The 136,427-nt window shown below is 39.3% G+C and overlaps 8 protein-coding genes and 2 long non-coding RNA genes across 10 annotated transcripts; 6 read left to right on the forward strand and 4 right to left on the reverse strand.

Annotated features, from left to right (window-relative positions):
* Positions 1–221: 221 nt before the first annotated feature.
* LOC109408893 (ribosome quality control complex subunit TCF25) lies at positions 222–16,287 on the reverse strand. Its single transcript, XM_029876580.2, has 5 exons — positions 16,023–16,287; positions 15,750–15,939; positions 13,503–14,959; positions 13,289–13,441; positions 222–3,804 (listed from the first exon to the last, which is right to left on the reverse strand). The coding sequence occupies exons 2-5, from the start codon at positions 15,900–15,902 to the stop codon at positions 3,411–3,413; spliced, it is 2,157 nt and encodes a 718-aa protein (XP_029732440.1). The 5' UTR covers positions 15,903–15,939; positions 16,023–16,287; the 3' UTR covers positions 222–3,410.
* A 1,232-nt stretch (positions 16,288–17,519) lies between these two features.
* LOC134287312 (uncharacterized) lies at positions 17,520–18,718 on the forward strand. The gene is made up of 3 exons (XR_009997212.1): positions 17,520–17,787; positions 17,853–18,122; positions 18,189–18,718. It is a non-coding gene; the product is annotated as an uncharacterized LOC134287312 (long non-coding RNA).
* An 8,248-nt stretch (positions 18,719–26,966) lies between these two features.
* On the forward strand, positions 26,967–29,244 carry LOC109415907 (uncharacterized). The gene is made up of 3 exons (XM_062848541.1): positions 26,967–26,981; positions 28,726–29,043; positions 29,101–29,244. Exons 1-3 carry the CDS (start codon positions 26,967–26,969, stop codon positions 29,242–29,244), a joined length of 477 nt encoding a protein of 158 aa, XP_062704525.1.
* Positions 29,245–30,785: 1,541 nt separating this feature from the next.
* LOC109408788 (ATPase ASNA1 homolog) lies at positions 30,786–32,767 on the forward strand. The gene is made up of 5 exons (XM_019682201.3): positions 30,786–30,933; positions 30,999–31,125; positions 31,185–31,484; positions 31,856–32,114; positions 32,176–32,767. Exons 2-5 carry the CDS (start codon positions 31,013–31,015, stop codon positions 32,530–32,532), a joined length of 1,029 nt encoding a protein of 342 aa, XP_019537746.1. The 5' UTR covers positions 30,786–30,933; positions 30,999–31,012; the 3' UTR covers positions 32,533–32,767.
* A 10,636-nt stretch (positions 32,768–43,403) lies between these two features.
* LOC134288456 (uncharacterized protein K02A2.6-like) lies at positions 43,404–59,245 on the reverse strand. The gene is made up of 2 exons (XM_062853390.1): positions 58,122–59,245; positions 43,404–43,921 (listed from the first exon to the last, which is right to left on the reverse strand). Exons 1-2 carry the CDS (start codon positions 59,217–59,219, stop codon positions 43,652–43,654), a joined length of 1,368 nt encoding a protein of 455 aa, XP_062709374.1. The 5' UTR covers positions 59,220–59,245; the 3' UTR covers positions 43,404–43,651.
* Positions 59,246–65,505: 6,260 nt separating this feature from the next.
* On the reverse strand, positions 65,506–74,528 carry LOC109408702 (actin-related protein 3). The gene is made up of 6 exons (XM_019682100.2): positions 74,287–74,528; positions 73,927–74,107; positions 66,740–67,508; positions 66,589–66,671; positions 66,444–66,527; positions 65,506–66,379 (listed from the first exon to the last, which is right to left on the reverse strand). The coding sequence occupies exons 1-6, from the start codon at positions 74,328–74,330 to the stop codon at positions 66,284–66,286; spliced, it is 1,257 nt and encodes a 418-aa protein (XP_019537645.1). The 5' UTR covers positions 74,331–74,528; the 3' UTR covers positions 65,506–66,283.
* A 1,308-nt stretch (positions 74,529–75,836) lies between these two features.
* LOC109406008 (MICOS complex subunit MIC13 homolog QIL1) lies at positions 75,837–76,590 on the forward strand. Its single transcript, XM_019679061.3, has 3 exons — positions 75,837–75,989; positions 76,053–76,203; positions 76,285–76,590. The coding sequence occupies exons 1-3, from the start codon at positions 75,982–75,984 to the stop codon at positions 76,498–76,500; spliced, it is 375 nt and encodes a 124-aa protein (XP_019534606.1). The 5' UTR covers positions 75,837–75,981; the 3' UTR covers positions 76,501–76,590.
* Positions 76,591–83,713: 7,123 nt separating this feature from the next.
* On the forward strand, positions 83,714–85,284 carry LOC134288457 (uncharacterized). Its single transcript, XR_009997966.1, has 2 exons — positions 83,714–83,852; positions 84,824–85,284. It is a non-coding gene; the product is annotated as an uncharacterized LOC134288457 (long non-coding RNA).
* Positions 85,065–103,360, reverse strand: LOC109406020 (proliferation-associated protein 2G4). Its single transcript, XM_019679078.3, has 6 exons — positions 103,008–103,360; positions 94,986–95,083; positions 94,546–94,682; positions 93,988–94,465; positions 93,472–93,604; positions 85,065–86,308 (listed from the first exon to the last, which is right to left on the reverse strand). Exons 1-6 carry the CDS (start codon positions 103,105–103,107, stop codon positions 85,941–85,943), a joined length of 1,314 nt encoding a protein of 437 aa, XP_019534623.1. The 5' UTR covers positions 103,108–103,360; the 3' UTR covers positions 85,065–85,940.
* A 5,830-nt stretch (positions 103,361–109,190) lies between these two features.
* LOC109408519 (nedd8-activating enzyme E1 catalytic subunit) lies at positions 109,191–110,851 on the forward strand. Its single transcript, XM_019681878.3, has 3 exons — positions 109,191–109,465; positions 109,521–109,990; positions 110,055–110,851. The coding sequence occupies exons 1-3, from the start codon at positions 109,306–109,308 to the stop codon at positions 110,775–110,777; spliced, it is 1,353 nt and encodes a 450-aa protein (XP_019537423.1). The 5' UTR covers positions 109,191–109,305; the 3' UTR covers positions 110,778–110,851.
* The last annotated feature ends 25,576 nt before the right edge of the window (positions 110,852–136,427 follow it).

The raw sequence follows: 136,427 nt of genomic DNA on the forward strand, positions 1-136,427 counted from the left end.
CGCCACCATTAACGATTCGGTCGGCTAATTAAAAACAACGTGGAAACCAAAACGCGTGACAGAAAATATTGCAGCAGCCGTCCGCGCGCACGGGTTGCTACGATCTCTCAAGAAAATGCCAATTCATATTAAAAAGTTTCCAAGTTTTGAAGTTCAATTTGTTCTGATACATATGGGGAAGTGCTGTGATATTAATCACTTCTATGAAACACCAAAAGTCGTACCGTTTTAGCATATTTGTTATAATATTGATGTTTTAATAATAAATCATCATTGTTTTGAAAGGTTGCACTAGTTTTTACACCTCTGTGAAACATTTGCCATTATTTAAGATTTTGTTGTTTGCTGCGTGTCATGTGACGTACACACATGTGTAGGTATTTATAACATCTTCCGTAAGTAAAGAATGTAATCAGTGGTAATCACATTGATCGACTTGTGGTTGTAAAACAAAGAGCTTTAACTTGAACGAGGATAAAGAGCCTCATCGAAACATGATTTGAATTTGATTTGTGGATTATACTGCGTTAATTATGTTGTTACATTGTGTCACATCAATCTCACTGATTGCTCGATTTAAATACTTTAGTTATTTTGTTGTTTTGCATTCATTTTGTGTAAGACATAGATGGAATATATCGACCCTTCGAATCAATGAATATGCAATCACGTTTTGGTTGATAAATATTGGATCTCACATCAGCCATGGTGTGCAGGTGTAGCTCTTTCGAATGTGTAGAAACATTTTAAAAAGATATACATATCTGCAATTAGATTGTTTGTTTGTTTTTACTTATTATTTCCCAAACGAGACAAATTTTCTTCATTTTTGTCACATTTCTCTATACCTACGTATGATCAAACATTTCTAACTTCAAGTCTTTCTTTTTCTTGTAGTTTCCCTTTATTTTTCACTATGATAACATAAAGATTTGCTTTACTAAAGAGTGTATGTGACAAAAATCGGCAAATATGTTGAAAAAAGGTTGCACATTCCGTTCTTCAAACTAACGTTACCCAAAAGTAACCTACACGAGGTCGTGTAACAGTTTTTCAACGCTCGTTTCGGAGAGTGATATTTTTTTTATAGGTAGGGGTAGGCAGGGCATAATGAGCAGCCTAAGCATTTTGCCAACAAATCCAGTAAATTAAATGCAACCAATGTGTAATTTTAACGTTCAATCCTCATTTGAACCTTAACTGACAAAAGCTAATCGTTGAAAATCCGAATAAAGTTATAAATGTTGTAGAATTTTATGTTTTTAAAAACGTATAAAATCGCGAGTTGCGTTTTGGGGGTGGGGCATAATGAGCACCCTAGGTGGGGCAGGATGATCAATATCAGTTTTGTACACAATCAAATGCTAATTGACTATTATTGTCAATGATAAAGCATACCGGCAACAATCAATGAGAATTTGAAAGGATTACGGGGTTTAATGTGTAGGGAACTGTGGGGTTTTAATGAGTCTTCTATTGAGGAATTTTTAAACGGTGATAATTTACAGATACTGAAATTTTCAAGTTAATAAATTGAAAGTTACAAACAAAACCTTACTATATGCGTCCAAACAGAGAAAACCAAAATTATTTTTTTTTGTTGAAGATGTTTACCATTTTCATTATTTTATCACTAGTTGCTCATTCTGCCCCACCCTACTACCAACTCTTTGAAGCATATTTTTTTAACAAAATAATTATACAAATAGTTGAAAAGTGTTACAAATACATTTCATTGGCCTAGGGAATATCAAGAAAATCGATAGATGCCCACTAAGTTGTGATTTCGATACCCAAAACCTTATTTTAGGTCACCTGATTCTTATAATATTTTCCCAGTACATGGCCACTTTACGCATTTTGATAATTTTTTCAAGGTAAACGGATTTTTTGACTAATGTTTTGTCATCAACTCATTGGATTTTAGATAATAAGGCTGTTTTGTTAATTTGAAGATTTACAGTGAAAAAACAAGGTGCTCATTATGCCCCACCTGCTCATTATGCCCCGCCTACCCCTATTTAATCAAATACTTCCAGTGCAAATACAATCAGTGATACAGTCGAACCTCCATGAGTCGATGTTCCTTGACTCGATATCGACTCATGGAGGTATTTTTTTCCATAGTGAAAAAATATTTCAGGGTTACTATGATGGTCCCTCCAAAATGCTTTCCATTGGATTCCTATTCCACTAGTCGATATTTCCATGAGTCGATGGTCCCTTCAATATCGACTCATGGAGGTTTTACTGTATTATAAAATATGCCATACAATCGGAAATGGAATCGAGAATTACTATATAATTTCTTCTTACTGATAATCTGGGTGATCACATGTCATTTTTATTTAACGCTACTGTACGTAGCTAGTGTTGAAGGTGAAAACGTTAGCTGTGCTTGATATTGATTGAATATATTTCCATCTTGCGGCGATAACGCAATATAAATTTTGATTACAAGCGATGATTATTGTTTTTCTTTTCTGTTAAGCGCTCCGTTCACATTTATGTAGATTCAACGGTCTTGCAAGATATCGAGAAGCAAAAACTAATTATCGAACTTAGAAGTTTGTGCCAAAGATAGTTTTTTTTTTCGAAACATCGAAAAGCAGAAAACTTCTAGACAAAATTACAAAAGGTGGCAGGGAAATGTACATGATAAAATAATAATAATAATAATAAACAGACAGGTTATTTAACCTTCCGCCAAATACGTTGCCATTCAAAAATGAGAGACAAGCATACAACGCTATGCTCATTGGCGAAATATGTAGATCTTATTTCAAAAGTCCGAAAATACTTTGCCGGAAATCAGTGTTTATGTGGAACGGTATCGGGCGTTTTTTTTTAGAAGACCGACGTTTCGATCGATCTGCGATCATCTTCAGAGAAGACGCACTTTGTTTTTTTTTATTATTTTTTATCAAGGCATACTCCATTTTTCTATTCTGAGGAGTTTGTTTCCACTTCCTGCAGACAAAAGGTGAATTTGTCGTGGTGTTTTGGAAAAAAAAACTGTCCATCAATTATCTTTTTGCTTCCAGATATTTTAGCAGACATCCGTTGATTTTTTCCCCGATTTGTAAAGCTATCTCTCGAACTTCCAATTTAACAATGATACTTGACTCAAAAAAAATCAAAATTACACACGAAAACAAGATAAACTTCATATCAAAACTAAATGAGCACGAAAATATACGTTAGAGCAACCTATACAAACTAGAAAACCTTAAAAATTTGAGTATTTTTCGTGTGATGTAAACTTTTCAAAATCATAAGCGACGCGGCGTTCCTCGTCCATCCTTTCCTCCCGTTGATCAACCACGAACAATTTGAAAAAAAAGACTTACCTTAAACCAAAACGTAACGACTACTAGTCACGACGGCCATTACACCCGCCTCCCACCACCTTACGTAAGATAATCGTTCTGCTCGTCCCCGTCCGAGCTCTCGTTGTCGTCCACGTCGGCGTCGTTCGGGCGCTCCAGCACCCGGATGTCCGACAGGAAGTCCCGCATGGCATCCACGATCGAATTCAGCGAATTGGTGTACGCCTGGAGGCCGGCGATGGCACCCTCGCCGGCTGCGGCGGCACCCGCTCCGGCGCCAGCGCCAGCGGCTACGGCAGCAGCAGCAACTGCAGCAGCGGGTCCTTCGCCGGCTTCGCGGTTACGGTTCGCAAGCTGGCCCGGCTGTTGCTGTTGGGCTTGTTGCTGCAGGCTGAAGCTCGGAAGCAGGGATTGGAAAAACATCGAAAACGGCGACGCGTTGATCATGTTCCGCGTGGTCGGGCTGATTGAGGGCCTAAAATAATAAGAAGTAAGACAAATAAGAAATAATATATATGTTATGTTATGTAAGTGGTAGCTACACGCATAAAGCTCGATACCCGGTTCATCAGGGATCGGTACAGAGTGGCTAGAGCAGAAGAGAAACAAATCCACCACAACGACAAACTGATAAAGTGCAGGAAAGCTTGGGTCAGACCGATATGCGGAGGTTCTATGCAGATGTCAATGGCGAGCAGCATAGAACTGCGCCGTTAGTTTTGTATAGGTTATCATTCTTACAGAAGAAAATCAGCTTCATAGCGAGACAGTCGAGATAATTTTAGAGATGCATTTTGAACGCTCATGTTCCGAGCGCGTGCCAAGAGTATATATGACCGCACAATTCGTAGTTGCTACTCTAGCGTTGGGCAATTTTGAATCGATGTTCGGTACATCGATGTTTTTGTTCCGATTAATCGATGTTTTGAATCGATGTTGAAGCCCCACGAAATCAACCGAATCGATTTTTTAGATTCGATTTTTCTTTCGATTCAAAAAAATTATTTTCAATTTTTTCAGAATGCATTGTCTGACGTTATACAGTGTATCAAACATTGTCCGTACAGCAATTTTTTGGTCAAAGTAATTTTTCATTCAAATGATCATAACTTTTTTATACGTCAATCAAATACGCTGAAATTTAGATCAATCATAAACCATATATTAAAGCTCCATTGGAGGTAATAGAACTTTTAGTAAAACTTATAAGATTTTTGAACACATTTTTAAAACATTATATCTCAATATGTACTCAATGAAACTTTTTCTATTTTTTTGTGATACAGCTTGTACCTGAGGCTTTCATGTGCAGCTTTGTTTGAGGTTTTATATTCACTACAAAAAATATGAAAAATCTGTAGGTATATGTTCAGAGTGCTAATTGGAAATTAATCATATTTTGATCAATAAAAGTGCCAAGTGTTTTCAACGTTTTTAAACTCTCTTAATGTAATATGTTTATACAGAACCTACTTAACTACATATAAAAAGTAGGTCCTATGTATTTTTCGTTCAGTTAATGCATTTTTGTTGGTGGAAAACGTTTGGCCGATTATTATATGCAAAATATGGTAAATGTTTTAACATCTTCTACTACATAAGCACCTTTTTTTCATATTTTTTGTAGTGAATGTAAAACCTCAAAAGTATCTGCATATGAAAACCTTAGGTATCAGCTGTAACACACAAAAAATTGAAAAAGTTTCATCGAGTACATTCTAAGATATAATGTATTAAAAATGTGTTCAAAAATTTTATGAGTTTTTCTATAAGTTCTATAACTTTCAGAAAACTTATTCAATCTCGCTCAAAATTTTACCAATGGAGCTTTAATGTATGATTCATGATTGGTCAAAATTTCAGCGTTTGTGATTGACGTATAAAAAAGTTATGAACATTTAAATGAAATATTATTTTGACCAAAAAATTGCTGTACGGACAATTGTTTGATACACTGTATATATTTTCGAACCAAAGTCGTGATATGTTCGATTTGCAATCCCAAATGTCGATATTGAAATTATTTAGACAAATAAAACTTGAACTACATGCAGGAAACGAATCATCTTCAAGGTGTCTAGGAAAAAAACTGGGAAATTTTGCACCAATGAAAAAACAATAAAACATTGGGTCGTATAAATTAAAAGTCGAGAATTTTAGTACTTATATATCTAGGGAACTAGAGAAAGCCAGAAAAGAATAATCTTGGATAATTTCAAGGAAAGCTCTACGAGAAACTAGAAATGAATTTAAAGGAGAAATTCTGGAAGGCGGAGTCATGGGTAGAATTTCGAAATCTCAGCATTACTACACCACCAGCTCAGAGTACAAACATCCAAGTTCAAATTAAAAAGTGTGTAGAGTAAGGTGGGGCAAAAGTTCGACCCTAGTTGAAAATTCATTTTTTTTTCAAGAAATCGAAGCAGACATAAATAAATAAATACCGTGTGGTGATTCTATCATCCATGAGCTGAAATTTTGCTGAACAAAGTTACGCCAAATGTCTTTTCAATTTTGAGTCACAACACTTTTTGTATGTGTGTGTGTAATTCGAACTCTTGTCCCACCACTGGGGCAAAAGTTCGAATCTAGTGTTTGTGGTATTTTGCTAACCGTAGCACACTATTTCGACGCTTTGGTAATTGGAATACCTAAAACCAATTAATATTTGATGTTGGAACTGGAATACACTTCAAAGTTCGATCTGGATTTAACCCAAATCAGGGTTAAATTAACTTCACCAAAAATTAGTAGTTTTCCGCCAAATTCAGATAAAACAACATTTTTTTTCAACTTTGATTAAATTTTCTTACTAATTTCATCATTTTTAAAGATAATATAGACATTTTGCTGAATTTTATGTTTTTACATAAAGTTGCCACATGACTCGAACTTTTGCCCCACCATGTGTAAAATATGATTTGCAAATCTTTTTTGCAAAAAGTTATACATGCTAAAGCATCTTCAAAATATACCTAGTTACGCCCCAAAATAAAATATCGAATTCGATTTCATTACAATTCCATTCCAAGCGTTGGAAGGACCATCGCATATTACAATTTTTTGATCAAAAACCAACATTTTGTCTTAACTTTTCGAAAAATTGATCAATTTTCATAATTTTTGGAGTGAAAGACTCTTTTTCCAAAAGGCTTCGAACAACCTTGACACCCGAAAGATATAATTTGAATTTAGCTCAAAAACTTCAAAAGAAACTGTTGCCCCACTCGAACTTTTGCCATGCTGTAACTTTTCATAGAGTGCATCAAAAAATCCCAAATTTTGACTGTTTGTCAACCTGTTATATGTGCATCATTGGTACAAATTTGGCCTCGATTGATTATTTTTTCGCGAAGTTAGAACCGTTCGGATAAAACACTCGGAAACCACACGCTATGTCCAAAGGGAAGTATTATGAAAAGTGAATGTACCTCAAAATTTATTCGCTAGAACCGTATTTTTGGACCTCTAGATTCAAAATATATGCGATTTAAAATAATCCATCTTGGGTTTTTTCCCATCTTCTTCTTCTTCTTCTTTATGGCTCTACGTCCGCACTGGGACTTGGCCTGCCTCGCTTCAACTTAGTGTTCTTTGAGCACTTCCTTTGAGTTATTAATTGAAGGGCTTTCTTTGCCTGCCGTTGCATGAATTTGTATATTGTGAGGCAAGTACAATGATACTCTATGCCCAGGGAGTCGAGAAAATTTTCCCGACCGGAACGGGAATCGAACCCGCCGTCTCCGGATTGGCGATCCATAGCCTTAACCACTGGGCTAATTGGAGACCCTGAGGTTTTTTTCCCATATATTTTTATATATTTTTATATGGGATGAAATTAACCTTAAAATGGCTTTTTTCGCCATTTGTATGGGAAAATAGGAAAAAAATCAGAAAAATCGAAAAACCCAAGATGAAATATTTTAAACCGCACAGATTCTGAAACTAGAGGTCCAAACCTACGATCCTATAGAATAACATTTGAGGTACATTCAATTTTCATAATACTTCCCTTTGGACATAGCGTGAACCAGTGAACCGAATTGAATTATTTTTTTAACGTTTATCGACAATATATTGATACTTCATACGACGTTATAAAATGAAATATTTTCTCACGGCGAATTAAGTTATACCGGATTGAAATTTTTACCCATATAGAGGAAAATAAGTCAAATTTACAATGTCACACAAAAATTACTAAATGTGTTCTTCTTTCAATCTAAATAGGCTCTAATATATCTGATTAGAGATAACTTCCCAAGTAACCACAAGCATTATATCATAACATTAATTCAATTGTATTATAGTTTAGCTAATGCAACATAACTTTTATCTTACATCTGTCAAGTAATGAAGCGTTTAATCTACATTATGAAAGCATTGAAGCATTACGAGATTTTGACAGTTCTGTATAGTTCTGTAGGGCCGTTGTTTAATGCTTCATTGTAACTTTATATATGCCTTTACTAAAGCTTCCATTGTTGGAAACAGAAAAATACCCCTCAGTTCGAAAAAACAAAACATTTTGAGAAACAGAACCATTCAAAACAAAAGAAAAACAAACCAAAATTTTCATGGATTGCTGCGTAGCACTTAGATTATCATGCTCAGATGTTGCTGTTCGAAAATTTATATTATGTATGTTTTTTTGGGTTTCTGGTTGGGACATGAAAATAATCAGATGCTGGGGGAACAAAAATTATGTGGGGTATTGGTTTTCGCTCCGATTTCATAAAATGAAGGATTAAAACGTTGTTCGCATTGTTTCTTATTTATTGTATTTTTTTTGGTAGAAGTGAGCACGTATGAAAACAAAAACAAAACAGAATCAACACAGACGAATTTATATTCGAGAGTAAAATAACTGATGGCATTTAGACCCCAGCCCATTTTTTAGAGTTGCTGAAAACACAACTCAATGAGGCACGAGCTAAGTATACGTTGCCTTATGTTGCACATTTTTCCAGGTGCAAAATACATGGTATCGTAGCACACAGCGTTAGCGCGTCCGAGTTTCATCGTGGTCCAGTTTCAGCAGTCTAGGTTTCAATTCCCGAAACACAAAAAAAAAAAACTCAAAGTGAGAGTATCGGAACAGGTATGAGAAGATAAAAATAGATAGAAAAATGAAAAACATACTTTTTTCTTTTTTGACATGATGCATTAAGTATGCATTCCATACGATTTGATTGCATTAGCTATATGGTACAAGCATTTTATATGCTTTAGCAATCACCACAGTAAAGCTTGCTTTAAATCAACAATAGTAGCGCCACTTTCGACTTTAAACGTACTTTAATGGTGCCTATATTACAAAACAACTTTATATCGCATGTCATATAATACACTATAAAGCGAAATTAATTCTTTATATCCAGCGTCATGGTTACTTTGGTAGGTAATGTATCTCTTCTTCATAACAAAAACAATGCAATGATCGCAACGACTATAGATTTAAAAAAAAAATATAAAAATATACAGAACAATGCCCACTAGTATTTGAAGAATATTATTAAATATGATTCATTATGTATCATTATTCAATGTAGCAGGCTAGCATCGCAAGTGTAGATATAAAGTTGTGTACTCCATGGAAGATGCCCTAAATTATCACAAACTATCATGGAGTGACTCTTAAGAGTTATGGATGTTGAGGTTTATGGATTATTTTTGTTGTGTAACGTTATTATCTAAAAGGAAATTATCAGTAGTTGTTTTTATCAACTAACACACATAAATAAAATCACCGACTTCAGTAATATTCTACCGAAATCCCAACCGTTAAGTTATTTACCGAAAAAAATCGGTGACGTTTATCGAACTTCGTTAAAATTTGACAGATAAACGATAACATTTTACCGAAAATTGATAATTTTTACAGGAAATTTGATAATTTTTACAGGATTTCGGTAAAAACCCATTACCGAACGCTCAACAGTTGAGATGTCGGTAAAAATCACCGAACGCGACAAGCGGTGAAGATTCATAACAATAGTGAAGACCCACCATATCCAAAAAATATATAACAACGCTTATTATTCCTCGAATTACTTTGGTAAATACAGTTGATTATGTAACACAACTTAGTGGCAGAAGCAAAGCTATTATCACAAGTGTAGACCTGAATATATGGTCTCCGGCAGTGAATCAAAATTCAATCATCGCGCAACAATAACGACAATGTCACAACCTGAATTTGTTGCGACATTTTTCCAATGCGACATAGGTTTGTCCCAACTTGAGCAGAATAGGACAAAGATCATGCACCACGAGTTTAGACATTTTCAAGCCTTGCATTATGATTTTCGAGCGGTAACTTGGAGTCGGTAAACACTGCAATGCTGCTGAAGATGTATCATCAACAAGTTTTGATTTTGGGTTGATAAAAATCGATTATTCACGAGTTGAAAAGTACGCAACAAATTCAGCTCCCGTTTTGTCTGCAACAAAAATTTTCGAGATCATGTCATTATCTGTTACCAGTATGGATAAAGAGTAATCGCTGTGCCTTCTTTGTTGCTTGTTTTATGCCTCTTTTGTCTGACAATTCTCTTCACTGGTCTCCGGAGAAGGTTTGGTTGACCTGGAATAGCTCAAAAGTATCTTGGAATGACTCATGAAATGCCAGGGGGGTTACAGATTATAGTTGGATGTGTAATGCTACAGTTCATTGTGAGAATAACTACCTTTACTGACAAGAGATAAACTTCAGGACAGTTTAGATGACCCTGAATGTCCCAAAGGTTTATGCAATGCTGTTATTAATGACGAAAACACATATTTCAAGCATAATTTTTCAAATCGACGTATCTAACTTTTTCACTGATCCGAGTAAATTCATGGTCAATGTTGACGACCATTTCACTGAAATAGTTTTTTATAAAAGGACTTTTCATAAGTTTTTTCGTGCTTAACATCACCAAGGACGCACTGGTAAGAAACAAAACCTACTCATTCCATATCATTTTCACAATGAATTTTGACAAAAATACCCATACACCGGGTTGGTTAGAGATACGTCATGCCAGATACGTCGCTTTTGTATGGTGCCAGTTTGGTGTATCTGTTACTTTTGATTTTGACTAATGACTAGATACGTCGTTTGGTTTTCTCATATATCAAAACGGTGTATCTATCAGTAAAGTTGTAAACATCAAAATAGTTAGATACGTCGTTTCGAAAAATATGCTTAGTTAAACAAATTAAGCAATAAATCATCAAACAGTGATGTGGATTCTTCAATTTGCTTTATGAATCATGCATGCAGCAGTAAACCCGGATTTGTTTACATTCTCGAGTTACGTCGGATTGAAAAGTTATGCTTGATTTCTATTATTGTAGATTTAAAGGACTTCATTATAGGACAGGTTAGACGACCCTGAATGTCCCCCTGGTTTATAATAATATCTAGTATACTTCAGATTGGTCCAGTAACCGCGGTTGATAATGCAACGTTACTCATTATATCAGATATGGCAACTGTTACGAGTGTAGACCGGAAGTTCTGAACTCCAAGGTAGTTTGGCTGACCTGCAATATCCCAGTGACTCTAAATAACATTTGAGATTTCAAGATCCGTTCAAGGATTTCGAGATCGTTCATGGATCCGTTACCTGCAGATTATACAATGCTATTATTTATGGCGAAAACACATAAAATTACACACTCAATCCTGAATTCCCCGTTCGGTACTTTTTTGACGAAATTAGAACAGCATAACTAGGGTGACGAAGGGTATTATCGGCAGGTTTGTTCTCTTCGTCATGGGGGGTTTTTATGGGCCAAATTGCCTGAAATTTGGGCGTATAACTCAGCTTAGTTGGGAAGGATTTTAGGTCAACTCTGAGTTCAACAGGTTTCAAAAAAAAAAAACCCATGACGAAGAGAACAAAACTGCCGAAAATACGTAAGTTCCCCTATTTCGGTAATTTCTGTAATCGATTTTACTGAGGCTCAGTTCATCAACTGTCAAAAACGGGAGCAAAAGGCAAACAATCCATTGTTGCTGTATTCAGCTGTTCTAATTTCGTCAAAAAATTACCGAACACGGTATTCAAAATTAAATGTGTATTCTTGTAGATTTGAAAAACTTCACTATAGGACAGTTTGGAACACCAAGAAAATCCCAGAATATAAAACACCTTTTGATATTCTTGACGGTTAAATGAATACATATGAACGTAACCCATATCCAAATTCAGCTTTTAGAACAACTGGTATGCCAATTATTTCGTTCAGGATGTTCTAGTCTAGGTTGTCAAAAAAGTCTCAAATACAAATATTCCCATTTATCCAGACAGTGTTCTGTTTTACTAAATGTGTGAATTTATATAGCCGTTTCTATGTTGGGGTTATATATCGCCCCCTTAATGCTAGAACTAGGTAACTCGTTTTGGAAAGTACGGGTAAAAATGGCTGGTTAAACTCATCCTGCTATAAAACAAACACTTTGTTGGTCTTAAAAGAAGAATCATTATGTGTTTTTGTAATTTCAATCGACAAACTTTTGTTTATTGTGGTGAACGTTCAGGTGTAAACAAATTGCTCGCGATTTCGCAAAACCAGTTACCTAGTTTTAGCATTAAGGGGACGATATGACCCTTCCGGCTTCTCCTGCAATTCTTTCGAGCATTCCTGCGGGAATTTTTCGAGGTGCTTCTTCGGGAATGTCTTAAGGAGTTCCATCAAGATTTCCTGCTGGGGATCTTTCGGGAATTCCTCTAAGTGGTCCCTCTAATTGAAGGTATTCCAATTGAAATTTCATTAAGAGTTCCATCGGGAATCCTTCCATATATTGCTTCAGGAATTCCTTCAGTCGCTCCTTCAGGAATTCCTGTTGGAGTTTTATCGGAACTTCTTCCAGGAGTTCCTTCGTAGAGTTCTTCAACGAAAATTCCTCTCGGAGTTCCTTCGGAAATTCCTCCAAATGTTCTTTTGGAAATACCTTAAGGAGTTCCATCCGTTTTCATAAAAAAAAGTTGCTTCGGGAATTCCGCCAGGAGTTCCTTTGAAAACTTGTCCAAGAATTCAAACAAATTTATTACGACGTTTCTACGGGAATTGCTGAAGGAATTTCATCGGAAATTCCCTTAAAAGTTCCTGTGAGAATTTTTCCAGGAATTTCATCGGGAATTCCTCAGGTATACCATGGAGTTCCTTCAACAAATCGGTTAGGAGCTTTTTCTGGAATTCCTCCAAGACTTTCAGATTTTTTGTCAAAAGTTACTTCGGGATATTTCTTGGGGAATTCCCACAGTAGGTCATGGAGAAAATTCCCGACAGAACTCCCTAAAGCATTTTCTATGGGAATTCTCGATATAATTCTTGGAGAAATTTGTGAAGGAACTTCTGGTGGAATTTCAAACTCCCGAATAAATATGCGAGTTAATCCTTTTAAGAATTTCCGATAAAATTTTTGGAACCTTCTGCATTAAAACTCCTAGAAGAGAAATTCCCAATGGAACTCACGGAGAAATTCTCAATTAAGTTGCTGGAAGAATTGCAATTGAAATACTTGGAACAATTTTACCGTTGGTAATCCTGGAGGAATTTTCAAAAGAACGCCTGGGGAAATCCCCGAAGAAGTCCAAGAGCAATTACTACCGATTCATCTCCTGAAGTAATTCCCAATCCAACTCTTGGGGTAATTCACAATGGGTCTCCAGCAGGAATTCTTTATTGGTTTAAATCGCAATCAACATGGAACTAAAGGAAATCGACAGAAATTTGACCTGACCACAGGTCAAGGCAATACCGAACAATCGCCCGGGATGGAGAGATTTCATTTCGACCCTCTGCGCCACTATAGGTGCTTAGGACTAAAAGTAAACTAGTAAGGAAGGGACCACGAACATCGGCTTCTTCAGAACTCTCACTAGCGAAGTCGATGGCAGTCCGAGTATTGTGGAACAAAGTGTACCTATTTAATAGGAATTACAATCCCGATTTGTACTTACCTGCTGTAAATGTTGATCGAATCCAGCGGGGGTAGTGGGTCGTACATCAGCACCGGTTCCGTTTCCTTCTTGATGAACTGAGCAAGTGGGACCTTCTCCTTGAAATCCGACAAGACAATGTGCCGCAAGATTGCCCTCGGAGGGTTCATATACCTTTAAAAATATGATCTAGAATTAGTGGCGTTAATTTTACTAAACACTGCTCTCCAAATACCTCTGATTCCGTTTGGCGGTGTACTCTGCCACGATGTCGTCCTTAGCGTCCACCCGATCCAACACGGTGGCCACGTTCCGTTCCAGCCACGGCAGGATCTCCGTGTCGCGCCAAACCAGCTTCGACCGGCAAACGTAGAGGGACGTGAGCTGCTGCAATGCTACCGTGGCCTTGTCGTAGGTACTCGGGGCGAAGTAGTTATGACCGATGACCCGCGAATCGGGTTGAATGCCCAACTCGTTCAGAAGCAGTCGGAGCACGGCTGGGAACATCAGCAGGGCGTACTGCAGGGCGCGATCGGCCGCATCCATCCGTTTCAAATGGAACAATGCCAGTGCGTAGGAATAGGCCATGTTGGGCAGCTGAGACAGGTTGTTGGTGGCCTCCCACTCGTCGTACAGCTGGACCAACCATTCGTACTGTTTAGCCCGAATGGCATAGAAATCGATCATCAGAATGATCGCCAGGGGATCGCTGACAGGATCCAGAGTAAGTATCAGTTTGGCAACTTCGAGAGCTGTCCGGGAGCACGCTCGGGACTCAAGATATTGGGAGTGTTTGAACAGGGTCACAAACAGGGCGCGGTTTTCCTGGCGACGGTAGTCCAGTCGGCAGTTACCTTGGGTTAAGCTGAACATCGTGTGAAACGAGGATTCCAGTGCAAACAAGGCGTGCTCGATCAAATCCGAAGCCATGGCGTGGTCTTCGGACATCTTACACAGTTCGCTCAGTTGGATCAGCGAATCCACATGATATGGATGCTGATTGATGATCTTGATAATGTTGTCCGAGTCCATACTCTCCACGGCATTCAAGAACTTTTGCTGAATCTGTCTGTACGAGGGATTATGCTCAAAAGCGAAATAGATTACGTTCTTATCGGCCACGCCCTTGGATGTTCCTCCTAAGGTTTGTTCCGGTGCCTGCACCAGGTTCATATAGATCCCCGACTTTCCAACCGGAGGCCAACTGTCTTTTGGGTTCACCAAGTAGGTGGACTTCAGCGTTCGCGGGGCTGCTCCTCGGTTGTTGTTCCGTCGTTTGTTCTGCTGATCAGCGACCACTTTGCTGCCGAACATCCGCTTCATCTCATACTGTGGATTCAAATTCTTGTGTTGCACCGATAGTAGGGACTTGCCCCCGGAGAAACCGGAACCCGATCCGTTCACGCCACTGTTGGCCACGGATGCTCTGTTTTCTGACTTTTCATAATCGCCGAACAGCTGATCGACCTCTTTGACCGTTTTGGCAAAATCGTCCTCGACGTCGGCATTGTCTTCGCTGCTGCGGCGAGCCGAACTGGCCACGTACTTGCCGGTACGCTTCTTTTTCTTTTTCTTCTTCTTTTTGCACTCAACCAGATTTGGGTTCTGTGTCCCTCCAGCATTGTCTCGTTCCGTTTCGTCGTTATCATCCTCTTTGACTTCGCTCTCCGAGAGCGATTGCTGCTGGTTCAGCTGGAATAAAAGATATGTTGTAAGTAGTTTTAAAGACAATTCAATGATTGTTCCATAGATTTAAAATTGTTATGGTTCAATGTACGTACGTCTTCTACTTTTTCTTGCCGTACGCCCCAACCGGAACAAAGCCTGCTTCTTAGCATAATGTTCTTGAGTTTTTACCTGAAAGCTTCCTCTGCCAATGACCATTTTGCATGTGTATTCCGTGTGACAGAAACAAAGATACTCTATGGCTAAATATTCAAGGATATTTCCTTTACGAAAAGTTCCTGGACCGACTGGGGATCGAACTCGTCACCCTTTACCATTTTACTTCATATACAAAAACATAATTGGATTATGAACTCAAGTCAATTCGAATTAAATTAACTAAGTTATTGCGTGAAGACCCCAAAACAGGAACCCTGCACAAATGATCGCACACCCTAGGTATACAGCATCCGCTCGATAACTGACTGCTCTTTAACTGGACTGCTTTTTAACTGGGCGCTCGATAACTGGGGCAAAGTCGAGTTAAAAAGCAGTTATCTGTCAAAAATAAGCGAAATATAACCTCACATTTTACAAATCGGTAAACAAAACAAAATATAATAATAGCCTCCGGCTGCGGAAGCTCAGTCCAGTTATCGAGCGGCGCTCGCTTACTGGACTGTCGACAAAGCCCAGTTATCGAGCGAAAGCTGTATGTCGAAATACTTTCTTGTGAAATTGCCCATTGATTCATCACGGCCTGTTGCATTCAAGTAGAAACAAATCTCGTACACCCCCGGAATGAGATAACACTTACCAAATCGAATCGATTGATATTGATTTTCTTGCGAGTCTGGCTGCCGATGCTGTTGGTATCGTAATCCGCATCGGCCCCATCGGAAATCTCGTCGATGGGGTCCTTGATCTCCAGTTCGTTGCCCTGCAACTTCCGCAAGATACGGTAAGACATTTTTCCAATGCTTCCCGCAACGGGGGGACACTTCCGTCTTTACCAGACCGGTTCCTTGACCTGAGCAAAAGTTTTGTAACTAGCAGGCTATCGTACTTACTTAAATAAATTACAAATTACCAGATTATCACGCGTGCTACGTGGAAACCCTAATACCTGTGGTGACGCGTCTTCGCACTGTCTTTTCCAAGCAATAATATCTCTTGCACACTTTTTCACCTGATTTTCATCGAGGGAAATCCTCGGGAAACGGATTTTCAGCGAAAATAATCCGCCGATCGATTGCTTGATGAAAATTTGGGCTGCTGTTGCAAGTTTGGTGACACGAAACAAAAACAATAACTTTCCGTCTGGTCGACTGTTGACCGTCGATCGCAAAGAAAAATGCGAAAATTCAAGCAGAATGGGTGAATTCGAGCAAAAACTGAGCCAGTTTGCCCCAAACTCCCCGCGAATGCAAAATAACAGCTGACAGCTGTCAAAAAAAAATGTCCGATGGAAATAAAATGGAGTACATGGGCTACACAGTAAAAACAATGCAACCACACACGGAGAAATCAAACTACCTAATTTTCGGGTCTATTTTACTCAAAGCTGAGTGTATCGAATAAACTAGTTACCCAAAATTAGGTTGTTTTCCCTCTTTCCCTCACCGATGTTGTCAAAAACAAACAAAGATGCATCTACCCAACGGGGGTCCTTGAGCCCAATAAGCCAATTTTGGGTAAATGTAGGTTTACTCAAATTTGGGTTGAATGAGGGGGGGTCTTGGGTTGAATTTACCTACTCTTAAGTAAATGTTTTTGCTGGAGGTGCGAAGGCAATTTACCTAGTGTGAGTTTAATCGATTTACTCAAATTTGGCTTATTGGGCCGAACTATGGGATTGCGTCAAAAGAACTCAATTTTGGGTAGTTTGGCGGCTCCGTGCACAGTTCGCAATGAGTTCAGGCCAAACATTTCAATAGGTCCTATCTGCATTTGAGAGGCTCTCTTTGTTCAGGGAAGATTCAAATATTACGTTCATCATTTTCCGGGATTTCAGACCACCCTCCTCCCGCTCCCTCTCCCTTCTGTCACGCATTTTCCCTATACCTAATACACGTACTGTCACACTTTTGTTGACAACCCCCCCTCCCCCAAATATTGGACGTAATTATTGAACGTTCCCTCACTTTCTCTTTCAATTATTGCAATGTAATGGTACACTTTTCAGCTATTTTTTCCAGTACAAATCAAAAGACAATTGTTTTGACCATCGTTCTATGCAAGGAGACAATCATAATACAAATAAACAGCTGAGATATTAACGAAAGAGAGGGAAACCAAAGAGAGCCTCTTTTCTGCAGATAGGACCTTTAGGCATGTTTGGCCTAAGTTCTCGCGTTTAGTTTCATACGGGTGTATCTACAATGATCGATTTTCTTTTTGGGTTAGGGTTCATTCAAATATTACGTAACGCAATAGGGGGAGGGAGGGGGTCTGACGTCGTGTTACGCTTCATACAAAATTTAAAAAAAATTCATACAAAAGTTGTTACGTGGGGGAGGGAGGGGGTCTAAAATTGTCAAAATACGATGTAGTTGTATTCTCAAGATACGAGCGCGACGGTATACACTACAAAAAAGCAATGATTTTATTTATGTGTGGTAACACATAGTCGACTGAATACGTTCATTCCGACGTTTATAAACGCCACACATAAATTTTGTTATTGAGATCAATACACTTCTATTAGTTATTCCTTATAGTAAAATTCTATAAAAGATCACACCTTATTACAATATGTCATGAATGAACCCGCGCCCCACGTGAACTTTGTTGTTGTTGTTGTTGTTCTTCAATTTTTTCAAGATGGACGAGGTGGATGCTGAAAACTTGTGCGGGTAAGTATTTAATCATTGATATTATATTAAATAATGTCATATCACATTATTTGATCATATTCCAGGATGTCGAATAGCATCCCAGTATGGATAGCGTGCATCTCAGTGGGTAGTTCAGAAAGACCAACACTACACAGCGAAAATAGGGTTCATTCACAAATTTCATAACGCCTTTCCTGACACCCACCCACCCCTTCGTAATACTATTTATATGGAGAAAAATTTTATTTGTTTGGGCTGTAACACCATGAAGGACACTCACCCACCCCCTCCAGCGTTATGACATTTGTGAACAAGCCCATACTGTGCAGCGCTTTGTCCTCGTGTGAGAAGTTGTTAGTTGTGCTAGAAGTTGTATTTGATTAATATAAAATCTTATTTAAATATAATAAATATTGCAGTTGACTAGTCATCGGCAAGTTTCCAGCTGTTAATCCACAATACGATGAAACCCTCGATGAAACCATCAGCAATTTCAACGCCACAAGCGGCACTAAACAACCCCTCTTCTGCTGCTCGTACATCCGGCAAGCGACTTCAAGACTTATTCCATTGTCCGAGATCATGTCAACAAGTTTGGTTCATGTATATTTTAGGATGTGAATAAACGCAAGAATATTTCATTGAACTTTGTGTAACGAATCATAAACTAAATAGGAAACACCTAGAGGCAGAAGAATATTCATTACATCGGCTAAATAGAAGAAATAAGTCAAGAGCAATATAAAGTAAATACTAAAGTCTTCAATTTAATAAGGGCGACACATACTGTTGATAAGTTGATAGTTCATCTGAAGGTATGTGTAAGGCACATGCACCTTATTTGTAAAATCTAATTGCAAAAATCTATAGAAGCTGACACATACTAACAATATGGAAATTTCTCTCAGTGAACGTCGGACGTAGTGCGCTGTTATATATAACGTATATATAACCTCCCAAGTAACCATTAAGCCGTAAAAATGGCATTAAGTCGGCTCTATAGTCGAATGTAGAACCTGGCTAACAGAGCTAATTGGTTCTATATCCTCTTATAGAGCTGCTCAAAAGCCACTTTTGGCGAATTATTCGGCTGATATACGGCCAACTTTAAAATATCGTACCAAGTCTCTAGAGCGAAAGTTGTCAAAAGTGAGACAAAGAAAAAAGAAAAAAATATTTTGTTTATCTCCTGTTCTTTTCTAACTTCCTTCGCTTCCATTGAAGTTGCTTTTTTGCTACTTCATCCAGATTCTAGCTGTTGTCCTCCGGGTTCCTGACCAAGTCCAAGTCTGTTGCCTTTCTCATCTGCTCCACCAATGCACCATGGGAATGGTGTGATCAAACTAGTATTTAAACCATGAAAAACAAAACAGTTTGGGCATTTCGAGGGCTGAAAATGATATGGGATGAGGATGATTCAGTGGTAAGCTTGGTGGTGACGAACGCAGGAAATGAAGCAGGAGAAGCAATGTTTATATAAATTTTCGGGAAACGTTTCAGAAGAATAGGGAAACGAGCTGGAGTTTGTCTTGATTGAAAAAAATTGAATAATTAACATAACCAGATTCCATTATCTATTTAACAACACCATTCCGATAAACATTCCAACAACAAAAATAATCCCGTTCCGCCAATCCCGTCCGACTTGGATGTTTAAAATGTATTGATCATGACCGACTCGAGCCTGTTTTGGTCGAAATCTATTTTGATTGATATAAACGTCATGTGCTCCAAGCCCTGTGACAGCACTGACAAACTTCTTTACAGCTTGTAGGCTTTATATAGGCTTACAGGGCTTAATTTAGTTCTTACTGGTTATAGTTCCCATAAGCATTAGGAATGCTTATATAGAGCTATTTAGCACTGAAAAGCTGTTTAATGGCTGTTATAATGCTCAGAACAGTGCTTAGTGGTTACCTGGGCTGTATAATATATTGTAAAAATCTTATTTACAATTCACTGTATGGCAAGCTGTATGGTGTCCCCGCATAACAAAAAACAACTTGACAAACAGTTCAAACGTTATGTAAGCTGTTTATAGTATTGTTAACGTTTGAGTTAATGTTACCCTATAATTTATCAATATTGATTTCCACCAGCGAAAATATATAGAACTAATTTTCAACCATCTCTCAAACTGTTGATGTCTAATAAATTGTACACTTATAATTTCAAATGGTTCATTCCAAGATAGCTTGCAACGGAAAACATTAAATAATGGTCACCGAACAATCACACAATCTGTTACCGTGTAACATATAGTTCAAAGACAATTATGTATGGTCCATACCGAAAGCACACCAATGATGATGCCACGCACACATTTGAGAAGATTATTGTTCTGCATTAAATGGACTGTTTCTGTTACTGTTAAAAACGTTCTGTGTGCGTGTTATCAAGTTTTGCCTAGCTCTGGTTGATTTGGATAACCTAGCGCCCAATGTTTACTTTCATGCGTGACAAAAAAGGAAACTGTAACTGTTCTAGTGGCAAATAAATATTCAGAATCTAAGGTGGTAAGTAGTACAATTATTTATTACCGATATTCAGTAACAAATCTTTGATTTTATTTATAGAAAAACAACGTTCACTGACGACTTTACCATACCGCCTGGGACCTCCACACGCTCCCGAAACCCCCATCGAACGACTCCAATCGTTCCGGAAGCCGATAATCCATCCCTTCTGGTCCTCTACGGAAGGTCTACGCAGATTATCAACGGAGTCACAATGACCAGCTGCAACGAGAGCTGCAAGATCCGGCGTTCAACATCAATTATTATTATTATTAATATTTATTAAAGACACTTTACCACTTATGTGGCATTCGTGTCTGAACATCAATTAGGTAGGATTCCCGGATACTCCGGCACAACCATATAGAAAGTTCAGTGTTACGCGTTTTCGGATGTATTTTATGTTCATAGCCTAAGTAATCAATAAAACATGGTGCACTATTTAAAATTTGTAGCAAATTATTTTGAGTGTTTCCGAATGGATCACTAAAATAACTAAAACGACCGCTATGAAATGAATAGATAGCGCCACCGTAGCCTTGTGTGTTTGACGTAACTCGACTGCTGTCACTGTGTAACCGTCCATATACGGTGGCGCTTTTGTTTTGGTGCGGAGAGTGGCGGAAAAGTCGGCTTCAATGATCCATTGGGTACTTTATTTTTCTCTTTAGGTTCGAATGCAAAAGAACAGTATAGAATAGTGTTCATAGCCATATAAGCACAATATGATTTACAGTTATTCTACACGCAGAAAAATAGCGCTTGTTTAAAACAATAAAATGCATGGTTGATTTTCAAACTGAGAATTTATTCATTTCAAAGTTATATTTAATTGTTTTCATTTAGAGTTTATCGATAGAAACAACCGATTAGCATCATTTCATATAATGTCAAAAATTTCATTTCAGGCCAAACATTTCAATAGGTCCTATCTGCATTTGAGAGGCTCTCTTTGTTCAATTTCTCTTTCAATTATTGCAATGTAATGGCACACTTTTCAACTATTTTTGCAGTACAAATCAAAAGACGATTGTTTTGACCATCATTCAATGCAAGGAGACAATCATAATACAAAGAAACAGCTGAGATATTAACGAAAGAGAGGGAAACGAAAGAGAGCCTCTCTTCTGCAGATTGGACCTTTAGACATGTTTGGCCTGATTTGTTTCAACAAAATAAAAACCATAAACATGGTCCTAAAGCACTCACACATCTATAAAATGCTTACCCCAACATCGCCACAACGAAGAAGGTGCAGCAAATCCATCACGCCAACTTCCAAGTGCAGCTTTGGCCGTGATGGATAACGCGCAGGTACTCACGACAGCATCCACAAAAAGTTGATCGGTTTCGCCTTTTTTGTCTTTTTTTAGTCGTTCTCCTCCCCATCTGCTTACCGACGGTCTAAAAATAGATTTCCGAGATGCCGCAGCTGCTGTCGTCACCAACACAATCACATTCCGGGTTTGTTAGTGGCAAAAGTGCTGTCGTTTGAATCAATCCATTAATTCATGTTGAAAATACCATATCTCTGTTTGTTTTAACAAACTGTCAAAAATTTTGACAAATGAAAATATTTGTATTATCAAACAATAGAACATGTCCAGCTTAAACTAGAAATCAGTTTGTCGCTATAGTAAACTGAAAAATCGGTTGATTTGAACTAGAATTTAGTTGTGTTTACAATTTATTTTTCTGCGTGTACTATGGAGAACTATATTTCACCTGTTATACATACATTCTTTGTTTTTCTTCCGAATTTATGGTTAAACTATTCTCTAACCATTTTCTATGCAGTGAATTGTCTGAAAAACTGGATAATATATTCCCAAGTAACCACAAGCATTTTATCATAACATTAATTCAATCGTATTATAGTTTAGCTAATGCAAGATAACTTTTATTCTACATCTGTCAAGTAATGAAGCGTTACATCTACATTATGAAAGCATTGAAGCATTATGGGATTTTGACAGTTCGGTATAGTTCTATAGGGCCGTTGTTTAATGCTTCATTGCATTATCATGTTAAAAGCTTTATGGCAAGCAATAACCCGGTCAACCATTTCACAAATGTCGTTAAAGTTCTTTACCAAAATATAAAGAATAACGTCGACTATTCTTTACTGATTATTACTTTACATATATTCAAACAACTTCATCGATCGATAACGAAACTTGAAAAATGTCCTTTATCGGTCAAAAGATAAAAACCTTTACCGAAACGTAACTTAATTTCGTTAAATTTCATGTTGTCGCTTGAACTTTGGTTTTCTTCATGAATATTTATCGCAACATATTCAATTTCCGATATCAACGTAACTTTGCATATTGATATCGAAGAACAAAGATTAGTCACGACACTCCTTTACTGTTCTGTTCGGTATCGTTGGGTGAAGCTGAGTAAAGGTGTTCTGATATCTCATATGACAGGAGCAATGTTTTGGTTTTGCTCGAATTAGAAAAAAATAAAATGAAACCAAGGATAAATCAAGACGGTTACTCCTTGGATTTCTCCGAGCACAAAAATTCCTTGGAAAATGCTTCCTAGGTCCGGATTAGGCCACAGCTCACCGGATTGCTCCCCGGGATAGCAGCATCAGCAGAAATACATATTGGTAGGTATTCTGGCCATTTTATTGGCAGTAAGAAGCCACCGCCGTGTTGCGTTATTTCCGTTCACCGGCAAAACTCACTCCGTTAGGGAACCCTGTGAAAGATCCGAACTTTATTTGATTAATTATGATTATGATTACAGTAGACGTTCGATAAGTGCAACGTGTTTACGTTTTAGTTATCGAATGAAATTCGCTAACTGCAACAACTGACAACGTCAAATTGCTGTCATTTGGCGTCGAACGCAGCCAAATTCCCTTCAGAAACGCCACAATGCAACTAAAAGTGCATCGGGGTCCTGCTGTCATTTTGTTTTTGACGGATGGCGGTGCGATAACTGCAAAATTGTTGCACTTACCGGACTTGCAGTTAAAAAGCATTGCAGTTAAACCGTTTGCACCGAGCGAACGTCTACTGTATTTAATTATTTGATTAATTATGGTTTCTCAATATGATGTTTATTCAGTTAGTCAAAGCCGGATACATGTTTTAATAATTCTGTTGTGGCTTTGGAAACTGCTAAAGGCTAGTAATTTGTTGGGTATTTGAATGCATTTGGCCACCCATTATCATTGTAATTCCGGGTGACTCAGTAAGTAACTATATAAACATAATATCTCCCAGTTCCTATAAATGTAAGTTCAATTCCCAATTTAGGAAATGATAACAAAAAAAAATCATAATAAACATGAACAGGAAGAGTGGGTGGTGGGTGAGGTGGCTGTTTTTTTAGCTTTTTTGAATGATTATGGCAGGTCGATAAAGTAGAACCCACTATTTTTAATATCGATGTGTCGTCAAAAATATTTATCAATCGATATCGAAGTAACTTGGTTGTTATTTAAATTTCTTTATGAAACGATGTCGATCGCTATCGATTTTCGGTATGAACGTCTTTAAAGGTCGTTATAAAGAAATGTAAAGATTTTTAAAGAAATGGTTGATCGGGAATGCAAGCATTTATTACTTTATATATGCCTTTACTAAGGCTTCCATCACTGTAAACAGAAAAAAAACACTCAGTTCGAAGAAAAAAAACTGTTAAACATTTTTAGAAACAGAACCATTGAAAAGAAAGGAAAACAAACCCAAATTTTCATGGACTGCTGCGTAGCACTTAGGTTATCATGCTCAGATGTTGCTGTTTGAAAATTTTCTGGTTGGGATCCCGGTCAACCATTTCACAAATGTTGTTAAAGTTCTTTACCAAAATATAAAGAATAACGTCGACTATTCTTTACTGATTATTACTTTACATATATTCAAACAACTTCATCGATCGATAACGAAACTTGAAAAATGTCCTTTATCGGTCAAAAGATAAAAACCTTTACCGAAACGTAACTTAATTTCGTTAAATTTCATGTTGTCGCTTGAACTTTGGTTTTCTTCATGAATATTTATCGCAACATATTCAATTTCCGATATCAACGTAACTTTGCATATTGATATCGAAGAACAAAGATTAGTCACGACACTCCTTTACCGTTCTGTTCGGTATCGTTGGGTGAAGCTGAGTAAAGGTGTTCTGATATCTCATATGACAGGAGCAATGTTTTGGTTTTGCTCGAATTAGAAAAAAATAAAATGAAACCAAGGATAAATCAAGACGGTTACTCCTTGGATTTCTCCGAGCACAAAAATTCCTTGGAAAATGCTTCCTAGGTCCGGATTAGGCCACAGCTCACCGGATTGCTCCCCGGGATAGCAGCATCAGCAGAAATACATATTGGTAGGTATTCTGGCCATTTTATTGGCAGTAAGAAGCCACCGCCGTGTTGCGTTATTTCCGTTCACCGGCAAAACTCACTCCGTTAGGGAACCCTGTGAAAGATCCGAACTTTATTTGATTAATTATGATTATGATTATTTAATTATTTGATTAATTATGGTTTCTCAATATGATGTTTATTCAGTTAGTCAAAGCCGGATACATGTTTTAATAATTCTGTTGTGGCTTTGGAAACTGCTAAAGGCTAGTAATTTGTTGGGTATTTGAATGCATTTGGCCACCCATTATCATTGTAATTCCGGGTGACTCAGTAAGTAACTATATAAACATAATATCTCCCAGTTCCTATAAATGTAAGTTCAATTCCCAATTTAGGAAATGATAACAAAAAAAAAATCATAATAAACATGAACAGGAAGAGTGGGTGGTGGGTGAGGTGGCTGTTTTTTTAGCTTTTTTGAATGATTATGACAGGTCGATAAAGTAGAACCCACTATTTTTAATATCGATGTGTCGTCAAAAATATTTATCAATCGATATCGAAGTAACTTGGTTGTTATTTAAATTTCTTTATGAAACGATGTCGATCGCTATCGATTTTCGGTATGAACGTCTTTAAAGGTCGTTATAAAGAAATGTAAAGATTTTTAAAGAAATGGTTGATCGGGATATGAAGACAATCAGATGCTGAGGGAACAAAACTTATGTGGGGTATAGGTTTCCTTATTTAACATAGTGCTCCGATTTCTTAAAAGAAAGGATAAAACCGCTGTTTGTATTGTTCCTAATTTATTGTGCTTTTTGAGCACATATGAAAACAAAAACAACAGAATCAACACAGACAAATTTATATCTTTATATTATCTTCGTTTGTGGAATCAATCGGTTCTGTAATCGCTTGTTTTCGACTAGGATGAGTTTGGAAAAGTAAGATAACTGATAGCATGCCGACCCCATCACAACTTTTAGAGCTGCTGAAAACACAACTCAATAAGGCATGAGATGAGTAAACGTTATCTTATGTTGCACATTTTTCCAGGTGCAAAATACATTTTCATCGTAACACACAGCGTTAGCGCGTCCGACTTCCATCGTGGTCCAGTTTCAGCAGTCTTGGTTCAATTCCCGAAATAGAATAAAAAATCAGAGTGAGAGTATCGGAACAGGTATGGGTAGATAAAAACGAGGATAAAAATAGATTGAAAAATGACAAAAATACTTTTTTCCTTTTGTTGACATGATGCTTTAAGAGCAACATTAACGGCGGCTACTATTCGAGCAACCCGCGCAGCGCTACCATTTTGCCTTATCCACCCTTTTCCACACCGTTAGCAATCAAATTAGTCACCCTGATTCGTATCGGGAGGGTTGTCATATTCTTATTGCATTTTTAGCAGCGCAACTGTCGCGCTGTTATATTTGGTCACCCACCCATAGCGCTACTATTTTGCGAGTGCATCTAGCAGCGACCGGTAAAGTTTGCTGCAATGATGGAGGGCTACCAAACGGGGTATAGAAGCGCACCGTTAAAGGTGCTCTAAGAGCAACATTAACGGCGGCTACTATTCGAGCAACCCGCGCAGCGCTACCATTTTGACTTAACCACCCTTTTCCACACCGGTAGCAATCAAATTAGTCACCCTGATTCGTATCGGGAGGGCTGTCATATTCCCATAGAATTTTTAGCAGCGCAACTGTCCCGCTACTATATTTGGTCACCCACCCATAGCGCTACTATTTTGCGAGCGCATCCAGCAGCGACCGGTAAAGTTTGCTGCAATGATGGAGGGCTGCCAAACGGGGTATAGAAGCGCACCGTTAAAGGTGCTCTAAGTATACATTCCATACGATTTCATTGCATTAGCTATATGGCACAAGCATTTTATATGCTTTAGCAATCACCACAGTAAAGCTTGCTTTAAATCAACGATAGTAGCGCCACTTTCGACTTTAAACCTACTTTAATGGTACCTAAATGACAAAACAACTTTATATCGCATGTCATATAATACACTATAAAGCGAAAATAATGCTCTTTATCCAGCGTCATGGTTACTTGGGTTGACCGTATCCTTTACTGTATTGCGAAAAATTTGTTCGGGAAAACGAGCGATTTTTAATGATAACCAATCTTAACCGCCTATTCCACATACTGTAAATTGGCGGATTACCATTCGTCAAACTGACAAATATGTACCTGGAATAGGCCTTTTCAGCTGACAGCTTCGTGTATGCCACTGTTTACAACCGCCGAACAAAGGCGCAAACGCTAAACTGTCATTCTCATAGGAGAACTGTCAAAGGCCAGAAAAATCAGCTGATTTTAGACGTCAAATGAAAAGGCCTATGGTTAGTTTACTGTTATCTGCAACAGTTTGAAAAATGACAATTTTTAATGGTCATCTACAGTATGAGAAACGTTGCATTTACAGTTTGTGATTATGCGGGTCTACATTACATCTTATTGTTTTTGTATTTTTATTTTTACAGGCATGTCTATTGCTTGGTCTATTGTAAAAATATGGTTCTAAATAGTACTGTTACAATACAACGTTCGGTTTTTCTACTGTATTTTTTATTCGGGATGCCAAATGACTTTTTATGCCGAATGAAATAGACCCGACTCTGGCGATGGTTGCACCCGCGACGGATTCAAATCCGTTCGATAACGGGGAAAATCGACAACTAGATTGAGTTTAAATAAGGTCGAAAGTAACATGAGAGAGTTCTCTTCATCGACTCTCTCTTCTTGAAATTAAGGCTCAAATGAAAATCGCATATTATCCAAATCTGGAAATGCACTTTTCTCCACAATGACGAAAAAGCGAACAAAACCAGCGTGTCCAATTGTCATGATTGACCAAATAAATAATCGGACATTCTTATTTTCTTCGATTTGTTGATCATTTTGAGAAAAAGTGCTTTTTTAGTTCTGGAACATTTGCCATTCTCAATTGAGCCTTAAAGTGACAAGATGCAAGTATTGTTGAACTTTTTGGTCATAAATCGCTATAGGTTGCGATGCAATCTAGCGTCTAAGTGTAAAAAAGTTCGATTGAATTTGCATCTTGTCACTTTAATTTGCAGAAGAGAGAGTCGATGAACACGCTAAGATCAGTTTACCTATTTTTCTAAAATATGGGTAAATTTTATTCAAATTTGCGTAAACTTTACGCAAATATGGGTAAATAAAACTCATATTTTGGAAAAGTGCACAACCTCATTTATAGGTAATATTAACCTATATTTGGGTTACAATTACTCATATTTGTGTCCACATTACCCATATTTGAGTTTTGTTAACCTATATTTGAGTATCATTTACGCATATTTGCGGTTGTGCACTTTTTGGAAAAAAGGTAAACTGATCTAAGCGTGAAGAGAACTCTCTCATGTTACTTTCGCCCTTATTTAAACTCAATCTACACTCAGAAGAAAATCAAAACTAAATAGTATAAATCCCACTCTAAATCCATTTCGCCTGGTTGACCCCAGGCTTTGTATATATGCAGTTTATACGCCCAAAGTATAACTTTTACATATACGTTCGCGAGTATAACTTCACTATATTTAAGCTAGATTAGTCAGGATTTAGTTTAAAATGCTTGGAAATTGTTTATTTTTGGAAGAAAAATGAAAACGACGAATAATAAATTTACATTTTAGATCAATATTTTATTCACTACATACACTCAGAAATATATTTATTTGGAGAAAGTTTAAAATTTAATCAATTTTGTCATTTTTCAAGATTACACATATCCTAGTATAAACTGTATACTAGCGAGGTGTATAAACTTATACTATTTCAGTATTACAGTAGTTTAGTTTTGCCGTCGTATACAGTCCGCAGCGATTAGCGTGATATCATGTCCAATTTTATATTGAGCGTTAAGAACTTCAATTAAATTGAATTCCCACAGTTATCATTGCAAAAAGGTAAGAAACTATTGAACTACTTTCCCGACAACTGAGCGAAGAAATTGGGAGCATATGTTGACTCCGCATTATGCCGTTATTTCATAGAAAACCGTGACCGAAAGAAACCGACCGAGCGCGGCTTTTCGTGGAATTTGCACAAAGCTGGTGGTAGAGGCGACCGGTGGTAGGGACATCATGGCAGCAGCAGCCGAAAGGATTCCGTGTCTATCGGACGAAAGATATAATCAGGGACATAATCTGGTGGTGCAGCGCCAAACACGATCGGTACGAGGACATTGTCAAGTATAGCCGGAACATCAACATCGAGAGGAATCGAATAATCTTCCTGCTAGATCCTGAAGATGTCGAACATTTCCATCGCTTCCATAGTCCTACACCGATTAGGAAACCTTCCACACGAGAGATCCGATGTGCTGCTTTCTTGAAATGTGCAACTTTGAAAGTGGATCTGCTGGATGTGAAAATGATGGTATGCACAAAGTATTGCCAATGGATGTCGTTAATTAAAAATTCCTTAATTTTGTAGGAACTTCCGCGGATTTCGAACGATCAGGCTGCACTCCACATGTCTCACGAATCTGGGAGTGTCGGCGGAATCAGAATCCACCAAACGAATGGAACCAGATCGCACGCTCAATTGCTCTCCGTGATATGTACCTACATGGTTTAATTTAATTGAATAAAGCTTTACGTGCTTGTTTCCTTGTGTCAGAATGTTTGCTTTTATTTTATTTTTTTTTTCAATAAAAAGGAATATAAACACAACAAACCCAATCATTTTCAAATTAAATCCAAGTTAAACTAGCCACGATATAGCGTACTTATACTCGAATACGTTTATATCAAAGTTATACTGAGCTTGTATATCCAGCAAATAAACGGTGTCTGGGGTCAACCAGGCGAATAGTGATTTAGTGTGGGATGTATACTATTTAGTATAGATTTTTTTCTGAGTGTACAATACAATTAATAATAGGCTCCTAAAGGCCTATCTCAATTTCTGCATAATTCGATCAAGCATTGATCAAAACGACATGTTTACTCATTTTTTAAGTATTCCTATTAGGTAAAGCCCATAAAATATATTTTCAAAAATTTTAATAATTTTTGCAACACTCCTTGTTTAGCACTAAATTTTGTTTACCGTGTATGTCAAACAGGAACATTTATTGTCAAAAGTGAGCCAATGTGGTGTCTTTTGCAACCCGCCGTTAACTATTCTGTTATTGTTTAAGTTCGGAAAAATTACCATTGAGATCAGAAAAGCATGCTCTTTCGTGTTATGCAGCAAAACCGGGGAAATATTTTTCATTTTAGGACCCTATTGATTAGTTGTCTCCGGAGATCAGTTTCACAGATGTTAGTTGTCCCCGTCACCGAAACCAAGCAGTGACGAACTCCATCAGCAGCAACAGGCGGACCATGTCGATTTTTCCCGGCTCACTGTCCGCTTCTTCGTCTGAAGGCGTCTTCCCTTCCACTTTTTCTGTCGGTTACTTGGGATCCTCCGACTGAACATTTTACTTCAGACGTGCTCAGAAAATGTGAGTTCCTCTACGCATCCGATGGTGATGTTCCGGCTACACTCGACGATGTGCTCTTACCGATCGTATTTGGCGTCTTGATTCCGGAAGTAGAAATGCAGCACCACCTGATTGTTTTCCGATCGGAACCGCAGGGAATCCTTTCAGCCACCGCCGCCACTATTTCTCCCAACTTGCCGATCTTCTCCACCACCAACTCCACCCAAGTTGAACCGTGCGGCCCGATGCAGGAACGGCTACTTTCTGTTACGGATTCCTACGGAATAACGAGTAAAATGCGGTGTAGGATTGTGTTCACCAATTAATCGCTGAGTTGTCGGGGAATAAGTTTAATAATTTCTTAAATACCTGATGACTGCGAAAATTAAACTTTATTATTATCTTATAAATTCCTTCTGTTTTTATTGAAACCGTTGTGGACTGCATGAATACGTCGGTAAAAATAATCTAATGTGAAACTGAATCAGTATAAGTTCGTATACCAACTCAGTATACATCTTATACTAAGATATGTGTAAACTTCGAGAATGACAAAATTGACTAAATTTTAAACCTTCTCCAAATAAATATATTTCTGAGTGTACATGTTACATGCTTTACATGTTTGTCGATAAGCCCCTTTCTAATGTTAGTGCAAACTTTCGGACTTTTGATCACAAATATTTTACTTTGGGCCGCCGAACATCAAAATCCTACTCTGATGCGTTTTGATGGATTCTGAGCTTTTGACAGCTCTTCCAGAGCCGAAGGGATTTGCAAAGTGAAATTTGGTTTCAAGTTTAACTCGAAAGCAGACGTGTTATCAGCAATATCAGGTAAAAATAGGAAATTTCTGTAGATTGCCTGCCAATTTACGATTCAAATTGCACTACTTCATCAGGGCTTTCGATCAAAATGGACACCGATTTCGAACCCCTCGCCCCAAGCCTGGAAAACATCATCGACCAGGAAACGCTCAAGTGGATCTTCGTCGGTGGAAAGGGAGGAGTTGGCAAAACAACCTGCAGGTTTGTTGAAATAATTACGTGTTTTTGTGCTATTAGTACACAAAAAATGGTTTGTACAGTTGCAGTCTGGCGGTGCAGCTGGCCAAGGTACGCGAATCGGTGCTGATCATTTCGACCGATCCGGCCCACAACATTTCCGATGCGTTCGATCAGAAGTTTACGAAAGTGCCGACCAAGGTGAACGGGTTCGACAATCTGTTTGCCATGGAGATTGATCCGAACGTAGGCTTGAACGAGCTGCCGGATGAGTACTTCGAGGGGGAGAACTCGGCGATGAAGCTTAGCAAAGGGGTATTCCAGGAGATCATAGGAGCACTGCCGGGTATCGACGAGGCGATGAGCTACGCCGAGGTGATGAAGTGAGTAGCATAGAGAGTGGTTGATTAGAGACAGGGCTGGTTGCGAGTTCACTATTTTGTAAGGCTTTACTGATGTTGAGTTCAACTTGACTTGTATTGTCGGGCCGCCACCAAACCGGACTTCGCACAATCAAGTCGCGACGCGACCCAACTCGCGACGTTTTTAAATCATGTCAAAAGTAGTGCGCATCCTTCCCGTTGTTGTCAGCAACACAGCGCACTAGATGCGAAACAGTTGCGACACTTGTAGACTAAGAAAATAACAATTTCTGATTGGATGTCGGTCTTGATTCCAACCGGAAAGACAATATGATCGTTTTAAGATCTTACACGGTAAATATGAAGAAAATCATTCCACAATTTCATTACAGGCTAGTGAAGGCAATGAACTTTTCCGTGGTGGTATTCGACACGGCTCCCACCGGTCACACCCTGCGATTGCTGTCGTTTCCCCAGGTGGTCGAGAAGGGTTTGGGAAAACTGCTTAGATTGAAAATGAAACTGGCACCGTTCATATCGCAAATGGGATCCTTGTTCGGAATGCAAGATTTCAACGCCGACACGCTGACGAGTAAACTGGAGGAAATGCTGACCATCATCCGGCAGGTGAACGAGCAGTTTCGGAATCCGGTGAGTTGTGATCAAACTGTTCGAAAGGTAGAAGTTCCTTGAGTAATTATACTTCTTTTAGGACCAAACCACATTCGTTTGCGTTTGCATCGCCGAGTTTCTGTCGCTGTACGAAACGGAGCGGTTGGTGCAGGAGCTGACCAAGTGTGGCATCGACACCCACAACATCATCGTGAATCAGTTGTTGTTCCGACGGGAGGGACAGGATCCATGTGCGATGTGTTCCGCTCGCTACAAGGTGCAGGAAAAGTACCTGGACCAGATAGCCGATTTGTACGAGGATTTCTACGTGGTTAAGCTGCCTCTGCTGGACAAGGAGGTGCGCGGCGCGGAGAATGTGAAAAAGTTTTCGGAATATCTGATCAAACCGTACTGTCCCAATGGGTCGCCGAACGAGACGCAACAGTCGGACAAATAGTAGGTATGGTAACAAGGGTTAAGAAGTACTGTGTAAAAATTCCAGTTCATCTCTTTTGTTTAGCAGCACGTGTAGGTACTATTTAAGTTTCATTGCGAAACAGTGTTTAAATTACTTAGAGGTTTAACGTGGGATTGATTTTTGCACCGTTTCGTAATCAGCAAATTAATTGATATTCTATTCGTATCAACACGAAGGCATACTTCCGGGTAACATAAATTGTACATTGAAACTATGTTCAAAATAGGTTGTCTCGTATAGAAAAGAAATCCTTGAAGCTAACGAATAGCAGAACTGCGCTTCTAGCTCTACGCCCGGCACCGACTGCCGAGTAGCTAAAAGCTAGACTTATTACTGCATGAAAACTGCGGAAACTTACTACTGCGAGACACGCGGAAGCTCAAGACAACGTTGCCAAATGAGGCAGGCTCGTTGTGACCTGCCAAAGGACTGCTGTTCTGATTGTGGTTGTTCCATCATTGAAGATAACATCTGACAGTAGGCGAATGAGTTTCACCTTATTTAAAGTTGGGATCGATCCTTCTCCGTGTCCTCTGTCGTCTCTGTTTTCTTTGTCTTCTATGCCTTCTCTGTTTCCTCTGCCTTATCTGCCTTCTCCGTTTTCTCTGTCTTTTCTGTCATCTCTGGTCCTCTCTATCGTCTCTGTCTTCTTTGTCCACTCTGCGTTATTTGTCTTATCTGTCTTCTCCGTTTTCTGCGTTATTTCTGTCTTCTCCGTTTTCTCTGTCATTGCTGTCTTCTCTGTCTCCGCTGCCTTTTCTGGTTTCCCTGTCTTCTGCGTTTTCTCTGTCTTCTTTGTCATCTCTATCTTCTTTGCCTTCTATCTTTTTTGCCTTCTCTGTCTTCTCTGTCATCTCTGGTCTTCTCTGTCTTTTCTGTTTCTCTATATTCTCTGTCTTCTCTGCTTTCTATATCTTCTTTATCTTCTCGGACGACGAAAATGGAGACGGAGCCTTCTTGACGTGCGGAACAAACGTAGCGTCGACATTGCGTCCGACCATCATCTCCTAATCGGCGAGATCCGACTGCGCATTGCTCGGATCCATCGACAGTAGGAGAAAATCTGGCCTCGGTTTAACACACGCCGACTGGATGACGCTGCGGTTAAAAGAGGTCTTTCGTCGAGGAACTAGAAAGCCGTGCTGCGGATATTCCGGAAGGTGAAAACGGAGAAGATTATTGAAGCACCTTTAAGAACGCCTTCACTGCCACCGGTGAATATAACTTGGGCGAGCTACGCACCCGGAGAAAGCAGTGGATCACAGATGATACGTGGAGGAAGATAGAAGAACGCCAAAGCCGCTATAGAGCTAGCGAAAACACGACGATACAAAGCCGTAGCCGTAGAAAGTGAAACGCAACTGTACTCAAACATATGGGGAATCGACTGGGCGCAAAGCGTCTTTAGTAAAGATACCCAAAAAGGGTGACCTGACTGTATGCGATAATCGGCGGAGCATTATGTTACTGTGTATCGTTCTCAAAGTCCTCTGCAAAGTGATCTTTAACCGGATACAGGAGAAGATTGACGCAACTCTCCGACGGCAGCAAGCAGGATTCCATGCCGGACGATCCCGTGTGGACCATATTGTCAAGCTCCGTATCATCCTGGAGCAAATCAATGATTTCCATGAGTCTCTCTACCTGGCGTCCATTGATTATGAAAAGCTTTCGACTGTCTTAATCACGGAAATATGTGGGAAGCACTCAGGCGCAAGGGTTCATTTCATTCATTTATTTTATTTAGTATTACATCAAATTCAAGATAAAACTGAATCAACAATATTAAATTTTCTCCATAATACACGGTTCGTGGCTGCCGCTCTCCATCCTCGGTCGCGCCCGATGCTCGCCAAGTCACGCTCCACCTGGTCCGCCCATCGTGCTCTCTGCGCTCCACGCCTTCTTGTGCCAACCGGATCAGTTGCAAACACCAGCTTTGCAGGGTTGTTGTCCGGCATTCTTGCAACATGCCCTGCCCACCGTATCCTTCCGGCTTTGGCCACCTTCTGGATGCTGGGTTCGCCGTAAAGTGCAGCGAGCTCGTGGTTCATTCTTCTCCGCCACACACTGTTCTCCTGCACACCGCCGAAGATCGTCCTTAGCACGCGTCGCTCGAAAATTCCCAGTGCTTGCAAGTCCTCCTCGAGCATGGTCCATGTCTCGTGCCCGTAGAGGATTACCGGTCTTATTAGCGTTTTGTACATGGTGCATTTGGTGCGTGGGTGAATCTTTTTCGACCGCAGTTTCTTCTGGAGCCCGTAGTAGGCCCGACTTCCGCTGATGATGCGCCTCCGAATTTCACGGCTCACGTTGTTGTCAGCCGTCAGTAAGGATCCGAGGTAGACGAATTCCTCCACCACCTCGAAAGTATCCCCGTCTATCGTAACATTACTACCCTGACGGATCCGGTCGTTTTCGGTTCCGCCTACCAGCATGTACTTTGTTTTTGAGGCATTCACCACCAGTCCGACCTTTGCTGCTTCGCGTTTCAGGCGGGTGTATAGCTCTGCCACCGTTCCAAATGTTCTGGCAATAATGTCCATGTCGTCCGCAAAGCACACAAATTGTCCGGATTTTGTGAAAATCGTTCCCCGGCTGTTGAGCCCGGCTCGTCGCATCACACCTTCCAGAGCGATGTTGAAAAGTAGGCAGGAGAGTCCATCACCTTGTCGCAGTCCCCGGCGCACTAAGGGGCGTTTGGCCAATCTAGCTGGCCATAAGTCATTTTTCAAAGTCACTCGTATTGTGAAAATGTGTACTGAATATGGCACATGGATAGTTATGAAATACTTCCCTATGCTCGAATTTCCATCAAACAAATCCATACAAAGTCTGCTTTAGATCAAAGCTAGGGTTGAGAAATTTTACAGTTTTCGACTAAAGTTTGTCTCTGACCATTTGGTTATGTTTTCAGTTTTTATGACCGCAAAGTCAGTTTTAATAGACAAAACATACCACAAATGTTGCAACGAGGTGATAAAACAAATCATGTTTGCAATTTTTTTAAAGTTATATACCTTGAGGCTCCCTCAAGTGAAAACAAACAAAGAAACATCTGCAGTTTTTGATTGCTGGCGATTGCTGGGTCGACACTACCTGTAACACAAGCTTTCACATCCTATTTGAGCTTAATAGAAAATCCAGCTGCGTAAAAGTGCGTAGGGGTAGGCGGGGCATAATGAGCAGCTTAAGCATTTTGCCACCAAATCCAGTAAATTAAGTGCAACCAATGTGTAATTTTATCGTTCAATCCTCATTTGAACATTAACTGACAAAAGCTAATCGTTGAAATTCCGAATAAAGTTATAAATGTAGTAGAATTTTATGTTTTTAAAAACGTATAAAATCGCGAGTTGCGTTTTGGGGGTGGGGCATAATGAGCACCCTGGGTGGGGCAGTATGATCAATATCAGTTTTGTACACAATCAAATGCTAATTGACTATTCTTGTCAATGATAAAGCATACCGGCAACCATCAATGAGAATTTGAAGGGATTACGGGGTTTAATTTGTAGGGAACTGTGGGGTTCCAATGAGTCTTCTATTGAGGAATTTTTAAACGGTGATAATATACAGATACTGAGATTTTAAAGCTAATAAATTGAAAGTTACAGACAAAACCTTACTATATGCATCAAAACAGAGAAAACCAAAATTAAAATTTGTTTGTTGAAGATGTTTACCATTTTCATTATTTTTTTCACTAGTTGCTCATTCTGCCCCACCCTACTACCAACTCTTTGAAGCATATTTTTTCAACAAAATAATTATACAAATAGTTCAAAAGTGTTACAAATACATTTCATCGGCCTAGGGAATATCAAGAAAATCGATAGATGCCCACTAAGTTGTGATTTCGATATCCAAAACCTTATTTTAGGTCACCTGATTCTTATAATATTTTCCCAGTATATGGCCACTTTACGCATTTTGATTAATATTTCAAGGTAAACGGATTTTTGACTAATGTTTTGTCATCAACTCATTAGATTTTAGATAATAAGGCTACAATCAAGCAACTTGTTTTGTTAATTTGAAGATTTACAGTGAAAATACAAGGTGCTCATTATGCCCCACCTGCTCATTATGCCCCGCCTACCCCTACTTTTGAGTAATTGACGTTTTTCTGAATGATAGCAATTGAAGAAATTGTAATTTCAGGACCATTGCATACTTTACGGCGTATTACAGTGTATAGGTCTAGCCATCTGATTTTTTAATATTTAATTCTATTTTATCAAAACCCATTCTGTTAAGCGTTTCAAGGCCATATTTTGAATCTATTTTGTTTGATTTACCAAAAATAAGTGCCAAATAGTTGAAAAATTGATTAAAATATGATTGTAGAACAGGTTGAAACGTTTAAAAAGGGAAAACACATCTACGAATTTAATTTTTGGCTTAAAAAGTCTTAATTAGCTTCTTATTCATGAACATAATTTTGAGATGGAGTTCTTTAATTATAGTTTTTGATACTCGTATACATTCTGCTGAACTGATCGATGAAATCATAGTTATTCCGTAAAGTAGGCAATTTCTCTCTTGTTATTAAAGTAATCGTTATAAAAGGTGACACTGATCATACCTTTCAACTTTAACCAACGGTCATTGCATACAAGTGAAAGTTACACGTTTCATATTAATAAAACAAGTACTGGTTTACTCAGTACATATTGAAATAACGCAAACATCTATCAATAATATTTTAGTATTTTAAAATAAGAAATGTGTTCAATAAATAATATTCGTTTATGTAAAAAATACCCTAAAAAGTGAAATGCAGCGTCCCTAAATTCGAATTTGTTGTCAAAATTCTTACAGGTAATGTACTTTTGAAGTTATTTGATAAATATATTTCTCTAAACCGTGATTTACGCCTAAAAGTAGGCAATTTCGTAAGATAGTGAAAGACTTCCTATAATATGTCGATTATATAATTGAAAAGGGCATTTATAGTTGTGTAAACCACGCTAATTGCATTCGAATGTCGTTTATGAAGTGTTCCAATGCTTATTGCGAATTAGTTTGTGAAAATCCCCTGAAAATAATATTGGCCAGCTACCCGGATAAAAACTAACCATAGGGTATTTGGTGAAAACCATTCCTGTACCATACAGTGTACCAGCTACAATATAGTGTATTGTAATGGAATGGTTCGCTAAAAGCTTTGCACATTGGTAGCTACTATACATTTACATCCGATCTTTATGTAACAATATATTATACTGTTTTTCTTACGTTTGAACCATTCACTATTCCGAAACAATCTTTTTCCGTGCATTTTTAATTATTTATTCAGTTTATGATTTTTTCCGTGCTTTGTTTTGTTGATGTTCGTGACATTTTTGTTGCAAAGGAAATGAAAGAGAAAAAAGTGAATAAGTTGAAACATCTATTTAAAGTCAATAAAATGAAGAGAAAACTGTCAAGTTCGATTCAACTATAAGTTAGGTTAAAAAGCGAAGACGAACTTATATCAGAAGTCTTTTCAGTGTCCAGTCCTTATGTTAAAAATGTCAAAGATAAATCGCATTTAATTCGGTTGTTGTACAAGGCAATTTCACATGAGAGAAGAAGAGAAAGAATAGTGTTGAACTCATCCACTGATTTACGGTAATCTGGACTGCGTCTTTCCGGGTTGACCTACATTCGTATTCCTCTCATCGCACTCTACATACCTAGCCCACCATATCTCTTGGACAGAGATGGCATGCTCCTCAGTGCGAAACGTGAGAAGAGAAAACATACACTCTACACACGACTTTCAACGAGAGCGAGGGTGAACTACGCAACTTTTTTCACACACAAACCAGCCGCTCACTCTCTGGCATCCATCAGCGGCACACTCAAAATGAGTGCTCATACAAATGATAGAACAAGCATGTTTTTCAGTTTCTGCGTGCACATTTTGTGCGCACAGAAAATGTGCACACAAAAATTCATTGAGTGCGCACTCAGTCGTGCTTCCAGTGCAATACTGTGTGTACCACAGGGAGTATGAAAGTACTATTACGCCGTCTAGTAGCAAATGCATCTGCTTGTCTAAGATATCACATAAATCACAGACAAATAGATATGTGACACTAACGAAATTTCAATCTCATATATCTCATGATCCTGATTACTTAGAGAGTTGGTGTCTTCGGCAAAGTTGTTTGGCTGGTCAAGGACTAACCGATAATAAAACTTAAGATTCAAAATTCCACCGCTAGGCGGTGCTAGTGAGTTAACAAATTTTGTTTTTCATAAATATGAGGAAAATTTGCAAAAAACTGCAACTAGCGCCGCCTAGCTGCAGAAACTTGAACCAAACGGTAATTATTCTGGAAGCCCATGATCTACTAAACAATATTGCCGAAGACACCATCTTTCTACAAAATCAGGATGCTGAGATATGCGAAATTTAAAATTTGTTTGCTCTCTAGCGCCGCCTAGCGGTAGAATTTTGAATCTCAAGCATTATTATCGGCTAGTCCTTGACCAGCCAAACAACTTTGCCGAAGACACCAACTCTCTAAGTAATCAGGATCATGAGATATATGAGATTTAAATTTCGTTAGTGTCACATATCTATTTGTCTGTGATTTATGTGATAATATCATAGACAAGCAGATGCAACACTGACAAAATTTCCATCCAATATATCTCAGGATCCTGATTACTTAGAGAGTTGGTTTCTTCGGCAAAGTAGTTCAGCTGGTCATGGGCTTTCACAATATGGGCCGTATGATTCGTGATTTCACCGCTAGGCGGCGCAAGAGAGCGTACAAATTTTACATTTCACATATCTCAGTACTCTGATTCTTTAGAATGATGGTGTCTTCGGCAAAATTGTTTGGTATATCAAGGGCTTTCAGAATAATTACCGTTTGGTTCAAGTTTCTGCAGCTAGGCGGCGCTAGTTGCAATTTTTTGCAAATTTTCCTGATATATATGAAAAACTAAATTTGTTAACTCACTAGCACCGCCTAGCGGTGGAATTTTGAATCTTAAGTTTTATTATCGGTTAGTCCTTGATCAGCCAAACAACTTTGCCGAAGACACCAACTCTCTAAGTAATCAGGATCATGAAATATATGAGATTGAAATTTCGTTGCAATTTTTTGAAAATTTTCCTGATATATTTGAAAAACTAAATTTTTTAGCTCACTAGCACAGCCTTTTGGTGGAATTTGGAACCAAAATATCCATCAACTGTAAGTACTTGACCAGCTTAAGACGTATGCTTGTCTCTGATATCACAGGATTTGATACCCCTGGTTTTGGGCTCACTGGCATGCTTTCGGTTCACCAAATGCTCAAACAACACTGACCCCTTTGAACACACTGCGTGTGCACTGAGTTCTGTTTTTTCTGCGTGTGCGCAGAAATTGCGCACTGGGATTATGATCTGCGGGCTCTCATTGCTCTCACGCAGCACTCTAATAACCCGCACAAAAACTCTGCGTGAGAGAAATTATGTACATTTTATTGTGCGTTTTTTCTCTTTCTCTTTTGTAAGAAAAATGAAAGTGAGAAGTTCAGTGAAAGATGAGCGTAAATGGGCACAGTTTCTGCGTGACATGCCATCCCTGCTCTTGGATATGCAGTCCTTAGGACACCTGGTTTACCACTTTATTTAAACATTTTATTGACTTTAAATAGATGTTTCAACTTATTCACTTTTTTCTCTTTCATTTCCTTTGCAACAAAAATGTCACGAACATCAACAAAACAAAGCACGGAAAAAATCATAAACTGAATAAATAATTAAAAATGCACGGAAAAAGATTGTTTCGGAATAGTGAATGGTTCAAACGTAAGAAAAACAGTATAATATATTGTTACATAAAGATCGGATGTAAATGTATAGTAGCTACCAATGTGCAAAGCTTTTAGCGAACCATTCCATTACAATACACTATATTGTAGCTGGTACACTGTATGGTACAGGAATGGTTTTCACCAAATACCCTATGGTTAGTTTTTATCCGGGGAATCACCTTGCTCATTATTGGCTATGTGCATTCTCCGATATTGAAATCAAAGAAAATGTTTTTTTGATTCAATAAACCCCGCGACTTAGAAATGAAGTCTCTTTGAATTTGGTTCTAATATGTGTTATTTTTCTGCGTGTGGTCTAATAACACTTAGCGCGCTAGGCATAGTTCCATCATGCCGCTCAAAGTGTTGCCACAAATAATGCTTAGTTTGCAAAACCCAGTTATCTGGCTGGTGGGACATGGGAGCCTACCCGCATAACCATGAACCGTACTAATACTGTTCACCATACTGTTCAAGACTGTTAACTACAGTATCTAAATATCATCATATAACATCCAAAGCAACAATAAACCAACAGTATCACAAACGGTTTCAACAGTGTGACAGATAGTTATCGAGCAAATAACAGTATGGGAGATAGGCGGTTAAGTTATGTTACAATAAAAAATCGCCCATTTTCTCGAACAAATTTATTCGATTACAGTTTGCCAGAAGGTCGATTTACTATCCATGTTTTACTCAGTTGACTGTTGAGCAAACAGTTCTAAAGCTGTCGGACTATAACATCGGAGTAAAATAAATAACGTATGTCTTACTGTTGTTTTATAGTGCAACTTTACTTGTAAGTACCCAGCTTGGAATATAAATAAAATTAATGCAGGATCAAAATTAAAACAAACTAAAAATAAAAGTTTAAATTTAAGCATTTATTTATTGAGTAAATAATAAAAAAAAAACGAAAATAAGTTCTATACAAAGGTTCGAAAAAAAAAAGATTTCACACTTCACTGGTGTACCCCATCATTACAGCAACACCCGAGACGACACCTTACGCCTAGGATTGACATCGACTGGCACAACACGCTCCCGCGGGTGGCGAGCATCACTCGGTCTTGCACTCGACCGGAATATAATTCATGTTTGCAGGTTAAGATCTAAAGAACGGATACTCGATCAGCTAGTCGTCCACCACTGAAGTTCATGAAATAACTCGGAAATAACATCCTTTTCCGCTCGGTGAATCCTTTGGCTGGGTTGACAAAATCTCTGATGCGCTTTTCCTCATTTTGTTCGTAAGGATCTCCTTCTGCTGCTGTGTTTTTCACCGCTATTGTGGACGTTTGCTAGAAAAGCACCGATAGAGATAAATATTGATGAAAATTTTTATATGAACCTAGATATGAACTTAAATGATAAATTGTGAAAATAACTTACCCAAATGCGGCTGAATGAACAGTAAAGTAACTAAAATTTTCAATTTTGCGTTCCTGAATCAACGTAACACAACAAACTGACGGAAAAATATGGACATTTTCCAAATCAGATCGCTCACAAACACACGCACGTGGCCAAACTGTTTGACAAACTGTCGAGCAAAAGTAATATACAGTGAGTTATGCAGGTATGAGTGTGTTGCACTTTGCCAAACATAAACCGTATGACAGATTGTGATCCTAAATTGCAACCATTTCTAGAGAAATTTCGCGTCGATATCATTCAACTATGTGTGGATATTATGTCAAGTTGTTACAATGTGATATGGTTCCCGCGATCTGTTTTTTGATGTGGTTGGCCATAGGTTTCATATTGTTCAATGTAAGTGGAACTGTTTATGATACATTAACCCCAAGAGTTGGAGGTAGTTTACTGTTTGGAAACCAACACAAACTGTAATTATCTATGCGGGATAAGCTTCAACTGTTAATGCAATCAGAGGCTACTCAGACTTAGACGAGTTTAGGTTAGTTTGGCTAGAACTGCCATTATCGAAGGAACATGACGAGATAATATAACATTATGTGGTTTATCTAATGTAAAACAATACAACATAACAAAAGAGAACCATTCCCAAAACCATAATTATATTTATAACCTGTAGTGAAATTACAATTAAAAACAATATATTTACGGTACATTTTATTGTTTGAAACCATACGTGTACCATACTATGTACGGTATATTAAAGCCCACGTATCAGTATTTCAAACAATTCATTTACAATAAAATGTATGGTTTTGTAAAAAAATATATATGGAGAAAAATATTTTTTTATATTGTTACGATACTTAACAACCCGTATAGTATATTGTAAAAATCTTATTTACAATTCACCATACAGTTGTCTACATTACATCTTATTGTTTTTGTATTTTTTATTTTTACAGTGGTGTTTATTGTAACAATATGATTCTAAATAGTACTGTTACAATACCACATTTTGTTTTTCTACTGTATTTTTTATTCGGGTAGATTGGCCAAACGCCCCTTAGTGCGGCGAGATTCGAATGAACTATATAGTTCACCCGAAACCCTTACGCAGTTTTGCACGCCGTCCATCGTTGCTTTAATCAGTCTAGTCAGCTTCCCAGGAAAGCCGTTTTCGTCCATGATTCTCCATAGCTCTGCGCGGTCGATACTGTCGTATGCCGCTTTGAAGTCGATGAACAGGTGATGCGTTGGGACCTGGTATTCACGGCATTTCTGGAGGATTTGCCGTACGGTAAAGATCTGGTCCGTTGTCGACCGGCCGTGATGAAGCCGGCTTGATAACTTCCCACGAACTCGTTTGTGTTAGGTGACAGACGACGGAAGATGATCTGGGATAGCACTTTGTAGGCAGCATTCAAAATAGTGATCGCCCTGAAGTTCTCACATTCCAAATGGTCGCCTTTCTTGTGAATGGGGCAGATTACCCCTTCCTTCCACTCCTCCGGTAGCTGTTCGGTTTCCCAGATCCTGACTATCAGCCGATGCAGATGTTATATCCTATATCTTATAACTGTACTGTAAATACTTATTAGTTTAATGCTTAGTTTAAGTTAGTTTTAAGAGATCTTTCAGGTATAATAAAAGAACACCATCAATTGGGTTTCGTCTCCGTCTCATGCAACGGCTAGTAACAAACTGACTCTGCTTTATTCCTTACTCTCAAGTCTCTCACAAGACTCTTATTTGATAACACTCTTACAGTAGTTTACTCAGATCAGGGTAGATACTACAGTTCTCCCTTCTTTAGAAAAGACCATCATTTTAATTTACAAAATTCGATTGGATATTTCAATAATTCAAATCACTTTAATTCTTCGAAATCAAACTCGTTGACACCACAGCTTCAGCGTGTTCCTGTCCCGCTGTTTTGCGCAGTCTTCGATCGCGTTTTGATAGGACTTCTAACTTGCTTGATCTTCTTCCTCTCGTGGATGGCTGGAGGCATCGAGTTCTCCGAGAACCCAAGGAAATCACCTTCCTCTTCGATCGAGTCCCTTCTACGCTTGTTCGTCGTGGTGTTTGGAAGATGTACCTTCGTTCTACCTCGTTTGGATTCGTATGCCGCCTTCAACTGTCGTCTGTGCGCGTTGGTCTTGTGTTTACCAACCAGAATCTGGAAAATATTATCAGATATGCGCTTTACAAATACAGCCTCTAACCATCTTGGAAATTTGTTAACATTCTCATAGTATAGCTTATCGCCCGCTACGAGTTTGTCCAAATCATTTTGTGGTACATCAGAAGTTATTTCTAATTCCTCTTCTTCTAGTTCGGATTTTCTAGAATGTTGCTTAGCATTTGTCAAGTGATTCTTATATGTTTTTTTGGGATTAATCAAATCCAACAGCATTTTTGGCTTAAATGAAAGCATTTTTTCTGAAGGAAATGTTCCATCTTCTCCAGCGCTACTATTTCTGTAGTTAATTAAAAATAAGTTTAATGTGTCTTCAACATCCAAAGTTTTGGTTTTATTATCAAGTAAAAACTTTTTCAGTACCTCTTTGGCCACTCTCACCATCCTTTCAGCTTGTCCATTACTGGCTGGATGATAAGGCGGACTTTTCAATACCTTGACGCCATGATTCTCCAAAAACCCAATGAACTCATGCGAATTGAATGGTGGCCCACCATCCGTGACTACCACATCCGGTAACCCGAACCTCGCAAACATACACTCAGAAATAAAAGTATACACGGAATTACTATTATTTATGCATTTTGTATCCGCATCTCTCTCACTCTCTTTCTGTTTTCATGCTATCTGGTGCTTCGCCTGGGTTGACGAAACACTTCTCTTCAACCAAGGCTAAACGGCAGATAGTATGAAAACAGAAAGAGCGTGAGAGAGATGCGGATACAAAATGCATAAATAATAGTAATTCCGAGTATACTTTTATTTCTGAGTGTAGAAGCAAATTTTTTATTTACCATTCTTGCTGTTGTTCCTGAACGCATCCATGCGACCTCAAGCCACTTAGTGTGACTGTCCACAATCAAAAGGAAATTATTCCCCTCAAGGTAAAAGAAATCTGCATGTAAACGACTAAAAGGACGAGTAGTAGCTATCCAAGAACCAGATACATCTGGTTTTCTTATGATTTCCATTTTAGCGCAACAATTGCAGGATTTCACGAAATCCTCTATATCCGCTGTAAGTCCAGGCCAATAAACTGCCCTTCGAGCCAAAGTTTTCATTTTTACCATTCCCTGGTGATTTGTGTGCAATAGTTTCAACACTCCTTCTCTTAAAGAATAAGGTATTGTAGGAATTCTTCGTTTTAATTAAAAACACATTTTTTTTTATGTTCCATTCTGATTTTTTTTATTGAAGTCAACCACACATCTAGTCTCAACAACATCACTCACAAAACTGTCTCATTGAAATCTCTGATTATCTATCTGTCCCCTTCATTCCGTTCGTTCATGCGCTCGAACATCACGCACACCATCACGTCTACAGCACCACGCATAAAGCTCGTGTCTTCCTGTCTTCGGCTTCGATGAAAGTCAGGGTTGTAGGCATGTGTCCGACTCCGCTCTCGCGTTATTTGTTATAATGGTGAACACTGGATCAAATTCTTCATTTAATTTGTTTTTATATTCAAACAAGGAACTTCCAAATAAATGACTTATCAGAATTTCTTATTAAATATCGAACAATTTAATTTATTTATATTACTTCCTACATCCTCCTTCTCCCCTACTCTAACAACATATTTTTCAAGATTTGAAAAATATTGGAATTAAATTGTTTAGTAATAAACAAAAAAATAGAGCTTTGACACCTGCAAAAATTTGTGAAGAATTAGCCTAAGTTAAAATTCACAAATAAAAAGAAATTTAAAAATAAAAAAATAAAACCTGCAAAAATAATAAAGAAAACCTGTAAATAAATAAAAAAATATATTAAGTATAATTCAAATGTAATCATTAATTCCCATTAATCATGTTTTGTAGCTATGAATAAAGTAGATACTAGAACAGCTGCTATGATAATATGCATAAACTCGGATTTTAATCATAGGGATTATAATAGAAGCGATGATTATATTAAAAATTAACAAAACCAAGGATTGGCGAACTTGGAACATTATTCGCATTGTAATCAATTACTCACCGTCAAAGTGCTCAAATGTATAATGTTTTTCAATATGATCCATTCGGATGTTATGTAAATCAAGGACTCATCAATCCTTAAAAAAAACTGCCAATCTGATCCATACAGATCGACCGCCATTGGAAAACTGGATATTATCAATAGTTATCTTTCATCAGTACGCTCTAGGATAAATTGATCAATATGATCCATCAGGATCAGGGCTATTTTTCAGAGTAAGTCATAGTCAATCAAATAGTTTCCAAACTTATCAATTCTCTCGAGGATACTTCAGGATGAATAATATCAATCAAATTTCTCTCATTGGATCCATTTGGAACAAACGCCTCATCAGAGACGCATCAACCCGCTCGAGCGTATGGATTTTCTCTCAATAGATCCAACCGGATCTGACGCCTCCTCAGAGACGCACCAACCCGCTCGAGGGTTTGGATTTTATCTAAATAGATCCAACCGGATCTGACGCCTCCTCAGAGACGCACCAACCCGCTCGAGGGTTTGGATTTTATCTAAATAGATCCAACCGGATCTGACGCCTCCTCAGAGACGCACCAACCCGCTCGAGGGTTTGGATTTTATCTAAATAGATCCAACCGGATCTGACGCCTCCTCAGAGACGCACCAACCCGCTCGAGGGTTTGGATTTTATCTAAATAGGGTAATTCACCAATTGTTGAACGGTTAGTACTGGCATTTTGGTTTTCGTTCGTTTTTCCGTGTATAATTCCACTTTAGATGAAAAATATCCAGTGAACGTCTAGATCTACTCATCCCTAATACTGCCCATTAAATTTGTATTCCCTTAAATACCACTTTCTAAGAGAAAATAGAACATTTGTATGGGAAGTCTGTAACCCAAATGTTGAACGCTTCCTTAAGCTAGCTCATCCTAATGTTGGACGGTTCTCGCCAATTGTTGAACGGTTGAAGCTTTGTTCGTAATTGATGACGTATAACCCGACATCAACCTATCATTCACCTGTTTTTATTTTGGCCACCAAACCCAACATAGACCCAACAGTTATCCGATGTGAGTCCAACAGTGGTCCAACATTTGATAAAATTTGACCCGACTTTGACCCGACATCCGATATTTTTTCACTCTGGCGGATTTTTTCCGGGTTTTTCGTGTTTTGTGCCCAGCTAGTCCGAGCTAGTGGCAATTCATTTAAATGACAAGGAATCACTCATTTGAAGATAGCTCTAGTGGACTGAAATCGTTTCAAACATGACTAGATGCAAAAATGGCTGAAAAGATTTGATTAGAAGCGAAAACGACATAAGAAAAGTGTAACATGATTAGTGTTGAATAGCCCCTCGTTAATGTTCATATACATCATAGACGCAAACATAGATCACACACACAGTCACACACCATACCTTTGTACAGTATCTCGAGAGCATAATAAATCAGTTTGTTAAAGACACGCGTACGAGTCACACGTCATTCCCACAAAAAGTATGCCTATAAAAGCCCCTGAAACACTTCTGGAAACCCATGGGACCCATTCAACCCCCAAGAACACACATGGAACTACCCTGAAATCCCTTGAAAACACGTGGGTTTCTCCTGAACTTCCTGGAACGCCTTGAAATACCCCTGGAACCCCCTTAAACACTCTGAATTCCTCTTGAACAACTCTGGAGTGCCCTTGAAACCCATTGAAAACCACTGGAATGTTTCTGAAGCCCACTGGAACACCCCTAGAACATCCCTGGAACGCCCTTGAAACCCCATGATATGCACGGTTAGGTGAAGTGAAAAAAAATTCTAGCAGTCATGCTAACATCGTAGGTTATGCCAGTGTTCAACAATTGGATCATGGATGCATAATGATAGTGTGATAAGAAAAATATTTTTTAAAACTAAATTACAATGAAAATGTGAGTTTAAACAATGTTAAATTGTTAAGGACATTCTTCCAGTTCTTGTAACTATGGTGTGCCTTTGATATTTGTGGTTGATTTGCCCGCAAAGCTTATTTCGTAACAGCAATTTCTTAACATTAATCTTAAGAATTGTGTAGTTTTCGTGTCATCAGTGATACTGAATTTTCAATCAATTTTTTTGACATAAAATATGTATAATTTTGTAAATTAATTAGCGCAATATCGTGACCCGCATGTATATGCATCTACATCATACGTTTACGTTGGATGAAAATTACTTAAGTAAGATTTATAATAAAATATTCAGAAACTGTTCAACATTTGGGTAGTGTTCAACAATTAGCGAATTACCCTAGATCCAACCGGATCTGACGCCTCCTCAGAGACGCACCAACCCGCTCGAGGGTTTGGATTTTATCTAAATAGATCCAACCGGATCTGACGCCTCCTCAGAGACGCACCAACCCGCTCGAGGGTTTGGATTTTATCTAAATAGATCCAACCGGATCTGACGCCTCCTCAGAGACGCACCAACCCGCTCGAGGGTTTGGACTTTATCTCAATAGATCCTGATTAGATGCAGATTTTGATCTTGCTCTCTTGGATGGAGCTTACCAGGCTCCAGAAGAATCCATCAAGCACAAAATCAGAAATTTCTTATCTCATTACTATGCTAGTCTCACTCAATATATTCTACCTCTCACAAAAACACAACAGCTGATTTTGATCTTGCTCTCTTGGATGGAGCTTACCAGGCTCCAGAAGAATCCATCAAGCACAAAATCAGACATTTCAAATCTCATTACTATGCTAGTCTCACTCAACATATTCTACCTATCACGAAAGCACAACTGCTGATTTTGATCTTGCTCTCTCGGATGGAGCTTACCAGGCTCCAGAAGAATCCATCAAGCACAAAATCAGAAATTTCCAGTCTCTTTACTATGCTAGTCTCACTCAACATATTCTACCTCTCATGAAAACACAACTGCTGATCTTGATCTTGCTCTCTTGGATGGAGCTTACCAGGCTCCAGAAGAATCCATCAAGCACAAAATCAGAAATTTCCAGTCTCATTACTATGCTAGTCTCACTCAACATATTCTACCTCTCATGAAAACACAACTGCTGATCTTGATCTTGCTCTCTTGGATGGAGCTTACCAGGCTCCAGAAGAATCCATCAAGCACAAAATCAGAAATTTCTTATCTCATTACTATGCTAGTCTCACTCAACATATTCTACCTCTCATGAAAACACAACTGCTGATTTTGATCTTGCTCTCTTGGATGGAGCTTACCAGGCTCCAGAAGAATCCATCAAGCACAAAATCAGAAATTTCCAGTCTCATTACTATGCTAGTCTCACTCAACATATTCTTCCTCTCATGAAAACACAACTGCTGAATATGATCTTGCTCTCTTGCATGGAGCTGATGAGGCTCCAGAAGAATCCATCAAGCACAAAATCAAAAATTTCTAATCTCATTACTATGCTAGTCTCACTTAACATATTCTTCCTCTCATGAAAACACAACTGCTGAATATGATCTTGCTCTTTTGGATGGAGCTGATGAGGCTCCAGAAGAATCCATCAAGCACAAAATCAGAAATTTCTAATCTCATTACTATGCTAGTCTCACTTAACATATTCTACCTCTCATGAAAACACAACAGCTGATTTTGATCTTGCTCTCTTGGATGGAGCTTACCAGGCTCCAGAAGAATCCATCAAGCACAAAATCAGAAATTTCCAGTCTCATTACTATGCTAGTCTCACTCAACATATTCTACCTCTCATGAAAACACAACTGCTGATTTTGATCTTGCTCTCTTGGATGGAGCTTACCAGGCTCCAGAAGAATCCATCAAGCACAAAATCAGAAATTTCTTATCTCATTACTATGCTAGTCTCACTCAATATATTCAACCTCTCACAAAAACACAACAGCTGATTTTGATCTTGCTCTCTTGGATGGAGCTTACCAGGCTCCAGAAGAATCCATCAAGCACAAAATCAGACATTTCAAATCTCATTACTATGCTAGTCTCACTCAACATATTCCACCTATCACGAAAGCACAACTGCTGATTTTGATCTTGCTCTCTTGGATGGAGCTTACCAGGCTCCAGAAGAATCCATCAAGCACAAAATCAGAAATTTCCAGTCTCATTACTATGCTAGTCTCACTCAACATATTCTACCTCTCATGAAAACACAACTGCTGATCTTGATCTTGCTCTCTTGGATGGAGCTTACCAGGCTCCTGAAGAATCCATCAAGCACAAAATCAGAAATTTCTAATCTCATTACTATGCTAGTCTCACTCAACATATTCTACCTATCACGAAAGCACAACTGCTGATTTTGATCTTGCTCTCTTGGATGGAGCTTACCAGGCTCCAGAAGAATCCATCAAGCACAAAATCAGAAATTTCTAATCTCATTACTATGCTAGTCTCACTCAACATATTCTACCTATCACGAAAGCACAACTGCTGATTTTGATCTTGCTCTCTTGGATGGAGCTTACCAGGCTCCAGAAGAATCCATCAAGCACAAAATCAGAAATTTCCAGTCTTATTACTATGCTAGTCTCACTCAACATATTCTACCTCTCATGAAAACACAACTGCTGATCTTGATCTTGCTCTCTTGGATGGAGCTTACCAGGCTCCAGAAGAATCCATCAAGCACAAAATCAGAAATTTCCAGTCTCATTACTATGCTAGTCTCACTCAACATATTCTACCTCTCACAAAAACACAACTGCTGTTTTTGATCTTGCTCCCTTGAATGGAGCTTACCAGGCTCCAGAAGAATCCATCAAGCACAAAATCAGAAATTTCCAGTCTCATTACTATGCTAGTCTCACTCACCATATTCTACCTCTCATGAAAACACAACTGCTGATTTTGATCTTGCTCTATTGAATGGAGCTTACCAGGCTCCAGAAGAATCCATCAAGCACAAAATCAGAAATTTCCAGTCTCATTACTATGCTAGTCTCACTCAACATATTCTACCTCTCACAAAAACACAACTGCTGATTTTGATCTTGCTCTCTTGAATGGAGCTTACCAGGCTCCAGAAGCATCCATCAAGCACAAAATCAGAAATTTCCAGTCTCATTACTATGCTAGTCTCACTCACCATATTCTACCTCTCATGAAAACACAACTGCTGATTTTGATCTTGCTCTCTTGGATGGAGCTTACCAGGCTCCAGATGAATCCATCAAGCACAAAATCAGGAAAATTTCTTATCTCATTACTATGCTAGTCTCACTCAACATATTCTACCTCTCATGAAAACACAACAGCTGATTTTGATCTTGCTCTCTTGGATGGAGCTTACCAGGATCCAGAAGAATCCATCAAGCACAAAATCAAAAATTTCCAATCTTATTACTATGCTAGTCTCACTCAACATATTCTACCTCTCATGAAAACACAACTGCTGATTTTGATCTTGCTCTCTTGTATGGAGCTTACCAGGCTCCAGAAGAATCCATCAAGCACAAAATCAGAAATTTCCAGTCTCATTACTATGCTAGTCTCACTCAACATATTCTACCTCTCACAAAAACACAACAGCTGATTTTGATCTTGCTCTCTTGGATGGAGCTTACCAGGCTCCAGAAGAATCCATCAAGCACAAAATCAGAAATTTCTTATCTCATTACTATGCTAGTCTCACTTAACATATTCTTCCTCTCATGAAAACACAACTGCTGATTTTGATCTTGCTCTCTTGTATGGAGCTTACCAGGCTCCAGAAGAATCCATCAAGCACAAAATCAGAAATTTCTAATCTCATTACTATGCTAGTCTCACTTAACATATTCTTCCTCTCATGAAAACACAACTGCTGATTTTGATCTTGCTCTCTTGGATGGAGCTCACCAGGCTCCAGAAGAATCCATCAAGCACAAAATCAGAAATTTCCAGTTTCATTACTATGCTAGTCTCACTCAACATATTCTACCTCTCACAAAAACACAACAGCTGATTTTGATCTTGCTCTCTTGGATGGAGCTTACCAGGCTCCAGAAGAATCTATCAAGCATAAAATCAGAAATTTCTTATCTCATTACTATGCTAGTCTCACTTAACATATTCTTCCTCTCATGAAAACACAACTGCTGATTTTGATCTTGCTCTCTTGTATGGAGCTTACCAGGCTCCAGAAGAATCCATCAAGCACAAAATCAGAAATGTCTAATCTCATTACTATGCTAGTCTCACTTAACATATTCTTCCTCTCATGAAAACACAACTGCTGATTTTGATCTTGCTCTCTTGGATGGAGCTTACCAGTCTCCAGAAGAATCCATCAAGCATAAAATCAGAAATTTCTTATCTCATTACTATGCTAGTCTCACTTAACATATTCTACCTCTCATGAAAACACAACAGCTGATTTTGATCTTGCTCTCTTGGATGGAGCTTACCAGGCTCCAGAAGAATCCATCAAGCATAAAATCAGAAATTTCTTATCTCATTACTATGCTAGTCTCACTTAACATATTCTACCTCTCATGAAAACACAACTGCTGATTTTGATCTTGCTCTCTTGGATGGAGCTTACCAGTCTCCAGAAGAATCCATCAAGCATAAAATCAGAAATTTCTTATCTCATTACTATGCTAGTCTCACTTAACATATTCTACCTCTCATGAAAACACAACAGCTGATTTTGATCTTGCTCTCTTGGATGGAGCTTACCAGGCTCCAGAAGAATCCATCAAGCATAAAATCAGAAATTTCTTATCTCATTACTATGCTAGTCTCACTTAACATATTCTACCTCTCATGAAAACACAACAGCTGATTTTGATCTTGCTCTCTTGGATGGAGCTTACCAGTCTCCAGAAGAATCCATCAAGCACAAAATCAGAAATTTCCAGTCTCATTACTATGCTAGTCTCACTCAACATATTCTACCTCTCACAAAAACACAACAGCTGATTTTGATCTTGCTCTCTTGGATGGAGCTTACCAGGCTTCAGAAGAATCCATCAAGCACAAAATCAGAAATTTCCAGTCTCATTACTATGCTAGTCTCACTCAACATATTCTACCTCTCACAAAAACACAACTGCTGATTTTGATCTTGCTCTCTTGGATGGAGCTTACCAGGCTCCAGAAGAATCCATCAAGCACAAAATCAGAAATTTCTAATCTCATTACTATGCCAGTCTCACTCAACATATTCTTAATCTCATGAAAACACAACTGCTGATTTTGATCTTGCTCTCTTGGATGGAGCTTACCAGGCTCCAGAAGAATCCATCAAGCACAAAATCAGAAATTTCCATTCTCATTACTATGCTAGTCTCACTCAACATATTTTACCGCTCATGATAACACAACTGCTGATTTTGATCTTGCTCTCTTGGATGGAGCTTACCAGGCTTCAGAAGAATTCATCAAGCACAAAATCAGAAATTTCTAATCGCATTACTATGCTAGTCTCACTCAACATATTCTTCCTCTCATGAAAACACAACTGCTGAATATGATCTTGCTCTTGGATGGAGCTGATGAGGCTCCAGAAGAATCCATCAAGCACAAAATCAGAAATTTCTAATCTCATTACTATGCTAGTCTCACTCAACATATTCTACCTCTCATGAAAATACATGCTGATTTTGATCTTGCTTTCTTGGATGGAGCTGATGAGGCTCCAGAAGAATCCATCAAGCACAAAATCAGAAATGTCTAATCTCATTACTATGCTAGTCTCACTCAACATATTCTACCTCTCATGAAAATACATGCTGATTTTGATCTTGCTCTCTTGGATGGAGCTTACCAGGCTCCAGAAGAATCCATCAAGCACAAAATCAGAAATTTCCAGTCTCATTACTATGCTAGTCTCACTCAACATATTCTACCTCTCATGAAAACACAACAGCTGATTTTGATCTTGCTGTCTTGGATGGAGCTTACCAGGCTCCAGAAGAATCTATCAAGCACAAAATCAGAAATTTCCAGTCTCATTACTATGCTAGTCTCACTCAACATATTTTACCTCTCATGATAACACAACTGCTGATTTTGATCTTGCTCTCTTGGATGGAGCTTACCAGGCTCCAGAAGAACTCATCAAGCACAAAATCAGAAATTTCTAATCTCATTACTATGCTAGTCTCACTCAACATATTCTACCTCTCATGCAAACACAACTGCTGATTTTGATCTTGCTCTCTTGGATGGAGCTTACCAGGCTCCAGAAGAATCCATCAAGCACAAAATCAGAAATTTCCAGTCTCATTACTATGCTAGTCTCACTCAACATATTTTACCTCTCATGATAACACAACTGCTGATTTTGATCTTGCTCTCTTGGATGGAGCTTACCAGGCTCCAGAAGAACTCATCAAGCACAAAATCAGAAATTTCTAATCTCATTACTATGCTAGTCTCACTCAACATATTCTACCTCTCATGCAAACACAACTGCTGATTTTGATCTTGCTCTCTTGGATGGAGCTTACCAGGCTCCAGAAGAATCCATCAAGCACAAAATCAGAAATTTCCAGTCTCATTACTATGCTAGTCTCACTCAACATATTCTACCTCTCATGAAAACACAACAGCTGATTTTGATCTTGCTGTCTTGGATGGAGCTTACCAGGCTCCAGAAGAATCTATCAAGCACAAAATCAGAGAACCCAACTGGATGCAACGCCTCCTCAGAGACGCACCAACCCGCTCGAGGGTTTGGATTTTCTTTCTATAGATCCACCCGAATCCAACGCATCCTTATGCATCAACTCGAGAGTCTCATTAAAAAACTGGTCTTGCAATAGTTTCACAATCTCTGACCAGAACATCATGTCTTGAAATCTGTTCATTCAAACATTACACGTAAGCCTGGGAAAATTTAATTCATAGTTCGATTAGATTGTCATTGCTATCAATTCACAAAACTGTCTACAACTACTGGCTTACTTTTCGTACAAAAATATCGTGGCCGCCAATACAAAAAAAAAACACTCTTTTTAATTTGAATTACCATAGTGTTATTAGTAAATAAAACAAGCAGAAAAACACACAAATAAATATATTTCCAATGTCCAATTTTATGTTTGTTTCATATCCAACGTTTCATGATTAAAAAAATTAAGACAATTTCGACTCAATTTCAAACTATTATCATTCTATTGCATAACCCCATCATTATGAAGAACAAAAATAATTCAATATAGTTTAGAAAACCATCCCGTGTTAACAAGTACCGAGACACCGTTGAGTAAAAAAAACAATAATTAGGTTATTTATCTTTTAGTCACGATCAAACAAAAACTGCTTACTCACCACTTGACGCAATTCTAAGGTATTCCACGAAAGACTGAGATTTCGTCAAAAGAATTCAAATTGGGTTCTTTAGTAGTATGTGGATTATTTCGTTATCGAATTCGCCGCTCAACAATTAGTCGAAATCCAAAATTTCATAATTTTCGGGTCCGGGAACTATTTTAAAAATGCATTTAAAGTTTTTATAGGGATTTTTTTTTGTTCGGGTCGAACTGTCACTTTATCGATTGAACTATCAAATAACAATATTTTATTCACTAAACAACCCAATTCGGGTCGATTTATAGTTCTGTGCAAGCCTGCTAGCATTTGCCTAAGGAACTGGTGCAAACCTGTACAAACCTGAGTGTCGCGGACTGACTCAATATGCTCTCTCAGCGGGAGCCAAACATTGGGAGCCAAACATTGAAGATAGAGGTTATGTTAAACCTTGTTGTACCTGTGTGCTTGATTGGAGAGTATTGCTATCTAGGTACTGCGGATATAATCAAAACTGTTGTCACGATATCTCCATTTGCTGCTATCAATCCGTTAGAAAGCGAGGAGAAGAATAAATATTGTTTTGAGCCCATTTTAGCTAATTTTGTAACAACTATCCATCCAAATTTCCATCGCGAATGGAAAATAATAAACTTTGAACACGACAACAAAATTGGAATAATGGTGGATTGATCATGTTTACCATTTCCGAACAGCGTCGCGACGGCATGTTTGACAAACGCGCTGAGAGAGGTGTTTGCAAGAAAATTGAACGCTCGTGCGTGTTTACAAGCTGTGTGCCGGGAGTGTGTTGGTGTGTGTTGGCTAGCTTGAGAAATAAAACCGTTTCTATCCGCAGCACCTAGGTACAAACAACTAAAAACTGCAGCCAAGCCAAACAAGCAAAACCCGTATAGCAAAATTAGAGAGGCAAACATAAACAAAATTTTGCCGCTTTCAACACTCTGTGCCCAAATGTGTGGGTGTTGTCAGAAATCGCCTTTCCATTGAAAAAGAACCTTACCTTACCTCATCCTAGCAAGCACATCGTAACCAAAACCAACCCGTTCACGTTTAGCGCATTCCGCCATCTTTAGCTGCTGCCCGTGTGTGTAATCCAAACCGGATGCTTCCGCTTGCTTGCAGTCAGTTCACTAAATTCACATTCTTCAAACACTACACAACACACGTTCCCACCGGCTGTGCCATTGTAGGAATTCTTCGTTTTAATTAAAAACACATTTTTTTTCATGTTCCATTCTGATTTTTTTATTGAAGTCAACCACACATCTAGTCTCAACAACATCACTCACAAAACTGTCTCATTGAAATCTCTGATTATCTATCTGTCCCCTTCATTCCGTTCGTTCATGCGCTCGAACATCACGCACACCATCACGTCTACAGCACCACGCATAAAGCTCGTGTCTTCCTGTCTTCGGCTTCGATGAAAGTCAGGGTTGTAGGCATGTGTCCGACTCCGCTCTCGCGTTATTTGATATAATGGTGAACACTGGATCAAATTCTTCATTTAATTTGTTTTTATATTCAAACAAGGAACTTCCAAATAAATGACTTATCAGAATTTCTTATTAAATATCGAACAATTTAATTTATTTATATTACTTCCTACAGGTATCACTACCTTATCCTCTATCATAATCACATTGTCAACCAGCTCTAGTTTTGACCTTTGAGCATAAAAATCTCTATATTCAGCTGCAACAGCTTTTGGCCATCCAAATGTCGCAAATTTTATTATATCAGCCAAATGCTTGTCTGCAAGAGTTTCCTTCGAAACTAAAGCCAAATCTATGGGTAATTCATTGGAAAAATTTAAGCTTTTTATGTATTCGTGATCCAAACTACTTGGTATCCTTTGGTCAAGCGGGAATCTGCTACAGAAATCTGCATTTCCTAATTGGGTACCAGGGCGGTGTTCAATAACAAAATCGTAAATAGAAAGCTCCATTACGTACCGTTGTAACCTAGTCACAAATATAGAGTTTCGCCCATCTTTCCCGAAAATACCAATTAGTGGTTTGTGATCAGTAAATACTTTGAATTGCTGACCAAATAGAAACTTATGAAATTTCTTGATAACACATACCAATGCCAAAGCTTCCAAATGTAAAATTGGATACTTTTTTTGAGCAGCATTAAGAGAAAAGGAAGTGAAACAAATTGGACGCTCAGTACCATTTTCCTCTTGTGCTAATACTCCACCTAAGCCATAGGTGCAAGCATCAGTAACAACTATCAAAGGCTTCTTAGGGTCATAAAAGGCGAGAAGGTTTGCATTTAAAAGATTTTCTTCGCTCTCTTTGAAGGCATTGTCACATTCTTTAGTCCAATCAAAACGAACATCTTTTTTTTAAAAGGTTGTATAAACACTTCAACTTTCTAGATACATTGGGAACAAATTTGTTATAATAGTTAATCAAACCAAGATACGCCTTTAATTCCGTGACATTTACAGGAGTTTTTGCCTTCTCAATAGTTGAGATTTTGTCTGGTGCGGGTAATAATCCATCACCTGTAATTAAATGTCCTAAATACTGCAAGGAGGTAACGAAAAATTTACATTTTTTTAAATTAACGTGAATATTAGCGTTGGAGAGCCTTTCAAGAACTTTCTCCAACTTGTCTAAACATTCTTCAAGCGTTTTTCCAGCTATAAGCACGTCATCAAGATAACAACATACACCATCCAATCCTTTAAGGACCTGGTCCATAACTTGCTGGAACAAGGCAGCACTAGAACTAGCCCCTTGAGGCAACCTATTGTATGAGTACAGACCCTTGATAATATTTACTACACTACACTACACTACATATTTCCTTGAGCGTTGAGATAACTGCAACTGTGTATATGCACCAGCTAAGTCGAGGGAACAGAAAAATTTGCAACCAGCTAAAGAAGCGAAAATGTCCTCTGCTAGAGGAAGAGGATAAGTATTTGGAATTAAGATTTTATTCAATGATACTTTGCAGTCAATTACCATTCTAACTTCTCCGTCCTTTTTCATTACAGCTATTACTGGAGAGGCCCATTCACTTGCCTGAATGGGAGTGATCACTCCTTGCTTCTCCAGCATGTCCAAATGTTCCAAAAACTTATCCTTTATTTTGAATGGCACTTGATACGCTCTTCTGAAAATCGGTTGCTCTGATTTCAACGTAAGCTCCGCCTCAAATCCTGTAATAGGCTCTGTAAAGTCTTTATTGAACACGTTTGAATATTTTTGTTTGATCCTACCCAAAACCTTATCTGGATCTTCAGTAACACTCAAGCTGTTTACTGAACGAGGTTGCATAAATTGATCCTTCCAGTTTGGGTAGAACACCTTCATCCAATCTCTACCAAGAAGTGGCGTAAAGCTTCTCGTTGTCTTCAGAACAATAAGTTTTCTGTCAGCGGTAACTCCATTCAAAATGACTTCAACTGTGATTTCCCCCACTACAGCAATTTTGGACCCATTAACAACGACAAGCTTCTTATCACATTTAGAAACAGGAATTGAAGAGAACATTTGCTGATACAAAATTTCGCTAATGACCGCTACTGCTGAACCCGTGTCGACTTCCATTGTTAGCTTAATGCCCTGTACTCTTACATCAACCAAACATGCCTCTGTAGCTTTGCTAATGCGACCAATCATCATGCAACTGATTTCAGAATCCTCATCACTAGTATCATTTACTTGAATTCTATGGAATTTATCGGTGACCGAAGTTTCTGCAGCAACAGTTTCAACTTTTTCGACGAAATTCACAGACTTTCCTTGATTAGTGTTTTGTAAGAACCAGCAATTTTTACGGATATGACCTTTACGTTTACAGTAGTTGCATATAGCACTAGCATGGAAATTCTTGGCGCGGTTCTCACTACTATCCTGGCGATAATCCCTGTTCCACTCGCGACCACGACTTCTGTTACGATCGTAACCCCTATTACGCTCATTACTCCTGCTTCGATCACGACTCCAGCTCCGATTACGAGGCCTATCACTATCTCTCCTGTGATCATTTTCACCGTACTTTCTGCCTAGTCGCTGCTTAACCGAAAGCACCTTGCTTGATTCCCCAAAGTCATCCATATGTTCAGCCCTACTTTCTGCCTTCTCACTACAGTAGACGTTCGCTCGGTGCAAACGGTTTAACTGCAATGTTTTTTAACTGCAAGTCCACTAAGTGCAACAATTTTGCAGTTATCGCACCGCTATCTGTCAAAAACAAAACGTCAACAGAGTTGCGATGTTTTTCGGATGCACTACAGCTGCATTGCGATGTTTTTGAGTGCATTCTGGCTGCGTCCAACAGCATTTGACAACTGTTTGACGGCTGTCAGTCGTTGCAATTAGCGAATTTCATTCGGTAACTGAAACGTAAACATGTTGCACTTATCGAACGTCTACTGTACTAATGATCGTTTTTTCCACGGTTTCCAAATTCACATCATCATCCATGAGTAACTTTTTCCTCAATTCTTTATCCCGCAGGCCCATTATCAGACGATCTCGAATAGCTTCTTCTTTAAATTCACGAAAGTTACAGTTCTCTGCAAGTAGCTTAACTGCTAGCACAAAATTTTCAGCAGATTTGTTTTGTCTTTGTAACCGGTTGTAAAATTCATATCGGTTCATTAACGCCGGTTCCACTTTATCTAAACGAGCTTTCAGTTTTTTAATCATTTCATCGTATGGTATTTCGCTTACATCTTTCTTTGGGAAAATTAATTTCACCTCATCAAAAACTTCGTCTCCCTTAACAGAAATGAACCACGACTGCTTAGTTTCAGCCGATACTTTATTCAGTTTACACAAGATTTCAAATCTCTCCACATAGTTTGTAAAAGATTTGTCGCTGGTACTGGTCAATAGACCCAATCATACCTAGCGTAGTCATTTAGATGCCTTTACCGGTGCTACAAAATTCACGAAAACAAATTAAGGTCTCTACTCACGGTTGCTGCGGATCGGTCTCACCGTACACGTTGTTTTGATTAGCTGGCGGCTGCCACTCTCCCCTATTGTGATAGTCGTGATCAGCATGCACTCAGTACAAACAAGTACCTTTGAAGCTCCAACGACAACTTCAGTCGTCTACCTCGCCGTACTTCCTCAGCCTCCTTTCAAATCGGTAATAAAATCAGATGTTCTTGCAGTCGATCGCCGATCGATATCCTTCTCACGACGATTTCACAACGAAGAATGAGCAGTGAGGAGAGTCTTCACTTAATCAGTCGCTCCGCAGGTCACTCAACGAGCCCCCAGCAGTTTCTCACTTTCTCTCACTTGATAGCGATAACACCAGCTCACCACCACGCACCACACAACAGCAACACCTCCAACAACAACAGCAGCAACTCACACCTCTCTCGAGATATTCCGTGCAATCTGTACCTTTCGTGGGTGGGGTTAGTTTTCTCCCGCTCGCTGGATGTGGATATGGTTGTCTCTCGGAGTAATGTAGAGAAAATTAGCGAACAAAGCTCTGAATACACGCTGTGGAATAAAAGAAATGGAAAGCAAAATGGTGTTACTACGATGCTATGATAATGAATTGAAATCAACTTTCACAATATTCATATATGCATCCGCATCTAATTCCGTCTTTTAATGACGCAACAGGTACTCTAATTATCTCTTACCGAGTTAATTTCAAGTACAACCTGTCTGTCGATTTTGCAAGCTTCTTGAGTTGCTAGGCTCAAAAAACTCTTTAAGTACTTACGCTGACTCACACTGGAAGTTCCTTCCGTTTGAGCCGGGGCTGTCCATAAACCACGTGGTCATTTTTTTGGGACTTTTAAACCCCCCCCCCCGCGTGGTCATTAGTCCATACAAATTTTTTTATTGGTCCATACAAAATGATCATTGGCCGAACCCCCCCAATGACCACGTGGTTTATGGACAGCCCCTACCTGCACTTTCACTATCACTTCAAACCCGATTTACCGTCGTCGCCACTGTTATATCCTATATCTTATAACTGTACTGTAAATACTTATTAGTTTAATGCTTAGTTTAAGTTAGTTTTAAGAGATCTTTCAGGTATAATAAAAGAACACCATCAATTGGGTTTCGTCTCCGTCTCATGCAACGGCTAGTAACAAACTGACTCTGCTTTATTCCTTACTCTCAAGTCTCTCACAAGACTCTTATTTGATAACATTCTTACAGTAGTTTACTCAGATCAGGGTAGATACTACAGCAGACAGGTGGCCAACTTTTCTGGGCCCATCTTGATGAGTTCAGCTGCGATATTGTGCGTTTAGCACTAAATTGATTTCCGAAAAAAACTTCATTGACTTCCGCTGCCTTTCCTATGCGTTAAACATTACGTCGGAAGTAGTGCGCTGTATAGCAAACCAGATTTACTGTACAGCGCACTACTTCCGACGTTATGTTTAACGCATAGGAAAGGCAGCGGAAGTCAATGAAGTTTTTTCGGAAATCAATTTAGTGCTAAACGCACAATACCATCCGTACCAGCTGCTTTTTTGGTTTTGAGCTGGAACTGCCCATAACTGCATAACAGTCACATTCGACAAAAGTAGGCATTGGTGAAAATGGAGCTCAAAGTTTGCAACTTGCACTAGTATAGAAAAGGATCTAAATTTCAAAAATTTGGCAATAATTCAAAGTTAATTACTTCGCAATGAAATCTTCTACAGCTCTTCTTGTATGCTGGGCGAACAGTTCAAAAAAATATTTGAGCAAAATAAGATTGGCTGTACGCTATGAGGCCAGTGTGTATTCCCAGTGTGACTGTTATACGGTTACATTCGTTAATTTTTGTTAATGAGACAAAACGACTTGGTATTTTTTCACATTTTGTGGAACAAACTTGTAAAATTCATTTGGATAGATGAAAGTACTGATGATTTGGAGATGAGCCCCGGAATTAACTCAATTTTGACAAAAAATGCAAATGTTACAAATATGCAGTTATGGGCAGTGAATGGCATCCTTAACTTCCCTAAGCTTGGGAGTTGGTTCATTTCCGTCTTCCGCTGCACTGGCGTCGTCGTTTCCTCCGTTGCCGTGGGCTCCCGTGCCTACGTTCTCCACGCCGTTCAGGTGCTGATCGAATTGCTGCTTCCACCTTTTGATAACCTCACGTCCGTCCGTCAAGAGGCCTCCGTCTTTATCCCTGCATAGTTCGGCTCGCGGCACGAAGCCGTTGCGGGATGCGTTGAGCTTCTGATAGAACTTCCGTGTTTCTTGGGAACGGCACAGCAGTTCCATTTCTTCACACTCCGCTTCTTCCAGGCGGCGCTTTTTCTCCCGAAAGAGGCGGGTCTGCTGTTCAGGCGCAAGGGTCTCCCTGAGAAAATCAACGGCCTCGCTGTACAGGGCATTTTCGTGCAGAGTAAATACTGCACCACGGTGTCCGATCCTATTTGGGTCGTTGCTGGAGTGAGCCAAGGATGTATCCTATCATCGCTACTGTGCCTCATCGTAATCGATGAGATCCTGGTAGGTGCGATTGATCGTGAATCAAATCGTGGGTTGCTGTGACAGCTCATTACCATGGAGCACCTAAATGACTTTGAATTGGCTGATGACGTTGCTCTCCTAGCTCAACGGCGCTCTGTTATGCAAAGCAAGCTCGATGATCTTGTCAATCGCTCCTCGGCGGCAAGCATCAACGTCAACAAGACCAAATCGTTAGATGAAAACACGGTCAACCCTTTCAGTTTTACGGTAGCTGGACAATTTGTGGAAAATGTTGAAAGCTTCTAATATCTTGGTAGCCAAATGGCGGTCGATGGTTGCATCTATATCGACATAGGTACAAGAGTTGAACGTTATGGTGCTCTACAGATACCGTGGGGTGCCCTAATTTCGTGCGGGCCCAAACTTCGTTAACTTCTGACATCTGAGAGCATTATTATCTAATAAACAGCGGAATCATCCAAAATTTGCTATAACCTCAAAACTGCATTTGATCTCAATACAATTCACAAAAAAAGAAATGAAAAATTTGATTTATGTCAAAGATTGAAAAATAAATTGCAAATGTATGCAAATAGCAGATGCCATATTCAGAGATACGAGAAAATCAACACTCACGGAAGTGAACAAGTATTTCGATCTCTAGCAACAGTAAATACCGTGCCATGCCCTAATACCGTGACCTTAAGGATGCTCTTCACTTCAAAGAGCCCTGTAAAAATCAATTATCCATGTTTCTTGATTTTTCAAACGCTATATTATTGCTTATTATGTATTATTATTATTGTATTATGTATAATAAATATGATTAATGGAATTCCAAATGTTTAATCCATTGTTAAAATCAAAATTGTAAAACATAACATTGTTCCTAATACCGTGTATGTGACCCGCATACATTGGTGGTCCTTTGAATCATCACTCTATCAATCATACTAAGTTCATACTCAAAAGAACCTGTGCGTCAAACGTTGCCTATAGGTTTGTGCAATTGATTCATAAAGTAAAAAGTATCAATAATATTTTCAGTTTGCAAGTTTTAGCCGAAACACGGTATTTGGAACACAAAAGGAACCATGCCCTAATACCGTGTATTGGTACTTTGCACTCACATTCTGTAAATATTTTTTTGCAATTTCTCATCGTAATAGGCTGTTTTACCTCACGCAAATCTGACAGGAAAAGGCCTACTTTCCCACACCAAATTAACAGTGCTGTAATGGTTCATTACAGCACTGATTTGCGTTGCGTAATGAACCATTACAGCACTGTTTTCAGTTTTGGTCAACTTCTTGATGCTTTGTGGACGCAGTTTTGAAAAATTGTGACAACTGCTCAGTATAACCTGCTATGTTCAGATTTTCTTAAACATGGCTATGAACATCAGTGTGCAGTTTGATGAAAAAGTTTTGCTAAAAACTATCCTCAAGGGTAATTTATGAAATTGCAAAAAACGTTGTACGCAACTCGGTGCAGAACTCGATTTTTCCAGCACTCGTCGTAATTATCCAACTCGGCAAGCCTCGTTGGATAAATGTACGACTCGTGCTGTAAAAATCGTCATTCTGTACCTTGTTGCGTAAACTACTATTAATCGCTTGTTTTTGTGAATATGTGTCAAATTTATCACGCCCAACTCGAGAAGGTTTAATATGCTAATGATTAAACTAGTTACTCAGTTAAAAAAATGATACACTTAGTAAAATATTTGAGTTTTTTTGTCAAACACACGGTATTAGGAGGCACACGGTATTAGGGCATGGCACGGTATTCCAATTTATGTTTGATTATTTCAATTCAATATGTTTTATTATAATACGCAATAAAATTACTTAAAAATGTTGTTTTTCTCTTTTGTTTCAACATTTATGTTAGTTGGCGAAATTGGGAACCCACAATTTGTATGGGTCCCCAATTTCGTGCATTCTTTTTTATAATTTTGTTTTAGAGGTTCATGTGTACTTGTAGCCATCGCATGATTCGGTTATTAATTATAGTTCTAATAACTATTTTAATTGGTTTAAAATTAGCTAGGGGCTGCTCATAAACTACGTAGAAAGTGAAAAAAAAAATACAAATTTATAAATGTGGGAATACTAAGTAAGCTCGGGATGATTTTATTTACCCAAACATTGAGAGTAGTAGCTTACAGCCGCTAGTTTCATTCAAGCAAATTATTGCCGTAAGCCTTATTTCCAGAGCACAAATTTGGAAGACGACACTTTACTAGAATAGAACTAACCTCCCAAGGAATGTGCCTATTAATGCACATAATAGAAAGGTAAAAAACTACAATTGAAAATGATTTTATTCACATTACTGACCATCAGTGAAGTTAGTGAACATTTGATTCAAATAGCAAACAATATATTGTTAAATTTAGATGTAAAATAATGAGCAAAACAAACGTCAAAAAAAAATAACCCTTAAAACTACTGAAGGATTTTTGGAAATCTTAATGTAAACATGGGACAACAACAAACATGGGAAACAGCAAATATTCACTCATATTTCGTCACAGACATCGATTTTATCTACACGTTATGGTTTCATGGGTATTATACGAGTATGCTATAGCATAGCCAGCGTATATACGTTTCAAAAATTAACACATTTAGGCGAAGTCTACGTCTTTTAACACGAAATTTGGCACTTTCAAACAAATCAAAACTAATGGTGTAACTATCTTGTATAATGTGAAGTTGCTTAATTTTTATTTTTCTTGGGAGCTACAGTGGCAGCACTAAATATTATAGAAGAAATTAATCTTATATACTTCATGGTAAAATTTCAGTCTTTTATCAAACTTCGAGAATTCTTAAGTGCACGAAATATGGGCACCTCACGATAGTCAACAGGTAAAGTCAACGTAAATTGTGGGAACATTCTTCCATTCTTGGAGATATAAACCAAACGATACAAATTGTATTGAATTAAACTTTATTATCTAGAATGTGTTTTACATATTTGATTTAATATTCATTAGCTTGCTTACATGCTTTTGCTCCTGGTTTCATCACTCAGTTTAACACAGGGTACGGTGAAAATTTGAAAAAATAAAAATAAAAGACATTCCCAGTTGTGAATAAATTTTACTTAGAAGGCTAGAAGAATACTTTTTTGTTTGACTCACGTGAGTTTACGGGCTTTAGTTCGTTCAAGCGATTACACTGAGTCCCTATCATAATCGTCATGCTAGAGGTTCCAAAATAAATGCATCCACACGGTTGTTTCTATCTTGAATTTTGGCATGTTTGTTTCTTCCGGTATCGAATAGTACCTTATCCTTCCTATCAAAATCTATAGTTTTCTATTTTGTGTGCCAATGACGATTTTTAAAAGAAAAGTGATGAATATTCTGATTTTATTGATGCATAAAACAATTTGATAATTATATGGGTCTATAATTGTAGTAATCCAATGAACAGCATTGGAACAACACGAAACTTTATCAAACCGATCGATTAGAAAACAAAAGGAATACCTAGTGATCAACACTGCTTTTTTTCTTAATTTTCATTTTCCGCAACATTTGATAGGCAAACCCTACGCAAATGGATTCCGATCTGCCGTGCCTTTCGTTATGGAATTTCGGTTTCTCTAAATGCAATTTAAAAAGACGCTAGTACAATATAGGTAGGTAAAATCAATGCAGCAGCGGAAGGAACGATCCGAATTGAGTCCTAGCTAGCTTGGACAAACTACGTCATGGTGCCGAAGACGGGATTGTGACGGCAAATGCCCGGACCGTACTCCTCGTAGGCGGCTTTCGTGTGACAAACCTGGTAGAATTCGGGCTGCGAAAAGAGAAAGGAAGTTGGTACATAGAGAGCATGAACAATCAAAAAGCGGATGACTTACCGTAGAGGCCAGCATACTGCCACCGAACCAGACTGCGTATCTCTGCATGTGGTGGGAAATCACCGAAACGTCGATTGGTTTGGGCTGCAATTGAATAACGGAAATGCAATATAGACTATCGACAGAACAAAATAAACATGCTTACCTTAATCCGTCCCTCGCTTAGGTTCTCACTGATTCTTAAACGCGCATCTACACTACGCTTGATGTCACGCTGCAGCCGTCGACCTGCAAGAAACCAACAAGAAACGAATTTATTATCCTGCGCATTCGTAATCGCAGAATCGCTAACTCACCGAAATCCCTGAACATGGTCGACCCTCCGCTCAGTACAATGTTGTTGTACAGCGGTCGCCTCACATCGATTGGGCAGTTTTGGATCACCGTGTCCACAATCTCCGAGAGCGGTGTCGTAAAGTCCGGATTGGAAAACTCCGGATGGAAGAAAATTTCCGGTCCCAGAAACCGTTCGTAGCCGACATCGACCCCGAACGGTTGCTTGGTGATTGCATTGATTCCCTCGTAGTGGCGCATCCACTTGGTCGGTTCCGCGTCGTACTTGGCAAACTCCTTGGCGATGTCCGGGCAGATGTAGCTGAACCGCTCCTTGATGGCCTTGGCCGTCTCGAGGCTCTGCTCCGGGGGAATACCCACCTCGCGCTCGCGAAGCAAGCTCTGAATGAACGACGTTATGTTGCGACCGGCGATCGGAATGTGTTTGATGCATGATCCGATGACGTATCCTTCGGCCACCGGAATCACGTGCGTTACACCGTCCCCGCTGTCGACCACAATCCCCGTCAGGGTTCGCTCTTCCACAGGACGGGATGCCCAACTGGCCGCCAGAGCTAGCACGGCCTGCACAGCAATGTACAGTCCCGGAACGTTGAACGTCTCGAACATAATCTCGGCTGTGTATTCACGGTTCTCCGGTGTGTTCAGCGGTGGCTCCGTCAGCAGAAAGTGATGATCTTCTGGCTCGGCCCGGAGGTACTTGAAGATGCACTGCTCCAGGAAACGCTCCATCAAGTCCCAATCCTCCACCAACCCGTGGCGGACGGGGTACTGAAAGGAAAGAATTAACAATGAATAACGTTAGACCTGACGAGGAATTAGAAGCAGAATCCACCTCAGAAGAATATGAACCGTTACTAAATTGTAATCAAAGAACCGAAATGGAGGATGAACCAGTGTTGTTGCTAGAACAATCTGTCAGACAATCGGAAAGAAGCACAAAAATGTTACCACCAATCAGTTATACAGAAGTCGTCGATATGCTTGAGCTAGCTAAAGATTGTTTTTAAAGTTCCAGTTACACTTGACTTCTTCATTGCAACACTTTTTCACATAAACGTCTGTCGGTTCATAAAATACTGCCGAATCTACTGGTCGTACGCATTTATATAATAGAAAGGAGAGTTCCAGAGATTTCTAGAATGTTCAGCTATTTCTATAAAATTCTCGAAAACATTTCAGAATCTCTCTCCAAAATGCTTGTCTCTGGAACGTTTGCTCATCTCCATAATGTTCTCGAAATTTCATGAATTTTGATGTTCCAGAACTCTTTAGAAGGTTCATTTTATATTTATCATGAACGCTCACCAACTCCCCGAACATTACATTACATATACATACATTTATTTGTTCAACATCACTTTTAAGACAAGATATAATCAACAATAGTACGCCACAATACTCGGTTTGTGGCTGTCGCTCTTCATTCTCGGCCGCGTCCAATGCTCGCCAGGTCACGCTCCACTTGGTCCGCCCATCGTGCTGCGCTTCACGCCTTCTTGTGCCAACCGGATCAGTTGCAAACACCAGCTTTGCAGGGTTATTGTCCGGCATTCTTGCAGCATGCCCTGCCCACCGTATACTTCCGGCTTTGACCACCTTCTGGATGCTGGGATTACGGCGAAAGGGCAGCGAGCTCGTGGTTCATCCTTCTCCGCCACACACCGTTCTCCTGCACACCGCCGAAGATCGTCCTTAGCACGCGTCGCTCGAAAACTCCGAGTGCTTGCAGGTCCTCCTTGAGCATGGTCCATGTCTCGTGTCCGTAGAGGACCACCGGTCTTATTAACGTTCTGTACATGGTGCGTGGGTGAATCTTTTTTGACCCCAGTTTCTTTTGGAGCCGATAATGCGCCTCCGAATTTCACGGCTCACGTTTTTGTCAGCCGTCAGTAAGGATCCGAGGTAGACGAATTCCTCCACCACCTCGAAAGTATTCCCGTCTATCGTAACATTACTGCCCAGACGGATCCGGTTGTTTTCGGTTCCGCCAACCAGCATGTACTTTGTTTTTGAGGCATTCACCACCAGTCCGACCTTTGCTACTTCGCGTTTCAGGCGGGTGTACAGCTCTGCCACCGTTCCAAATGCTCTGGCAATAATGTCCATGTCGTCTGCAATGCACAGAAATTGTCCGGATTTTGTGAAAATCGTTCCCCAGCTGTTGGGCCCGTCTCGTCGCATTATACCTTCCAAAGCGATGTTGAAGAGTAGGCAGGAGAGTCCGTCCCCTTGTCGCAGTCTCCGGAGAGATTCGAATGAACTGGATAGTTCACCCGAAACCCTTACGCAATTTTGCACACCATGCTTTAATCAATCTAGTCAGCTTCCCAGGTAAGCCGTTTCCGTCCATGATCCTCCATAGCTCTGCGCGGTCGATACTATCGTATGCCGCTTTGAAGTCGATGAACAGGTGATGCGTTGGGACCTGGTCTTCACGGCAATTTCTGGAGGATTTGCCGTACGGTATAGATCTGGTCCGTTGTCGACCGGCCGTCGATGAAGCCGGCTATGATAACTTCCCACGAACTCATTTGTTTTAGGTGACAGACGACGGAAGATGATCTGGGATAGCACTTTGTAGACAGCATCCAAAATAGTGATCGCTCTAAAGTTCTTACATTCTAAACTGTCAGCCGGTGCAGACAGTTGGCCAATTTTTCTGGGCCCATCTTGATGAGCTCAGCTGCGATATCATCCTTACCCGCTGCTTTGTTAGTTTTGAGCTGACGAATGGCATTCTTAACTTCCCTCAGCGTGGGAGTTGGTTGATTTCCGTCCTCCGCTGCACTGGTGTCATCGTTTCCTCCGTTGCCGTGGTCTCCCGTGCCCACGTTCTCCACGCCATTCAAGTGCTTGCTGATCGAAGTGCAGCTTCCACCTTTCGATCACTTCACGTCCGTCTGTCAAGAGGCTTCCATCATTATTCGTATGCACATTACGCTCTGCCGGGATTGACGGTAGCAGATCTGATGTGGTTCTTACGTAGTTACTGTACACGGTTGTGATGACTTGGAGGAGTTTGTCGGTTGCGATACAGGTCAATTCTAATCCATTGAACAGACGACTGGCTACTCGGAAACGTCGGAAACGAACCTCCAGAGTACAACAATTGGCCCTAACGGAAGCGAAAAGTTGTTTGGATGTAAGCCTTTTATTGATAAAACCGCCAAGAATTTTGAGAATTTCTTTCAGTGGAATGGGCTGACCTTGAGTCGTGATAGAAAGACCTTGATTTGATAACCAGTGTTGCAGATATGGCAACGCACGCTTTCAAGTGCAGATAAAGTGAACCCGACTGTGGATGTCGTGGTTCGTGCAGGGCTCACCAGCTCGATATCATCAGCATACACAAAAATGAAGACATCACTTGAAAGATTAGAGGAGACTCCGTTTATCGCCAGGAATAGCGTAACGGTTCCTTGAGGTACACTCGAGCTCGAAAGGTGCGATTCGACAGAAAGTTTCTAACAATGTGGAGTTCTCGGACATACAACAATCTTGCTGATTTCTTCAGTACCAAAGGGGTCCAGGTATGATTGAACGCCTTACGAGAGGTCTAGCGAGATCAATTTGGTGTGCAGTCCTTTGGAGTGTGGGCATCATGAAGAACATCATCCAAGTAGCAAAACAGTTGTTCGTACCAAAGCCGGCCCTGAAGGCATGTTGACGGTGGTCAAGATGATCATTGACCTCGACTTGTTTTTTTTTGTTCGGGTGAGCCACTGCGACCAGTAGGGTGGGGCGGGGCAAGATGGGTCAGTGCCATTTTCGGGCGCATTACTCATGTTTTGATTATGTTAATAATTTTGTTAGATGACCATGAATATACAAAAGTTTGGGGCATTGATTGAAAAATTATTCACTCTCATTGGAAATAAAAAATAAAATGGTTTTTTTGCCATTTTTCTTATGCGATACATTCCATATATTCTCCATATAAACGGCCGCGGGGCAAGATGGGTCACCTTCAATTTTGAACGTACGTATTTTTGAAGCATTCAAAAGTTATTTATTTTTTATTACAAGACTATCTCATAAATGACTTCAATCAAGCGGAATAAACGCTCAAAATTATAACATAAAATTATGATATTTTTTTAGAAAAAACATCGATTTTCAAGTCGCTTCAGGATCACTCAAATCGTAAAGTTTTTTTATATTCCAAATAAATTTATAAAATGTTTACTAGTATGAAGCTCTGGTTTACTCAGTATGGATATGGAGCCTACATGAATGCGGAACAAATCTTATATTTTGACGTTTTTCGTTGAGAAAATGTTAAGTAATTACTTAAAAGGTGACCTATCTTGCCCCGCACTTTTTTCACGGCACAAAATCTATCACTTTTTAAAACTGCTTGTTTAACATCATATTTTGTATTGAACTTTTTATCGACTTTTAGCATAGCTAACTAGTGTATTAAAGAGCAGCGGACGAATGCAAACCAATCCGATTTGTATTTACGAAGTTATGGTGATCCATCCTTATGCGACCCATCTTGCCCCGCCCTACCCTATTTAGATCTTTTGTGGCATTACCCGTATCCTTAGTATTTAGTGCATGTCGTAGGTACTACTCCATTGTCATTGAGAGGCAATGAAGCATCGATTTCTGTACAGTTCCTGTTTTGTTATCCCAGAGGTGCAAGTAATCGATTGCGATAAAAAGGTCCCGTTATCATAGAGATTTAAATCCCAGTGAAATAGCGCCCCTAATCAAACACAATCTATTTGAATTCTGAGAAAAATAAAACGGTGGTATTGATATTTATCCATGCATCGGAACTCTAGTCCCATCAACGTCTTGCTTCTTGTTTAGTCCCAGGACAACATAGAAAAACGCGGGACTTTAGGCTAGTTGCAAAACTCTGTCAAATTAGAGAATGTGTTCTGCAATATAAATACACGTGAGTCCTTGAATTACCAGAACTTAACAGTCCTTGATAGGTTAGTACGCAATTAGATATTGATAGAGATTGTTTTCCTAACATCAAGTGTAGTCTCGGGTGGGCAAAGTCCGATTCTTTAACTATCAGCAAGGCAGAATACTTGTTACTTCAATAGTCTATTGACCATTCTTTTCATCACCTTGGGGGTCGTACACAAATCACGTCACGCTTTTAGGGGAGAAGGGGTTTTGCAGAACGTGACGACTCTTACAAAACATTGAGGCCCCATACAAAAAGGGTGACATAGGGGGAAGGGGGAGGAGTTGAAAAAGGTCGATTTTTGCGTGAGATAATTTGTGTATCACCCCTTGGATAGGCAGCAGATGAGGGCGAAAATGCGATGGTCCGCATGTGTGCTTGTGGGTTTTGGTATAGGAACGACCAAACTTTCTTGCCATTCGGGCGAGAAAGTGTCCGCCAAATTTTGTAGAAAAGATCCAAAAGCTTCGTTTTTCCAGAAATATGTATTTTTTGAACTGGGTATCCGACTTCTTTAGGTCCATTTGATTTACGTTTACTGCTGCTGAGGACAAACCATAATTCGATAAATGAGGAAGGCTGGTTTATCATTGTCCCGCTGAAGTCAAACGGTAAGTTGAAATTTACAACAAAAGATGTCGTTTTCAAAAGAACAGTCTATGTTTACAAAATAAAAAATCTACACTGAAAAAATAAATCACATATCCAATGGTGTTACGGGAGCGGAGACGGTTTCGGACGCTTCTTTAGCAAACTCGGGGTTTGGGTAGTTGAGTATGCTTTTAGCTAGAATTTTAATTTCGTTAATACATGTTTTAGGCTAAGTTTTAATCATTATTTTACTTACAACATAAGTCTTCCACGTGTGCTCTCCGTCGTAATGTAACAGGTGTGTTTGTGTTGTTTTTATAATAGCTGCATGTATAATTTTAAGCATTAATAATCGGTTCGATGTAATTCATGTTTGTACTTACAATTCTACGTATTACAAATTTAGTTCAATTAGAGATTAAGTAAGTTTTAGAAATTAAGGTTTTAGCGTATTCAATTCACTGTTTGTACATTTGTTCTTCGCTTTGGTTTTTGTTGTGGATCGTTTTGTCATCGATGACATTTTCCTCACATGCCACTGACGATCGCGATCCCTGATGTAAAGTGCAAGGCCGGGTTGCCAACAAATGGAAAATTTCCATTAGTTTGGCTATATAACTGTTATTGGATTTTCCGATGAAAATTTCTTCGGAAATATCATATGAAATCAATACGGTATATGGAAAACATTAGGAAATCACATAGCTTCTATTGGAAAATCACATAACTTCGCAAAATCTATGTGATATTCCCATATAATTCATTGGACACGCATATGAAAACAGTTCATGTGAAAATCAGATGAAAACAATGTGAAAACTTTTTTCAGTGTATGATAATAATAATAGCAGCTATGATGTCAATAATAACTGTAACATCATATAACTTTTAATTAAAGATCTCGTAATTGAAGAAATCACTCAAAGGGGGTTTTCCCTCTTTCAAAATTTTAAGTTAAAATAAATAATAATTATATAACTTGAAAAGCCATCCTGTATCAAATTTTGAATTTTGGTACATGCCATTACAGTAATGACTAAACAGTCTTATAACGTTGTACCGACTTTTCGAACCCTCTAAGCAGAATACCCTCTTCGAATGAAAGTAATCAGTTTCGTACCCTTTAATTCCGCCCTATGTAGGGCGGAATTAAAAGGTACGAAACTGATTACACTCATTCGAAGTCTTATAACGTTTAAAGAAACATGTGTTGCAATATAATATAATATTGTCCTGTTTAACAGGAAATTTAAAATACACATTATTGCGTGACTAAACAACCCGTGGATGATAACTCCACAGACAAACAGACGTAACACCTTGAACGATTTTCATGGAAATCCATCGCCCAGTTCACACTACCATCACCTGGTGGAAAAGTTGCACGAATCACTGTGTTGTGCCATATCGTCAACAGAAGGCGCTAGTGTGAAACGTCAAACGCATAGAAAAACGACGCGTGCGCCTCTGGTTGTGAAAACCACAACTATGAAAATTTAAAATGATCGTTAAAAGCGTGGTCGATGGAAATTTCGCAAGTGTTACGTCTGTTTGTCTGTGATAACTCTTAGCCAGCCAAGAGTGGGTACGTGGGTATATGACTCATCACCAGCTAACGGAGAACAACACTCTCTCAACAACTTCCCCAAAGCAGAAACCAGATCCTACCTTAACCGAGTACCCGGTGGCATCGAACGCCTCATCGCCGATGAAGAAGTCCAAATCCTCCACTCCCTTCGTAACGCGGCGGGCGCTCTGGTCGCCGACTTTAGCCGTTTCCTTTATGGCAATCGCCGACGGAATGATAAACTGGGGCTCCTTGTTCGCTGCGAAGCCGAGCTTTGTGTAGCTGGAAACCAGAAACCAGATATGCGCGAGAGTACACACGTTAGTAATGTTGATAAGAAAATTACTGGCGGAGATAAAAATGAATCGTCTGCTGCTGTGTTGAAATCGACAGGGCACCGATCCAGTCCTCCCACCACACTTCTTCGGTGCGGGAGCCGATTTTATTTTGTCGTCACCTACCCCGTTCCAACATCGATCACACAAGCTGGCAGTCTTCCGGACATTTTGCACCAGTTTCCGGTTGAAATTCGCAACGCACTGTACTATCACTCGACACGGACACGCAACTACGCGATAAACTAATTTTGCGGACAAATTTTGAGGATTTTCCTGCCGAAAATTGATAAAATTTTTGCAACCACACCTAGAAGAGGACCCCGATTTGTCACTCCGATGCAGTTTTCGCTTTGAAGTTTTTCTTGTTTCCTTTTGGGGTGGTTTTCGTCCCTTTTTTTACGTTTTACGAACTGTCAACATCCGTCCGAGAGCTGCGTGCGCACGCTACTCGCTGCAGGGGTGTGAAAGAAATGTGAAGCAGTATTTCGACAATGAGTTTTCATTAGGGCCTAACTGACTTGATTGATTTCTCTTCATGATTCGCTTTTAGAGCACCTTTAACGGCGCGCTTCTATTCCCCGTTTGGCAACCCTCCATCATAGCAGCAAACTTTACCGATCGCTGCGCTCGTTAAATAAATAAATAGTCGCTATGGATTACTGCACGAATTTATACTGGCCTGCTTACTCTCACACAAAATTTGATGTTTGAGCGGTGTCGGCACCGCTCAAATGTCAAATTTACTGTGAGAATAAGCAGGCCAGCAAAAGTTCGTGCAGTGGGCCATGGGTGGGTGACCAAATATAACAGCACGACAGTTGCGCTGCTAAAAATGCAATGGGAATGACAGCCCTCCCGATACAAATCAGGGTGACTAATGGATCACTAAAATAACTAAAACGGCCGCGTTGCAATGAACAGATAGCGCCACCGTAGCCTTTTGTGTTTGACGTAACTCGACTGCTGTCACTGTGTTACAGTCCATATATGGTGGTGCTTTTGTTTCGATGCGGTGAGTAGCGGAAGAATGGGCTTCAATGGTCGATTTGATTGCTACCGGTGTAGAAAAGGGTGGTTAAGGTTAAGGCCAGAGTGGACGCGTTACGCGATTTTCCATACAATTTGACAGTTCCTTATTATTGATTGTTATTCCTTTGCGTGCAAATTTTCGCGTCACGCCGCGTGACGCGTCCACTCTGTCCGTACCCTAAGTCAAAATAGAAGCGCTGCGCGGGTTGCTCGAGTAGTAGCCGCCGTTAAGGTTGCACTTGGCGATCAAAAATATCAGTTAGGCCTTAATGGGCCCTAATAAAATACCATTGTCGATTTCTTCTGCTGTCTTCTTATTGCATTTTTTATTCGTTGATAGACTTTCGAGCAAATCTTCGAAGAGGAAAAATAAATACTCACACGTCAGATTGCATGGCATTTAGCAGCTAAGCGAACCATGTATTCATTGCACCAACCGAGAGAGTGCGTTCAATGTTGTTTTTGTTAGCGGTGGCAAAACTCAATGTATGGGTAAAGCGGTGTGACAATATTTTGGTGGGACAATATTTTCCGCGTGTGAGTCTATTACGGGGTAGAATCCGCAATACGAAAATACTCCAAAAATGGGCCCAACCTTCAAAACAAAATTTATTAAATTAATTGTATGCACCATCACCTTAAAATGATACAACCCTGCAAGCATTCCTAAATGGTGACAAGCTGTCAAACTTCGTTTTTGCAGAGCGAAGATTACGTAAAAGAGAAAAACAAAATTTCGGCCACTGTCTCGTCTGTTTTTCGTCGGCAGCACAGGTTTGGATCGCGATCATGCTGAGGTAATTTCGCCGCATTTACAACCATTGGAACCGATAAAAATCCCTTCTTTTCGCAACTTTCAGGCTTGCCATCAAGACCGGCCTGGCCGGAAGTGCCGTGTACTACTCCCGTGAGGAGGGAATCTGGAACGAAAACACCGACCAAGTGTACGAGCGCTACTCGAACGCACTGCAGCCACATCTCGCGTCGGTAAAGCAGCAGATTCCCGTCGAGGTGGGTGTCTATTTTTAGCACTGCGTTTGAATTGGTTACAGTACACTGGTGCTTACTTTGGATGTGTTGCTTTTTTTACAGGTTCCAGCACTGCCCACGACCGGTGAGGTATGTTTCTTGACCAAGCACTACTGGAATGAAGGTGTGAAGGGTTCGATTTACTTCATCCACCGTCTGCCATGCTATCTGGGCCAATGGACCAAACAGGCTACCGATGCGATCAAAAAGGCAACGAACCCTCCTCCTCCAGTGGACAGTGCACCAGTTGCCGCTGCATCCGCGGCCACCAAAATATAGTCACCTGCGGTGAAATGAGATGTTGACCGTCAGTATATGATATGGGTATCTGTTTGAAACGGAATAAAATGCTGGTTAATTATCAATTCAGAGGAATGTGATACATCAGTCCCATATATGCTGGGTTCCTATTCATATGAGACAGTTATTCGATTACAGTCAGGTTTTTTTTTACGCGGGGGATACGTACCGCGTAAAAATAAAACTCAGTTCAAAATTAAAAAAACCGCGTAAAAAAAGTCTCACCATTTCTCGACGAATCATGCAAAAATAAGACGATGAAATTTTTTTTTTGTATGGAGTTTTCATTTGTGTCTTCTTGTACCAACTGGACCTGTGGTGAAACCCTATTTGCGGTGTCGTTGTTCGGCCTTATTGAAAGATGTCCTGCCCATTGTATCCTTCCAACTTTGTCCACCTCCTGAATGCTCGGTTTGTCTCTCTTTCTTATCGATAATTGCCTTAACTGTACTATCGTTATGTCCATTGAGCCTAGCCGTTTCAAACATACAGGGTGTTAGGTTCCTGAGTGCAAACTTTTTAAAGGGTGATAGAGGACCATAAATGGTGAAAAAAATTGTTCTACGCATATGGTCAAATCTCAACCGTTACGTAGTTATTGAACTCCCCATGCTTTTGACTCCTATTGCCTTAACTGGCTATAACTTTAAAATGGTCAAACTTATCGCACTTTTTTAACCCTTATTCGAAAGATTATTGAATATTCTATCAAATGGCATCTTTGAACCAATCAGTTTAGTTAAATAACTAAGATTTCTAGAGCAAATAGCCTAAAAGTTGTGTGTTTTAATTTGTTTTTGTCAATTATCTTTGAAAAATGCGTAATAATTTAAAATTCTTTATTTGACATAATTGTAACCCCTGTTTCACTCGACAATTCGTTCTTTGGCATCAAACTTCTATCTCTTATCGTTTTCTTGCGATTTCGATTTAAACGTCGCATTTCAGATCAGAAATTTGCAATCGTCATGGAAAGCACTTTTTTCCGCACTGTGCCGCACATTCAAATCAAAATTGCAAGAAAACGATAAGGGTTAGAAGTTTTGCGTCAAAGAACAAATTGTAGAGTGGAACAGGGGCCAAAACTTTGCCAAAGAAAGAACTTTAATTTATTACGCATGTTTTAAAGATGATGGACATAAACAAATAAAAACACACTATTTTTAGCTATTTTGCTCTAGAAAACTTAGTTATTCAGCTAAACCAATCGGTTCAAAGATGCCATTCGATAGAAAATTCAATAATCTTTCGAATAAGCGTTAAAAATTTGCGATAAGTTTGACCATTTTAAAGTTATAGCCAGTTAAGGCAATAGGAGTCAAAAACATGGGGAGTTCAATAACTACGTAACGGTTGAGATTTGACCATATGCGTAGAACATTTTTTTCACCATTTATGGTCCTCTATCACCCTTTAAAAAGTTTGCACTCATGAACCTAACACCCTGTATAGTCCATTTCCTTTTGTTTGCCTATATCACTTAAAGGAAGAGTATGCATCCTGTGAATCATATGATGGAAAGCTGCCATTTTGTGCTGATAAGAATGATTAGAAGTTCTAGGAATAACCCTCATAGTTGTAGTGTCTACCTAATGGTTGTGTGCATATGATATCTACCTACATGAAATACTATGACAGTACCTAAATGCCTAGGTATGATTCATTATGTGTACCTAAGGTAGTATAAATACGGGTGGTCATTGGACCACACAGCAGAGACTGCACAAGCCTTGGACTTGTCAACATCTTTATTATTCTTCTTTTGAAGGATATAAAAATAGTATTCGTTGGTTTCCTATAAATTTCGAAAACAAAGTTAGACGATTCCCTGACAATTAGTAGATCCAAGAACGACAATTTACTATCCTTTACTCATGGTCACATTCATTGTCAGCTGAATGCCTCTCCTTTTTCATTCAATTCTCTGTCACGAATATTTTTTCACAAGTTTCGAGGGGATTGGAAGAATAATCGGTAGTTACGGTCCAGCTATATTTATCAGTGAAAATGGTCAGTGACAGAAACATGAATAAAGAAGTGAGAAAATTCATTCACCAAAACGAATTTTATTTTGATTCCTCAGTTGAGAATTTTCAAAATTCACGTTCAATTTCACTCATTAAAAATGAAAATTTAAACTCTAGTCGGTTGGCTAAGAATAAGGGACCGAATCACAACGTCCGAGGCCATAAAGTCCCGGACATTAAGTCGCATTTTTTTGCGAAATAGCGTCCAAAAGTTTGGATGCATCATAAAATCCTATGTGCCTTCTTTCCTTGGACTTCGTGGCGTATCTGCAAGTTCGGACGTTATGCCCCGAAAAAATGAGCCATAAAGTCCTGGGATTTTAATCCCAATCCAAGGTGTCAGGCGACCCGTGCTGATGGATGAATGGTTGAGGGGGTTTAAAATATGCTTGATCTTTAACGGAGCCCGTAACGTAGGTAGATCGCCTTGTTTGTGTTTCGTTACGGTTAGAGATCTATCAAACCGAACCCTAGTGACATCTGCCTTGCTGATAGTTGAAGAATCGGACTTTGCCCACCCGAGACTACACTTGATGTTAACATGCTTTACGTATCTAATTGCGTACTAACCTATCAAGGATTCACGTGCATTCTTATTGCAGAACACATTCTCTAATTTGACAAAGTTTTGCAATTAGCCTAAAGTCCCGGGTTTTCTATGTTGCCCTGGAATTACACTAGAAGCAAGACATGGATGGGGCTATAGAGTTCCGATGCACAGATAAATATCAGTACCGCCGTTTTGTTTTTCTCAGAATTCAAATAGAGTGTGTTTGATTTTACATCTATTTATTATGTAACGCTAAATTCGATATTTTTTAACTCAGTGGTTGGTTCATTAGGATCTGGCGGAACCCATAATGTGCTTTTGTATGATAACTCCAACTTTTTTGTATGGGTCGTAACGCTTCCCTATTCCCTGGAGCATTACGGAATTTATTGAACCCCTATCTCCTGAAGCGTTACGTTATTTGGGGGCGACGCATAATGAAAGTTGAAAACTTAAAATAGTTTTTATGCGCAATGTTGGGAAATATCGACATTTATACAGCGGGTAGCACTAGGCTTTCTAAAGATCAAATTAAGTACTAATTTTGAAATCATATCACGATGAGATATTGAGCAGATATTTGGCAACTTTTTGAATATCTCATCAATATCATATTAAGATATGACATCAAAATTTGATCGTTTTAAGATATGATTATGATATTCACGTCTACCCGAGATTCGTTCTGTCGACTGCGTTCCACGTACCAGATGGTACTCTCGGCTGCGTCGTTGATGGCTGCCTTTACTGTACTTCAGCAGCCCTCTAGGGTACGGTCAGAGTGAACGAGTCACGCGACGTGACGCGCATTTCCCATACGGTTTGGCACCTCCTTATTATTGATTTCAAATTTTCGCGTCGTACTGCTGGCACCCTAGAGTTGGCACATCGGGCTCGTCATCGTCTGACAACGCTGCTTCGAGATTCAACGCATTAGCTTAGGCGACATCCATGTGCTTCAATCGCTCTAGGTTGTGCCGTGGCGATACCGTACATTATTGATGACTGAAAGTTCTGGGCGTAGTTTGACCATCACCAGGTAGTGATCAGAGTTGATGTTAGTGCCACGATAGATCCTAACGTCGATAATGTCGGATAAATGCAATGTGGTGATCTCCAGGCAAAACGATAAGGAGGACCTACGTGAAATCCTCCTGGCCTACCTGAACGTTTAGATCTCCTATGATAATCTTGACGTCGTGGCTTGGACAGCAGTCGTGTTTAAACTATGCGCAACTACTTTCAGTCCAGGGCACCCACGGGGGTGCAGAGGGCCGAATAGTTAAGTCTGTGCGCATTGATCACGCTGAAATTGACAAATCGCACATTGTTCCGTCGATCACCTTCAAACGATCAGGCCAAGATAAAGTGCCTCTACATATGGCCATGGCCCGTCACGATAAAACCGTGTAAACGATGTACCTACATAAACCGAAACACGCTAAGGCATTTATTTCGAGTTGTGTTATATGTATTTTACTTGACCGAAATATCTCTGTTGATTCTATAACATTCCCCAGAACACCATTCCCTAGAAAACCATTTCCCAGAAACCCATTCCCCAGAAAGAAAATAAAACTATCGTTTTATTTCTGAATGGTTTATATTAATCGCTAAAAATTAAATATTTGTTCGTAAAAAATCACCGGAAGAAACATCCTGCCAAAAATTCTTATTTAACAAGAAAAACTTTGGAAATAAGCATGATTTGCCTTTACAATTTAGGCTATTGGTATAATTATTGGCATCGCAACTGCTTACTTTTTCAACATACATTTTTCCTTCTTTTCTGCATAGGCTGTTCTTTCGAGTTACACTATTCAGGTAATTTTCGGCACCAAAAGCACAGGTGTTTAGAAATTTGAAAAAAATATTAAATAAATATTTTAGCAATTTTAACACCGGTGGAGGCTGTAATGCCCATAATTTCAACGAAAAAGGAAACGTAACACTCTGATAATTGCCATCGTACATCGATTTAACGATTTATTTGAAAATTTGAGGGTTGACCAACTGCCAATCCGCTGCGCTCGCATCGTTTTTGTTCAAGTTTGACACTACTGCCACCTAGTTGATGGTTGGCCAAATTCAGTCTTTTTAGAATTAAGCGAATCTGCTTCCGAGACTAAAATTTGAATCGAAAAATGTTCGAAGTGTTACGTCTGTTTGTCTGTGGTGACATTGTTTTCCTTTCGGCATTTAAAAACCCAACACTGTTCCTTTTTTAAAACAAGTTTTTTTTTTAGAATTTAGGCAATTGGTACAATTATTGGAATTATAACTGCTTTCATTTTCAACATAGATGTTTCTTTCTTTGCTGCATAGGTTGTTCTTTCGAATTGCACTTTTCAGGAAATTATCTATGTTGAAAATGTAAGCAGTTAATTTCAAAAATTTTACTAATTGCTTTAATTCTAAGAAAAATATTGTTTAAAAAGAAGTAACATTGTTGGGTTTTTGAATGCCAAAAGGAAAACAATGATTCTTTTTTCCTTCTTCATTAAAAATATTTAGAATTGTTGGCATTAAAACTGCTTATATCTTCACTTTTTCTATTCCATAGTATTGGAATAATGATAAAAGCCCTTCTCATACCGCATGAATGAAGGGCCTTTGAAGCGAATAATTAGGAACAGCCATGGGGATGGATCCCTCCCACCATTTGCGTAGAAAAACGTGGTCAGTTGAGTCTTTCCGAGTAACTCAAAGTTTTCGACAGAAAAATCTTTTTAATATAAACCGACCATAAACTGGTCCATTAGCATCTTGTACACTGACCAACATCAGAAGAAAATGCGTTTTCTCTGTAAATTTTGCACATCACTTTTAAAACGTTATTCATCGTGAAACAAGTGCTGCACAAGTTTTCACAAATCTGTCAAAAACAAAACATTTTATAGCAATGCAACTGGAATGATGACAGTTTGTGAACTTTCAAGATAGGTTTAAAGATCAACATGCAACTGTGTACAATGGTAATTGAACGTTTGAACCATTGTAGAATATTTTTATACCGTATAAGAAATACATATTTGCACGTAATAACCTGTAATAACACTATAATATTAAAATCCTTGCCTATAAAATATTATTATGATCAACATTGTACTGTTTGTGTATCAAATTAAACTTTTTAGCAAAGTATATTAAGCTTTTCTGGGGAATGGTACATTCTGGGAAATGGTACATTCTGGGGAATGGTTTTCTGGGGAATGTTATAGAATCCTCTGTTAATTTCAACACGTTTCACATCCACTCGTTGTATGGCCGTTTCGTTCAAAGCGATATTTAATATGATAATCGAACTATCGTTTCAACTCACTCATCTCTTGGAATAAACCATTATGACTCTTATGAGGCTGTCCCTGATTAGTAGGGGTAGGCGGGGCAATATGGACACCTTAAGGTTTTTGCCAACTTTACCTGGCAAGATGTCAAAAAAGTTTAGTTTTTTGATACATGTATCCTTTTAAAGTCTATTTAGCATCTATTGCATAAGAATGCTCACGAAGAAAAATGATTTATCCACTTCAAAAAATGTTATGAAAAATGTTAGTTTTTCATGACCGTCTTCAAACATACGGGGCAGAACGGACACCCCCATGGGGCAATATGGACACCATGAGACTTTTACGAATTTCGTACATTATTTACACCTATAAAGTCATTTCATTACAAAACAACTATTATGGATGAATAATACGCCAAAGTAGTTCATTTTTGTTCAGTTAATTTAAATTCAGGCTGCTTTGGATAAAGCTTCGTTTTTGTCGGCATGTACAGCTGTGCCTAGAACAACTATTTTCCACTGCTGTCGTTTTTTGACCAATTTGTTTCACCCTATGTCTACTATAGTGAACATTTAACCGAAAATATACTGAAATCGAAGAATTTGGTTGGTTTGTGATTTAGGTTATATTTTTCCTTTGCCGCTTCTTTCAAAAAAGTGAGTGTCCATTTTGCCCCGGCAGCAGAAGATATTTTCAAACTTGATTTTTGATATGATAAAGAAGAAAATATAAACATGTTAAGCATGTAGATACAGCGAAACTACTTGCATGTGTTCTAGAAATATCAGGTTTTAATCGACCTGCAATAAATTAATCACTAAATCTTATTTTAGATGGTGTGAAAATTATAATTTCCATGCACAAAAAACGGAGGACGCAACTTTTTCGTGTAAAATCAAGTATAATTTTAATTTCGAATGTTTCTTTCCTGAAACTACGTTTTAGACAAATGGACTATATTCTCCATTCATTAAAAGTTCAAAAAAGTTCGCATATTTCAAAATATTGAGGGTGTCCATTCTGCCCCGGGTGTCCATAATGCCCCGCCTACCCCTACCACTCACAACTTAACTCACCTCACTTCAACTACCAGGGAAGGGAATTGTCGGACAAAAGAGACACAAAACAAGCAACAAAGAAGACTCATGCGACTACGGGAACGTCCATAAATTACGTCACGCAAAAATCGACCATCTTCAACCCCCCCTCCTCCCTATGTCACACTTTTTGTATGGGACCTCAAAAATTTTTGTATGGATCGTCACACTTTTCTGAACCCCCCCTCCCCCTCAAAGCGTGACGTAATTTATGGACGTTCCCTACTCGTTATCCCAACTGGCAACAGATAATGACATGATCCCGAAATCTACCGACTCGAAGTTACCGCTCGATAATCGCAATGCAAGACTCAAAAATCTCCCAACTCGAAGTATACGATCTTTATCCTATTCTGGTCAAGTAGGGGTAGGCGGGGCATTATGGACACCCGGGGCAGAATGGACACCCTCAATATTTTGAAATATGCGGATTTTTTTGAACTTTTAATGAATGGAGAATATAGTCCAATTGTCTAAAACGTAGTTTCAGGAAAGAAACATTCGAAATTAAAATTATACTTGATTTTACACGAAAAAGTTGCGTCCTCCGTTTTTTGTGCATGGAAATTATAATTTTCACACCATCTAAAATAAGATTTAGTGATTAATTTATTGCAGGTCGATTAAAATCTGATATTTCTAGAACACATGCAAGTAGTTTTGCTGTATCTACATGCTTAACATATTTATATTTTCTTCTTTATTATATCAAAAATCAAGTTTGGAAATATCTTCTGCTGCCGGGGCAAAATGGACACTCACCTTTTTGAAAGAAGCGGCAAGGGAAAAATATAACCTAAATCACAAACCAACCAAATTCTTCGATTTCAGTAGATTTTCGATTAAATGTTCACTATAGCAGACATAGGGTGAAACAAATTGGTCAAAAAACGACAGCAGTGGAAAATAGTTGTTCTATGCACAGCTGTACATGCCGACAAAAGCGAAGCTTTATCCAAAACAGCCTGAATTTAAATTAACTGAACAAAAATGAACTACTTCGGCGTATTATTCATCCATAATAGTTGTTTTGTAATAAAATGACTTTATAGGTGTAAATAATGTACGAAATTCGTAAAAGTCTCATGGTGTCCATATTGCCCCATGGGGGTGTCCATTCTGCCCCGTATGCTTGAAGACGGTCATGAAAAACTAACATTTTTCATAACATTTTTGGAAGTGGATAAATCATTTTTCTTCGTGAGCATTATTATGCAATAGATGGTAAATAGACTTTAAAAGGATACATGTGTCAAAAAACTAAACTTTTTTGACATCTTAACAGGTAAAGTTGGCAAAAACCTTAGGGTGTCCATATTGCCCCGCCTACCCCTAGAGACAAATTTATGTCGCATTTGGAGGATTGTCGCAACAAATGCAGGTTGCGACATTGTCATTATTGTTGCGCGATGGTTTAAATTTGATTCAGTGCTTATTACCAAACGTAGAACTAACTCCAATCTCAAAAGTTATAAAACTGCAGTGTACGTTGAAAAGGATATTTCGGATCACATCAAATCTCCCATTTATTGCTTACCTAATGCGCATCTGTTCAATACGCCAGTAAAATTTAATTGGATATTTTTTTCTTTTCAAAATTTATTACGAAAAAAAAACGGAATTACAATTTTAAACGACTCAATAAATTTGTGGTTGCAGTTTTTTTATACAAGGTGAATGAATGCGATTACTTTCTCTCTGTCAATGTGTAAACATGGGTTTTCTCTGCTCTGTCTATAGGTAGTCCTAACACGCGTAGCATTCCGAAGGTACGTGGCATGGTTTCCGCAATACCTTTTTCCTACATATATATTTTACCACTATTTGACTTTCCAACAGATCACTGGTTTCCTCGGAAGTAATGTCTGCCTGCTTTTCTATATACTTTCGGTAAAAGTACTCTACGATGGCTATTAATAATTATGAGTAGTACGATTCTGATCGGATTTTTAACTTGTCACGGGGTTTGTATCAACAATTTTGGTTATTGTAAAAAGACGGGCGGGAGGATTCAGGATTAGGTCACTAAAACGTGCTCCTGTTTGGGTACCACGCTCACAATCGGTGCGCACACCTGACAGTCTCTTATCTAAGGAAAACGAACAACCCACTAGCCACTCGACTAGTTGCGAACACTTCAAATCTACCGTCTTACATTCTAGGGCGAGCTGAAGGCACCGATTATGGGCCCATACCCGGAAGGAGCAACTAACCAAGATCGAACAACCGCAAACCGATTGCGGGGTACAACGCTTCCTAGATCTGTACCACGATCCGATCGAGTAAACTAACGACACGAGAAAATACCACGAACTGCTCTTCTACTGGGATGTGGACAATGCAATACGGGAAGGAAATCAAAACGCAGAACCAGACTTTCTGAACGCACGGCTGCGAAAAACCACGGAACCCTAAAACAGCACACAACCTCTCTCTACTATGCCGCCGGCCCCTTCTAGGCGGCATTCTCCTTACCGGCTTCTTCCGTCGCTGCGCCACCGGCCGCGGCCTTCTTCTTCTTCTTTTTCTTCTTGTCCTTGGCGGCTGCCGTCGCGGCAGTTCCATCGGCGGCAGCTGGCGCTGGTGTTGCAGAGGCGGCGGCAGCAGTGGCTTTAGGAGCGGCGGCGGCCTTTGTCAGGTTGGCTAGCGCTGTCTTTTTCGCATCCGCTAGAACCAGCTCCGATTCGAGCAGTTTCTTCATCTCCTCATCCTGGACGCTGTGTTCGCTCTCGAAGCAATTGACGTCGAAGGTGGTACCGGTCACCACCGTGAGTCCGTTGGGCAGGATGAGTACGGTGTTCTTGAACTGGGCGACGATTTCGTCTGGAAAAGAAGATTGAGTATCAGAAGGCTGGGCAAACGAAGGTGAAATGTAGTTTTGTCGAGTCTGGTACGTTTGGCCATAAGGTGCTGTCCATAGACTAGGTAGACTAGTATACCAGTACACCCCCCCCCCCCCCCCCCCTCCCCTCAGTATACGTAGTTTATGGACAGGCCCTAAACATGTTGGCATAAAGGAAATCTGACAAGAGATGTTTGGCATAAAGAAAATGTGACATATTTTCTCCCGGTTGGAAAATCCGTTTCAATCAATTGAATAACGTATCCCAGTTCGATTATGCTTTACTGAAGCACATCCCGGATAAAGTGGTACCAAATGTCTGTACTTCGTCCATGGATTGTATCCTTGGTTCAAAGCGATACAGATGACCTAGGGAAGTGGAACCATCTCGGCAGGGGTCCTATTTTGGGCACTTTTCTGCTATAACTCAGCCAATTCTGACCCAATTGACACAATTTTTGGAACGCGGTGAGATACGTATAGTATCTAGCCGTGTAGTACAAAATTTCAAGTCAATTGGTTTGGAATTGACTGAGTTATAGCGAAAAGTGCCCAAAATACCGGCCGCTGCCCAAGTGGTTCACTACCCTATTGATTGTCGCACCAGATAGGAATCCCCTACACGTCAAACATCTGTGACTGAAAACGGTACCATCAAAGTGCTTCCTGGATTGTACAGGAGAGCGCGATGTATTCCAGTTGGTTGCCGCTTCACGTCCCACAACACAGCTCCTCCCATGAAGGTGAACACGTACCTAGTACAGATCGGACTCGATTATACGGAGTCAGGTTCTGAAGCTTCCAAACATATAATTGGCAAACGCAATGATGTACAAATTTCGGCTTCATACAACATTCCGTTCCCGAGATATATGCTTGCGAAACTTCGACTCCGGATAATCGAGTCCGACCTGTAGTGGAGTCCCGTTCTCCTGCCGATTTGGCAACCAGATTCGATTCCTTCAAAAACCTCAGTCGGCTTGATCTCGTTCCTAGCAGGTACCACACGATGCGCTTCACAGCATTCCAGTGACTTCACGCCGAGGATTTGCATTGAACTGGCTGACCTGGCTAACCGCAAAACTGATACCTAGCTACGTCGCTTGTGCTAGATAGGCGAGACAGCCACTGCGTTCTGGTATCGAACATCTGAACCTCTTTCATTTCGAGGATCTCGTCCGGCGTCGCCGATGACATTGTTTTGTTCAGCTTCGGCGTGTGGACTGGGTTGCAGTTCATCAAATTGACGATGTAGCGCTCCTGATCTATCCGCAATTCTCCGTTGTTCCGGTCACGCGAAAGACTTGGTTGGAGGTGCTGGCAAGTTTTCGTGGAAGCTCTATGTAGATGAACTCGCCCGCTAGCTCACCTTGAAGATAATCAGTAACAGCGTTCACCTGCTTTATATCGATATCGTGCTTTACCGCCAGCGGATGGTGAAATATCGCACCACATGGGAGTACGCTTCGTCTGAAAATGTTTCTGGCCGCTGCAAGCACCCTTTTACGAACTTGTTTCTTCATGAAGATCCATTTGCTTTGCATTGTCTTCCGGTCGCTTGGAAGACTGGTTAGCTTCCACGTATCGTCTTCCTTGAGCCTTGATTTCTTTACGTATGGTCGCGATCCGGCCCTTTGAGGCGCCCTCGTAGCCTCGAGGGTCATTGATGGTTATGTTGGGAGACACCGATTGAGGGGAAACAACCTCGCCAGAAAGGAACTATATGCAACGAAATCGGAATACGGGACTGGAATTCGCTGTTCCCGGTTACTGCGCCTAAGCCCGTATTGCTCAACAGCCTACCAAATTCTGACGGGTGCACAGGATCCTTGCTCGCATCTTAAAATTCCGGATCACTCGATTCGCTGTCGGATGTTGTAAGTTCCCCAATCTCGTAGTCAGTAAGCTAAGCTCGTCGACGTATCCCACGAAAATCGTTTTCTGGGATTTGGCGTCAAACTTCCTTGTTCATTGTCTCGACAGGTGTGCGGGACCAACGCTAGCGATCCAAAAATCTTCAGATGTCGCAAATCGGGTCGGGTTTCTTGCCGCTTTATGCTTCTTCCGTGCGTCGCTGGTATTCAGCACGACCATGCTGAGGGTAACGAGTTCGATTCCCGGTCGGTTCATGAAATTTTCGTAATGGAAATTTCGTTACTTCCCTGGCCATGGAGTAACATCGTTACTGTCACATGCAAAACGGTCATTAGATGAGGAAGTGCTGAACAATCTTTGTCCCAGTGACGAATTTACGTCAAGAGGAGAAAAGAGCTTCTTGCGGTATCGTCCCGATTAATCTCGTCGGGCCTCCGGTTGAAGAGGTACACTGCCTCGGCCCAAAATTGCTTCGACATGCCCGAATCGTTCAGCATGCTTCGGGCCTTCTCAATGAGCCTTCTGTTTATTCTCTTCACCACATTATTTTGCTCGGGAGTGTATGTACAAGTTTTCTCGTGGCGTACTTCATCCTTTCCCATGCTGTGTCTGAACGATGCATTTCTCCTCAGAACTTTCAGCTCTCTTCTGTTTTTACACTCAGCCATAGATTTGAACGTTTCATATGCCACAAACGCTTCGCTTTTTTGTTCTAGGAAATAGAATAACACCTTCCGGCTCACATCTTCGATGAAAGTCACCCCGTAACGGCTGCCACCGAAAGACGGAACTTCGATGGATTCCCGGCCCGAATGTACCAGGTCTAACAGCTATTCGGCTCGCGAAACGCTGGAATTCTTACGCCATCATGGTCACCAGCTTCCGCAAGCTTTGGCGATTCAGATGACTTAGCCGGGTGTACCACATGGATGTGCTTAATGCCATTATTGATCGTTGTTCCGGTTGAGTTTGTACGTACAGGCCACCCACGTGTGTGTCGCGTCGAAAAACACCGTCAGCCTCTTCTGATAGATTTTGACTGATCGAAAGAAGATTTATGGTCAGTTCCAGAATTTGCAGCACTTTCTGTACTGCGACAGACATCATTTTGTCTTTGTTCGCCGTGCTGTCATGTACTATTGCCACTCCGAGAAATGCGTCACGTGGCGCCAGAGTCGAAATACCACTCTGCATCCACTCACCTCACCCATCACGCACAAAGCTTTGCCAGACATCTTCTGTGAGGTTTGCTTGTATGGGCACTATTGATGCAAAATGCACCGCTTCTTACAGTTGTGGCACGTATCGTCCTTTTTCGATGTGTCAGCCGTTCTTTGGACAGCTAGGCAAGTTCACATCTTGAATTTCTTTGCCTTCACCGCGTCCTACGTCAATGCAATACACGACGCCTCGAGCCCCATTATCATGGGTTCATAGTGGTCCGGATGTCCCGTAAACAACAACACAGTCAGCCTTGAGTCGTTGTCCACTTTAAAGCCGATTTTCGCAAGTACCTAGTGTGCGCTGTGGACATTAACTGAGCTTGTCAACGTACGATTCTACGCTGCCGCATTCGCCCAATCCAAATGAATCGAGGTTAGCATTCGCAATACCTAAGTAAATTTTCCTCGTCAGACCGTTGTCTGGGAAAGCATTTCGCAGCTGCTCCCCAGGCTTCCCGGGCGTTCTTCGCTTTCTGCAACAGTTTGTAATTCATCGTCTTCAGGCTCTAGCAAATCGTGACCAGCGCCCGCAAACTAACCTCCCCGTCAATTGGATGCTCCGCCAGGGGCGATACCGTGTATCACGTGCCTTTGCGAATGGTCGTATTCAAACAAGGGGTTTCTAACAAGTTTATTAGTGACAAGTAATCGATGATTACTTTCGATTTCTCTGAGTAATCATGGTAATCACAAGTAATCATGGTAATCAGAAGTAATCATGGTAATCAGAAGTAATTATTAGTAATCCGAGGTAATCAATGGTAATCAGATGTAATCAATGATAATCCATGGTAATCAAAAGTAATCAAAATAATCACAAGTAATCATGGTAATCAGAAGTAATCATTAGTAATCCGAGGTCATCAATGGTAATCAGATGTAATCAATGATAATCCATGGTAATCAAAAGTAATCAAGGTAATCACAAGTAATCATGGTAATCAGAAGTAATCATGGTAATCAGAAGTAATCATTAGTAATCCGAGGTAATCAATGGTAATCAAATGTAATCAATGATAATCCATGGTAATCAAAAGTAATCAAGGTAATCACAAGTAATCATGGTAATCAGATTAATTACAAGTAATCACGAGTAATCACGAGTAATTAATTGTAATCTTACGACAACCGCAGGTAATCATGAGTAATCAAGAGTAATCTTGATAATCAAAAAATAATCATGGTAATCAGAGTAATCACAAGTAATCATGAGCAATCACGAGTAATCACGGGTAATCAATTGTAATCATATGGTAATCACAGGTAATCATGAGTAATCACCAGTAATTTTGGTAATCAAAAATTAATCATGGTAATCAGAGTAATCACAAGTAATCACGAGTAATCACGGGTAATCAATTGTAATCATATGGTAATCACAGGTAATCATGACCCGCATGAACGATATCAATAAAACGTGCTTAACCACCCATTTGAGATACAATTCGTACAGTATGCGGTATTGTTGAACCGTCTACATGACTGTCCGTGTATGGTGCTGGTTTATTAGGGGAGTAATCAACAGTAATCTAGGTAATCAAAAAATAATCATGGTAATCAGAGTAATCACAAGTAATCACGAGTAATCATGAGTAATCACGGGTAATCAATTGTAATCATATGGTAATCACAGGTAATCATGAGTAATCAACAGTAATCTAGGTAAGCAAAAAATAATCATTGTAATCATGGTAATCAGTGAGTAATCAGAGTATTTTTTTTTCGGTAGTGACAAGTAATCAATTTTGTTGGAAACCCCTTGTATTCAAAGCTTCTCCATGATGGACGTGACGACCGCGCTGATCCCGCCTTCGAGCTTTCAACGGCCGGCAATCCGGTACCGTCCATGGCACCGGGTACTCCAGCTCTGTTTTCGCATGCTCCATTGTGATGCTGACGGTTCATCAGGGAAATTTTCGCCCACTTTTAACTTTTCTTCTGACTATAACCAGCGCTTAGTTGATAAAGAACTTGTCTAGCGTATAAGCACAGATAAACTGACGTAACACTTGCGAAATTTCCATCGACCACGCTTTTAACGACCATTGTAAATCTTCGGTGGTATCACATTTCCCGGAATGCCATCTCCCGGAATGCCATTTCCCGGAGTGACATTTCCCGGAATGACACATTATCCGGAAAACCATTTCCCGGAATGACACATTTCGCGGAATGCCATTTCCCGGAGTGGTTGCCCGTAAGGGAATTTGATTGGCATGTTCTCACTGGACCAAACATTCGATTGTCCGTGAAGGACTTCGTATGTCGTGCTCTCATCGGACCAACCAGCCGGTTGTCTGTGATAAATCGAAGGTGTTTTAGTCGATAGCCCTTAGACCTTCTTATCCACCATAGCAAAGTACATACCAAAAAAAAAACAAGTGCAACCAACCTATCAGCCTGTACTTCATTTTGAAGCAAACTACCACAGCTTCAAAAGGACGGCCAGTGGGCAGCCTAATGGAATGATATTATTATGAAACACATGATACACCTCGAAAGAACAGCCTATTTTTAAAAGAAGGAAAAATCTCTGATGGGAAAGCTATTTAGTAGAGTGGCCACCAATAGTACAGTATAGCAGCCAAGTTGAATGGCTAGATTATCATAAATGCATAATACCGAAGACGGCTAATAACAAGACAGACAGACATGGTTGAAACGCCCTCAACGATTCACAGGAACATTAAACCATGATTGTGTGCGTGTACATGCTAATACGTACACGGAAATTGTAGCATCGCACGCACACTCATTCATAATGTTGCTCCCTGGAGTCGTTCGCGGCGCTAGTGTGCTTGTAGCTCCCAAAGTATATGGAGCAAGAGGGTAGATGTCTGTCTTGTTATTAGCCGTCTTCGATAATACATACTACTAACTCTCTCATCAGAGATTTTTCCTTCTTTTAAAAATAGGCTGTTCTTTTGAAGTATATGTATACAACATTAGCAATTCATTTAATTAGGATGCTATGATACTGTAATATTGACCACATCACAAACTCTCCCATCAGAGATTTTTCTTTCTTTTGAAAATAGGCTGTTCTTTCAAGGTGCACATACCTCGAGCACATATCAAAATCAAACTATTCGACTAGGCTGCCCAATGTCCGTCCTTAGAATTTATGCCATTCAATTCAATAACCTAGCACGCTAGCTTCCTAATGACTTGATACCTCATTTCGCGAAATTAGTAATTCCGGGAAATGTCACTCCAGCAAATGGCATTCCGGGAAATGACTTTCCGGGAAAATGATCATTCCGGGAAGTGGCATTCCGGGAAAACAATCATTCCGGGAAATGTGTCATTCCGGGAAATGCCACTCTGGGAAATGGCATTCCGGGAAATGTGATACCACCTAAATCTTCATATTTCATCTTTCACAACCAGAGGTGCGCGCATTGTTTCTCTTTGTGTTTGACGTTTCACACTAGCGCCTTCTGTTGATGATGTTGCACAACATTTCCACCACGTGATGCAAGTGTAAAGTGGGCGATGGATTTTCACGAACATTATTCTTGTTACTGTGAGTCGTGAGTTCAAATCTCACTTAAGCTGTGGATTTTTTTTTTCAATTAAACCAATAATTTACCCATCTGTAAATATGTACGTTAAGTTTTCTGAAATGAATTATAGCCAAATGAGTCAAACGATAGATGGGTGATTCCTGCGTCCAATATGCCAAATGTCCTTCATGGCAAGTGTTCTCTATGTCAAACGTCCTTTATGCCAAACGTACCAAACCCGTTCTGTCTTATGATAGTGAAAGTGCACATTTTGTGGTTTGTAAATTGTACTGTACGATTCACCCCCATCCAACAATGGAGGCAAACTTATTAACCTCCATGGTCAATGCCAAAGTCCAAATGGCAGTCCGCGACCGGAAAATCCGAAGATTCTCCGGTAACGAACATACACCACCTGGGGGGAGATTAAAATCGAGTTTTTGCTATCGCAAGGTGTCTGGCCGCAAGTCCCTGGGAAGTGGGAAGCGCGTAATTCTCCTTGCATTGTCAAGTGTTGGAAAAGAAATAATCGGTACTTACTGTGTTTCTCGTATAATACTTGGAACGGTTCGACCAGCTTGTGCGTCACGCACTCGTGCACTCCCATCTTGGCTTTGGCTTCCTCCTCAAAGTTGCGCAGGTTGAATGGCATGGGGCCGTATTTCTTTTTAACCTTGGGGAAATAAGAATAGATAATATTAATCCGGTACCTTGGTAAAATGATGGCCTAAAATTGTAATAAAAAGTCTGCCCTCAGCTCTCATAATCTACTACTCATTGGGAGGGGCCAGAATTCTGCATATCCAGAGTCACCCTCAGTGGTCGGAAGTCCTATTACTCGAAACAGACTTCCGGAAAGGCAACCACGAAGAACTGACCCCTTCTAAACGTCCTTCCGGCCAACCGCAACCCTCGAGCGCTTGTTTTTAATCATCGGGCAGACCGGAAAAGTATTTTCACACAACAAGGATATGGTCGGGATTCGAACCCGGGACGGCAACATCCCCAACCAGTACAGCACATGACCGTACCGTCGGGACCAAACGTCCTACCTACCTCGACGTAGAAAGCACGCGATGCCTTCAGTTTAAGTAGATAGTTTTCCTCGGTTTTCTTGTAGATGGAAACCTTGGTGTCCAGCTCCTTGCCCAGTCCCTCGCCGGTGCTGACCAGCACGTCCATGGCGTACACTTCGTACTTCTCGAACTCGCACTTTTCGTGTTCCTTCTTCTGGGCGATGGTCGGATTCTGGATGATCGTCTTCTCGCCGTCGATCTTGAACTGCTTCAGCTGGTGGCTGAGCATGCCCTCGATCGGTTTACATTTGTACTCGGCGGCGATCTTCTGCACGGCCTCCGTCACCGCGTAGTTGCTGGTGCCGTCCTTGAGCAGCCGCAGGGCAGCCTGGCTGGCATGGTAAGCGGCGAGCACAACGTCCGCCGCACGACCCTTGGCCTTATTTTCGGGCTTGGCACCGACCACGATCGTGTGTGCGGCCACCGCGATGAAACCGTCGATATGCGCTCCCAAGTCACTGAAATGGGAATTGGTGGAATAGAAGTTAATTGTTTTTATGGGCAAAGGGGCCGTTCATAAACCACAGCTCGAACTTACATTTTAACAACATCTCCCGCCTTCAGCTGGTAGTCCGGATCGTTCTTGGAGGGAGAAAAGTGGCAGATACAGTTGTTCACCGAGAGACAGGTGGGGAAGGCGATTCCCTTTTTCATATCCGGATCATTTTTGTATTTCTGAAAAAAAAAATCCATGTTAGTAAATTGCACAATCACTTTTTAGTAAAAAAAAATCACATCTAGAATAAGCCCTCATATATCTTGGGTGAATATCACGGTTTGATCAGTTACAATCTAGCGAGATAAATTTAATCATAGGGCAACTACTAGGTGACATGTGATTTCGACTGGAGTTGAACCTTCGACCGTCGGAGCAGGAGCGAATGCACTCACCACTAGACTGTCGCGAAGTCCGTTGTCACACGTGAAATTTAGCCGAACACATCTGAGTACCTACGTAAAATACAAATACGCCCTTACCTTGCCGGTTTCCGATTCCATCTGATTGTCACCCTTCTGGCAGAGGGCTTTCACGGAAGCTCCCACTTTGCATCCCTGGATGAGGCTGTTGAGGGTTTCTATTAAAATAGTAGAATTGAAAAAGATATATGTATTAGCAGTGTATCAAAATTCAACCATCGCGCAACAATAATGACAATGTCGCAACCTGTATTTGTTGCGACAAACAAACCCATGCGACATAAGTTTGTCCCAACTTGAAAATAATGGGATTAACATCGTACACCACGAGTTTAGAGATTTTTAAGCCTTGCATTGCGATTTTCGAACGGTAACTTCGAGTCGGTAAACACTGCAACTCTGGTGAAGTTCTACCATCAAACAGTTTCGACTTTGGGTTAGCAATAATTGATTATTCACGAGTTGAAAAGTACGCAACAAATTCAGCTTCCGTTTTGTCTGCAACAAAAAATTTCGAGATCATGTCATTATCTGTTACCAGTAGGGATAAAGAGTAATCGTCGCACCTTCTTTGTTGCTTGTTTTGTGCCTCTTTTGTCTGACAATTCTCTTCACTGTGTATTAGTACAATGTTGCATCAATGCACGGTTTACGGATAACATTGGACAGTGGGATCGTCTCTCGAAATTGTGGACAGAATTGAATTACCCTTTCCAAGATTAGATAAGATTATTGTTAGCGGATGTGGTAGGGACACATACATAAATTAAGTAACGTTTAAAGCAGAGGATGGATTCTTCTGGACATTGATTTGCCGTAAATTAGGGACACGTACGACCTTTTAAAACCGAGCTTCAGTAGGGGATTATGGGGCAAGATGGCCACCCCGTGTTTTAAGCATCAATACGCAACATAACAGTATTTTCTGCATGGTTTGTGATTGTAAACAATGAATAATGTTTATAGCATACGAAACAGTCATAATTCATTTGAAAAGTCCGCTACAAAATAAAGTTTGCATGCACACTGTTGAAATGCTTTGACATCCATGTGTACAACATAACATGTGCGCGATGAACAAGGTGAGATTTTAATTATGAAAAGAAATCCACGTACTCTGGTGAGGCTCGAACTCACGATTCCCAATTCGCTTCTATTCCTTCAAGCTACGGAGTCACTCGACTATCTCCGTCGACGGCCTAGAACTGCACTCGATTCCACAGTCATATAGTCGAGTGACTCCGTAGCTTGAAGGAATAGAAGCGCCCGTCTAGCGAATTGGGAGTCGTGAGTTCGAGTCTCACCGCAGTACGTAGGGTAAATCGGGGTAGTTTGGCCACCCTAAGCAAAAGTCGGTTTAACATGCAGAAAACAATGATAAATCTCTCGTTTATCGTATGATCATAATGATTCTGATAATACTATGCAAGATACATGAAAATATCAAAGCCAATTCGTGTTTATATGCCAAAAACATATTTTTGAAAAAAGTTGGATTTTTGCGTCGATTTTAAACCGTCGGGGTAATTTGAGCACCCTATTTTCAATGAAGATTTTTTTCGCCTAATGTAACACAAACCTAATATGCACCGATAGACATTGAATTGTAGTGTGTCAACTTGATGTATACAGAAAATAAACTAATTTTAAAGCTATCTAATGTATTTGAACAACAGGAGTTTTATGTGGTGTTTTTATTCAGCCCTCTTCGCCAACGTTTTTCAATTTTATTTTTCTAATTTACTGTGGGCTTAAACTAATTCGTTCTAACGTTTCCATGGCTTCCATATGATACCAGTAGTAGAGCTGTAAGGTTGGTTTGTAAAAAATATTAGATTTCAGGTGATTTTTATGAGGTGCTCAAATTGCCCCATTGGCCAAATTACCCCGACTACCCCTAAATTTCTTCTCATAATTCATATCTCAACATGGATGTCAAAGCATTTTCAACAATGTAATTTCCCACATGGCTTGGTTAGCCCAAAGCAAAATCAAGAAATTGACATAAAGATTGTAGTTCGAGTGCTTGATAACAAGATTTTTAAGTAATATTTGGCAATCTGATTTCAAGTATTGATAATGAAATATCAACACTATTATGCTGAATAGTGGCATTACGTGGTTTTTGTTTAAATTTTAATATTTCATTCGAAGTGATATAAAAGTAACATAAGTATCGTAATTTTTCAGGGCAAGATGGCTGCCTCTGATGAGAGCTAGCAGGCCACATAAATCTAACCTAAACCATTAACAAAACTTTTAACAAAGTCTAGAGATTACGAGATTCTATAACATTCCCCAGAAAACCATTTCCCAGAAACCCATTCCCCAGAATTCCATTCCCCAGAACATACCATTCCCCAGAACGAAAATAAAACTATTGTTTTAGGCGCCATCCACAAATTACGTAACGCTCTAGGGGGAGGGGGGCAGTACGGCCGAGCGTTACAGCTCATACAAAAGTTTTAGGATTTTCATACAAAAAAGCGTTACGGAGGGGGAGGGGGGTCTGGAATTTCCAATTTTAGCGTTACGTAATAAATGGATGCTGCCTTATTTCTGAATGATTTATATTAATCGCTAAAAATCAAATATTTATTCGTAAAAAATCACCGGAAGAAACATCCTACCAAAAATTCTTATTTGACATGAAAAACTTTGGAAATAAGCTTGATTTGCCTTTACAATTTAGGCTATTGGGTATAATTATTGGCAACGCAACTGCTTACTTTTTCAACATACATTTTCCCTTATTTTGTGCATAGGCTGTTCTTTCGAATTGCACTTTTCAGTAAATAATCGGCATCAAAACTTCTTACATTTTCTACGTAGTTTTTTCCTTCTTTTCTGCATAGGCTGTTCTTTCGAGTTACACTATTCAGGTAATTATCGGCACCACAAGCACAGGTGTTTAGAAATTTGAAAAAATATTAAATAAATATATTAACAATTTTAACACCGGTGGAGGCTGTAATGCTTATAATTTTCTGAAAAGTGCAATTCGAAAGAACAGCCTTCGTCGAGATGTTCATCTAATTGAAATACTCTGGTACTCCGTTGCAGCTTACGTCCTCGAAGGAAAATGCCACACATCGGCTGGAAGACAAAACGCAAAATGTGCTACAGACCTCTGCAGACGTACCAACAAGATCTTGCGATTAGAAATCCGCTCCCACCGCAGGAAGTTTTAATCGCCGCTACCGGGCATACGATGGGTAACCTCACGAGTCGAGGAATTTCAGCAGCCCTCGGAATGGCCCGAGATGCTTCTCCTTCAATGCAGGTTGCGCTGCTCGATATGATGCGAGGAGGTCTTACGAGAAAGGTAAACCGTGTTAACCATCTTTTTCATCCACAAATTTAAAGATGAATATAAATTGAATGAAAAAAAATCCGGGAACTCACAACTGCCTTTTTATTTTTAAACGGTTTGAATGCACAAGACCTATATATCAAAAGCTTAAAAAACCATGGAAAACCATAAATCAATAATAACACATACAGTGTTCGTTTTTCTCCCAGATTTATTGTTAAACTGCTCTCTAACCATTTTCTATGCAGTGAATTGTCTGAAAAACTGGATAATATATTGACCGTATTCTTTACTGTAATGCGAAAAATTTGTTCGGGAAAACGAGCGGTTTTTTATGGTAACCAATCTTAACCGCCTATTCCACATACTGTAAATTGGCGGATAACCATTTGTCAAACTGGCAAATCTGTACCTGGAATGGTTAGCTTACTGTTATCGCCAATAGTTTGAGAAATGGTTAAGGACAAGGTATTTGGAGTACATTGCTCAAAATTTCTAGAGCACCGTTTTTTAGAACCGTTGAACGGATTTGGATTAAAATGCATCACGCTGTTGACAACCACTGAACAATTAGCGTGATGCATTTTTATCCAAATCCGTTCAACGGTTGTAAAAAACGGTGCTCTAGAAATTTTGGGCTATGTACTCCAAATACCTTGTCCTTAAATGACAATTGCTAATGGTCATCTACAGTATGAGAAACGTTACATTTACAGTTTGTGATTATGCGGGTATGCAAAAAAGAGTGGAGAATCTATGTTAAAAAAGTAAGCAGTTGCAATGCCGATAATTTCCTGAAAAGTACAACTCGAAAGAACAGCCTATGCAGAAGAAGGGAAAATTGTTGATGAACATATAAGCAGTTGTAATGCCCACAATAGGACACACTCGGTGAAGTACTAGATTTGTAGTAATGAGCTGAATTTTTGTATGGTGAGAAAGCGAATTCTCCGTTTCTGCAATGAAATGGTACAAAAAGCGTTGGTATTTTGAATCCTTGCAGAAACGGAGAATCGACCTTCTCACCATACAAAAATTCAGCTCATTACTTCAATGGAGCACGTTCGGTGTAGTACTAGATTTGTAGTAATGAGCTGAATTTTAGTATGGTGAGAAGGTCAATTCTCTGTTTCTGCAATAAAATGGTACAAAAAGCGTGGGTATTATGATTACTTGCCTAATTTGACGCTGTTTGAGCAAAACTTTGGATAACTATGTTGTTTATGTTGCAAGAAATGGAGAAAACAACAACACTGTTGCCCAAAGTTTTGCTCAAACAGCATCAAATTAGGCAAGGAATCATAATACCCACGCTTTTTGTACCATTTCACTGCAGAAACGGAGAATTGACCTTCTCACCATACAAAAATTCAGCTCATTACTACAAATCTAGTACTCACCGAACGTGCCCCATTCTAGTATGTACTTCACCGATCGTGACTTATTGTTATAACAACGACTCAAACAATTTTTTAACGAAGAAGGAAACGTAAGGCCGGACGGGACGGTGGTTGAATCGTCAGCCATTGCTCTGTTGTTAGTAAGATGCAAATCTCAACTTCTACTTCATATTACTGACTAGAAATTTGATCGTTCATTTGCTCACTTGTGGTGCACAATCGACTAAAGTTTCAGCTACGTCAGTGCAGTAGAAATTGATATTTGCTTCTTCAAAATCGCGAGGCAAATTGTTAGAAAGAGAGAGAAGATAGGAAAAATTACACGTCGTCCCGTGCGGCCGTAACACTCTGATAATTGCCATCGTACATCGATTTAACGGTTTATTTGAAAATTTGAGGGTTGACCAACTGCCGCGGCGCTCGCATCGTCTTTGTTCGAGTTTGACGTTTGCTCACTACTGCCACCTATTTGATGTAGTCCTTTTAGAATTAACCTTTTGGAGCCTATTTTTTTCGCCGCTGTCGGCGCAACCTCGCTGGTGTCGAACACGTTTGTTATGCTCGGTTTCATCGCCGGGGTCATATATGACCCCTCCGGCTCCAAAGGGTTAAGCGAACCTGTTTCCAAGACTAAAATTTGAATCGAAAAATGTTCGAAGTGTTACGTCTGTTTGTCTGTGGTGACATTGTTTTCCTTTCGGCATTCAAAAACCCAACACTGTTCCTTTTTTTAAACAAGCTTTTTTTTTTAGAATTTAGGCAATTGGTACAATTATTGGACATAGATTTTTCCTTCTTTGCTGCATAGGCTGTTCTTTCGAATTGCACTTTTCAGTAAATTATCGGCATCACAACTGCTTACTTTTTCTACATAGCTTTTCCCTTCTTTTCTACATAGGCTGTTCTTTCGAGTTACAATGTTTAGGTAATTACCGGCACCACAAGCACAGGTGTTTATACATTTGAAAATATATATAATAAATATAACAGCAATTTAACACCGGTGCGGTAGTTGTAATAATGCCCATAATTTCCTGAAAAGTGTAATTCGAAAGAACATCCTATATAGAAAAGAAGGGAGAATCTATGTTTTAAATGTAAGCAATTATAATTTCAAAAATTTCACTAATTGCCTTAATTCTAAGAAAAATATTGTTTAAAAAGAAGGAACATTATTTGGTTTTTGAATGCCGAAAGGAAAACAATGATACTTTTTTCCTTCTTCATTAAAAATATTTTTGAGTTTGTATAATAATTGTTGGCATTAAAACGGCTTATATCGTCAAGGCGCCATTCACCGTGGGGGCTCCATTCACCGTGTGCCTTCGAGTATTTTTTCATTATTTCCATATTATGATTAAATGATATGACAATTTCCCTTCAATTTCACCAATACAATGTTGTATTGGTGAAATTGAAGGGGAATTGTCATATAATTCAATCATAATATGGAAATAATGAAAAAATATTCGAAGGCACACGGTGAATGGAGCCCCCACGGTGAATGGCGCCTTAACGGTATGTTCACTTTTTCTATTCCATAGTATTGGAATAATGATAAAAGCCCTTCTCATACCGCATGAATGAAGGGCCTTTGAAGCGAATAATTAGGAACAGCCATTGAGGGATCCCTCCAACCAATTGCGTAGAAAAACGTGGTCAGTTGAATCTTTCCGAGTAACTCAAAGTTTTCGACAGAAAAATCTTTTTAATATAAACCGGTCATAAACTGGTCAATTAGCATCTTGTACACTGAACAACATCAGAAGAAAATGCGTTTTCTCTGTAAATTGTGCACATCACTTTTAAAACGTTATTCATCGTGAAACAAGTGCTGCACAATTTTCGCAAATTTGTCAAGAACAAAACATTTTATAGCAACTGGAATGATGACAGTTTGTGAACTTTTAAGATAGGTTTAAAGATCAACATGCAACTGTATATAATGGTAATTAAACGTTTGAACCACTGTAGAATATTTATATTATTTATATGGATATGTATGTATGCATACATTTTTTACCTTAATTTGTTACATATACCGTATACGAAATAGATATTTGTGCGTAACAACACTATAATGTTAAAATCCTTGCCTATAACATGTCATTATGATCAACATTGTACACTGTTTGTGTATCGAATTATACTTTTTAGCAGAGTATATTAAGCTTTTCTGGGGAATGGTGCATTATGGGGAATGGATTTCTGGGGAATTGATTTCTGGGAAATGTTTTTTTGGGGAATGTTATAGAATCCCAAAGTAATACATCAGATCAAAAACATTCACAAACATTTGAAATTTACAAAGTGATAATTTTTAACCTTCACGTACCCGACCCAACAAATTATTTTCAAAATGCTGGCTCAAACACAATAACAATCGAAATAATCGAAATCAAGCAAAAATGGCTAATTTGCCAACCCCCTCCAATCCGGAATGGTCCCGGATATTGCATGACCACTTGAGTATAATAAACAAGCACCAATTGATGATCGGTTGAGGGCGACTTCAAAAATATATCGGATGAAAATTGACGAAATGCCAGCATTTTGAAAATGAGTTGTCGGGGATCGGGTACATGAAGGTTAATATTAGTCCTGTTCAACGACGTAGGTTGAACTTGCTCGAAGTTGCTGCATCCTACTCATACCCATTTGTCAACAAATGAGAAAGAGCGGAATGGAGCAAGTTCGAGCAAGTTCAACCTACGTCGTTGAACAGGACTATTGAGAGATTTGGAAAGATATTAAAATTTCATAAAGTTTAAATAAGGTCGAATTGATAAAATTCTCTTCTTGAATTCGATTTTTTTTAATAAATTGCTAACAAACCTGATTGTGTAATGCACAGCCCTATCCATAATGCGAACAAAACGTTTTGACGTAAATAAGAAATGATTTGATTTTACAAAAAATGATATATTTGTGAAATAAAGAACCACAAAACTAGTTTTCAACCTTGCGACATTTTTTGACCTACTTTTATGTCACTGTTGCTCACTATGTACTGCCAAGCTGGAAACGAGTTTCTAGGTTATAAATGTGTCAATTTGTTATTATGTTTCTAGGATAAAATACGAATTCCGGCGATAATCCGTTGATCACTCATTTCTAATCAATTTCATAATGAATTCATTAGGATTCAATTTTAAAATAATCTTTTATAATTAGTGTAATAACAAGCTTACAAACCCCCGAAAACGTGGCTCCTTTCGAAATGTCTCTCTATCTCGCTCACTTCCCTTCACTTTATTTTGGAAGAGAAAAGGATGGCGATAGCCAAAAAAAATTGTCCCGTCTCCTGCCAAGATCCGGAATTCGTCCCGATATTTCACCGATTCCCAAGTCCGCCTGGCCGATACTCACTGTTGACGATCGTTCCAGCTGTTTTGTACTTTTCCACGACCGTATTGTCGGCAGTGGTGTGCTCCTCCTCCTGGGGCTGCTGCTTGTCGTTGTTGACCATCTTGCACACGGCTGGTTCCGGGTCCGGATCCGATTACACTTCACCGTCAAAGTATATCACAATATCAGGCCGTTCCGAATGGGGGCACAGGTTCACCGTCGTCGGAAGTACACAAAAACGACACTTTTTGCCTTTGACGCGGCAGATTTTTCCACTGATTTTCGAACGCGAACGCGACGAGCACTTTGTCCGTCTGCTGTTGGCTGTGAAAAACGCGAGAATGCGAGCCAAAGTGTTCCCTTTGGGGGGTGGCGTTCGTGACGAAAACGACGACGTCGCGCGCGGCGGGCAAACGCAGCGCGGAAGATGTCAAATTTGATCAGGGGTGGGATCAAAGCTGGAATCGGATTCTGCAAACAGGGAATGTTAAATCTCTGGAGCAATTATGAAATGGTCGAATTCTTTCAGCGCCCTTGGATGAACCATATCTGAACAGGCCATTTCAGTTGACAGGTCCGTGTATGCCACTGTTTACAACTGCCGAACAAAGGCGCAAACGCTGAACTGTCATTTTCATAGAATAACTGTCAAAGGCCTCCGAAATCAGCTAATTTTAAACGTCTCCTGATTAGGCCTACTGGACTTCGGGAAACGTTATTGTCCTGCACTGAAAGGAGCCTTGCAGTAATGACAAGCACAAAAATGTTTTTTTGCAATTGCGTGCCATAAGATTGAACCTTTCAATCGTCGAAAGTGTGCCGAAACGGCCTACTTTTCTTCACTAGATCAAGAGTGCCGAAAAGTACTACTTTTCAACACTCTTAAGAGTGCCGAAAAGTACTGCTTTTCGGCACCTTTGCAAGGGTACACTTTTCACTAACACTAATGTTCTCCCGTAGTTCGATGGCTGCTTCTATGTCATTTCGGCAGATCGAATCTGAATAGAAGCTATTTCAATTCTAATTTGATCAGCCGAACAAACGTAGAGAGAGAAGCAGCAGAAGCAAACAACGCTCGTTACCGACGCGACTCCGAATACTTGTGACCTCTTGTGTCACCTATGAACACAGCCTACCTGATTAAAAAAAAAGACGTGCATGAATGCTCGCACGTGGTTTTTCTTGAAACGTGTGTGGAATGTGGACAGTCAGAAATGATCGTACTCAAGGGTATTTCGCATAATTGCAAAAAACTTTGTATGCAACTCGTTGCAAAACTCGATTTTTTCAGCACTCGTCGTATTTATCCAACTCGGCAAGCCTCGTTGGATAAATGTACAACTCGTGCTGAAAAAATCATCATTTTGCAACTTGTTGCATAAATAACTATTAAATTTACCATGACAAAACATGATCATCGACCCACCAACGCTTCTTGTGTGCGTTTTGTTTTTTCTCACATCAACCGGTTCGATAGCTGAGTGGTAGCGTGCGAGCCTGGTGATGTCAAGATTCTTGGTTCGAATCCGGTTGCCAACAGAAACTTTTTTTTATTGAAAATCGAGTCCATGGTAAAATTGAAAACATAATTCTGTTGAATTAAAACGAAATTTAGTCTGCACAAATTTAGTGGCGTTGTGCATTTAAATTGACCCTCAGAATAGTAATTTTCACCGCAAGCCGCCGTTCAGTGTAGTTAAATAAAACAAATTCCAACTCAGCGAAAAAACTAACGTAATTCATGGAAATATATACCTTATGAATTACTATAACCAAAACTAATGTATGTCATAAGAATACCTTATGAAAATTGATCGTGCTTGTTATGACACATTTCATAAGATAGACTTGAATGAAGATAGATGAAAAGAACAAAAAAATCATAGAATGATGCAGACTGGATTCGATCCATTAACGTTGGGATCACTGAGCTCGTGTTTTATCCGCACGGATACCGACGCATGAGAATATCATGTTGCTAAACATATCTGGCGTTCGAATTGAATAGGTCGAATCTGCATGGGAATCACAGCAAACTTAGGACCTATTCAAATCGAACGCCTGATATATAAGAGCCAAGCTGAGACAATAGATCGACATTCCAAATTAAAAATATAACAGATGGCACTTTTTTGTGTGGTAGTAAGTAGTAAAATCGAATTTTCTCGGTGAAGAAGTTGTTCCGGAACATGAAGTAAACATAAAAAGTTGCCTTTTCAAACCATTCCTGATTTCTGTTCACTAACTTTTCACAAAACTATCCCGATTTTCGGGATTTTTCCATACGATTTGACAGTTCTTGACTACCATGTTTCCGTGAGCTGAGGGGGAGAATTTGAAGAGGTTGACAACCGAGAGTAGCACAGACGATGCATTGAATACGAGCGATGATGTCACCGCCGGGCTGTCAGAGCTGAAAACTAGATGCTATAAAAGTTCTTGTCTGCACTTTTCGCTGCTGGCGCCAAACAACAATCGTTCTATTCTACTGCTGGGTGATCACGAACCTTCTCAGGTTGAAAGTTGCTGCGGTGATCGAAATTGTCTGAGGATGGCTGAAGGAAAGCAAGCCGCGGCGTTCCTGTGGGGCATGCGTTGACATTGCGTGCCGCACACGGTGCGGCGCGGTTGCGGTGCGGCAGCTTTGTGTTCTCGTGTGCATTCTCCCATTTGATTGTGTGTAACTCAGGACGCACTTGCGTGCACGCTGCGTGGACGTGCCGCCCGTGTGCATCGGCTCTAAAACAGATATTGTGCGTTTAGCACTAAATTGATTTCCGAAAAAACTTCATCGACTTCCGCTGCCTTTCCTATGCGTCAAACATAACGTCGGAAGTAGTGCGCTGTACAGTAAATCTGGTTTTCTATACAGCGCACTACTTCCGACGTTATGTTTAACGCATAGGAAAGGCAGCGGAAGTCGATGAAGTTTTTTCGGAAATCAATTTAGTGCTAAACGCACAATAATTTTATCAGATAACGGTGATTAACACATCCAATAATTGGCGACATTGTGATCTTGATTGTGATGATGTTAAGCCTGGAACACATAGCGTCCGTTCCGTCGAGGAACTGTCACGCACACGCAAACGGTTGCATTGTGTGGGGCACTTTAATGTTTTACACGTATTATGTAATTGTGAATAGTTTATGTTAAATAGTACTAAGTTTGAGTTATTCAGTCTGAACAACATTGTATGTTGAAGATGTAGAAATAAATAATAATAATAATAAGACAAACCCCGCATAGATTTTTACAATTCATGTTATCGTACATATCATACGCATTCAATTCACTGAATAATAATGATAAAGATAATCATAGCTCTACGATTGAATAATGCTGGTTGTAAAATTGCAACTATTCAATATTTTTCCGGTATCATGGCACAAACGATTATGATACGTCTAATGATAAATATATGATTGTTAATAATCTTTTTTTCTTCATAATCGAGAAAATATAGCACTTTTTACACTAATAGAGTCGAAATTCCTCAAGACTGCCCTAAGCGAGAGTCGGGAAGCATTTGCTTTGGTTTCCTACATATATTATGCGTTGCGCGAAAATTTGTACGCGCAAGCGCTCCTACATCTCCGCCTGTAAGAAAAATCATTTCGGTGTTTTCGGCGCAGTATTCCTTGGCCAATTCGCGCACTTATTGTAGAAGACACCATAACGATTAAACATACCAGCGGAGGTCTATTAGCGATTTTGCACCTTTTTCGCTCTCTATTTTCTTGCAACGGGTAATAAGAAAGCTCAATATTATTCCTTTTAGAGGTCAAAATTGAGAAATTTTCTATGAGGCATCAGCATTTGCAAGAGCATTTGTTACCGGGACGACGAGAAGTCACGTATTATCCTTTCCGATTTGTGCAGAATGGGAAACTCCATCAGGATCTCCATGCACCATGCCGTAGGTGGAATCTTATTTCAATGCATTTTCTAGGGAACTGCACATCGGCGGCACAATAGGTGATTACTATTATGTTTCCAGTTCAAAACCGAATTAGCGACATTTTTTCTTTGACTTCCGCTGCGTTTGCCTTGCGTTAAACACAATGTCGGAAGTGGGGCGCTGTATAGAGCACCAGGTGTACAATACAGCGCCCCACTTCCGACATTGTGTTTAACGCAAGGCAAACGCAGCGGAAGTCAAAGAAAAAATGTCGCTAATTCGGTTTTGAACTGGAAACATAATACGTAGTTGCAATGTCCTAGTTCGCAGTCGGCGTACTCATTGGTTAACAACTGAACTAACTTACCCGCATATCTTGATATCGGATGTTCCAGTTACTTTCATATGATTGGCTTTGAATAACCCGCGAGCACCATGTGGATATAGTGGATTAAGTTAAAAAAAATCTTTCAGCACAAAAACAAACACAACCTGACGTTACGAACCTCGACCTCGCTTTGACAGCAGTGGAAACTGCAGGGGTGTATTTTTTTCAAAGTCGATTAAGTAGAGTTTTGAAATATTTCATATTTGTTTTTATTATTCGGTGAATCGTCAAATAAATGATAAAGTGATTGTAACACGAATAATTTGGCAAAATTTTTGTTCGTGAAAAAAGCCATTTTTGAATGGTAACTATACTTAACAACCCATTCGGTCTATCATTCAAATTCCGAATATGATAACTCTAATCATTGATATGATTCACGTTTATATTGTCTATCCGGTTGGAATCAAGACCGACATTCAATCATAATTTGCAATTTTCTTGGTCCAAAAGTGTCGCAACTGTTTCGCATCTAGTGCGCTGTGTTGCTGACAACAACGGGAAGGATGCGCACTACATTTGACATGATTAAAAAACGTCGCGAGTTGGGTCGCGTCGCGACTTGATTGTGCGAAGTCCGGTTTGGTGGCGGCCCGACAATAATATTGTATCATTCATTTTATGTTACCCCGTATAATCAAAAAACGATACGCTTAATCACAACTTTATGATACCGTTTTATTCGGGACATATCTGAAGGTCCAACCTGAAAAAAAGGCTGTCTTTGTTCCGATTCTCTTTCAATTATTGTGCGTTTAGCACTAAATTGATTTCCGAAAAAACTTCATTCACTTCCGCTGCCTTTCCTATGCGTTAAACATAACGTCGGAAGTAGTGCGCTGTACAGTAAATCTGGTTTGCTATACAGCGCACTACTTCCGACGTAATGTTTAACGCATAGGAAAGGCAGCGGAAGTCAATGAAGTTTTTTCGGAAATCAATTTAGTGCTAAACGCACAATATTACGATGTCACAGTGGACATTTTGACAATTCAGGCCCAACATTTCAATAGGTCCTATCTGCATTTGAGAGGCTCTCTTTGTTTACTTTCTCTTTCAATTATTACAATGTAATGGTGCTTTTTTCAACTATTTTTGCAGTACAAATAAAAAGACGATTGTTTTGACCAGCGTTCAATGCAAGGAGACAATCATAATACAAATAAACAGCTGAGATATTAACGAAAGAGAGGGAAACCAAAAAGAGCCTCTCTTCTGCAGATAGGACCTTTAGACATGTTTGGCCTGAATTTGTGATGTGTAGATCGGAAAAGGACTGTTTAATCTACCTTTCGACGTAAGGGAACGTTCAAAAATTACGTCCAACATTTTGGGGGGAGGGGGGATCTAAGAAAGTGTCACAGTACGTGCATTAGGTATAGGAAAATAGCGTGACAGAGGGGGGAGGGGGGTCTAGAAATCCCGAAAAACGATGGACGTAATAAATGAATCGTCCCTAAGAAGTTAATTATAATGTATAAATAGGGTATCGCGCCACTTGGGCGGTGGCTTCTATATTCGTCTGTTTTCCACTATAACTTAGCCAATTTTGAACCAATTGACTTAAAATGTTGTACACAGGTAGATTCTATACCTATCTCACCACATTCCAAAAGTTGTTTCAATTGGTTCAAATTTGACTGAATTATAGTGGAAAACAGACGAATATAGAAGCCACCGCCCAAGTGGCGCGATTCCCTACATGCACGTTACAATCGAAAGAGAGGAGACCGAGGAGGAGACTTAAAGAGAGCCTCTCATCTGCACTTAGGATTTATAGCCATGTTCGGCCTGAATTGTGTTGTAAAATGCTTGACCAGGATTGTTTGAGAAACACTGTCATAATTTGTTATGTTACTACAGAATCCACGACGAATTGACGATTTTGACAGGCGGGATTAACCGGTGAGTTTTGTTTACATCTCATACATTTTGTGCAAAAATTTGCATCAGCCGGCCAACATTTGCAGTTTGTGCGTAAAATTAGCTTGGAAAAGAATATTAGTTTTCTCCCGAAAGCAGTGGAGTGATGGAAACCACCACAGCCCAAAACAGTGACCATCAGGGTAAACGGTGGAACCACCTGCGTAAGATCCTCGAGCGCTCCGGTCCGTTCTGTCCGCCGAACTTCACGGCATCGAACGAGACGTTGGAATTTTTGCAGAACACTTGCAAGATACTGGTGATTGGTAAGTTGCTAGGCTGGGGTAATCTGATCCACAAGACTAATTTGAACGATTCTAGGTGCCGGTGGACTGGGATGCGAGCTGCTGAAGGATCTGGCCCTGATGGGCTTCCGTGACATTCATGTAATCGACATGGACACGATCGAGCTGTCGAACTTGAATCGACAGTTTTTGTTCCGTCGTGCGGACATTGGAAAATCCAAGGCGGATTGTGCCGCAGCTTTTGTAAATGCCAGGATTCCGGGATGTACGGTAACGCCGCATTTCTGTAAGATTCAGGACTTCGATGCCAGCTTCTATCGTCAGTTCCACATCATCGTTTGTGGGCTGGACTCGATTGTGGCACGCCGATGGATCAATGGAATGCTCATCTCAATGCTGGAGTACGAAGAGGACGGCTCGGTCGATGAAACGTCCATCATTCCACTGGTGGATGGTGGAACCGAAGGATTCAAGGGAAACGCTAGGGTAATTTTGCCTGGAATGACGGCTTGCATCGATTGTACGCTGGATTTGTTCCCACCGCAGGTTGGATTTCATTAAACGTTTTGATCGTTACAATCGTACATCTTACTTTATTTCAAATTCACAGGTGACTTACCCGCTGTGCACCATTGCCAACACACCCCGTCTGCCAGAACACTGCATCGAGTATGTGAAAATCATTCAGTGGCCCAAGGAGAATCCCTTCGGAAGCGACATCGGACTGGATGGGGACGATCCGGCGCATATCACTTGGGTGTACGAGAAAGCTCAGGAGCGGGCCAACACTTTCAACATAACGGGCCTGTCCTACCGGTTGGTGCAGGGCGTTCTGAAGAACATCATTCCGGCGGTAGCCAGCACGAATGCGGTCATTGCGGCTGCCTGTGCCACCGAAGTGTTCAAAATCGCCTCCAGCTGCTGCGAGCCGCTGAACAACTATATGGTTTTTAATGACAGCGATGGGATCTACACGTACACCTACGAGGCGGAGAAGAAGTCCGATTGTTTAGCCTGCAGCACGGTTCCACGTCCGGTTGATGTGGTCGACCCGAACACGATGACCCTGCAGGACCTGATTCAGCATTTGTGCGATAGCGCGGAGTTCCAGATGAAGAACCCGGGCCTGACGGCTTCCATCAATGGGAAAAACAAAACCCTCTACATGGCGACCGTGAAGAGCATCGAAGAGGCCACCAAGGGCAATTTGACTCAGTCACTCGGAGAGCTTGGATTGAAGGATGGTCAGGAAATAATGGTGGCGGACGTTACCAATCCTAATGCAATTTTGATTAAACTTAAGTTCCAAAGCAACGAAGTTGAGATGGCATAGGCAAAGTAGGTGCTTTTGGTGTCGATAAGTGGTGGAAGTGAAGTGGTAATAAAAATGGATGCGTGAAAAAAAAACCTATTGTACTGAATATGTTGTTGTAGGACAATTTCCTGTGGTACCTTGGTCAAACTTGACATTCTGAAATTGTATTACCACAGCATTACCACAGACAAACTACTTAAGCAATTAAAAAAATATTTAAGCAAATTTTGGTGTGATTTTTAAAATGCTTATGTGCGTGGCCACATTGCAGAGCCTGGTCCTATTGTCAAAGGTGGGCAAACCAAGCGTGATTGGTGTTGATGTTCACTGCGGGTAACCAATTCAGCTTCCGGAGGTTGACCGTAGACGCTATTTTGACGGTCTGGGTGAAATCCGTTAGAAAAGAGAAGCAAAATCTTCACATGAAGGTCATGCATTTTATGTATTGTCTATCCGGTTGGAATCAAGACCGACATTCAATCAAAAATTGCTATTTTCTTGGTCTACAAGTGTCGCAACTGTTTCGCATCTAGTGCGCTGTGTTGCTGATAACAACGGGAAAGATGCGCACTACTTTTGACATGATTCAAAAACGTCGCGAGATGGGTCGCGTCGCGACTTGATTGTGCGAAGGCCGGTTTGGTGGCGGCCCGACAATATAGCGGTCTAATAGTGGTTTCGCAGCGCGGCATCACGAACACTAATGCAAATCTACTGGTTGAAAATATGCCCATTTGATTTTGCCGGAATCAGCTGATTTTTGTTTACTATTTTCAACCAGTAACTCAGGTAGTGTTCGTGTAATGCAACGTGTACGTACACGCAACACCACTTCAAGCAGAAACCACTATGCTGATATATGAATTTTGGCAGACTATAGTGGGCTGATCACATAAAACGAACGTCAAAAACAACTTATTATTCGATGTAAAAACTTCTACGCTTATTTCACTCAAAGGGTTTAAACATTTATGATTAGAAAAGTGTCCTTTTAAGGACGAGTATAGTTTTACTATTTTTAAGTAACACTAATTTACAGAGCTGCAATTTTTCAAAAGGCCTTTATGATAGCGATATTTTGCTTTTTTCATTTTCTCCGTTTTGGTTTTCCTGTCGTTGTTTTCCGATCAGCAACACGGGAGCGAAATGAAATAGGTACTCACACTCGTACGCAGGGCGCTGAAAGCGAGAGCTGACAGGGCTAAATTTCCATTCAATTTTCTGTAGTTGAGTGTTTTCACCCGTGGTCAAACACCTCCATGCAATAAAACAGGAAATATCGCCATTTGAAAATCGGCGACAATTTTTTTTTTAATTGGTTCTAAACATGTTTTTTCAGCATTTAGAAACATCCAAACTAATAAAACTTTACAAACTTTGCTGAAATAATGACATTTTAGTGTAAAAACACCAACTTTTCATAACTAACGCAGATGTGTTGGTGAGTCTCATTTTTGACATTTACGGGAATCTCTTACCTTGGTACATATTTATATACTTTGACCCGTGGTAGCGTATCAAAGTATATAAATATGTACCAAGGTAAGAGATTCCCGTAAATGTCAAAAATGAGACTCACCAACACATCTGCGTTAGTTATGAAAAGTTGGTGTTTTTACACTAAAATGTCATTATTTCAGCAAAATTTGTGAAGTTTTGTTAGTTTGGATGTTTCTAAATGCTGAAAAAATATGTTTAGAATCAATTAAAAAAAAATTGTTACCGATTTTCAAATGGCGATATTTTCTGTTTTATTGCATGGAGGTCACATTTAATCCAGTCAGATGCAATTAAACAATAGCTTCTAAGATGGGAGTGCTTAATTTCTTAAGAAAGTTTGCTAAATAGTGATGTGCCCATACAAATCAGCGCAAACTTCATAACTATTTTTTGCTTTTTTCCTTTTCTCACTAATCCGTGAATATTAGCGGGAATCTCTTACCTTGGTATTTAGATACTTTGGTAGCGTATATGGCACTCACTCTTACAAGCTACCGCTTGAAACGAATAGCCTTTCAGCATGAGTACACGCAGAACTCGATGTAAGGACTGTTCAATTTATAAAACGGACAACTTGCTTGTGCGATATCTTTTTTATTTTTCAATAAAACCATTTTCAGTTTTTTGCATAACTTTCTATAGTTATTCTCAAATGTAGGAAAAATATAACATTAACCAAATTGTTCTTTACTGTGTAACTAAAGCGGTTTTCGTAAAACATCAATAAAAACCCATTTCTCAAAATTCGACATAACTTTCCACATACTTAACATGCACATTTTCATGAAGTTTTTAATGTATTGGAATCTTATACTATTCTACTAAAGGTAAAGCTCAATAGTTGGTCAATAATAATGCACCAAGCAGTCTCCAGCATGATATAGTAAGTTGCCTTGTTTTCATAGAATTTATTAAAAAATGTTCATTTAAGTCCTGTGTTGCAATAGCATCACGGATTCGGCTAAAAATTTGTCCAGAGTAGTAGAATATTGCTCTCTGAATGATACAGAAGAGAGATTTACTTTTAGTTGCATTTTTCATCCAAAGTTTAATCCATAAAGATGGCCATATTAAAAAGTTTCATATTTTTTGCTCCATTGATACAGATTTTCGACTCTAGCGAATCTTATTATTATTTATTTTCAACAAAGTTGGTCCTATGTTATTGTACACCTTATTTAATAATAATCGCATGCAAAGTTTTTATTTCCTACATCATTGTTTTGCAAAATTTGCATTTGGTTGCATTGTTATTTGGAATAACCTTCAAAGAACGAAACTGTTTTGATAACTGTGTCTGTAATGGCGCACAGTAACCAAACCAACAATACTATTAAGAAGCAGTTTTCTGCATTTAAAACCACATTATTCCCACTTTCGACTGAATGCATAAAAAAATTGATTATTTAATATTTTCATGCCCTTTTTGCTTTACAATTGAATTTTATTCAAAAAATCGAATCTCACTTGAGACTTTAATATCTCAACACTTAATTTTCCAATTGAGTTTAAATTTTGTCAGAATGTTTATTGCTCATGCTGCTACAGCATGGCACATACTTTTCTGGTATTAAAAACAATATACCATGTTTGAACAGTAATTTTATATATATTTTCAATTTTCAGAAATCGAAAAATTCGCCTTATTTTACACCTGACCGATTTTCTTTAAAATAAAACTATTTTAATTCGATTCAAAAATAATTACTATAATGAAAGATGATAAACTGAACAACGAATCAAGGGTGGTTTAATTTGAACTACGCGTCTTCTTTTTATAGCCTTGTAAAGTTGTCCGTTTTATAAATTGAACAGTCCTTACACAGCGCAACGAGTAACTTTCACACAGCGACCGAAAAGACAAAAGAATTTTCACGCAGATTTGTGTAACACCGGATCAACACAAAAAATGTGCTGATCCGGTGTTACACAAATCTGCGTGAAAATTCTTTTGTCTTTTTGCTCGCTGCGTGAAAGTTACTCGTGCGCTGTGTTGTTTCATTTAAGGGTGTAGTGTGTGGATGATTGGGAATTGAACTTGGTTGGTCGCTCACGAATGGAGCTCTCGGACTCTGTCAGTTCTCACATCGAGGAACTGAAAACGACCGCCGCAGTCATTCATTTTCGGCTGAAAAACAGGCACTGAGACTGATATTTTGCAGGACTGCTAATTTATATGAGAAAATCTTTTCTATACGATTAAGGCTAACTTATAACGTTATAACGAAAAACCCAATTTAATCCACCTATGGTGAAAAGAACCCTTCTGATTGGGATTGTGATGTGCAAGCTGTTCCTTCAGATACTCCTTCATGTGGTATATCGGGGATTCCTAAGAGTTTTTTTTTCAGGAGTTCCATGGGTAATTCCTCCAAAAGTTCATACAGAAATTCCTCCAGATATTTCTTTGGGAATTCCTTCAGGAACTTCATCGGGTTTCCTGAATGTAGTTCCTCGAGAATTGATTCGTGTGCTTTCGAAAATTCCTTTAGCATGAGCATGAGCATGAGCATAGATGACCGTACTATTCGTAGTTGCTACTCCGTGATTGACCAGAACAATCGAAGTTGCACAAGGAACCAACAGACGGAGCTTGGGAGTAGCTTACCGTCCTCAATGTGCATCTTCGAGAATTCCAAACTTTATTAGGTCAATAACGGCGCCGGCCACGTCCTTACGGTCATCGAGGAAGGAAAGGAATGTTATTATGACGTGCGTTGCTTACTAAAGACCGAGATCACCTCTGCGTCTCCACGTCTGTCATGGGAAGGACTTTTTGTTAGTGGGGAGGGGAAAGGGCGCATGATATGAGTTCACTTTGGTAAGTGGAATGATTCATGCAACCCTATTAATATCAAACCACTTATTTTCATTTGGACTAAAACAAAACACATGCCGACATCGATGATGACGAACCATTCAGATAATTTTCGAAGTGCGAAAATTAACGAAAGAGAAAATAAAGTGATTTGAATCAACGTGGCTTTGGAACTTGGGCCGACACTTGACGTGACGAACATTTCAATGTCTGTTGACTAAAATCGCAAAAAATGTTGTTTGTTGCATTTATCGTATCATAAATCGCCCCGTACGAAGATGAGCAGTCAAATAGACGACGACGACGACGACCGAATGAAAACGCGGCCTGTACACTTTGCCTCCAAAAACTCACTCTCGCAAAAATCTAGCAAAGCGAGCGCGCGAAACTTTGCTGCTGCCGAACTACCGCACACTACTGACTCTGTGCTTTCGAAAATTCCTTTAGGAGCTCTAAACGGAAATTTCTCCATGAGTTTCTTCGAGAATTTCTCTACGGATTACTTCAGAAATTCTTGCAGTTGCTCCATCAGAAGTTTCTCTAGGAGTTTCATCGAGAATTCCTCCAGATATTCCTTCGGGAATTTCTCAAAGAATTGCTTCGGGAATACCTTCAGAAGTCCCTTCAGGATTTCCTCGAAGAAATCTATCGAAAATTCCTTGAGTAGTTCCATTGGCGTTTCTTTCATAAATTTCATAAGGTGTTCCGTCGAATAATTCTTTATCCCTGATAAAGATCCAAATTGGGATCGAAACTTTGGAGCCATGAAAATAAATGTGTAGGTCAATCTATTAAGATTGCAAGCCAGACCAAAGTTCGTTCAAGGTATTTTACCAGGGGTTGTTTTGGAAATTTATTATAAAGGTTCATCAAGTTTTTCCCAAACAGTTTTTTTTGGGCATTCCTCCAGGATTTCATTCGGAAACTTCTCGAGTTCCATCGGGACTTCCTTCAGCAATTCCTCCAGTTGATGCTTCGGAAATTCTTGCGGGAGATTTTTCGGAATCCCCCTCGTAGTTGCTTCGGGAATTCCTCTAGGAGTTCTATCGTGAATTCCTTCAGGAGATGTTACGAAAATTTCCCCAGGATTTCTCTCGGGAGCTCCTTCAGGAATTCTTTCAGATATTTCATCGGGAGTTCCCGAATTGATTTTGGAGATTACTTTAGATTACTTTACTCTCTCAGGTGATCCTTCGGGAATTTCTTTAGGAGTTCCATCGAGAATTCTTCCAGGAGATACTTTCAGGTATTTTCGGGAATTCTTTCAGGGAATTCATACAGGAATTGTTCCGGGAGTTCCTTCGAGAATTTCTCTAGGAGTTCCATCAAGAACTCAAAAAAAAAATGTTTCGAAAATTCTTCCAGCTTTTGCTTTGGTTTGGATGGTGTCGGGCGAAGGTCATTAGGCCGAATTGTCATTGGAAATTATTTTTGCCGTTACGTCCCCACTGGGATAAAACCTGCTTCTCAGCTCAGCAGTGTTCTATGAGAACTTCCACAGTTATTAACTGAGAACTTACAGATACATTATAGCCAAGGAAGTCACGGAAATTTCCTTTATGAAAAGTTCCTGGACCGACCGGGAATTGAACCCGTCACCCTCAGCATGAATTTTTCCTTTTTTTTGAACATAGGGCGTTCCTTCTAGTAACACTACCAAAATAGTTTTTTGTGCTGAAACTGCTGATATTTAAATCACAAACTTTTCATTGTTTCATTGTTGTTTTTGGCAATAATTGTTGAAAAAGGTAAAACAACAGATCCGTTTCTAGTTTCATAACTGCTGAATTGCAATTCATCCTGATGACCATTCGGCCTACAGGGTGGGCACTCAAAACGGCAAATAAAATTCCCGTGTTTTTCCCGGTTTTCCCGGTAGACATTTGAAAATTTTCCCGGTTCTAAAAAGTAATTGCTTCCAGTGTAAATTAGATGAAAGCTTCTCTAGAAAATTTAGGAGAATGAATATTTTGAAAACCTTAGATTTAATCCAGCTTTTTACGCTGGCTATAAAACAACGGGGGGTGATTCGTTTTTGACAATTCTTGCCGACAGCTTTTATGGTCCACTGCACGAATTTATTCTGGCTTGCTTACTCTCACGCGAAATTTGACGTTTGAGCGGTGTCGCCACCGCTCAAACGTCAAATTTCGCGTGAGAGTAAGCAGGCCAGCATAAATTCGTGCAGTGGACCATAGCTTGGTCTTAGTAGGCAGGGTATTCAGATTTGTTGACTCATCTGTCAAAAATTTTCACTGTTTGGAGGCCACCGTTTTTTCAAACCTCTCTTGCGTACCGCATTAAATTTAATTGTTAATTGATTTTCATACTATTTTAGGCATCCGAGGACAGCAAAACTGTTAAAGGGCTTAGTTACAAGGAGTTGAGGAATGAGATTTTCCAAAAGTTCATCGTAGCGCCGATGCTGACTACTGAAATCACAACGAATACTGTAAATTACGGGGCTACACTTTTTTATGATTATTTAACTTATGTTGCCTTTCGTGCCGCACTTAATACAAGAACAAAAATATAAAATCCTAAAGCGATAGTTGTCTCTCCACTTCTAACTGCAATTGGGTTTTGATCAGACTCAATTGGCGATTGATTAAAGGTAGAGAAGTATACAGTCAGGCTTATTCTACGCGTCCTGTAAAATGAGACGAGACGCATTAGGTGACAAAAGTCGGCTCAATCCCGTTTGATTTGTATTAGTCACCTCACACGCCACGCAGAATAAGCCTGACTACAAAACCAGAAAAAAATACGTCTCATGTCTCCAAAATGCAATGTGGTACAGTGAGCATTCGCTCGTTGGGTCACGACTGCGCCCCGATTAGCGAATCGTGTTCGTTCGTTGGGGCAACTGACAACTGATCAAAATGCTGTAGACACACGCAAGTGACGAGAAATATGTCACGAAACACTCACATACTTGCACAAACGTTCTGTATTATGCCTCTCAAGAAAAATCAGAATATAGCGATTATCTGCCTCTGGCTTCTGATATCAGCGCGACAGTCACTAATCATAACAGCGTCACCAGATTTAAAAGTATATAATTCCACTATATGGGGTTTGACAGCAAGAACACTCATTCCACTGAGCTACTCTTGCCGTTCGTCACAAATACATTCAAAAACATCTGTCACTTCGCGAAACCCACGTGCTTTTGTTTTTGGCGGGAACACTTTTTCTTTTGTTTTGCCTTGCGACTGTCATGCGGCGGTATGCCTTGCGAGCGTACGACCGCCGCAGGACTCTAATAAAAGATAAGCGCGACAATATATAGGAGCTGCGATGCGACGGCGGTCAGACGTCAAACTCGTTTTGACATAGATTTTGACATTGACAGTGCTTTTTAGTTGGGTTTTGCCCCAACCAGTGAACATTCAACTATCGAGACAGCCCATCTAACGAGCCGCCAACGAACGAATCGGGACTGTAATTAGAGAGATTATTTGGTATTGTTCAGCCATGTTTTTGAGCAACTGGCGTTCAACAAAGTCGATTGATCGCGCTACACCGAGAGCGGGTATATAAGTGAAACCATAAGTGAAGTCATTTCGGGCAAAAGCAAAGCATGCAACCCGTCAAATCTCGCTTGATCTTGGTCCTTCTAGGTCCTGTTCAGTAAAAAAAACCAAAACTGGCTCAACTGGATGGCCGACACAGGTGTTGACTCGTTCGAACATAGTTCGGTGTAGTCTCTCCTAGTTGTATATAAATATTTATGGTAAAGTCATTTTGAAACATACGGCTGATTCCATATTTCCTTCCTGCTAGTTGTCGTCAGCATTTTTTGTCAAGCTAGAATAGTAAAAATGTAAGAAACGAATTGAAAATCATAAAAAAATGAAATTAAATTTCTCTTGTTTCTGGAGGCGTGAAAATTCTTGACGTTCCACTTTATGTCAACATTGAAAATTTTCCACAAAGCTTACTTTGATTTAACCATAATGAGATTTATAGTGTCGGCAAGAAATGTCATTCACAGTTTATGGCACACTAGCGAAAAAAGCACAAGAAACCGTTTTTCTTCGATCACAGTACGCATTTGCGAAGAAATGACAGTTCAAATGGCAGTCACCGTGGAAAGTTTCTGCCAGGAATCGGTCAAGAAGATTCTTGAGCGATTCCTTTCAAACACCAAACTAAGCTATATCGTGTATTCACACGAACCGGAAAATAAGTATCCAATTTTTTTACTAGGTAAATATCTGTTTGTCTCGTATATTATGATGAAGAAAACTGACGAATATCAACACGAAAGTTACGATATCTTTAGAAAAGAATCGCTAAATTCATAGATAACCTACTATCAGAATTTATTAAGTTATTTGTAAAAACAAATAGAAATAATCGTGAAGGGTCGGAACTCCTACAGATAACACTACGATTATAGGATTTATTTTAATCTACGGAGAAAAAAAATAGATGGCCTTCTGGTGAAATGTCTAGAAAAATTGCTCGTGAAAGAATTCTGGAAACAATTTCCAGGGGAATCTCTGATAACTTCTGGTGAAATCTGAGAAAAATTTTGGAATCAAAGGAGAAATGTATGGGATCAAAGCAATCAGATTATGTATGGCAATCGTCAAGTATTCGGTTATTTCACCAGCGATGGTAATATGAAATTCTCAGAGTTTTCATTTCTGATGGCGTTTTCAAATATGTCATGAATTTCTCCAGGAATTCCTTAACCCTCCCAGAATGTTAAGATAGGCACACCACGATGCCGTAGTGCATATTAAGCGAGCATCTGTGGGTCATATTGACCCCAACATCCTAAGTACTAGGATTAAATATTTGTTTCGTTTTAGAGACAGTGTTTTTCCTAATATTTCAGTATAGGCAGATCAATGATTTGGAAATTCTTCCATGAATAATACCACTATTGCTCCAGATGCTTTTGATGACTCATTGCAATACATGAAAGGATTTTATTTGATATTTAAATAGAACTTGTTCTCTAAATTTTCCAGAAAGTCTTCATGTGTTTAGCCAGAAGTTCCACTAGAAATTTATGCGAATTCTTCAACTTAGGCACCATCCACAAATTACGTAACGCTCGAGGGGGAGGGGGGGAGTATGGCCGAGCGTTACGGTCCATACAAAAAATTTCGGGTTTTCATACAAAAAAGCGTTACGGAGGGGGGAGGGGGGGTCGAAAAATGTCGATTTTAGCGTTACGTAATAAATGGATGCTGCCTTATAGGGATTTTTTGGCAATTCTTCCAGTTTGATTTCGAAAATTTTTGCTTTCTTCAATTCATAACATAGAGAACACATCATTAAACATCATGAAAAGAGAAGATATTTTAAAAATATTAGACATTATTTTATTAATTCCACTAGGCGAGTTTTGAGAAATATCACCAGAAACTAATATGGAGTTCCTGCAGCTATTATTCAAGGAATCCCTTTATGCATTCTTCCATATGTTTTTACGAATTGTTTTTGAATTGTCTGAACGTTCAGGCATTTCACCAAAACTACTCAAATAATTTCCAAGAATTGGATTGGTTAGTGGATAAAATATTGCTATTTTCTATAGCATAATCGATAGAGCTCATTTTACTAAGTATAACGTGATTTTATATGGGATTCCAAAAGCTTTGTTTTGAACAAAACAGTTTTTCGTGGTTAGAATGACAGTTCAATCGATAAAATTACAGTTCGACCCGAACAAAAAAAAAATTCCTATACAAACTTTAAATGCATTTTAAAAGTTGTTCCCGCACTCCAAAAATTATGGAATTTTGGATTTTGACTAATTTTTGGGTGGATAATCCGATTATAAAACAATCTAGATACCCCTGAACCCATTGTCGTTACACCAGTATTTACCCAGTATGTTATTTAGTTCAACAGTTTTACCAGCATATTCCACAGATCCTCGAACCTATACTACTGCAAAATGTACTTTCAAATAAATGTTCAACATCAATAGAGAATTGTATAAATTTTAGATGTGTGTTGGAAATTCCCGGTGACTAACAAGAATTCCCTAGGTTTTCCCGACTTTTTCCCGGTGGTTTCAAATTCCCGAGGTTTTCCCGGTTTTCCCAAAATTCCCGACTGGGTGGCCACCCTGGGCCTAATGACCCTGCATCGTTCGGATAATCTTTCATGTGTTCTTTCGGGAGTTTCATCTATAATTCCTGCAGGAGTTCCTTGGAAATTCTTCCTGAGGTTCTTCTAGAAATTCCTGCAGATATTCCTTTAGGAGTTCCTTCCAGCTACTCGAGAAATCCTATATGTGCTCCCTCAGGATTTCCTCTAGTAATTCCATCCGGAGATCTTTCCGGTGAATTCCTTCAGGGGTTCCATCGGAAATTTCTTCAGTTGTTCCTCCTGGAATTCCTCAGGGAGTTCCTTCGAGAGTTTCTTGAGGAGAACTCCATCAGACGTTCATTTAGGAATTCATCAAGGCATTCCATCGGAAATTCCTCCAGGTGCTTCCTCGGGTATTCCTTTAGGAGTTTCATCCAGGAGCTCCAAGAGCTCCCTCGGGAGTTCCTTTGGGAATTCCCCAGGTATTCCATATGGAATTTATCTAGAAGTTTCTTCGGTAATTCTTCCAGGTTTTGCCTAAAGAATTCTTCCAGAAGTTCTAACGGAAAATCCTTCAGGTGCACTTTCGGGTATTCCTGTAGGAGTTCCATCGGGAGTTCCTCCAGAAGTTCCTTCGGGAAGTTCTCTAGGTGTTCCTCCAGGTGTTCCATCGGAAACTCCTCTAGGAGTTCCTACAAGAATTCATTGAGGAGTTCCTTCGAGAATTCCATCAGATATTCCATCTGGAATTGGTTATAGTGAATTTGAAGATCGGTCCTTGATCCTCGCACCTGTACATTCTTTCTTAGCCGTTTATCTTTGTGTGTAAGCATAAAAAAGATGATCGTATACTATCGTATACATTAATAAAATATAATGGGGAAAAACACATGGGCAATTCTCGCTGAGACCGGCCCACTATTTACACCTTGTCTTCAAAAATGTTTAAAGTGCCGATTTTCTGGAAGCCCTCGTCAAAAAGGTAAGAAAAATGCATTTGGTTACTCAAATTGATGGACCCCCCGTTAGTTTGAGCCACAACAATTTTTGAAGACCCCTCGATTTTGGTCAAATGGTGGCTCACTTAAACCGTTGTAACTCGAAAGTTTCTTCAAAAACCACCTCAAAACGAATGGTGGTTGAAAAGAGGACAGATAGAGCTACTATTTACAATAATAAAAAGTTGGGTCGGCCATATTGATTTTGGCCGCCATCTTGAATTTTTATACGAAAACATGTTTTTCACCATGAGGGCAACCACCGATTTTCAAAATTTTTGCATCAATTGAAAGCTGAGACATTTATACACAACATATAAAAAAATTAGAGATGTCTTTTTCTTCTTTGAAAAGTAATCTGCCGTTTTGTTAATCATGCCACTTTTGCGCACTGGGCCCGGTGTCTGCCGTTTACATAAATGCAACGATATTTCGCAGTGTTTACGATGTAACCGTTTGATTACAGATTGTTGATTTTTGTTTTTTATTATGTGTTGTTTGTCGGACCCTTCACGTTTCTTGTGTAAAAACAGTAGTAAATTACCACAGATGTGAAAGGGTCAAGTACCGCTGTAACTAGGTTGTCGCTACTAAGAAGGTAACATGGCTGTAAAAATTAGCGGCAACGAAATAGCGAATGACGGGAAAGGGAGAAAATTAGAATTTTAGCGGCCATTGCCTTAAATCTGTAGCTGTTTTAATCAGGCGTCCGTGTGCTGTGGTCCAGCCTGTGGATGCATTTTGTGCAGTGGTGAAAGTTTTCTGGTTTTGAAGAACTGATTATCCCCTCCCTTGACGTAGGTCAAGTGGAAACCTGGGAAGAAACCTGTTCAGGTAATTGTGAAACCCAGCACATAATCAAGACCCTCTTTTAAAGTGCATGTCCTGTCCAATAGGACCTCTTTTGTTGGACCTTTTAATAGGTTCCTCCGTCCAGCACACTAGTCGGCCCGCAAAGCCGTAAGGCTTCCGCGCCTAACTCGTCAAGGAGTTTTGCCGTCCTTTTCCGGACGGATCCTCAGGCCGAAGGCCTTAATCGTTAAGGAGGATTTCCCCTCTCGGCCGTCCAAGGTGGCCATGCCACGGCCGGCCGATTGCGCCTAATGGCTAGTTTCCACCTGGTAAGTACTGTGTAAAAAGATAGGACAAGTAATGGTCACGTAAAACTTTTGCAATCAAAATTACTTAAGCGTTCGCAGTTGATAAGTAATTTGCAGCCAGAAAGATTTGCCAACAGATGGCACTGTCATGCGATGCTGTCAGTCATGTTGTTAATTTTCCGTACGGAATAATATACATATGTCGATGTATTATTCCGTAAGTTAAAGTGGCATTTCTCTTTCGTTTTTGTTTCTTCTTTCGCACCAAATACATCAGGGTGCATTAAGCTGTTAGTACACAGGGGCCTTAGGCATGTAGTACACAGCGTCAAATATTTTATTTATTTATTTGATTGACGTCAAATAAATAAAAAAAAATGACAAGGAAAGAACTCAAGAAACAACATCAGTTTGAAGCGGAAAACGCAATGGGTTCGGCAATGGAATGCGGAAGCACTGCGGTACGTACTAAAAAAATCCGCAAGTATGCCGCTGCGGCATATGCGCCAACTTGTGACGTAGTTGGGGGGTCGAAGCTCTCCAAAATTGGGCAAAATTCAACTTTTTTCAGTCCAATGCACTAGTTTTCACGTGGATATGCCTGAATAAGATGAATTGCATCGATATTTTCCGCATTCGATTGGTTTTGAAAGGCCTTGTCCCCCAACTACGTCACAAGTTGGCGCGTATTCGCGACAAAACACAATGAGCACGGATATCCTGCGGTTAATTTCAGAACAACTCCAGCTCGGTGAATTTGTTTGTTTCCTGGAAGAGAGAAATTATGTGAGAATCTGCAGCATTGCTCTTGCTCTGTTTTGCTCTATCAAAAGAAATCTGAGGCTTTCTAGTTCTCGAAAATTCCTAAAAAAGATCTCTCAGGAGTTTCCCGATATTTCCTCTAGAATGTCCCCCAGGAGTTCACGGAAATTCATCTAGAAGTTCTCCTCCAGTTCTTCCTCCAGGAGATTATCAGGAATTCTTCCGGATTTTCCCGGATATATTCGTGGGAGTTCCCCGGAAATTCCTCCAGAAGTTCCCCGTTAATTCCTTCAGGTGTTTGCCGGGAATATATCCAGAAGTTCCCCGTGAATTCTTGTATGAGTTCCCCGGGATATCCTGCAGAAATTCCCTTGGAATTCCCCAATGAGTTTCCAAAAACTTCCTCCAGGAGTTTCCCGCGAACTCATCTAAAATTACCCCGGGAATTCCACCAGAAGTTCACCAATAATTCCACAAGGAATTTTCCGGGAGTTCCTCTGAAATGCCCGTGCAATTCTTCCAGAATTCCTGCAGGACTTTCCGGGAGGGATTCCTGGAGGAATTTCCCGGAGGAATCCCCGAAGGAATTTATGGAGCAATCATCAGAGTATCTTCTGGAGCAAATCTCCAGAAATTCCTTCTGAGATTTCTCCAATAATTCCTTCGGAGATTCCTCCAAAAAATCCTCCGGAGATTCCTTCGGAAATTCTTTCGGGGATTCCTCCGGAAATTCTTCCAGACATTTCTCCAGGAATTCCTACAGAGATTTTTCCGGGAATCCCTCTGGAGATTCCTTCGGGAATTCTTCCGGAGATTCCTCCGGAAATTTCTCCGGAGATTCCTCCGGGGATTCCTCCAGGAATCCCTCCAGAGATTCTTCCAGGAATTCCTCATCAAGGAATACCTCTGGGGATTCTTCCTGGAATTTCTCCGGAGATTCCTCCCGGAGTTCCCCCAATTCTGGAGGTTCCTCCAGGAATTACTTCGGAGATTCCTTCAGGAATTCCTCCCAGAGATTCTTCCGAGGAATCCTCGGAGGAATTCCTGGACCTCCGGAGGAATTCCGGAAGAATCTCCGGAGGAATTTTTGGAGCAATTTCTGGAGGAATCTCCGGAGGAATCCCTGAATGGATACCTGGAGGAATCTTCGGAGGAATTTCTGGAGGAATCTTTAGAGGAATTATTGGAGAAATCTCACTGATGCCACTCCTGGTGTAATCTTAAAAGAAAATCCTGGAGTAATACCAGAAGAAACTATAGGAGGAACCCAAAAATTTACTCCTAGAGGAGATCTAGAAGGAGATTCTGGAGGAATCCCGGAAGAAGTTGCTGAAGGAAGGATTTTCTCTGCGAAATCCCAGAGAAAAACCTTCATACGGAATGCCAGAAGATTCATCACAAAGAATCCTTCGTGAATCTTCATAAAATTTCCCGTGAAGCTTTGTCCCAGTATTTCTTCAACAACTCCATAAACAGGGGATTTTTTTCGGCTTTCAGTCTATCAAGCGATTAAAACGAAAGTATCTTTCTTACGCGTAAAATCCCCAGTGAATTCGAAACAGCATCCACGTACAACTCCATAAAGTAACCGTCAAAGTCCCAGCAGAATTCCTTCCATCGTAGTCCGAACGCCTAAATTGCAGAATTTTTAATGAGTATCTAACCTTAGTTCTCTCTGTAATACCATTAAAAGTTCCCCCAGAATTCCAGCGCAATATCTCTAATCAGTATTTTCCTTGGAAAGCTTCATAACTCCGTTGGAATCTCACTATCTGGATTTTCCCCAGAAGCCCACTCAAAAGTTTTAAATTGAATCATTTTCCCTACACGCGCGCGTGTAGTACCACAGACAAACAGACGTAACACTCTGATAATTCCCATCGTACTTCGATTTAACGATCTTTTTCAAAATTTGATAGATGGCCAACTACCCACCTGTGGCGCTCACATCGTTTTTGTTCGAGTTTGACGTTTGCTCACTACCGCCACCTAGTTGATAGTCGGCCAAACTTAGTCATTTTAGCATTGGGCGAATATGTTTCCGTGACTATGATTTTAATCGAAAAAAGTTCGAAGTGTTTCGTCTGTTTGTCTGTGATAGTACATTAAAATTTCAATTACATTTCCTGAGGAAAAGAACGAAATTTCTCTAAGTCCAAACCGTAAACAACCTGATGCCTTTTTCTTCACATCCTTCTTGCAGCATCGTTTCGTTAAAATGCTGGCAGTTAAACAAATGTCAAAATTACTTACGGAAAAAGGTGAAATGTTACTTGAGCGCTCTACTTGGCAACAGGAAACTTAGCTTAACCCTTTCAAGACGGTTGGGTCATTTGCACCTCGCTGACGCGTTCTACAGCGGCGAGGTTGGTGAAAAAAGTCGTCCCGAAGGGGTTAAGAGGGAAGACGCCTGCATCCCCCCCCCCCAGCAACGACCGCTGGTCCGTCGGCCGAGTACCGGCCCACAACACCGCTCGTCCCGCCATCCGGCGAGTTTTCCGGCCGCATAGCTCGACTGGAGTCGCTGTGTCGGCCATCGAACCCACCAACCAACGAAAGCAGCGGTATGTACCGGTACCACCGTTAGAAATAGGCCACACTTAACAAATTATACACTTTATAACACAGAACAACACGCACACTCAACAAATAGGACTTTTAATAAATAGCATAGCATAGCATAGCATAGCATAGCCGACCGTACACATCCTGGGGTGGCTGTCGATAGAGACGTTTAATGCGCCAGAAAAGTTGCCTGGGATTTGACAAACCTTTCATTTAACGAACTCTCGACACCTGGCCAGGTCCTTACGATCAGCGGGGATGGGGAGGAAATGTTGATTAGATATCTACTCAGAACATGTCCAAGAACTTGGGCCACTTCATAGATATCTGGAGTTGGAAGTTGGGTGGGGTTTGATGGGATGCTTTCCTTGGCGAAAAAGCATATGATAAGTTATTATAAATAAATATTTAATTATGTAATATGTATGATTTACCTTATTACCGCAGAAAAAGTAAATATTTTTTTATTGATGATTGTATTTTTGAATAAACTTGAGTACTCTTGGAATAAATTTGCATTCATTGGAGAAAAAATAAATGCAGGTTTGCTTTACACAAGAATTTTTGAAAATGATGATTGAAGTGTACCCACATCAGCGCAAGGATTACCTTTGACTGCAGAATCATTCCGGGAGGGAATAATCTACCTGATCGTTTGTTGTAGCAGGGAGAGTTAAAATCGCTGAATCCCTTCGGAAGTCAACAAAAGTTGCTATCTCATGACAAAAGTCTGGCTACTCCACGAACTTAAGTCCGGTCATCAGTTCATTCAACACCCTTAGGCTATCCCCCGTGTGTGTGTGTAACCCCGCAGTATAATGTATTTAGTGTAGATAGTTTGAAATATTCATTAAAAAGATGAAAAAAAACTTGTATATTGAAACGGGCTCACCAAGTTTAGTCTCCTGTCGTCTACCGAAAAAAACAGTCACTACAGATCAACTGCTTCACTTGAAAAGCATCAGCCGGACTCGTTCACACATCCGACATGTCGTTTTTTCTTCGCACACATGATACAGCATCCCGGGAGGAGAAACAAGTCACTATCGATACTGATATCATCACTGCCGGATTACGCGAATACGAATCTACGCGGAACGACACTTGCTTTTCACACACTGAATATTTGCCAGCGGAATCGAGGACATTAATCCGTGTTCGAAACGTGAGAAAAAAGACAAGCGATTTATGATCTACGGGAATATTCTCAGTATATTCAAATTTCCACGCAGTACAACTCACTGCTAATCCATTGATTGCGTGAAGAAAATTTCTACTCCATCTATTGTAACAGGGCCATTATTTTCACCCTCAAAAGAACACACCCGTACAATTCTGTCCACGGGAGGATTGCGTTCAACGAATCACTTCCTTTCTACCAGTTTCCGGTGCAACAACCACGACACTATCACCACGGAACACGGCGGATCTCGATGACGATGAAGACGACGGCGGTAGAGATTTGGAATCCGATTGTTACAAAAAACCAAAATACTGTCTGCGATCACAAAAGGAAATTATTCTAATGTCTCAAATAAATAATTAAAAAACCACCGGCCGAATTAAAAAAAAAAAAAAAACAAAAAACCACAAGAAAAATTCTGACAGGAAAAAAAAAATTCGACCGACTGCTGGCAGAGCACACTACGATTCATGTTAATCTAACAAATAGGACTTTTAATAAATATGCAAATAATGTGAAGGATCTGTGTTTAGTGTTTTTGTATCGCGAAAGTGCCCTTGATTACCCAGTACATAGCTAGCCGACCCTGGGATTGCCGGAGAGTCTCTTGTGTCTTGAGTCGGCCCGGCACTGATAGTTTACCGATTCGTTTCAACGAACACGAATTTAAATTCTGAGTCCACTAATGGAAAGCTGGAGGTTTAAGCTTTTCAAAACACTATAAAAGTTATGAAAACAATTCCTGCATCATTGAGAAACAGTCAAAAACGGAAACGAACCTCCGATTTGGCCAAATTTTGCGGCACGCGCCTTTGTGTATACATGCAGGCGTAAACTCGGATGCTGTTGCATGTCGTTGCCGATGCGCATGGAAATGTATGGAGAAAACGGGGCTTAATTCACAAAACTGCAGGTAACTTTTGATAGGAAAAAAAAGACATCTCCAATTTTTTGATATGTTATGTATAAATGCCTAAGCTTTCAATTGGTGCAAAAATTTTGAAAATCGGTGGTTGCCCTCATGGTGAAAAACATGTTTTCGTATAAAAATCCAAGATGGCGGCCAAAATCAATATGGCCGACCCAACTTTTTATTATTGTAAATAGTAGCTCTATCTGTCCTCTTTTCAACAACCATTCGTTTTGAGGTGGTTTTTGGAGAAACTTTCGAGTTATAACGGTTTAAGTGAGCCACCATTTGACCAAAATCGAGGGGTCTTCAAAAATTGTTGTGGCTCAAACTAACGGGGGGTCCATCAATTTGAGTAATCAAATGCATTTTTCTTACTTTTTTAGTGAGGGCTTTCAGAAAATCGGTACCTTAAACATTTTTGAAGACAAAGTGTAAATAGTGGGCCGGTCTCAGCGAGAATTACCCATATATAATGTTCAAATTCACACACCAAAAGATACATAGCGATTCGTTTGCGTATTTGCTTGTTCAAATTAAAACAAATAATGAAGACAATTATCCAATTCAGCCCGACTATAAGCAGCGTACTCCAGGCGCCATTTAGGGTGTAAATGCTTCTGTTATTGACATGGTGGGTTTGAACCAGGTGCGAACAAGTTGTGGTAATCCAGAATAGCCTACGTCCTTTATCTAAAGTAAATATACCATAATAAGTACATATGGCTACAACAGGAACATTTACCCTATGCACATAGGTACTGCAGACCGTTAATATAGTCAGCACTGTACAGAAACGTTAAAGTGCACACACGGCACATGAGCCGGAATAATTGTCAGAGTTGTTTGTCCACTTTATGTGGATGACAAACGGCTAATCTCTACTATTTCAAATGTGCATGGCATATATGTAAGTATGGCTTGGAACTCTACAGCCAGTACTACTTAAGCAGCTTATGCTAAATCCTATCTGATCCTTCCAATTTCTGCCTTTGCTTCCGATTCAAGCTTTCTTCCTTATCGAGCGGGAAATGGTTAGTACACACCCGAGCAAAGTCTGATAGCAAATTGAAAACTAATTTTGATGTTGTGATATTGCAAAATTGGATTACTCAGGTTGTTGTCGTTTTGGTCGTTTTAACGGTTAAAACATCAAAAAATGAGAGCAAAAAACGTTCCTGTGAGAAATTGAAAAAAAAAAAATCCTGCTATCGATGATAGCAAATTGATAACTGTTTTAGTTATCAGCGCAAGAAAAATGAAAAATCGTTAAATGTAGAGTTTTTCGGTTGATATCAAATCATAAATGCAATTACGTAATTGCACTAATGATATCTTTAAAATTACTTCACATAGTTTACTAAAAGATTTAAACTATTCTAACACTTAATATTTACATTAATTTAGAACGACAGCAAACCGAAAACAAAATTTGAAATCAGATGAGCGATTCCAAGCAACAGCATCAAAATTAAGGAAATTTTTTAATTCATGATTTTCTATTGAACTGAAACTTTGCACAGTTTTTCAGTTCCATCTAAATCGCCATTTTTCGATATCAAATTTTTATTTAGAGCCACGACTAACTTTTCAAAAGGGTGTATGTGAAAATGGTTCAAAAATATTCAAAAATATGCACAGCAAAAACGGATTGTTCGATTGTTATGAATTTTTCAGCAAAGTTAGATAACTAAATGGTGATTTCTAAGAAAATATACACTGTGAAAAAAAATCTTTTTTATCATTGAAAAATATCATTTTTGTCACAAAAACTCAAATATCTCAAAACCCTATCTTTTTACCAACTTGAATTTTTTAGGGAAAACGGTCCATTGTATTAGCAATCTACCATAAAAATTTGGTGATGGTAAACTAAAAAACAAAAAAAGTTATAACATTTCAAAAATTTCACAATTTTTACATTTAGTAAAAAAATAAATTTTCTGTGTAAATTATTTCGGCCGGAAATCGCGATTTGATGCTGATTTTATTGTTCAACAAAGTAAGACAACTATATGGTGATTCCTAAGAAAATATACACTGTGAAAAAAAATCTTTTTTAACATTAAAAAATATCATTTTTGTCACAAAAACTCAAATATCTCAAAACCCTACTTTTTTACCAACGTAATTTTTTAGAGAAAACGGTCCATTGTATTAGCAATCTACCATAAAAATTTGGTGATGATGAACTTATTAACAAAAAAGTTATGACAATTCAAACATTTCACAATTTTCACATTTAGTAATAATTTTTTTTAGTGTAAATTATTTCGACCGGAAATCGCAGTTTGATGCTGATTTTATTGTTAATGGCCTTGCGTGAGTAAAACAAGTTGTTTTTATTATATATTATATCTATCTATATCTATATATATATAAAAATGCAGTGGCATACGTGGGACCGCGCATAGCTTGCAAACGGAAGGTCCGATTTTGATCGTCTTAGTTTTGTTCTGTTAGTTTTCACCCAAGGAAGGTTTATGAGGTGAAAAGCATGGAAAAAATGAGAGTTTTTGAAAATTGAACATCCATACTTTGTGACCGGGGGGACTTGGTCTTGGATAGAAACTTGAAACGTCAAAAAAACGCAGTAGGCAAGACAAAGCTTGCCGGGTACAGCTAGTATACATATAATATACTATGCACAGTAATGTTCCGATTTTATCACGCTCTCCGCGCATTGGTCGTTTATTCATTAATTTGCTGTTACATTTGAGGACAAGTGTTTTCCCTCTTCTTCAAGATGAATGTTGAAATCATGTTTTGCAACGTTAAAAATATTGAAATGGGTATAGATGTTGAAGAATATTTCAAAGCATTTTTGAAAAGGGGCGTAATTAAATTGTTTAAACAGATGTCGCTGATGGTACGGTGGCATGACTCTCTGCACGTAGCACTTCTGGCAATTTCTCAGTTGTTGTCGTTTTTGAACTTCCTGCGCCCTGTTTAACGATGATATACAGATGGCTCGTTTGTCAAATTCTAGACGGCTGGACGTGCAAATGCGTGGACATTTGGGTTTATCTATGGTGCTTTCGGTGAGATTTCGTAACTCTTTTGAACATTTTTTTTCATCAAACGGTCTACAAGAGAGCGTTGAGTTGAAGACCTTTGAGAAAGCGATTGTTCATGTTGTTCGTTAGATTATAATAAACAAAATCACTTATTAGTTTTAACTGACTAGTTTGGTGTTGGTGGGTGGCTGAAGAAAAAATTCACTATACAATTTTTAATATCCATAGCGGTAGTATTTTTTTGCTTTTTCGTGAGCATTGTCATGGTATGTATACAGACAAACATACGTAACACTGACGAAATTTTCATTGACCACGCCTTTAACGATCATTTTGAATCTTGGTTGTAGCTTTCATAACCAGAAGAGCGCCCATCGTTTTTCTTTGCGTTTGACGTTTCACACTAGCGCCTTCTGATGACGATATTGCACAACGCAGTGTTTCGTGAAACATTTCCACCAGGTGGTGGTAGTGTGAACTGGGCGATGGATTTTCACTAAAATTGTTCTAGGCGTTTCGTCTGTTTGTCTGTGGTATGTACCTCTCATGCATTTGTTGTTGATGTTACTCGCATTCTTCCGATCATAAAGTCTGTTCTCTAAGAGGTATTTTTTTTTGCAGATAAACTAGACGTTTACGCGTATATAAAACTTTTTTTATACAGCTTTTGTCTTAAAAAAAGTTTAATTCCATTTTTCTTATAATCAACAGTTTTTCAACACTATCAAGGGATTTTTTCACCAGTCACGTACAATAAAAAGTATGACACTCTCAATATTTTTGATCACAACACTGGATCGCGTCTAAGTTTCAAATAGATACTAAAGTAATTATGAATAATCAACTCAAATATCATGAAAACAACTTGTTTAATTCAGGCGGTAACCTTTACAATAAAATCAGCATCAAAATATAATTCTCGAAATAATTTACACAGAAAAAATTTTTTTTTTGTTACTAAATGTAAAAATTGTGAAATGTTTGAAATGTCATAACTTTTTTATTTATCAGTTTACCATCACCAAAATTTTATGGTAGATAGCTGATATAATGGGCCATTTCCCCTAAAAAAATGACGTTGGTAAAAAGATAGGGTTTTGAGATATTTGAGTTTTTGTGACAAAGATCATATTTTTTTAAAGTAAAAAAAGAGTTTTTTTACAGTGTATATTTTCTGAGGAATCATAATTTAGTTATCTAACTTTGCTGAAAAATTCATAACAATCGAACAATCCGTTTTTGCTGTACAGCTTTTAGAATATTTTTGAACCATTTTCGCATACACCCTTTTGAAAAGTTAGTCGTGAGTGAATATGAAGGTTTAATATCGAAAAATGGCGATTTATATGAAATTGAAAAACTGTGCAAAGTTTCAGATATTTTTGAAATTGTCGCTCAGGATCGACTGACATGACTCCGTGGAATTCCTCAGATTAAGTAATGTTAAACTGATTTCAAAATGTGATATCAATTTGTTGCTGAATACAAATCATGTTTTCGTAATTTTGTTGTTGAACTTTGCTCGGGCGTGCTATCAAGTGCAGCAATAAGAACTGTAACGAATGACAAACCCGTTGACATTGAGGACGCTGGAGAGTTGATTAATTCTAGGATTTACCAATAGGCTCCTAAAGTCCCATCGGGATTCTTGTTTTAAACCACAATATATGATTCAAGAGTACATATTTACTCAGTTTTTGACGTTTTTATTAACCGTAGTTGAAAATATATAATTTTTAGTTTTTTGACCTTTTGTCTCGTCCCTAGCTTATAACACATACTTTGAGTGATTTTTTTTTCACCGTCTATGTCAGATAGGAACATTTTTGAAATCCCAGTGCGAAAAATGTCGAGCTCAGTCACACAAGGTTGACCTCAAATGTCAAAGTAGAACTATTTACCATTTTACTTATTTCGAATTTTCTCATTATTCCTTTGTTTTTCAAGTTCGAGTAAAGTACAATTCCGATTAGAATACCATGCTTGATCGTATTATTCAATATAAGCGAGATTTCGTCTTTAATTTTAGGACCCTATTCGTAGGTACCGTAAAACGGGGTATCTTTGATAATGCGGGTAACTTTGATAGTGCGACTGGCATTGTGTAGTTCATCTTAAAGTTATAATTTCTTCAATCAGTCAAGAAAAAGACAAACGTAGATTATATGAAAGTCCATCTTAGACGCATTTTCATTACCGTCAAACGGGGTTACTTGCAACAGCGGTGTAACTTGCAACACGATGACATACACTAAATATGAAGCATTTTCTAATAATAATGAAAACTAGTATGCCCTACTATTTCGGTTATAGAGATTATGTGTATCAAATATCGATTTAATATAAAAATTAGCTTTGTTTCTTTGTTTATGGTTTAGCTACAGTGTTAAAACGGATTGCTCATTTTATGCCATAAAAACAAGTATGAAAATCGTGTTTGACCTCTCCCTTATGGTAAGTGCGATAAGTCTGATGACCTTGCTTGCAGTTAGGGTACCTAATAGTAAGCTTAGCTAAACGATAAAAGTTTGATAAACTTATCGACTAAGTAATGCAAAAAATCATTATTATATTCGACAACCACTATGGGGTAACTTGCAACAGTTAAATTTGACGAAACCTTCTATTATTTATCTTTATTTCACGATATATTTGACAGAAATAACCGAAATGGATCATTTATTAATTACGTAACGCGTTCATTTTCAAATGACAATTCAATTTTTACATTTTTTTTTGCACGTGACCTTCAAACATTGTTAGGACATACCACATTTTGAAGTTTTATTCATGTTTCATCATGTTAAAAGTTCAATTTTTGTTTATGAACGCTGTAAAGCAATCACCAACATCAATTCTGAACCTAGATGGAGTAAATTATTACAGTTTAATACCAAAATTAGCGAGTTTGACATTTACAAAGTAGAATAGGTGTGTTTCAATCATGTTAATTTAGCTGAAATTGCCAAACACCACTTCAAACTGAAAACTACTTGAAGATAACTCACTCTACCTTTTCAAGAAATGACAATAATCATTGTTGATATTTTGTAATGAGTGCTAAGTCACGAGAATCATATATATTTTGAGTTTGAGGAACGTGGGACCTGTTGCTAAACGATATACTCTCGCTTGCAATAACTATCAATCCTTTCATGAAAAATTATTTTTAATTGGTTAGTGTACATCTTTTCATGGTATGTTTCATGCATAACATCAAAAATTTACAATACGAATAAATACTACAATGTTAGTGCTGTTTAATGATAGCTAACTTAGCTTCATGCCCTATGTTGCAAGTTACCCCACAGATGGGGTAACTTGCAACAAGCATGTGTTTCGCACCTCCTGATTAGGTGGCAACATATTTTGGTAAACCAAGTGCTGCATAGTATTCTACTCGGGGTAATTAGTGTACACGATGCTTCACAGGATGTTTCAGATGTTTAGATTTTCAATGATATTGCTTCAAAGTCGAAAAGTGTTGCAAGTTACCCCATTTGACGGTATATGTAATCTTGTTTATATACAAGTTTTTAGGCGAAAAATAAAAATTGTTGATATTTTTGTCATTTGTCAACCCCTTCAAACAATCTGCTGAACGACTTCGTTTCAACTATTATTTCAATGAATGGCCTCTTATTTTCGGTAGTTCCATCATAGTAGATTCCAAATCTGGCCTTGAATCTCTTAACGAAGGCTGTTTTTACGATATGAAGGCAATTTTGCAAATTGTGACATAAATCTCCAGGAGTCCATACACCGATAAACGCCTGAAAGTATGCAATGCCATTGTACTTTCATGTATTTAAATCTGTGTTGTTCAAAATTTGTTAATAAAACATTCAAAAACTAGCCAAAAATAAGAAAACTCATCATGAATAGCATGTAATCACATGTTGATGTACCGTTGAACATATATTTTTGCAAAGATAATGATTTTTGATGGCTAATTCACTGTGTTTTCCGCTCAGGACTCCACAAACGCATTTTTATATGTAGAATTTAGTTAAAACTGTTTGTTTTTTCATAAAAATTTTATCTGATATATTCCAAAAGATTTCTCTCATCATGTTCATACTTCTAAGATTTCAATCTGTGATTATTTTTTAAGATTTGATGTGTTTTACAGGGCACTATCAAAGTTACCCCAAAATGAAAATCTGATTGTCGCTCGTGTGAAAAACTAAAAGTCACCCAAAATATTTAAGATTATCGGATCTTTCAATTGCAATTGATAACTGATACCCCAGTACTTGTTTTAAAAATATAAAACTAGAAGTAATACTGTTACATGGAAAATATTAAGAAAATTCGCTGAAAAACTATCAAAGTTACCCCGTTTTACGGTATCATAAAATGTTCATATCATCTTCGCCAAAGATTTAACTGATTTTAGCAAAGGTGTCCACATGGTCCAATCATGCATTACAAAGCAATGTTTAAGATTCTTCAATTACATATTCTCATATTAACGATCTCTAAACTTGCACTTTATTTGTGCCGATTCCGCATATTCACGAAACGCTGAGCAAACTCGTTTTAATATTCCGATCGCAAACACTCGTCGTAACGCATATGATTCACACAATTCATATATCCCATCCATCGGTGCACGGATTGGACCATACCAAAGGGTTGTTCAATTGTATTCTCGTGAAGTAGCTGGCTTACTCAGAATAAGTTGGGGCTTCTCGGTAGAGAAACACCCCTAGAAAGGAGATGAACAGAAGGCGATATTATTCGAAGTTAAACGCC

Source organism: Aedes albopictus, chromosome 2 (genome assembly GCF_035046485.1).
Source record: "Aedes albopictus strain Foshan chromosome 2, AalbF5, whole genome shotgun sequence".
Lineage (NCBI taxonomy): Eukaryota > Metazoa > Arthropoda > Insecta > Diptera > Culicidae > Aedes > Aedes albopictus.

Coding starts and splice junctions, on each gene's coding strand:
- LOC109415907 (XM_062848541.1), top strand. Junction 29,044..29,100: donor TGCTGGATGTGAAAATGATG/GTATGCACAAAG, acceptor TTAATTTTGTAG/GAACTTCCGCGGATTTCGAA.
- LOC109408788 (XM_019682201.3), top strand. CDS start 31,013: ATGGACACCGATTTCGAACCCCTCGCCCCAAGCCTGGAAAACATCATC. Junction 31,485..31,855: donor AGCTACGCCGAGGTGATGAA/GTGAGTAGCATA, acceptor ATTTCATTACAG/GCTAGTGAAGGCAATGAACT. Junction 32,115..32,175: donor ACGAGCAGTTTCGGAATCCG/GTGAGTTGTGAT, acceptor TACTTCTTTTAG/GACCAAACCACATTCGTTTG.
- LOC109406008 (XM_019679061.3), top strand. Junction 76,204..76,284: donor AGCAGCAGATTCCCGTCGAG/GTGGGTGTCTAT, acceptor CTTTTTTTACAG/GTTCCAGCACTGCCCACGAC.
- LOC109408519 (XM_019681878.3), top strand. CDS start 109,306: ATGGAAACCACCACAGCCCAAAACAGTGACCATCAGGGTAAACGGTGG. Junction 109,466..109,520: donor TTGCAAGATACTGGTGATTG/GTAAGTTGCTAG, acceptor GAACGATTCTAG/GTGCCGGTGGACTGGGATGC. Junction 109,991..110,054: donor TGGATTTGTTCCCACCGCAG/GTTGGATTTCAT, acceptor TCAAATTCACAG/GTGACTTACCCGCTGTGCAC.
- LOC109406020 (XM_019679078.3), bottom strand. CDS start 103,107: ATGGTCAACAACGACAAGCAGCAGCCCCAGGAGGAGGAGCACACCACT. Junction 95,084..103,007: donor AGCTGGAACGATCGTCAACA/GTGAGTATCGGC, acceptor CTATTTTAATAG/AAACCCTCAACAGCCTCATC. Junction 93,605..93,987: donor CGCGTGCTTTCTACGTCGAG/GTAGGTAGGACG, acceptor TATTTCCCCAAG/GTTAAAAAGAAATACGGCCC.
- LOC109408893 (XM_029876580.2), bottom strand. CDS start 15,902: ATGTCTTACCGTATCTTGCGGAAGTTGCAGGGCAACGAACTGGAGATC. Junction 14,960..15,749: donor ATATCAATCGATTCGATTTG/GTAAGTGTTATC, acceptor CTTTTATTCCAG/CTGAACCAGCAGCAATCGCT. Junction 3,805..13,288: donor TCGATCAACATTTACAGCAG/GTAAGTACAAAT, acceptor TTATTATTTTAG/GCCCTCAATCAGCCCGACCA.
- LOC134288456 (XM_062853390.1), bottom strand. CDS start 59,219: ATGGATGACTTTGGGGAATCAAGCAAGGTGCTTTCGGTTAAGCAGCGA. Junction 43,922..58,121: donor AGGACGGAGAAGTTAGAATG/GTAATTGACTGC, acceptor AATATTTTCCAG/ATTCTGGTTGGTAAACACAA.
- LOC109408702 (XM_019682100.2), bottom strand. CDS start 74,330: ATGTCCGGAAGACTGCCAGCTTGTGTGATCGATGTTGGAACGGG. Junction 67,509..73,926: donor CCACCGGGTACTCGGTTAAG/GTAGGATCTGGT, acceptor CTTTCCTTTCAG/TACCCCGTCCGCCACGGGTT. Junction 66,528..66,588: donor TAAGCGAGGGACGGATTAAG/GTAAGCATGTTT, acceptor ATTCAATTGCAG/CCCAAACCAATCGACGTTTC.